General features: G+C 44.2%; 2 protein-coding genes across 5 annotated transcripts; both read right to left on the minus strand.

The window, feature by feature from the left end:
- Nucleotides 1-213: 213 nt before the first annotated feature.
- CHGB (chromogranin B) lies at nt 214-16,728 on the minus strand. Its single transcript, XM_084622539.1, has 5 exons — nt 16,645-16,728; nt 10,664-10,707; nt 7,222-7,315; nt 2,914-4,718; nt 214-586 (listed from the first exon to the last, which is right to left on the minus strand). Exons 1-5 carry the CDS (start codon nt 16,691-16,693, stop codon nt 503-505), a joined length of 2,076 nt encoding a protein of 691 aa, XP_084478665.1. The 5' UTR covers nt 16,694-16,728; the 3' UTR covers nt 214-502.
- A 6,229-nt stretch (nt 16,729-22,957) lies between these two features.
- SHLD1 (shieldin complex subunit 1) lies at nt 22,958-114,101 on the minus strand. 4 transcript variants are annotated; one of them, XM_084624015.1, is made up of 6 exons: nt 114,022-114,101; nt 109,930-110,070; nt 109,260-109,384; nt 108,126-108,298; nt 47,355-47,893; nt 22,958-23,248 (listed from the first exon to the last, which is right to left on the minus strand). In XM_084624015.1, exons 4-5 carry the CDS (start codon nt 108,289-108,291, stop codon nt 47,382-47,384), a joined length of 678 nt encoding a protein of 225 aa, XP_084480141.1. In that variant the 5' UTR covers nt 108,292-108,298; nt 109,260-109,384; nt 109,930-110,070; nt 114,022-114,101; the 3' UTR covers nt 22,958-23,248; nt 47,355-47,381. The 4 variants fall into 4 exon arrangements, with proteins under 4 accessions (XP_084480141.1, XP_084480142.1, XP_084480144.1 ...); XM_084624016.1 differs by lacking the exon at nt 22,958-23,248 and adding an exon at nt 41,072-42,079; XM_084624018.1 differs by lacking the exon at nt 22,958-23,248 and having other exon boundaries at nt 42,091-47,893; nt 109,930-110,067; nt 114,022-114,062.
- Between the last annotated feature and the right edge of the window lie 30,078 nt (nt 114,102-144,179).

The raw sequence follows: 144,179 nt of genomic DNA on the forward strand, positions 1-144,179 counted from the left end.
TCTTGCTATCTAGAAGATAAAGAAAATGTGCATGTGGTTCTATTTCAACCTGCAATAATAACATCCAGAAACTACATTTCAGTGTTTTGTTTTATTCTGTTTGTCTGATCTGGGTTACTTGAAAATAATCCACAAAATTTAGACCAAAACAAGTCAAGCCAGGAGGAGGATTCTGGTCCAAGATCAATGTTTTTATTATTTCAAACTCAAACAAATATATTTCTGAAGAACACAAATACAATTATTTCCACAAGCATATTAAAATATCTGCCTTACATGTAAGTTTATGTCCTAGAATTCATGCTAGTTGGATCTCAATAGCATAACTGCAAATTAAAGACATTTCCAGCTGTGTAAATCACTACACTTCAGTGGACAGTAAACTGCATTTCCTGTCTTAGGGTAAATAACACTTCAGTGGCAGTGAATTACCAAGAGATATAGGTATTTTATGTAAATAAAGCTACACCTAGCTTTGAAATATACCCACTCTACACAGTCTTCATCCCCTCCTGTTATCGTTGAACTTCTCAGCTATTTTCTGCAGTTCCAAATCCATAGCCGCCAGATTTTCCAGCTCTTTTTCCTATGAAGCATTGAAACCAAGATCATTTTAGGGCATGGCACAGGTAGGCAAATGTTCTTTTGTACTACAAAAAATAGAGACTAAGACATGTTTACTCAAAAACACCTCCATTCGATTCAGAGCTGATAAAGCCAGAAGGGACCACTGTGAATCATCTAGTCTGAACACCTACATAACATGAACCATAGAACTCTCCTGAATTAATTCCTATTTGAACTAAATAGAGCCAAAGTCAGCACTGTTTACTCAGGCAAAACTCTCATTAACCTGAATGGTATTTTTGCCTGGGCAAGCAGTAGTGGTGGGCGAAATTATTTTCAACCAATTTTTAGTGGGAAAAATGCTGAGTTGGCAACCCAAAATGTTTTTCAAATTTGTGTTTTCACCAAACAATTAATTTCAAAAACATTTCTGACACTCCCTCCCCCCCGCAAAAAAAAATTTTTTTTAAGAAAATCTGATTTATTCTGTCATTTTCAAAATTAAATGGGTTGATTTTTTCCAGTTTGAAATGACTTCGCTTCAAAGCTAACATTAATCTAATTTTTTTAAATGTAAAAATTATCAAAGTGAAACAGTTTTTTGTCAAAACAGAACATTTTGTTCAACCCAAAATGACATTTTCTGTCTCTTTGCTTTGCTGAAAATTAAAAAAAAAAATTGTTTTGACCAACAACTTTATTTTTTGTCGAACAAAAAAAAGGGGGTTTGCCCAGCTCTAGTAAGGAGCCCTGAATAGGGTCGGACTCTGGAGTTAGGGTGCACTTGATGACCTAATGATGACTGTACATTTCTGATTATTATGTAGCTGATGTTTCTTCTTCCTTTTTAAAATGCTGTGAGGCACTCAAATTCTGTGGTGGAAGATCGTATTTGTACCAAGGTAAAGAAATAGGTAGATGGATAAACAGTTAATGTACAATAGTCTCATAACTTGCCAGTTTTCCCTTCCATACATAAAGGTACCTCAATAGCTGCAGGATTCCCTTGTAGTTCCCACTATTTACTGTCAGAAATTCCTTTTATACTATAAATATTGATGTAAAGTTATTTAGTTGTCTAGAGTGAGTGGTTAGTTTGAGTGATCACTGCACATTTATAGGATAGTGGAAATCACTCTACGTCTGGCTTCACAGCACTGTTTTCCGTTCAATAATTGCCCGGACAAACAGTGTATGTCATGTGTCCAAATACAGAAGGGGTATATTCTGCAAAAATATGGCTGTACAGGAGATCAGACTATTACCATAATTTAAAAACAGGATTTACTCTATGCCAACTGCCTCTCTATCATACAGCACCTTCCCCAATTTATGTGCAATCTCCTGTTGCTACTACTATCCAGAGTACTTCACTAACCACACTAAGGGAATGTCCCCAGTATCCTTGTTCTGTGCTCTGAGGCCAAACCATAAGTCCATCAGCTTTTAAGTCTTATGCTAGCTACTTTCTTTATGAACTTCTGTGCTAGTATTCCACATGTTGCTAATCCTAACCACTTGAAATCACACACATTTAGGTTAAGATCCAGGCAAGCTCGTTGGAAGTTTGTGATCACAACAAAGATTACGCTGTGGTTCTATTTTATGAGACACATAAATGGCACAATATGGAAATTCACATACAAAATCAAATTCCTCCCAGGGAAACTCTTAAGCATCTACTGCTGTATATTAAGAGGATTGTTCTCTATTCCATGTGCACACAACTCCTATTACCTCCTTCCCTCTTGTCAAAGATACCAGGTAGATGCAACACATCACCAATTCAGCTGCATACATCTGATGTGTGCTGACATTCTGCTCTTACCTGCAGAACATGCATTGAAATGGCTGGACTGGAGCATATTGTGAGATCTAGCAATCTGTGTGTGTCCTGATGTGGGGAATTAGACTATTTGGAGACTGTGAGGATGTGTGTAATGTGCCTTTAAAATTAGTTCTGGAAGTGCACATCAGCACAGCTCCACTGAATTCAGTCAAGCCACTCTGATTTATATCAGGACCTGGCCCTTAATGAAATTTCAGTACATTTCTTGTGATGTTTCGCTCTGAGATTCTACTGGGGGGAGGGAGAGCTCAATGGTTTGAGCATTGGCCTGCTAAACCCGGGGTTGTGAGTTCAATCCTTGAGGGGACCATTGAGGGATCTGGGGCAAAAATTGGGGATTGGCCCTGCTTTGAGCAGGGGTTGGACTAGATGACCTCCTGAGGTCCCTTCCAACCCTATGATTCTATGATATCATTTTTGTAGGTGGAGCTAAAGTCTGAGCTTGTTAAGTAATATCAGTGTCACTTTTCTTTTCATAGAAACTCATAAACACGTACCTCCTCTTCCGTCAGAGGCCTCTGGCTGAGATTTCCCTTGTTGCTCCTGATCATGTGACGCTTTTTTAGGTCTTCCCCAGAATTGTACAGTTCTGGAAATTCAGCTGATTTCTTCCTGTAATTCAGAAGCTGGGCGAGTTGATCCATCCTGTCATACTGTCTTTTTATATCAGGTTTGCGGAGCCTTCCGAGATTTCTCTTCTCGCCATGCCCGTGATTCAGACCATCCAGAAGTTGCTTTTTCTCCCACCAGTCATAGTCATATTCAGGGAAGAAATTCTTCTCATTCAGGCTGGGTCTACTTTCCTGTTCACTCCCCAGAATCTGGTCCCCCATATTATCCTTTTTGTCCAAGTGCCGGCTTTTCCACTGTAGGCGGTCGTAGAAGGGACTGTACCGAATTGCGGCTCTTTTCTCATTCTCTGCAGGGAAGTGACTCTTATACTCCTTCTCCCCGTACCTCACTTTCTCCGCACTGTCCTCATTGTCTTGTTTCTGATCCTCACTGTCATGTCTCTTTTCTATTTCAGCATCCACCTCGTCGTAGCCAGGATAGTGCCTTTTCTCCTTGCTGTCCCTCTCCTCAGTGCTGTAGTGCCCTGTCGACTGTCCTTTGCTCTCTCCGCTGTGCAGCTTGTGTGTCTCCTCATCTTCCCCGTCGTGGAGGTGGTGTCTGCCCTCATCATGATGTCTCTTCTCATCCCTGCTGCTGTGACCATGGTACTTATCCAGCTCTTCCTCACTCTCTTCACTGTGGTGTTTCCTCCCCTCATAGTGATGTCTCACTGCCTCATGTGGTTCATCGTGGTGTCTCTTTTTCTCATGTCGTTCTTCCTCGCTTTCCCCACTAAGGTGGTGCCTCTTGTCTTCCTCTTCACTGTTCTCCTTGTTCTGTACTCTCTGCTCTCTGTACTCCTCGCTCTCGCGGCCGGCGTGCCTCTTCTCCTCCACATCTTCAGAGCTGCGTTTCCCATAATAATTCCTCTTCTCCTCACGATGATGCTCTGGCTCTTCATAATGGTGTTTCTGGTAGTGGCTCTTTTTATCCCAGAATCGGTTCTCTTCCTCATTTGATTCCTCAAGCGAGTTCCTTTTCTCACCCTCGTGATCTCGCCTCTCTTTGGAGGAGTCGCCCACTCTGTGCTTTCTGTGATTATGTCTTGCTTGGTAGTGCCGTTTTTCTTCCTCAGCTTCTTCACTCTCCTCAGATTCTTCACGTCCTCTGTACTGGTAGGAACCGTGTTCCTTAGACTCATGCTGATTCCTTTCGCTGCTTTCCTCCTCCTCTTCCTCCTCCTCCTCCTCCTCCTCCCCCCTTTCATGGCTTCTCTTTTCATTGCTGTGCATCTTTTCCCCAGAGTGCCTGTGACTCACAGAGTGTCTATCATCCCCAGGAGAGAATTCCTCCATGCTTTTAGCTACAGAGTGAGACCTTTTGTCTGGAAGCTCTCCTGACTCTTCAGCATGATGCCTCTTTTCTTTGCTTCCTTCTTCACTGTGGTTATTTCTCTTATAGCTATTCTCATCATCCTCTTCTTCCTCACCTCTTATGTCCAGATGGTGCTTTTTTTCTCCGTTATGGATTCTACTCTCATGAGAATGACTATCCCCATTGTGTTTTTCCTCCTCTCCCCTGCTCTCATCTTCCTCATGATGGTGTTTCTCTTCATTTGCTTCCTTCTGACCTCTCTCTTCCTCTACACTTGCATGCTGATGCTTTTCATCCTCCGACCATTCTTTCAAATGCCTCACTTCAAGCTGCTCCTCCTCGTTTTCATTTTTCTTCTCTGCTTTATGCCTGCCGCCTACAAAAACAAAAATTATGTTCAAAAATGTTAACCCAACTCTTCATTAACACTCTTCATTAACATTCTTCATTCAGAATAAGAGGACTAGTTTTTGATGCTGCTAAATTGGTCGGATTGAATTTTTTATGCAAAAAAAATAAATAAAATGTATTTTTAAAGCTGGTCAAACCTTTCTAAAAACTATTAAAAATTGCCATTCATTTTTCTTTTAATTTGCTGGTGTTTTTCAACCAGTTCTAATACTAAGCACTTTTAGCTCACTTTACAGTCAATGGGAGATATAGACCATCTTTCAAAGTCAGTCCTTAATTGTTCCAATTCATGCACCCTAAGACCATTCCAAATTGCCCAGATAAAGTGACTGGTATATAGAATGAACATCATACTCAAATCAAATAGAAAAATCTTTCAAGGTTTTTGAATGCATAGTACCAAAGTGATACCAAGTTATGATACTGTAGTTATTAGACTTAAATCTCGCACTCTGTGGTGTTTCCAAAATATTAAATAAGAGCCTGATTCTGATATCAGTTGTAATAGTATTATATGTACACATGGTATGGTGCAACTCCATTGAATTCAGTGGAGATATTCCCGATTTACACCTGTGTGAGTGAGATCAGAATCAAAAACTTGAAGATATGCAGATTGTAACATCACAGTTTAATATGTCTTACTTTGTATAGACCGCATCTGTGTTTCTTGGTGCTCTAGAAAGAGGTCTGTCTACATTTATAGCATCCTCTAACATCACAAAAATTGTTCTTCTTTAGCTGAAGACAGCTAATACATATGCCAACAAGAAATTATATAACAGGATGTCAAGAATGGAATGCAAGGTGTCCAAGCTGCTATCAGTTTGGGTCTTAGATACAGTAGTAAGGATAAGCACATTCAGCTTAAAGAGCTATAATCAAGGCCAAGATTTTCAAAAAGGACTAATGATTTTGAATGCCTCAATTTTTGGATTTCCAACTTGAGACCCCTTAAACAGGCTTGAAATTCAGCCCTTTATGAAAATCAGGCAGCGTTAGGGGGCTTCAAATTGGCCACCCAAAAATTGAGACATTCAAAATCACTCCTGATTTTTTAAAATCTCAGCCAAATTTGCGCCAGCTGTGTTTGAAAAGCAATGATAATCACCATGTTCTAATCATTGTGCTAGGCTGCGGATTATCATTCTACTGAGAGAAGTATCAAATGTGGACTTTTATTGCTTTTCTTGATAGGTAAGCTCCAGTCTTTTTATTTTTCTGTAAATTAAACATCAGTTGGAAAGACGAAAAAAGCAAGTCCTGTAGTTTGCCACACTGTTAAGTTTTTAGCCACCGTTCACTATAGCTATTAATAAACTATGCAAGCAGGTTTATGCCTGTCTCTTTGTGCTAAATTCCATGACTGACCCTGAGGAGATTTGCTACTAGCACGAGACCTGAGAGGATAATTTTCAGTTCCTTGGAGCATTCCTCCAGGGCTCTGAATTCTGGACACAGCATTGGCTGCCTAGTAGTTTCGGGATGGATATGAACCCCTGAATAGGCTGGTACCTGCCTACTTGAAACACTGCTTCTTTCCAATGTAACACTGACACAGTTGTCATCAGCAAAAGCACTCAAGCTGGAGCCTTGCTGGTTTAAAGAGCAGCTGCTGGCAAACTCCTTCCATTTTGCAATGCATTCTCTGTTTTGTCAGAAATAGCCCAAATTTGTTCCTCTTCAGGGCTTACTGAAAAACTCGTCTATTTTCTCATGCTTCACAAGAGATGTTAAGCATAGGAAATCAGTTATTTGTTTCATTGTCTTTTGTCTGGCCAGATGATTGGTTTAGCCTGGGATTCTTAATCCATTGTTAGCCACCAGCTCACGGCCAGCCTAAATTAACCCAGGCCTCTGTCTATTGAAGGCAATGGTAGTTTTGACATTGAAATCAATAGGAAGAGGAGCGTGCCCTATAATATTCAGGTGTTTGTAATGCTGGGTAGAATGCACTCTGAACATTATTTTGCTAGAGTTATCGACAACAGACTTAATCCTCCACCCTTTACTCTTCTGAGTATTCCTTACTTGCATGTGTAGTCCCACTTCAACGGGATTGCTCACACAAAAAAAGATTACTCAACTTTAAGGATGACTTATCAGTAAGAACAGGGTCTTAACTTATTTTTTCATGGTCAGTAATTCTACTGTTCATGTTGCAAAATTACTTCCTTTCATATCTGCATTTTGGAAAAACAAACAATGGCTTTTCATAACACTTGAAAAATATGGTTTGGATTCAGAGCTCAGAAAAAACAAAAATGATGATATTTTAAGAGGTACTATTAACCTTGAAGACATTTTTCTTAGACATGAAATTAAAATGGCAAATGCATCTGCCCTATAAAATGAGAACACATCGGAAAGTCATTGTGTTTATAAAATTGTCACATCTACCAAATTCTCTTCCTCAGCAATGACACTGATTCAATGAGCATCTCAAATTCATTTAGTATTGCACTTACTCTTCTTAAGGATATCTTTGCACAGAGGATTTATTGGTGGAGCGTTTGGTTTAGACAGAGCGGTAGAGAGAATTTCCACTATACATCGTGTTACCTAGAAGAAGCAGTAGTTGGAGAAAAGCACAGTTCAAGTGTAAAACTTTTTAAAATTCTGCATATGTCCAATCATGCATTATCAGAGAGATGTTTAGCTGTGACTCAAGAAGATCTGGGTTCCCATCTCTACCAGAGACTTCCTGTGTAACCTTGTGCAGGTCACTTCATCTCTCTGCACCTCAGTTCCATGCCGATAGAATGGGGATGATAATGGTTCATTTCTCCCACCTTTTGTCTACTTAGATAACAGACTCTTCAGGGGTGGGCCTTTTGTTATGGATCTGTGCAGTGCCTAGCAAAATGGGGCTCTGATCTCCTCTTCTATGCACTATTAGCATACAAATAATAAGTAATATCTGCAACGTTTAGGATTTGTACTGGTAAAATGATTTTAAAAAGAGAAGGAATGTGTCCAGTGGCTTGAATAGAGGGCTGGTTTTAATACTTGGCTCTACTTCACAAATCACCTGTGTCTCAGGTGACTCATAATTAATTAATTTGTAAATCACATTGAGGTCATAACAGGGTAGCTGGCCCATTCAATGAAACTGAGCTCAGCTCTCCTATTCTGGTCCACAGGCTCCCAGCTGGACCAATTAAGAGGGCAAGGCAGCAAGTGGAGGCTATGAAAGGTGAGTCAGGAAGGGTAGGAGAGGAGAGCTGCCAGAGAGAGAAGGTGGTTCCTGGGATAAGGCTGAAGAGTAGCAAGAGGGGTTTGCTGCCTGGCATCGCCCAGCCACAGAGTCGCAGCCGGAGAGCTGAAGGCAGGAGGATTAGCAGAGGGAGATGCCTGCTGGCTCTGACATGGAGTTAAAGGCCAGAGAAGGCAGAAGGAAGGGGAAGCAGCTTCCTTGCTGATGTCTCCTTGCTGGAGAGCTGGATCCTGAGGAACAATGAGAGGGCTGAGGGGAGTGCAGAATGCTTCCCTGCCAACGATACTCCCAGCAGAGAGTCTGGGGGTTCCTCTTAGGAAGAGTGGGGTTGCACCCTAGCGGGAAGAGCTGGGACCACTGTCCTGGCAGAGGGACAAAGGAGGACTGACAGAGTCCAGGTGTGACGTAAAGTGCCAGAATGTGGTATGTGTTATGTCAATGATGCAGAGGACATGTGAATTTGAGAGACTACTTGCACTGATTTCAGAGTAGCAGCCGTGTTAATCTGTATCCGCAAAAAGAAAAGGAGGACTTGTGGCACCTTAGAAACTAACAAATTTATTTGAGCATAAGCTTTTGTGAGCTACAGCTCACTTCATCGGATGCATTCAGTGGAAAATACAGTGGGGAGATTTATATACACAGAGAACATGAAACAATGAGTGTTATCATACACACGTAATGAGAGTGATCAGGTAAGGTGAGCTATTACCAGCAGGAGAGCGGGGGAGACCTTTTGTAGTGATGATCAAGGTGGGTCATTTCCAGCAGTTGACAAGAACGTCTGAGGAACAGTGCGGGGGTGGGGGGGAATAAACATGGGGAAATAGTTTTACTTTGTGTAATGACCCATCCACTCCCAGTCTTTATTCAAGCCTAAGTTAATTGTATCCAGTTTGCAAATTAATTCCAATTCAGCAGTCTCTCAGTGGAGTCTGTTTTTGAAGGTTTTTTTTGTTGAAGAATTGCCACTTTTAGGTCTGTAATCGAGTGACCAAAGAGATTGAAGTGTTCTCCGACTGGTTTTTGAATGTTATAATTCTTGACGTCTGATTTGTGTCCATTTATTCTTTTACATAGAGACTGTCCAGTTTGACCAATGTACATGGCAGAGGGGCATTGCTGGCACATGATGGCATATCACATTGGTAGATGTGCAGGTGAACGAGCCTCTGATAGTGTGGCTGATGTGATTAGGCCCTATGATGGTGTCCCCTGAATAGATATGTGGACACAGTTAGCAACGGGCTTTGTTGCAAGGATAGGTTCCTGGGTTAGTGGTTCTGTTGTGTGGTGTGTGGTTGCTGGTGAGTATTTGCTTCAGGTTGCGGAGCTGTCACTACAAAAGGTGTCCCCCTCCCTCTTACCCCCCCCGCTCTCCTGCTGGTAATAGCTCACCTTACCTGATCACTCTCGTTACAGTGTGTATGGTAACACCCATTGGTTCATGTTCTCTGTGTATATAAAGCTCCCCACTGTATCTTCCACTGAATGCATCTGACGAAGTGAGCTGTAGCTCATGAAAGCTTATGCTCAAATAAATTTGTTAGTCTCTAAGGTGCCACAAGTCCTCCTTTTCTTTTTACTTGCACTGAGGTGATCTGAATTATGCTTTGGGGGGGTTTCAACTGTTTTATTAATAAACTCTGTATGGACTGGAAGCTAAGCGTCCATAGAGTAACTGGGGACTTAAAAGGGAAACTGAGATGAGGGGCCACTTGCAGGGCTGCACTGGGGCCACGAGGGAATGCCTGGGAGGCGTCCACTCATTTATAGAGTTCCTTACAGTAAATATTCCATAGAAGTGCAAAGTACTGTCATAAACAACACATGGTGTTAAACAGGAGCCTTTAGAAAAATAAATTTAAAAAACCAGAACATAGAATCATCTTTTTCCTGGCTATCACGTTGTAGAGTATGTACAAGGATGTGATGTGCTGTAAAGGGTTTATTGGCTGAGTTTGGGGTGACCACATGGCTCGGGAGTGCCAGTCAAACCAGATCACACCATTATATATTCTGTATATGCCGCATGTTTTATAGCCAGTTATTTCAGAAATGCGATATTGAGTCTCAGTAAGTACTTTTTTTCCCAAGTCTGTGCAATATAATGCCTGATTCTTAGTAGCAAGAGTTCAACTGTATAGTCCTCTGAAGGAAAAGAAAATTAACTAATAAAATGTAAAAATAAAAAAAATCTAAATGTTCTAAAATAGCTTTTTCCCTACATAACAATGTAATGTAATTTTAAGGGCTTTCTGGAGCTAATAACAAAACACACAGGGCTTCTGTTTTTTAATAGTTAAAGCTTCTAATTATCTGAAGGGATTTCAACACTGTTGTAGGATCCTCAGTCAGTTAGGCATTGAAAACAAAATTTTCTGAAGGGATTTCAGCTCTTAGGAGCCAAAATCCTATTGACAATGGGATTTAGGCTTCTAAGCACCTAAATCCATTTTGCAAAGGCGATTTAGGCTCCTCAGTCAGTTAGGCATTGCAACACTGAGTGCAGCCGTGCCTAAATATCTTTTTAACACTCTGGGTTTAAGGAGCCTGTTGAAAGCTGATGGGATTTAGGTGCCTATGTAACTTAAGTGCTTTTGAAAATGTTACCCCAAGTGTTAAAAATTGGTGGAGAGTATTTTTGATTGAAACTTTCTACATACAACACTTTATGGGATATGACTACTCACCATTTCTTCAACATGGTCTTTTTCCATTGACATGGAACTGACACCTAGAAGGGGGAAAATTTACAATATCATGGATTCATACAACACAAAAGCTAACATTAATCTTACTGACCAGAGTCATTGGGCAAATTGACCTCGAATCGGCTGTTTGCAGGTGCAGCCAAGAGTTATTTTATATTATACCTATCTAAAGTACCTGCTGGCCTGGGTTGTGGGCTGGCATTAGAGAACAGGAAACTGGAATCTAGACTCTTGGGTTCTATTCCCTTGTCTGTTCCTGAGTGATTATGTGACTCTGAATAAGTGATTTAGTTTCTGAGAGATGCCCATTTGTAACAGCATAGAATAGCTTTCTCCCCGGGGCATTGTGTGGCTTTAATTAATGTTTGAAGCTCAGATTTATATTCTCATAGTTCGGCAACACATTTCAACCCACATGTTATTTCTGTGGCTGCTGTTGACATTTCTAGCATAAGAAGGAAACACAGAAAAGCCATTGCCCTTCTGATCATGTGAGGGCCAATTAAAGAGCTGTATAGTGAGTTATCTCATGTAGATGTGACCACTTTAAGGGCCCATATTCATTCTCAGCTTCTACTCCAACTTCTCGGTAGGGTGCAGAAGGTCTGCTGTGGAGACACTCAGAGCTCTGAGTAGGATTGGAAGCCCAAACTTGGGAATGGAAAGCAGCCATCATGCCCCCTCCAACTGGGACCTCCAGAGGTTGAGTGAAGCTTGAACACTGAGGCATTTGTTGGGGAAAAAGTATAGCCAAGATGTCATGGAGATGGGTTGATCCAGCAAAGTTTCTTCTTTGCTCCCCTCTAGGCCATTGCATAGGAGGCTGCTAACTCCCAAGGGAGGGAAGTTGCAGAATTCCCTCCCCTCTCCCGCCAAGGGTATCAAGACTAGGCTAGCACCAGAAAGATATAATTAACGCTGCCATGCACAAGTGTTAGTGACTCTGTCCCAAGCTGTTGACATTTGTGAAGGAGCTGCTGAGTGTGAATAGATCATTTTTACTCTGTTTATTTCATTCATTAGTGCTACAATAGGCTCTTTTACTGCTTAACAAGCATTGTTACTGTCCAATAATAAACCTTGTAGAATCACATGAATGGGACTCTCTATGGGTTTTTTCAGAGATGGAATTAGATAAGGTGGCCAGCCAGACATAACTATGCAGAAGCAAGGGGCTTTGGAGTGAAGCCTGTCTCTGTTCCTTTGCTTCACCATATTGTGTATAGTAATGCAAATAAAGATCACATTCAACTCAACTGTTGCCTTCTTTTTGACCCTATGACTGGTGGGATTTAGAAGATGGGCACAATAAAGCAGCCTAAGAGAAAATTGAGCCAGTCTGCCCCCTCTCAAAAAGAACCAGCAAATTCTGTGAGGCTGACTTCATCCACTCAACAGAGAGGAGTCTGTGGTTTTGCATTGTCAGTTGGGAGCAAGACCTTCCAACCCCATTGTATATGGGTTTGTAGAGTCAGGAGTCTGTTTCACGCATGACTGAATCTCTGTAGCTCCAATGGCCTACCTTCTACATCCAGCAGTATGGATATAGCAGATATGCTACCATTGGCTGGTTTTCCCCTATGATTCCAGAGTTGAAGCCCTAGAGGGGACCCAGAAGTAGTTAATGCAGCTCCAAACTGTAATAAGTCCCTACCTAATCATTTCTAACAGAACTCCAGTTGGTGTGCAGGCGAGGGTGCTGTTTAAAGCTAATCACACTTCTCCACCATTAGTATTTGGGGCTGACTGAAGCAGGTTATTTATTTAAGTAACAGGAAGAAATAACATACCAAATAACCACAGTACTGATGGTACTAACCTACCTTCATCCTCAGGCATACACTCAGTGACCTGTTGCAGAAACTATCTCTGAGAGAGAGAACAGGAAATTTGGCACCGTACAATGTCCTGCAGGGTATGTGGCAGCTTTCCAGTTCCTATTAAAACTTATCCCTGGAGAGCACATCACTTGCCCCCTTCCACACACACTAAGTACAGTAGAGGCTCCTGTGCTTGGGGTCCCCCTGTAGGGTCACCCCCTGGATCCCAGTGTGGGGAGAACAGCGTAATGGAGGTGGCGCTTCCCCTCTCATCATGTGTAAGCTGAGGGGATGATCCAGCTCATAGCCTCTTCTTACCTTTGTGAGTTGGTGTGACTCATTCCATCAGAAAACAGGAGCACTTGCAAAGTTTGCTGCACAAATGTGAATAAACTGTTGCCTGCGGCTGTCTTGTGTCCTTTCTAATGATCCAGCCACAGAGCACCCCATCTAATTGACACTTGTTTAATTTGGTAAGACACAGAATATAAAATGTCTTCATCCCTTGATCACTTTAAAATATTAACAATCCTAACTCTATGCAGTCTCTTGAGTAGTAAGTGCATGTTAATATAGGAATCAAGACAGCGCTGTGCCATTCAGTCATTCCAAAACTCCAGTTTCTCCAAGAGTCACGGGCAGATAAATGTTCTGCAAGCAGCATTTGTCTGATGATGAAAGATGACATTCCAAGGCCAATAAAAGGTGTGAGGCCATCGTAACGATGTCGGGAGAAATAGAGAATATTGGACAACTGTCATATTAGCCCTCCATGGGGGAATAAAATGAATATCAAATTCACATGAGAGCTGAAAAAAAAAATATATGAGGCAGATTCTCTGCTGTGGCGAAGATCCACTCAAAGCAGCAGAGGGGAAGCCATCAGGCAGCCAATCTGCTCTGTTCTTCCCTGCTGTAGGTTGCTCTAACCTGTGCCAGCTGGCAAGAGTCCCAATGGACTGGCTGCCAGCTGGGGACAGCTGGAGTACAGCACTCTCTGGCTATATAGTCATCCTGCACTGGGTTGCAGTGGGTGCATGTAGGAGCTTTCTACACAGGTTCTGTAGCTGTTTGGGAGATGGAGATGTTTTCATTGCCTCAGCAGCACAAAGGATTGGAGCAGGGCAGTGAATCTGCCCTATATGTCTTTTCTCTCACATATACAGCTCTAGCTTGATAAAGTGGGAACAAAATCAGGAAGAGTACAGAAAAGCAAACCCTATATTTTAAACACTGTCTTAACTTTATTTTTAATACCTACCTGGTAGACATCATATGCACATTTCCCCCTCCTGTATCAAATATGTTTAGGCCACGAAAACCAGATGGCCTGATTTTCAAAGGTGTTGAGTGATCACAAATACCACTAAAAGCATGAGAACTGCAGGTGCTCACCACTTTCAAAAAAGTAAGCCATAAATCAGCATTAGTTTTACTCGCATCAATTTATGCTTGTTTTGGTGTAGCCATGTAGATTCTCCGATGGGTCACTGTTTCAAATTTTCATCAGTGCTGATGACTCACGACAGCACAATCCCTGACTGAAATGGAAATTTCAAGCAAAAATTCTTTTTTTAACAAAGATCATATAAGTCCAAGTTTGGTAGGAATGAAAATAAAAGTCAGGAGGCTGCAGGAATTGGTGAGTTTAAAAAAAAAAAAGACTTGCCAATCCTATAGTTTACTTACCCCTGTGACTTTTGAAAGCTATACAGTCAAAATAAGAAATTGCATTTACATAGTGTTGGCTGTGATGTCACATCCAAATAAAAATATACAAGAAAGGCCTGATCCAAAGCCCAGAGAAGCAATGGACCAACTCTGATGGTCTTCAGTGAGCTTTTTGGATTAGGCCCTATATGTAAGCATTTATCTCTTCCTTTTTCATTTCTGCTTTATTATAGCAACAAGACACTTGAGATAGTTCATTTTGTGAAAGTATTGCACTTCTATAGCTGGGTTTACTCTGCTTTCCATTTGATGCCTCTTCGTGTATCTAAACCTGAAATAATAATATCCCAGAAATGCACTGTTAGCCTTTAAATTTCCCTAATGAAATTAGGTAGTATGTATAAGAAAATATTCATTTTGGTTTTAGTTATAGAGCTCATGTAAATTGCTTGAGTTAAGTTTAATATAAAAACCTGTGAAATCAAAACATGAACAAAAATCTCTATTCCCTGAAAATACTAGCTTTGCTACTTTAAAATCAGCTCCCTATTATATTTTGCCAGTTGCTTCTAATTAACTTATTTTGCATAAAATTAGACTAAAAACCTTCAGACGTCAATGTAATTGTCATACTGGAGATAAAGTAAACAGATGGTTGTGAGTAGTGTAAGGTGAGTAGAGCTTTTGAGTAGTGTAAGGAAAAGGTGTATTAAAAAAATTGATCCTTAGCACTAATTATACAGTTAACAGGGTGGGAAGATTACTAAGCACTACAGTGAACAGATGCTTACTCTGAATAATACCTTACTCTGTGATGAGTCCCACTGAAATCAATGGGAATAGTGGAGGAATTGGGTACTACACAATGAGAGTAAGGGTAGCAGAATCAGATCCCAAATGAATAGAAGTAGAATACAGAATAAGAATATGGTTTATGAAAGGCTAAATTGGCAAAGCCATTCAAGAAGACACTATGTTTCTGCATCCTTACTTTTAACATATTAAAGATTTCTAAAATCGGGCATATGAATACAATTAATTGGTAAATTTAACAGGAATTCCATGTATGTAATATTACTGCTTAACCATCCATGAAGAGTATATTGATTTTTGTGAATGCTTTCCCTTTAAATTTCTAGAAACACCTTGTATTTAGCCAACACCCATGACATAGAAACCGTTGCCTGCCGAAGCACCTCTCCATAGTCGTACTGTTCATTCTGAGCATCTTGTTAAATCTCCAGGGGTCTTCATGTCCAGCCTTTGCAGAGGACTATGCAAACTCGCAGACCATTTGACAGAAATAAACCACTCAATTAGCGGGTTTTCTCCTCTTCCAGAATTCAGGTCTGTTTGACAGTTGCAGCAAATAAATCTATCCTTTGATTTCAAGTGATCCATTAGTTTCAGTAAGGAGGCAACGTGCCGCCATCCATGCTCAATCTAAATAATTAAAGTGGGGTGGATAGAAATGACGACAAAATCTCAACAGATGGCGTAATCCTCCAGGACAAAACATTTCCCTTCTCAATGCAGGTAAAATTTCCCTCCAACAGCAAGAGGTTTTTTTGGTCAGTTGGTTGGACATTTTTTTGTTCTTTTTTTATTTTTTAAGAGGACGCTGACTAACATAAACTAAAAACCAAATACCACTTTGTCAAAAAATCTACCCGAAGTTTTAATTCACTTACCGTGTTAAACGGAATCCGCATAGTAGATTTTTTCCCAGACAATGACATTTTTTTTAACATCTCAACCAGTTAATACGATGGGAGTTGGAGAAGAGACAAAGACACCTATTACCTGTTTGTATTCTCCTAAATCCAATATGGGGACCATTTCCTCTCTTTATTTTTGATTACTTTCAACTGTCCTAATTTCTGTCCAGTCTGTCTAGTAAAGTTAAAGCAGTCAGGGTTATTTCTAATCTGAGCCACAAATGACCAAATTTGGGTGTTTGTATTTGCAAGTGCTCACACTATCTATCACACACACACACACACAGACACCGATCTATACATGATACCAGTGTCTGTGTAGATATAAAAGAAGCATGCAGTCTACAGTCTCTATATACGTACACACAATATACTCTCCCGCCTCAGAGGGGTAGCCGTGTTAGTCTGGATCTGTAAAAGCGGCAAAGAGTCCCGTGGCACCTTGTAGGCTAACAGACCTATTGGAGCATGAGCTTTCCTGGGTGAATGCCCACCTCGTGGGATACATACTCTGTGCACACAGGAGATGTAGCTCCAGCCACTGACGGTGGGCACAGTTCAGGGGTGGCTACATGACTAATACCCGCAGAACAGAGGGGCGGGTGGGTGACATTCTCTCCCCCCCACACACACACACACGGGTCTGTAGCCGCGGGAGCGGGGGTCCCTGTGCGGCGGAGCTGTCCGGTGCCCGGTGCTGCAGGCTGCGGGCCGGGGGCAGCCCGCTCTCCAGGGTGCTGAAGGCACTCACCTGCCAGCGCGGCGGCTCCCAGCAGGCTGAGCAGCGCCAAGGGCGGCATGGCGCGGGCTGCTGCACGGGCTGCTCTGGCCGCGCCGCAGCCCTGCCGCGCTATTTAAAGGGGGAGCGGGGGCGGCGCGACCAGGCTGGCAGCTGGGGGGGGGGGGGCGGGATCCGGCGCGATCCCGCCCGCGGCCTGCGTCACGGAGCCCCCCGGCGGGGCCCGAGCCGGAGCCTCCTTCCCGCCCCCCGCCACACACAGACCCCCCTTCACCCCCCGCCACACACAGACCCCCCCTTCACCCCCCCGCCTCACACAGACCCGCTTCCCCACCTCCACCCCCCGCCACACAGACCCCCCCTCCACCCCCCCGCCTCACACAGACCCGCTTCCCCCCCTCCACCCCCCGCCACACAGACCCCCCCTTCACTCCCCTGCTCCACCGCCCACCACACACAGACCCCCCCTTCACTCCCCCGCCACACACAGACCCCCCCTTCACCCCCCCGCCTCACACAGACCCGCTTCCCCCCCTCCACCCCCCGCCACACAGACCCCCCCTTCACTCCCCCGCCACACACAGACCCCCCCTTCACCCCCCCGCCTCACACAGACCCGCTTCCCCACCTCCACTCCCGCCACACACAGACCCCCCCTTCACCCCCCCGCCTCACACAGACCCGCTTCCCCCCCTCCACCCCCCGCCACACAGACCCCCCCTTCACTCCCCCGCCACACACAGACCCCCCCTTCACCCCCCCGCCTCACACAGACCCGCTTCCCCACCTCCACTCCCGCCACACACAGACCCCCCCCTTCACCCCCCCGCCTCACACAGACCCGCTTCCCCCCCTCCACCCCCCGCCACACAGACCCCCCCTTCACTCCCCTGCTCCACCGCCCACCACACACAGACCCCCCCTTCACTCCCCCGCCACACACAGACCCCCCCTTCACCCCCCCGCCTCACACAGACCCGCTTCCCCACCTCCACTCCCCGCCACACACAGACCCCCCTTCACCCCCCCACCACACACAGACCCGCTTCCCCACCTCCACCCCTGCGCCACACACAGACCACCCCCTTCACTCCCCTGCTCCACCGCCCACCACACACAGACCCTCCCTTCACTCCCCCGCCACACACAGACCCCCATTTTTTCCCCCGCCATACACAGACCCGCTACCCCACCTCCACTCACCCGCCACACACAGACCCCCCCTTCACTCCCCCGCCACACACAGACCCCCCATCACCTCCCTGCCATACATAGACCCCCCACCTACACCCCCCGCCACACACAGACCCCCCTTGACTCCCCCGCCACACACAGACCTGCTTTCCCATCACCCCCCCGCCACACACAGACCCCACCTTCACTCCCCTGCCATACACAGACCTGCTTCCCCACCTCCACCCCCTGCCACAAACAGACCCCCCCTTCACTCCCCTGCTCCACCGCCCACCACACACAGACCCCCCATTCACTCCTCTGCCACACACAGACCCCCCATTCACTCCCCCGCCACACAAATCCCCCCATTCACTCCCCCACCACACACAGACCTGCTTCCCCACCTCCACCCCCCTGCCACACACAGATCCCCCTTCACTCCCCTGCTCCATCACCCAGCACACACAGACCCCCCCTTCACTCTCCCGCCACACACAGACCTGCTTCCCACTTTCACTCCCCCACCACACACAGACCCTCCCTTCACTCCCCCACCGCACACAGACCCCCCCTCCCCCACCGCCCACCACACACAGACCCCCTTCCCTCCCCTCCCCCACCGCCCACCACACACAGACCCCCCTCCCCTCATCCACCCCCTGCCACACACAGACCCCCTCCCCTCACTACCCACCCCCACTCCAACACAGACCCCATCTCCCTGCCACACACAGATGCCCCCTTCCCTCCCTACCTCCTACTCCAACACATGGAGACTTTTTACCCTTCACTTCTCTGCCCTTCCCACAGCCTCTTTCTCTGTCCCCCATTCCCTCCCTATTACTCACCCCACTCCATGGCTCCAGGAGAAAGAACCCCTTACTTAGCTCATCCCACTTACCCCCTTCCCAGAACTGGGAAGCCAGAGCTCTCTCTCCTTCTCCCTCCTCCCCACAGGCCTACCTCTCCCCTGCCTCCTAGCCCCCCTCTCAAGGTAGCAAGAGGTAGAATCTCCTTCCCTTCACTAATCTCTCCCAGGGTGGAAACAGAGCTCCCCTTCCCTTTTTCTCCAGGCTAAAGGATGTGGAATCTTCTTCTTGACTCCCAGGTTCCCATTATCAGGGTAGGCTATATATTTACTTCCATGCATACATGTGGGGAGGGGTGGGTGAAATAGTTTTCAAAGGAACCCTCCCCCCCCCCCCCACGCACACACACATACATACATTTCTACTTCAGTTCTGATCAAAGGTTTCTGGGATCCTGGCAATAGCACAGCTATTACTGCAACTTCTTAGCCTTTGGAAAAGAACATGCCTTTGGCACAGATCATGCTCCCCTTTTGCGGTGCAGAATGAACTGCTAGTAAATGAGCCCTTTTTGCAGCAATCAGGTTTTGACATCTTTCCACATCATGCTACTTATTTCATCTGGTGAGTGAACAGCAAAAATGGTTCCTCAAGAGGTGATACTAAACAAATCTTTTATGATCTATCTCCACACCAGCCTCTTATTTACTCTTTTGTTGTTATGATCTAGGGAGACAAAACAAACCCACCGAGAAGAGATTTTAAATAATTTCTTAAACAGACCCACCTTGTCTGATTATTCCTCCATGAAATGTAAAGTATAAAATCTCGTAACAAACTCTCTGCAGAGAGAAATTTGGAATACAGCTAGAAACAGCTGAGCAGACATATTGTTGACCCAAGTTTGGGGTTTGGTTTTTGTTTGTTTCCCTCCTCCATTATATCTCATAGGGATGGCTCCCATTTTTTTGTATTAGGCATTTATTCTTTTCAAATCATGTTTGCAGGAACCTATGTTTGAGTGCCAATATTCCTGAAAATGAGTCAATGTATTGTCCCCAAACACCAGCTACTCTATACTATCTTATTTATTATTTCTACTACAGTAGTGCTTAGATTGAGAATGAGGTCCCATTGTGCTAGGCACTGTAGAGACCTAGAACAATAGACAGTCCCCTCTTCAAATTGTTACTGATGATGCTAGATTTATTTATATATATATATAGAGAGAGAGAGAGAGAGAGAGAGAGAGAGATATTGAATATATATATTCAAAGGGTATAAAGCAGGATACAGGGACACATAACACTGTATGAAATTTCACAGTGAATAGCCATCAAAAAAACCAGGAATTTATACCCTATTTTAATCTTATGTCAGAAGGTAGCCCTAACTATAGAGTCAAGGTGGAGGGCCTCCATAATGCCTTTTGCAGTTTGTGCGAAGTGACTTCCTTTGGAATCTGAATCTAACCTAATGCAGTTACTTAGCTGTTATTTAGAAGCAAATCTATGGTCATTTTAACACTACAATCCAGTCTGAGCTTTGGGCAGCATTCTCTCTGTCTTGCAGTTCCTGTATCAGTTAAGCAACAATGCTCCCCTTAGGCAACCCCAATGTCCCTGTTCCCTAATATCGCTCATTGACCGTGGGAAATCTAGGGAAAGAATCTCATTGACTCCAGTGGCCTTTGGCTCAGGCCCTGGCAATGCTGTGAGATGAAAACTTGTGAATTACCATTTTCAACAGTTAATTAGAAAAGGATTTAAATACAATATTTGCTATTGCCATTTGAAAGTGCTCTTTGACCTCCACATTTATTTAGATGGCACTTCTTGGTTGTCCCTGTGTAGTTACTAAATCAATGTGTTTGCACTGCACTATCGAGGGGCATGTCACTTGCCAGTACAAGATATTTTTTTTTAAACTGTTGGGCCACTTTAATATGTGTTTGATATTCATACTGGATGAAATTCACCCCAGAGCACAAGACCCACACAAGGCACCTGCACCACTTTTGACCCATTGATGGGGGATTGCTGGTGGAACAGCCACAGAGGTGGCTTCATGCTGCAGAAAGTGGCACTGGGGTTAGGACAGGCTCACAATATCTAGGTTTATGTCGGTCCAGTGAGCTAATCCCTCTGTTTTAGTGGCTGCTATTCCAGTCCATACGCTGCAGTAGCAGTCAGAGGAAGCAGTGCTGCAGCCTGTATTCAGCCTTAGTAGTGGATTTATTTATATTTTATTTCTACTTGCAGGATTTTGTAACATGCTCCTCCCCGCAGAATCTGAGCACCCCACAGACATTAAAGGATCCATCTTCACAGCACCCTTAGGAGGTAGGGAAGTTTTGTATCTTAAATTTACAGATGGGGAACTGGAGCCCAAGAAGGATAAATGTTCTCAGTTACATCAATACATGTCAAGAGTAACTCTGAGTTGCTACTGAGATGAGAATCTGGTCCAATGAAATTCACATAGCTTTCCAAAGGACACACAGGAAGTCTATAGCAGAACTAGGAACAGAGTCAAATGGGGTGTATTTCACCCCAGCTTGAATGAACACAGAATATCATCCTGTCTTGGACAAACATAATGTGAAGTACATTTAGGTTGGTGCTGGAAAACCCGGGCAACAACATATAATCCAAATATTTCTCCATAATGGATTATTCAAGATCATATTTTCCAAAAAATGTCACGTCACCAAAACCTTCACAGGCATGTGTCTGTTGGGTGGCTTTCCATTGAGTTGAGGTTACTATTCCCAAGAGGTTTGATCGCATTAAAGAGTAAGGGTTACAGCAGGCTGTGGTAATTTTTCACACTGCCAGTGAAATGAATGGTGCATCCTACCCATGCTTTCCAGATGCGTCAGAATTTTCATTTTGCTGCGATGCACACCACATAATGCTGTGACAATCTGTCACTTTATGGATAAACAATATTCATTCTATTGGATTATCTCAAATATAAATGCATTTTTTAAATAACCGTTTGGCTCATCCTAAAAAGCTGACATTTCAGAAGATGCTAAATGAAGTTTCATGTCTGCTTCTGAGTTGATTTTGCATTGAGAGATTTCAGCAGGCTGCTCTGTGGCCCATGGGCATTGTTTTCCTTCAATTAGATGTGGAGGCAGGATTATATCTATGCCAGGCTGTCAGTTATTTTTATGGGATGAAAATCCTGAGCCCAATTCATGAATAAAATAATCCCTTGCATTATGGAGGTGCTAAGGAGATGAACCGAAGGTATACCCGTGTTATCTTTAATCTCACAGGTAACCACAGTAGTGCAGACATGGTGGCACAGGCTTCAGCATGGGTTAGCAACTCAAGTACAAGGCTTCCAGGGACCCTGGGTACATACTCTGGTTGTTAGCCTGTGCCACCCCATCTACCCTGCTATTGTTACATGTGCTAGCATGATTAAAACTAACATGGGTACATCTGCCCATGTTACAATCACACGTTACTGAGCCCTGCCCTGAGCAGGTATACAATGGGGAAGAAGGCTCTACTGCACACACAGTCACACGCATGCACTATAGATCCTTGAACTTCTCTGAATTCAGATACTGCAGGTCAAGGTTTCCGTTGCCAGCGGTACACCCTTAGAGGGCATGGGAAAGCGTGATTAGGGCCCTCCCCCTGCACTGACCAACAGGGTCGACCAAATGTTATTCAGCACATACACTGCACCCTCTCAGAGGGTGATACAGTGGCCATGCTTGCCTGGTTATAATTATTACTTATTATTTGTATTACCATGGTGCCTGGGCACCATTTGGGCTAGGGCTGGCCCTGTGCTATGGGAATACAAATATTGTAGTAAATGAAGAAGAAGAAGCAGGTAAACAAAGAAGGAGGGGATACGGCCCCAAACTCAGCTGATTCCGTGAGGTCAGCATGGATCCCAGTGGATCCACTGGATTGTGCTAATGTCCCACCTCCTGCAGCCTCAGTTCCCTATCAGCTCAATGCCAATGGGTCTCATTTTCAGACCATCCGGTGACACAGGAAGCCTTAACCACATTGCAGTACTTTAAAAAAAGAAATCCCTTTGGGGCCTACTGAAGTGAGAATAATTTTTTTCCATTTTGTAGTCTCAGCATGTTTGACACTAAAAAATGCTACCTCCCTGACAGCAACTCAGCAGGGTTTGTTTGCTTCAGGCACTAAATGTAACTTATCTCTTGTAATTATACCCGTGCGTTATTCATGGAAAAGAGGACTTGGGCCTGAAACAAAATATAGATTCTCCGTGCCCCCTTCTCCCACACACACATAAGTAAAATTTAATTTGCCTAATAAGGTTATCACACAATTTATTATTTTTAGCATACTACAATGGTGAATTAGATGAGCTGGTTTTTGAAGTCTCTTCCTTGCACCTGGGCTGTCACTTCCTGCATCTGTGTAGATTTTCCTTTCCCAGATGCAGTCTGAAAGTGATGTATTGGATTTTCAATTTAGAAAGATGATGAAAAGTGGTCAGACTCTGCCATGTCGATTTAATTGATCATTAAGCTAAACAGCTGTAAATATCCCTTGAATAGGTGGAATCACGTGTAAAGCCATAAGCCTCTTCCCAAGTGCCAAGCTGGAATAACTTGCTGGGGAATTCTGTATGGGGGAAGAGTGAGAAATCCCATCAGATCACAGCTCCTGGAATGGGGGTGGAATTCTCTGGCTAATGGCCGGAACCTCTCCTCCAAGGGATAAGGACAGCAGGTCTTCCTTGCCCACTCCAAACCACAAATTTTTCCCATGGAGTCTGGAATTGCCCAACACTGAGAAAGTGTGTGCATAGTGCCCCAGGGAGACACAATGGCTTCCAGCATTCTCAGAAAGTGAGAGGGGAGTGAGTGTTAAAGGGGTGAAGTAACTTACACATTTAATTCACCTGTGTATAGTGAGTGTAGAATACTAGTGGTTTGCACTCCCTGTGCACTAATGATTGCACAAGGGACAGGGCAATGGAGAATCAGGCCCAACTATTTCAGGAGCTTCCACTGGAGCAGTGTGTCTCCTATAGCAGGTTGTGCCTTAAGGGCCAGAATTTCAGGTGTTCACCACCTACAATCAGGGCCACGTTTTGAAAAGAGCTCAGTTTGCAGAAGCACTGATTATAAAACTCATGGCCAGATTTTCAAAAGAGACAGGTTGAGCACTTGTGAAACTCTGGCCCCATGGGGCCATTTTAGTCATATACCCAGAAAACTAAGGCCCAGATATGCCTCAAAGGTATTTAAGCTCCTGAATTCCATTGCTTTCACACACACATACTTTAGTGGAAGTTAGGAGTAGAGTTGCCAACCCTCCAGGATTGTCCAGGAACCTCCAGGAATGAAAGATTAATCTTTAATGAAAGATTATGTCACGTGATAAAACCTCTAGGAATTCATCCATCCAAAATTGGCAATGCTGGTTAGGAGTCTAAATACTTTGAGGAACATCTGGGCCTAAATGTGCAGGGTCACAATCCCACTCGTATGATAATTGGTGGAGAAAACTGATTTTTATTTAGAGAAGTCTGTACGAAGAAAGGAAATTCCTTCTGAAAAACAACCTAAGTGCTATTTACCATTAAACAGAACAACTTTACCAACTACATTTATCCTGCTAACCAATCCTCCTTTAGACAATAAAACAGCTCATTTACTGCATCTCACTGTGAACTCAAAGCCTTTTACCCACTAATGTAGATTCTGCTTAATATTTACAATGACTGGGGCTAGCCTGGCTTACCTAAAAATTGTTTATTTAAATATTTATAGAGTTTCAACTTTCAACAAGGCTTCATTCAATAAGAATAATATTGCTCTGTGGTTGCTTGTGTCCTGGAAGCTTCACAGAGGCTAATTCCAGTTCCCTAGGCTAAATATATATATACATTTATGCAACAGACTATAATGATTGGAATTATATATATATGCAACAGATTATAATGATTCCATTTAGCACCATTTTATTGGGTAAATATACTTTCTAAAATACTGAGATGAATATGTAGTCACATATAATTCTGCACTTTAAGCTCAGCTCTGAAAGATCTGTTGCCTTATGTCAGTGCTCACACACTTCAGTGGAACGAATGATTTTCTTCCTATTGCTTTTTTACTGCCATAAAAGTAATGGAGACCCAGCTACAAAAACACTCTGTGAAGGGTCTGGGCTACACCCACAAATTCAAGGAAAGTCTTTGGGGTGCCCTATTTGTGCTAGAAAATCCCCTATGCACATCATGCTTTTTGAGTCTTTGAGGCTTTCTGCGATGGAATGAAGAAATATAAGAGGGGTAGGTTTAAAAGTAGAATTGGGGACTGGAAATACCCAGCCAGATCCGCAACTGGTGTCTACTGGCCTATCTCCATTGACTTCAATGTTACTACCTTGGTTTATACCAGCTGAGGAGTCGGCCCACAACATTTATTCAGGCCCTGTGATAGTTTCTATCTGGCATTACCAATAATGTCTGAGTCCTCAGGCCTTTCCTCCTCTACGGCTAGGAAGATAACTTTCTCTAGACTTATTTGTGATGTAAGGACTCCTTGCTCTGGACTAAAGTGAATTACACCTATAATCACCCTGGAAAATATCACACTGACACCCACTCTAGGTCTGAAAGGGGAATTCACCTTTCCCAGCTTTGTGCACAGGATTCCCGATGCTCAGTCCTATGTTGAATTCACTAGACAACAGGCCTCTCCCATTACAGTAATCCTCTCTCAGCCAGCATTGTAGGTCAAATTCATCCCTGTGGTACCTCCAGCGGCTTCAGGGGGCTTACTCTGTATGAGAGTAGCTGGCTCTGACAACGCTGTCTGCAGAATGAAAGCATTTGAGATGAGAGCCACATTTCCACCACAGACCTAGGTAACAGCATGGAGTGTGAGATTTCAGCTGTTGTGTGAAAATATACCCGCAGGCATTCTAGGTAGGAGAGCGACTCAGAAACTCACCCAGAAAAACAGTCGCTGCTGTACACATGGCCCCTAAGGAAAGACAGCTGGAAGTGAGAGTCTGATTGAAAAGAGCCCACTCAGTTCACCAGGCCAAACCAGCTAGGGCTTTGGAAGCTAAGCAGTTTTAATGGTCTCCCCTTGTAAAAGGTCAGCTCTAAGTTCATTGTGTGTCTCCTGCTCCTGAAAGGCTAAAGTTTTCAAATCCAAACTATCTCAACCAAAGGAGAGATAATGATTTCCAGCCAGACTAATCAGAAGCTATGCAGGGGAGAAAAAATAAAAGCAAAACCAAAAACAACTGCAGCTGGAGCGTCAGTGCTGCAAAAATCTGGATTGAATAGAGCTTGCTTCAATTGTCAGCAATGGAGAAGAAAGATGATAGCTAGGGTGACCAGGCAGCAAATGTGAAAAATCGGGACAGGGAGTAGGGGGTAATAGGAGCCTATATAAGAAAAAGACCCAAAAATCGCGACTGTCCCTGTAAAATGGGGACATCTGGTCACCCTAATGATAGCACCAGGAAACACTGCAATGTGCTGAGCTGGGGATAAAATGTCTCCTCATGTGCGTGTTTGGCATGTCATAAAAACGAAAGCCCCTGATCCTGCAGTGAGCTCCAGCCCACATGGAGGAGAGCTCAATTTTCCCTTTAAAGCCCTGGGCCTATGCTGGGATAGGGGGGCATCGTGCTTCTGGAGTCCCTGCTTAAGGGAAGCAGGAGGGGCATGACCACTGCTACAGGGGTGCAGCATGTGCTCCTCTGCAGCTCGCCATCCCCCTTGGCTGGTGTGGAAAGGGGGCAGAGGCACCAGGCACCTTTCTGGATTATGAGCTACCCTAGCTTGAATCAGCCTTTGTGCTCAGGAGGGAGCAGGAACTGAAACTGTGGCAGAGGAGGAATCCTTGTACCATCCCCAGACTTATACATCCGCACTAGCCCCAAGCCAGCATCACCCATGCTAGACGAGTGTGGCTCTTTGTCTCCCACTAGTGGCTAGTGCACATAAGAGGTTTATGAGATGGCTACAACTTCAGGCCTGAGCAAAGACTAATGAAGTCAATAGAACGTCTCATTGATTTGAATGGACTTTAGTTCAGGAGCGTGGCCTTTTAGCTCCAGCAGTAAAGGCTCAGGCTGTTAACTCTGTAGGCCCCAGGCTTTCTTTGGACAACTAACAGATGTTTCCAGATCACAGGCCCTGGTTCTCATGGGGGACTTCAATCCCCCTGACATCTGCTGGGAGAGCAATACAGCAGTGCACACACAATCCAGGAGGTTTTTGGAGAGTGTTGGGGACAACTTCCTGGTGCAAGTGCTGGAGGAACCAACTAGGGGCCGTGCTCCTCTTCACCTGCTGCTCATGAACAGGGAGGAATTGGTAGGGGAAGTAGAAGTGGGTGGCAACCTGGACCATGAGATGGCTGAGTTCAGGATCCTGACAAAAGGAAGAAAGGAAAGCAGCAGAATATGGACCCTGGACTTCAGAAAAGCAGACTTTGACACCCTCGGGAACTGATGGGCAGGATCTCATGGGAGGCTAATATGAGGGGGAAAGGAGTCTAGGAGAGCTGGCTGTATTTTAAAGAAGCCTTATTGAGGGTGCAGGAACAAACCATCCCGATGTGCAGAAAGAATAGAAAATATGGCAGGCAACCAGGTTGGCTTACCAGAGAAATCTTCAGTGAGCTTAAACACAAAAAGGAGCTTACAAGAAGTGGAAACTTGGACATATGACTAGGGAGGAGTATAAAAATATTGCTCAAGCATGCAGGGGTGTAATCAGGAAGGCAATTAGAGTTGCAGCTAGCAAGGGATGTGAAGGGTGAAGGGTAACAAGAAAGGTTTCTACAGGTGTGTTAGCAACAAGAAGGAGGTTAGGGTAAGTGTGGGACCCTTACTGAATGGGGGAGACAACGTAGTGACAGATGGTATGGAAAAAGCTGAAGTACTCAATGCTTTTTTTGCCTCAGTCTTCAAAGACAAGGTCAACTCCCAGACTGCTGCACTGGGCAGCACAGTATGGGGAGGAGGTGAGCAGCCCTCAGTGGTAAAAGAACAGGTTAAGGACTATTTAGAAAAGCTGGACGAGCACAAGTCTATGGGGCTGGATGTGCTGCGTCCGAGGGTGCTGAGGGAGATAGCTGATGTGATTGCACAGCCATTGGCCATTATCTCTGAAAACTCGTGGTGACCGGGGGAGGTCCCGGACTATTGGAAAAAGGCAAATATAGTGCCCATCTTTAAAAAAGGGAAGAAGGAGAATCCGGGGAACTACAGACTGGTCAGCCTCACCCCTGGAAAAATCATGGAGCAGGTCCTCAAGGAATCAATTTTGAAGCACTTGGAGAAGAGGAAGGTGATCAGGAACAGTCAACATGGATTCACCAATGGCAAATCATTCCTGACCAACTTGATTGCCTTCTATGATGTGATAACTGACTGTGGATACGGGGAAAGCGGTGGACGTGATATATCTTGATGTTAGCAAAGCTTTTGATACGGTCTTCCACAGTATTCTTGCCAGCAATTTAAAGAAGTATGAATTGGATGAATGGACTATAAGGTGGATAGAAAGCTGGCTAGATGGTTGGGCTCAACAGGTAGTGATCAACAGCTTAATGTCTAGTTGGCAGCTGGTATCAAGCAGAGTGCTCCAGAGGTCAGTCCTGGGGCCGGTTTTGTTCAACATCTTCATTAATAATCTGGATGATGGGATGGATTGAATCCTCAGCACGTTCGCAGATGACACTAAATTGTGGGGAGAGGTAGATATGCTGGAGAGAAGGGATATGGTCCAGAATGACCGAGACAAATTGGAGGATTGGGCCAAAAGAAATCTGATGAGGTTCAACAAGGACAAGTGCAGAGTCCTGCACTTAGGATGGAAGAATCCTATGCACGGAAAAAGGCTGGGGACCGGCTGGCTAAGCAACAGTTCTGCAGAAAAGGACCTGGGGATTACAGTGGACAAGAAACTGGATATGAGTCAACAGTGTGCCTTTGTTGCCAAGAAGGATAACAGCATATTGAGCTGCATTAATAGGAGCATTGCCAGCAGATCGAGGGAAGTGATTATTCCCCTCTATTTGGCACTGGTGAGGCCATATCTGGAGTACTGTGTTCCGTTTTGGGCCCCCCACTACAGAAGGGATGTGGACAAATTGGAGAGAGTCCAGCGGAGGGCAACGAAAATGATTAGGGGGCTGGGGCACATGACTTATGAAAAGAGGCTGGGGGACTGTGCTTATTTAGTCTGCAGAAGAGAAGAGTGAGGGGGGATTTGATAGCAGCCTTCAACTACCTGAGGGGGGGTTCCAAGGAGGGCCCAGTTTGACAAAGCCTTGGCTGGGATGATTTAGTTGGGGTTGGCTCTGCTTTGAGCAGGGGGTTGGACTAGATGACCTCCTGAGGTCCCTTCCAACCCTGATAGTCTATGATTCTATGAAATGCTGCTACCAGCCCAAGGATGATGCTTGGAGAGTACAGGTTAGTTAGCACATGGCACAAATGCTGATGCTCAGTGTCAGGGTTCCTTCCTCACTCTGAACTCTAGGGTACAGATGTGGGGACCCGCATGAAAGACTCCCTAAGCTTATTCTTACCAGCTTAGGTTAAAAACTTCCCAAGGTACAAACTTTGCCTTGTCCTTGAACCGTATGCTGCCACCACCAAGCGTTTTAACCAAAGAACAGGAAAAGAGACCACTTGGAGACGTCTTTCCACAAAATATCCCCCCAAGTCCTACACCCCCTTTCCTGGGGAAGGCTTGATAATAATCCTCACCAATTTGTACAGGTGAACACAGACCCAAACCCTTGGATCTTAAGAACAATGAAAAATCAATCAGGTTCTTAAAAGAAGAATTTTAATTAAAGAAAAAGTAAAAGAATCACCTCTGTAAAATCAGGATGGAAAATACTTTACAGGATATTTAGATTCAAAACACAGAGGATCTCCCTCTGGGCAAAACCTTAAAGTTACAGAAAACAGGAATAAACCTCCCTCTTTACACAGGGAAAATTCACATAAAACAAAAGATAAACTAATCCGCCATGCCTAGCTTACCTATACTGGTTGCAATATTGGAGACTTGGATTAGGATGGGTTGAAGAAAATGGATTTCTGTCTGGCCTCTCTCAGTCCCAAGAGAGAACAAACACGTAAACAAAGAGCACAAACAAAAGCCTTTCCCCCGCCCCAAGATTTGAAAGTATCTTGTTCCCTTATTGGTCCTTTGGGTCAGGTGCCAGCCAGGTTAGCTGAGCTTCTTAACCCTTTACAGGTAACAGGATGTTGCCTCTGGCCAGGAGGGATTTTATAGCACTGTATACAGAAAGGTGGTTACCCTTCCCTTTATATTTATGAGACTCAGTATGGCTAGTTAAGGCTGCAAAAATCTGTGGGAATTTCACTCCACTCCTCTACTTTCTGCCATGTGTTTTAACTGCAGTTTTGATTTTTCCTTTTGCCCTTTTCCTTTCTTCCTTTGGCTCTTTGTTTAAGTCTCTCCTGAGGATCAGGATGCTGATTTGTATTCTGGGTCAGCCTGTGCTTCTAGAGAGCCTACTCTGCTTTTCTCCTGATACACTAGGAAGTGTACATCATTGTGTATGTTTGCTTGTCAAAAAAAAAATATGGGTGGCCCTGGAATGCATTTGTGCGGGGCAAAGAGTAGGAGGAGAGGGAACAAGAGGACAAAGGTTTTTTAATGCAGAATATTCCCACAAGATGCTAAGTGGCTATGTCCTGCTCTCTGCTGTGCTGCAGCAGCCAAGGGGGAGGAGGATGTAGAGCTGCAGACAGGAGTACTCAGGGGACCGAATCCAACCCTGGCCCATGCACCACAGCCCTGATGGAAAGGCAACAATATCAGCCTGTCCCCAAGCTGCTGAGTGCATACTCCACCATCTGCCTCATGCCCTAGCTGGGGGCACTTGCTTCTTTTTTCAAAACAACATAACATATGCTCCACTGCACATTCCCTGGGGGCCCTGCCCTGAACAGCCTTGTTTGGGGAGCAGATTATATGATAACAAGCATCCCTGCTCCCCACTCAATGCTGTATATGCTTTGACTGTATATTTTTTACTGATGTTTTGGTGTTTGTTTGGCCCTTCTGCAAATGTCCGCACTACTTCTGGGCTGTGAAACAGCCACATGAGCTCTTGGTGCTTGGTTTAGCCCACATCTGCCTAAATGCAAAGTTTCTTGCACCTTCCTCTGAAGCACCTGATGGTGGTCACTGTCAGAGACCGGGTACTGGACGAGACAGACCTCAGCTCTGATCCAGTCTGGCAATCCCTACGAGATGTTTTAAAGACATTGTCAGAAATGTTTTAACCTATTTGGGTAAAATTCATCCCAGAAAGGAGGGCCTATGGGAGGACCTCCAACCAGTTCAAGCCCTGTGGAGGTACTGTGCAAGGGGGATACATGGAGACTTTGGCAACCCAGCACACCACGTTGGGTTTTTCAGGCAATGCCCATGCCATCTTCAGCTTGGGCACATTGCTTGTGTGTTGTACCCCTTTCTGGGTCTGTCTTTCTAGAATGTAAGTGGTTCAGGGCAGGGCCAGCTGTCCCACACTAAAAAAATACAATAAAAGAACATTACTGAGGTTGCAAAGTCAAGCACTTGGAAGTTCGGAAATGCCATGTCTCAGGCTGGCTGGCCCTGTCAAGGGAGATGGGTCTCAGCCCACCTATGACACAAACAACTCTCATCCCAGGGCGGGGAAATGAAGAAGATCATGTGACTCAGTCAGGCCCCTGAGTTAGAGAAGGAGAAGGCCTCACGCGATAGCTGCCTGGAGAGAAAAGGGGAGGAGGTTCTGAGAAGAGCACTATGCAGATAGAGGCCTGTGGAAGACTCCAGGTAGGCAAGCTGGGGCATGGCTGCTCAGGAAAGATCAGGGATTAACCCAGAGGATCCAAGGAGAGGCTGAGAGGAGAGATGTAAATACCCTGGGCAGGGTGAAAGCTGAGCCTAGACGGTGGGCAGAAGAATTAGAGAAGATAGACTCCTTAGGAAGGAGGTGCTGGGCCCAGCTTGAGACAGGAACAAAGACACTGTGTGTTTTGTGTTTGGTTTTTGTGCTACGGAACCCTGCTACCTTGCAAGGGGTGAACTTTTGTTTTTTACAACTGATTTAGCTAGAGGCCCAAGTGGCTGCAGCAGCTATACGAGGTGGTGGAGTTTTTGAGGACCTATGAGAAGGGGGAAACTGCAGCAGGGCTGCTGCAGGGCCAGCCCTGCCTGTGAGAAGGTGCTCTGGAAGTGTTGTGCCACCAATGTGTGCCAAGATGAAGGTTGCTTGTCCCCCCCGCAAAAAATCCCTTTCACGTGTTTCAAAAATATTTTGCTCGAGGCAAACTCCGGGTATGGAAAACTTCAGCTCAAATAGGTAATGTTTGGCACAGTTATAAGCAACTGACAACACAGTTATAATAGGAAATGTTGGGCAGGGTTAATAATAGGAGTGCTAGAGCCATGCCTGTAATAATGGCCATTCCAAACCAGCCTCCAGGCTTGGTCTACATTAGGAAATTAGGTCAGTATAAGTTAGGTCACTGAAGGCTGTGAAAAATCCCCTCCCCCAGCAATGCAATTAAACCGACCTAACCCCTGGGGTAGACAGTGCTACGCTGATGGGAGAATTCTCCCATTGACCTAGCTACCACCTGTCCGGGAGGCGGATTATCTACGCTGACAGGAGAATCCCGCCCACCGGTGTAGCTAGTGTCTTCACTGAAGTGCTACAGTGATGCAGCTATGCCACTGCAGCATTTTCAGTGTAGATAAACCCCCGACAGATAGCCTAGAGCAGCGGTTCTCAAACTGTGGGTCGGGACCCCAAAGTGGGTTGCGACCAAAGCCCGAGCCCCACTGCCTGGGGCCACAAAGCCTGAGGGTGTCAGCTCTGGGTGGCGAGGCTCAGGGTACAGGCCCCTGCCTGTGGCTGAAGCCCTTGGACTTTGGCCCCCCATCCAAAGGGGGCTCAGGCTTCATTTCTCCCCCCATCCCCTCCGGAGTCATGTAATTACTTTTGTTGTCAGAAGGGGGTCACGGTGCAATGAAGTTTGAGAACCCCTGGTCTAGAGAATCTGCTAGCTGTAGCTGCTCCCAGGAGCCTCCTAAAACAAGGTGACCATAGTTTTATAATTAAGATCTGGGTCACTTCTGTGGTGCCATTTTTAGGGTCGTGAATACCCAGACAAAAGACGCAGGTACACATTTATATTTTTGAATGAGTGTGGGTGTTGCTGCTGCTGTCTTCTGACTCAGTAGTTACATGGCCATATTCCTCAGCCTGGAGGATTTCCCGTAGTAACTCACTCTCTCAGCGAGGTTGTTCTGGAGCACTGAGTGAGGCCCATTAACGCTGGCTCGGGTCAAAATTACAGCTGGAGGAGTGTCCACCCTCCTTTGACTTTTCTCTTCACCCCCAAACACCGTTGCTAGCAGTGACTGCTTGTTCCACTTTGTTCTACTCACTGTAGAAGTACTTCTTGGACAAATCTAAAGAAATCAAATGCTTTGACTGATGAAATGGAAAAGCTGGGACCTTTTGGGTGTCCCGAAAAGTTCTTGGGACATTGAGACATTGCATGAAAACACTGGACTGTCTCTGTAACACTAGGATATATGACACCTCCTCTTTGGAGGACAGGGAAATGTTCTGTAGCCTCTAGCTGAATCCTCTTCTACGGGAATATGCAAATCCTCCATCAATCTGTTGCTCTCCTAGCACCCTTAACTACCCAGAACCATGGAGAGTCCTCACTGGCATCAGCGAAACCTGCCTCTAGTGCAAAGAGAGACTCCGTGACTTGCCCAGGGTCACATAGGAAATCTGTGGCATAGCTGTAGGAAGTGTTGCCTAGTGGTCAGAACACTGGACTCGGCCCCTGGAGACCTGAGTTCTATTCCTGGCTGGGAGACCTTGGGCAGTTGCTTTCCTGTGCCACAGTTTCCCCATTTGTAAAATGGGGATAATGATACTGATGTCCTTTGAGACCCACTGATGAAAAGAGCTAGATTTGTTTATTTTATTAACCCAGTGCTCTAGTCTCAAGGCCATCCTCCTTCTCTTCTTCCTTCACAGACCCTGGTAAATAAGCAGCCCATGACAAAGTCAATTGTAACATGATTTAACATTTCAGCCATGAGTTTTCTGGCTTTAGTCAGCCCCAGTTACTGTCTTAATCACATTTTGTCCTCTAATCTTCTCCTAATATTGTCTGTTAACTGATCTGGTTCTTGCTTTTAAGGAAAAATGCTGGCATCTGTTGTTAGTTAATAAAAACGTATGGGGGACCAAGTGGGGTGGGAGAAAGCAGTTAGCGAATAGGTACGCAAGGTGGTATTTTTAAAATGAACTTCTGTTGTTGGGAAAACATGTGCCCCTCCCAAAATTGCCTACACTCCATAATGAAATGGAATAATTTACATATGTCATATATTGCGTGTTGTACACTGATTTTAGAAACCATATGTCATGATGTACCCACGCACTACAAAACACTAAAATATATGGGGGTAGATCCTCGCTGGCAGAAACCCACCTGGCCCCTTTCAAGGGAATGGAGCTACATCATTTATGCCAGTGGAGGGTCTGGCCCAGAGACAGTACATTGAAATGTTTCAGCTCTCTCCTGGCAGAGTGCTTCTTTACTGATCAGTGGCAGGCAGGTCTTTGGCATGAATCAGTTCGTCCCACTAGAGAAGGTGTGGGAGGGATAAGTTCTGTCAACCAGAATTTATCTGCCAGCTCGGCCATCGTGACAATATTGAGCTAATCATCTGAAAGTAGCCTAGGAGGAGGAAAGTGGGAATGGCAGGCAAGGAGATGGTGTGATGGGGTATATGAACCCCACCTTGGTCAGGAAAGGGATAACAGGCTGTTATAGGCTGAGTCAGCCTCTGCTTGCTACACCAACTATAGGTGTCAGGCTTAGAGGGAGGGGTTAAAAGAGGATGTGTAATTTATACCTCTTGCTGAGGACTGTGCTTAAGGGAACACATGGTGACTGTAGCCCATCATTTCTCAGTGATCTCATTTCCAAGACCATTTATTTGGGGTTCAGGTAAAACTTTGGTGTTTACAACTAAGGCCTCTTTAAAAAAAACCCAAAACTCCACTTTCACTAGCTAAAACTGATGAAGCAGGTTCAAGTTTTCAAGCACTACATAAGGGCTTGGTGTTATTAACTGTCTTCTCCTTGAGGTGAATTGGTATTTCCTGCCCAGATATGGCAGTGGACAAAAATACGGAATCAGCTGTGGCAACAAAGGTCTTGCCACAGAAGAGGAGAGATGGGCTGGCTGATATGAAGGCCTCAGCCATCCCTAGAGTCCTAATGCAGAGACTGAGAGGAGTCAAAGTTCAGTGAATTCCAAAAATGAGGCTATAAATCTGAAAAGGTAGGGGAGAGTACAAAATATCCTTCCAGCCAAGTGATGCTCATAAATAGCTCAGGACAACAAGGAGGCCCCAATGCAAAAAATCTACCATAGAGACCGAGGACCTGATTCAAAGGCCACTGAAGTTCATGGAAAAACTCCTATTGATTTCAGTGGGCTTTGGGTCAGGCTTTGAAAGATGATGAGCTATGAACGCTTGGGACATCTAGTAAAACTGTTCCATGTGTGTCAGAGAGAGGAGCAGATCCCCGTCTCTGGCTCACCACCCTTTTAGTCCATTATTTCAATCTTAACAATGGCCACTAGACAGAATGAAATGAGCTTGTGATTGGATGTCTGTAGTTCAAAATGAAATAAGCTTGTGATTGGATGTCTATGGCCTCGAGCAATTGGGGTGGGGGTGGGGGGGAGAATGGGGACAGCCGGGCACTGGGCCTAATTGAAATTTATGAATTAGTTGAATAATAGGAGAAATCAGTCTGTGTAAGTAACAGATGTAAGTAACACAGAAAACTCGGTAGTGCATCAGGGATATGTCAGGAGCTTCACTGTTTGGATCCAGATTTCAAGCATGGAATAGGTCTGGAATGTTTGGGAGCTGTAGTCTTGTTTTGGCCAATAAGAGGTAGGGATCAAGCAAAATTCAGATCTGGATTCTGAACTCTCCACCACACCAAAACTTAGGGGTGTTTGGCACTGGGGTTTTGGTTTGTTCATGTCTTTAAATTGCAGTGGAGGGCAATAGACTGTGTAAGGCCTTTTTCTCCAATTGCTACACTACATTAACTAACCTGAACCCATTCATACAACGCATGCAACAGATGGAAACATTCAGGCCTCCTAAATTTTCCCTGCAGTTTGAGTCCCTTCCTAGCAAAGCACAGCATCTTTTGATTTTACTTGTGAAGGCTGCATTTTTTCCCTCTCATCCATTTTGGTTTGAAAGTGGTGGCTCTATTTTTTGAGGGGGAGTTGGGGACAGAAAGGCTCAGAATATTTTTAGCATTTCATATGAACCATGCAAATGTCTCCTATCACATAGACAGCCCAGCTATGGAAGCTATTACGAGTAACCTGGCAGATGCTGCATTGTCATCCAGCTAAACAAATGCTGTGTCTGTTGGTTTCCCCTAGGAATCCAAGAAGTGTTTATTTCCACTGTAGATAATTTACTCTTCCACAAAACTTCTCTTCTTAATTACTCTCCATGCAAATCAGTATTTTCTTAAATGTCAGTGCCAGAGCCAATGAGAACACAGCTGACTGGGATTATGACACTTCTGAGCCTGCTAGGTCTTTCAATAGGGGTGGGATCCAGTTTGGGTGTGTTTTTTGATAACACCCCTGAACCCCAATGCCTAGTACACAACTTGGGAGAAAGGATGCCCTTGTTGAAGAGTCAAACAGTCCTCCCTCCATTCAGTTATAGTCAGAGAGTCCAAAATACACACCAGTGTACTTCAAAAGGTCTTCCTGCAAAACCACACTTGGCATTAAGCGAAAGAAACAAGCAACGCCTACTCACCCTCCCTCTCCCTCATGCTTTGAAAGCTTGGTGGGTTTTCATTATACGTCATTAAACCTGATAACCAGGTCTGCCCCCAACTGAAGAGAGACTCTGAGGGTATCATCAGACCTTCCCTTTCTATGTCTGGATTCAGGGTTGCAAATGACTATTATCCAAGTCATTGACAAAAGTATTGAATAGTAGTGGGCCCAGGTCAGAACCCTTTGGGACCCCACTTAATATGCCCTTTCCAGTTTGACAGTGAACCATTGATATCTTCTCCTTGAATACAGTTTTGCAACCAGTTGGGCATGCGCCTTGTAGTAATTTCATCTAGGCCACATTTCCCCAGTTTGCTTATGAGCATGTCATGTTGGGCAGCGCTTCAGGGCATAAGCAAAATGGGTTAGTTTTGCTCAGAGGGCAGGTTATCCCAGTATGGATCAGATGTATGTCCGATATCTTTCTCCTGCAGGATATAGCTAGATCTATTCCAGGAGGCAATGCTGGCCACCTGTTACAATGGTTCGGTACCTAAGGATAAGATGGGTGTGTGTGTGTGGGGGGGGTCCTCCCTAGGAGATGGCATGATACATTTACCCACTATTGTTGCTAATGTCACCTGCTGTTTACTTGTGTGGACTGCTATGGATTGGGAAGCAAATGCTGCTCAGGCAGAATGTGAACCCTGGTGGCATATTTGACTATTATGCTGACAAACCTTTTTGCAACAGACTGCGATAGCTGCACTTCCCCAAAGGACACGTGTATATATTCCTTTGTGCAGCTCCAGCCAGGATGGCAGATCTGAGTCATGTGCTTGGGATCTCAGCTGTCCCCAGTGTGTTTTGGTTAGATGTAAAGTTTAATAACTTCAGACTATCATCTTCTGAGGCTCTACGTGCATGCTCTTTTGGTTCTGCCCTGTCTCTGTTTCCTTGTTCTTAGTTGCGCCTCATTCCCAAAAGGCTTGAATGCAGATGGAATCTCTTTACTCTTTCATCCGTTTAGAAATTTGCAGATCAGTGATAGCTGGGTATGTTTAAGAGCACCTGAGATGTATATAGACTGGGAAGGCCAGCCTCTGTCTGCTAAGGTCTCATCTGACAGAGGCAGAGCTAAACATATTTCCAGACATCAGTTTTCAAGTGGAATTAATATATGTGCTTTGTGGGGGTAGTTGTCTGTAAAGGTACAAGTATTAGAAATACTGAGCATTCCGTGAAGACAACTTCTACCAGGAAACATCACAAAGGAAGGTGAATCAAGTCATCTACAAGATTCTCATGGACACTGGAACTTCTTCAGCTTTAAGGTGGGGCACACTCTACTGCAGGAGGTGATAATTCTCGTTCACCTTTGGAAGACATTAGCGGGATTCAGAAAGGGATCTAACAGCTCAGTGGATAACGAGAACATCCTGAGTTGTAACAGCAAGGGTTAAAAATAACCTAGGGTTTGGATGGTATGTAAATCCTCATGCTTCAGCGCGTATGCTAACCGCAAACTGTCCAATTGGGGGGGCAACTTCTGCAGCGGATTACAGGTTATTGCACAACGGCCTATTGCACGATACCTTGCACCTTCCTCTGAAGCAGCTGGTACTGGTCACTACCAGAGACGGGATACTGGAGTAAGGGACCACGGTTCTAAGCCAGTGTGGGAATTCCTTTGTCACTAATATAATCGTGTGTGGGCAGTAAGATCTAGTGGTTTGTACGTATGGCTGGGGCTGAAGAACTTCTCAGTTCCAGTTGTGCCTCTGCCAGTAGTTCTCTACCTCAGTTTCCACTATCCACATACTGAGGTAATAATTCTTACCTACCATGTGGAGGAGTGGGGTGATATAAGCTTGATTATGTTAATGTTTTTAAAGTGATAAGTACTATGTCACAAAATATAATCTTTTATTATCTCTCTGTCATTTTATGAACTGTGCATGTGTGGAAATTGGCTTAGTATTTACCAGCAATTTCCTGTACAGGACACAAAATTTACTGAGTTAAATGGCTGTACAAGAGTTATGGCAAGCTAGCGCAATGCAACTTTAACCTTAAAGGAGCACATCAACGGCAGAAGTAAGTTATACGTTCAGCCCCTTGAATAACTTATGGATAATATGCAAGAAATGAGAAAACAGAACATCAGTGTCTGTCAGGATTCAGGTGATAATTCTATGTTACCAAACAGTGACGTTGAATAGATGTGGCCAGTGAATTCTGGGCAGAGGAGGTGGTGGTGGGGTCTGGGTCTGGATTACGGTTAATCTATGGTTTGGATTGGCAGTCAGTTAGGGCTTGGCTTCCATGTTGTGGAAATCTTGTAGACTTGTCTCAGAAGTTGTAGGCCAATAATGACAGAACTTTCTCAAGAGTGACTGATCTTGACTGATTCCTGCCATTTTTGGACTGCGACTTCACAGCTGTTCTTGGAAGAGTTGGCCATGTACAAATCAGAATGGGGAAACAAGTTCTTGGGCCTTTTGGTTCTAGGACCAATCTGAACCCAGGGCCATATTTGAAAAGATTCAGACCCAAGGTCTCTGATTCTCCTAGATGGGACTTTATTTCTTTCAAAATGAAAATTAAATGGTTTGTTGGGCAACTAACATTTAACTGCCTGAATCAGAGCAAGTGCCAGAGGAAAGCCTTTGTATCGGATTCTTGCTACGTACTGAATGCCCTGTTGACACAACTGCATCAACACTAGCATTAGTATATCTATCTGTGTGCGGAGAGAGACTACCATTGTGTCATAAGGGATTGAAAGCTATTTAGTCCCATAGAAGTGCTCCTGGATCACATTACCCTGAGGCAGGGGTGTGCACAATGGGGGGGCAAGCAGGGGCACGGCTTCCCCAATAATCGGCAAGGGCACAGAACGCCCCCGGCTCTGGGGCCATAGCAGGGAGAGCGAGCTCCTCTGGTCACGGGGCCGCGGTAGGGGCACAGAACGTGCCCCTTCAAAAGCAGTGAAATGTTTATTCTTGTGATGCCCCTGCCCTGACGTTAATAACCTTAAGCCAGATTCTTAGCTGGTGTAAATCGGCATAGCCCAAATGACTTCAATAGAGCTATGCCAACTTACACCAGCTGAGAATCTGGCCCATTATCCTGACTCATGTTTTAGTAACTCCTCGGTTAGATTATGACAGGCAACAGTGATACACTGTGACTAGAATGGATAAGCAGCCATGCGATGATGGTAGCGATCTGCATTAAGATGGCAACTTTCCTCCTGAAGGATCTCCAGCGTACTTTACAAACCTGTTTGCCAGCTAGAGAACCACTGCACCTGCCATGGAAACCAGGCATCTCTGGGGTGACAGGCAGCAGCAGCTGCTCCCATTGAAGTCAATAGCAAAACTCCTACTGACTTCCCCGGGCGCTGCTGCAGAGCAGAGCAATGCCACTGATTAGTTTAATGTAGGAAGGGAGGAATACTGTATCCATGTGAAACTGCAGAGGCCATTTAAAGTGGGCAGAAAGCAATTACCTAGCCTGGAGTCTGCCACGCATAGATCTGAAATAGAGACCAGATCATTCCAGCAAGGCAGCAGCAGGGCACCGACAATTTCAGAAATGGGTTTATACAAAGTGCACCAAAGACCAGATGCTCAGTCGGTGTAGGCAGGGAGCTATGCCCATTTATACCAGCTGGGAATCTGGCCCTACAGCTCTATGGGACTTTGGCCCCCTGAATCATTTTTCTTTTATTAGTGGACTGTGCCCCATCTCTTGCTGCCCACGGTTAGTCAAGGAACAGTAGTGAGGCACTCACAGCCCGAAACTGATTCTCCCAATTTGACTAGAGTCACTGGAGAAATCCACATTTAAGGGATAGCAAACCAATAGGCAATAATGTGGGTCTGTGTGAAGGGTGCTAAGCCATGCCTTCTGGGCAAGGGGAGCAGAGCACAGCACAGGAACCGTTCCACCTACACTATGGGGAGAGAGGTGGTCTGGGAAGGGAAGATCTTACGTGGTGGTGTTTGGGTTTACAGACTGACACGCACCTCCAAGGGCTGCTGCAGAAGATCTGATGCATTTTTCAAGAGCAGGCTTCCCTAGGGATCCAGTTGGTACTGTCACAAAAGCAGTTGCTTGAGAGCCATTTGCAATAAACTGGGGAGGGGGATAAGAAGCTGTTTCCTTTGCATTCTTTAGCCCCATCTCAAGCCAGTGTTAGAGACTGACAAAAAGAAGCCTCTGAACCATCCAAATGGGCATGCTTTGTGTCCCTGACCCTGCACAGCTGTAGGGCTGAGGGAACATTGACTATGAGAGCCAGTGAGCTAAGCATAGGGCTCGAAGCCATGAAACCTGGGTGGCCAAATTGGGACTGACGTGTAGTGTGAGCTGTGGCAAGTGGGATGAAGGCCAGATCCAGCACACTGATGCTCAACTCCGAGGGGGCAGGCAAGAGCAGGGCAGGATGATCTGCTGTTGCTCAAAGCTTCCTATGACGCACAGGCTCCTTAGCAAAGGGTCCCCTGTTCTTTGCAAACAACTCTTGGCTCAGATCTAACAAACTCACCACACCACACACATGTCTTGCAGTATATATGTCCATAAAGAGTAGCACATGAAGTATATATAGAAAGATCATAACTTGTCAAAATTCATAATCCATTCAAGATGTATGCATGGGTAATAGTTAAGGAATAATGGAAGTATATTGAAAGTATGCATTATGGTCCTGGAGCAAATCTATTCAGGGAGTTCTAGGATCCAGACAGGCCAGCAGAGACCATGGTTGAGCCAGCTCTCAAGAGGAGGGATGTGGTCTGCTCTATGCCAGGGGTGCAGGTCTCTAGGATGACGTATCCCAGCGTGGGCTGAGTTTGCGGGGAAGAGCCTGCACCTTTGCAGAGCCTAACCAACATAGCCATTGATTCTGGTAAAAGGGCAGAAGTCTTCTTCCAGGCTCAACCATGCCCCTCTACTACTCACCACCTCTCCACAAGGGTGGCCTTGCAGTTGAGCTCCCCAAACTCCCCCAGAGGCTGCATTCCCCTCAGTATCTTCCTGCCTCCCCAGCTCCTCCCCACACACTTCTGGCACCACAGGCTGCTTGTTCTGGGGAAGGGGAAAGGTTGGTGTGCACCCGACGACCGGCTGAGCTGGGCCGTGGGGCCAGACTCAGGCAGACATGCCAGGAATTGGTGCTGCCGGAGGGGCCATTCCACTGAGGCTACTTCTGCCCAGTGGCCTTTCTGCAGCTCTGCTGAGGAGTAGGAGGTGACACAGTTCTCAGGGTACCCAGGACTATGTCACCTTATTACCTCTAGCATGAGGGAGCTTTGCCCATGCCTCACTGGGTGTCAGCTGCCTAACACCACCAGCCTTTTAGCCACCCACACACTCTCTCCTCTGGGCTATGCCAGCCCTGTCTTTGACTTGCAGTTAAGAACAGGTGCACCCAAGTTCCTGGGTCCCTTTGAAGCTGTTCCTGTGATATCCAGCCCTGACACGGGCTAATCAGGGAAATCCCAGATCTTCTGCCCTCAAAGGTGTAGTGTACTCCAGTAAACCACCTTCTCCTGTATACCATAGCACTTGTAATAAAACAAAAGAAAGCTTAGGAAAGGATAAAAGATACTACTAGAAAAAAGAGAGTGATGGAAACAAATGGTTACAATACAAAACAAACTGATAAAATGTGAACCTGGATCTCCACTGTATGAAGTTACCTTTCCTAGCTAATAAAGTTGGTTCCCCTGCCCCAAAGTCCAGTCTGTTGCAGAGCTAGCTGGTTTCACAGGAACCAGGATCAATTTTTCATTAGAAGACGCCCACTCCTCAAGATTCAGAGTGGTAGCAGTGTTAGTCTGTATCAGGAAAAACAATGAGGATCCCTGGTGGCACCTTAGAGACTAACACATTTATTTGGGCATAAGCTTTCGTGGGCTAGAACACACTTCATCAGATGCATGGAGTGGAAAATACGGTAGCAGGTATAAATACACAGCACATGAAAAGATGGGAGTCCCATATCAATGGGACTATTGGAGTCAAGGTGTCAGAATTCAGCCCTACGTAAAACTCCCCACTATTTTTTTTCATCAAGTGTTTTTATTTCAAAAACAACAACAAACCCAGAACATTTTAATTTGGTAAATATGAAAACTGCTTAGTTCATTCCATGTAACTCATCCTATATTTGCAAATTAGTTTGTAAAAATTCAGATGCTGACCTCAATTAGACCAGATGTGCTGTTGCTTGCAAGTGATATTTATTATTGCAATATCTCTCTAGCACCATAAAATGCCAGATAGTGCTTAATTTGTAATTAAAGAGGTTCTGGGGGTCAAGCGATTTTTTACATTCATAACTGATGGAGCAAGCCCAGAGATGCCGGGGCTATGAACTGCTTAGCCTAGAGGTGCTGGGGCTCAGCCCTGGCATAAATTAAGCACTGATTCCATTTCCTTAAAGTGTTGAAAGCAGTCATTTTTTTGCTTAAACCCCTTGACAAAGGGGAGGGATATACTTGTTTCCCAATTTCTTGAATAAGAAACAGCAGATAGATGTTTATCAGGAAATGAGTAATGCAAACGATCTGGCTTTTTAGCAGAGGTGGAAGCATATACAGTAGGTTCCAGAATAGGTTTGTAAAAAATTAATTGGCAGTGCGTGGAGAAAGAATGATGTAGCGTTTGTTCACTGTGGAGATCTTTTTTCATTTAATAAAAATGACTGAATTAGAGAGAACTGATGTAAACACCTCTTAACAGCAAGTGTCTCTGCAGATACTGAACACTGCACCTTAAAGTGGGGACAGGCAGATATTTAAGGCTGAAAGGGCCAGATTTTCAACAGTGGAATTTTCAAAAGCACCTAAACAACTGAGGCGTCTACTTCCTATTGATTTCAACGGGACCTAAGTGCCTAACCTGCTTAAGCACCTTTGAACATCCCAGTAGGTGTCTAAAGACTTCTGAAAATCTGATCCAAAGTTGTTAGGGGGCGTGTGTGTGGTGGTGGTGATGCTCTTTTTAGAATTTACAAATGCTAACACTAGAGATCTTTTCATGAAGTAAAAAGAGAAGAAAAAACAGCAAAAACTGTTTTCACCCCACTTCCCCAAAAATTTCTCCTGCCGGGTTTGCAATCCAAATATTCCAGCATTTTGCCAGAGCTTCAGAACCAGACATTGAAAACTGCTGAGAAACAGAAGTGAAATGGACTCGTTGAATTGCTGAATGAATGTGTATAGAGCAAGCAAACAGCATAAATTGTGAAAACCGAGGCCTTTTCTACACTTAAAACACTGCAGCGGTGCAGCTACGCCACCGTAGCACTTCCATGAAGAAGCTACCTACGCTGACAGCAGGCAGGTTTCAGAGTGGTAGCCGTGTTAGTCTGTCTGATGAAGTGGGTTCTAGCCCACGAAAGCTTATGCCCAAATTTGTTAGTCTCTAAGGTGCCACAAGGACTCCTTGTTGTTTTTACTGACAGGAGGGGTTCTCCCATGGGCATAGGTACTTAACCTTCCGGAGATGCAGGAGCTAGGTCGACAGGAGAATTCTCCCATCAACTAGCGCTGTCTACAAGTGGGGTTAGGTCGGTTTAACTGTATTGTTCAGGGGTGTAGATTTTTCACACTCCTCAGAAACATGGTTACACTGACCTAATTTCCTGGCGTAGAGGAGGCCTAAGGCTATATCTACCCTGCATCAGGGGTGTGACTGCAGCATGTGTAGACATACCAGAGCTAGCTTTGATCTCTGTATCTCAAGTAACAATAGCAGCGAAGCTCAGGCTAGTTGATCCTGGGTGGGCGTGTACCGTCTGTGCTGTGTTGCTGTGGTTTCACTGCTGTTGTTAGTCAAGATACTTAAGCGAGCTTTGATCTAGCTATGTCTACACATGCTGCAGTCTCACCTCTGATTGCAGTGCAGACCTACCCTAGGTCAAACCTGTGGTGTTAATGAGCTAGGTAAGGTGATAGTTTTTCACCTGCGTGTCCCCTTTAAATAATTAAAAACATAATGTTTAAAAAATTAAGACTACAGTGACTGAATAAAAGAAACCTAAATGACTGAGCTAGGAAAGGAAGCGCTGTTTGATCCTGGCTAAACATCATTTCACAGGGCACAGCTCGTACCAGAGCTGCTTCAGTCTGACTGACAGCTGCATCGGAGACAGAGATCAAACTAAAGCTATTTGCTGTCTCAGCATGTTTCCAACAAAGGTTTAGGTGGAGGGCCTGATCCTGCATTCCTTGTGCACCTTGGGCCTTATCCTTCTCAATCACTTCAACGTAACTGCATAGATTGCCTATGGAGTTACTCCTGCTTTTCACCAGTGCCAGGGAGAAGACAACTGGTCTCTTAGAACTCCCACTGACATCAGGATCAGGCCCAGTGTGTTATAAAAACTGCATGTGGAAGGCTGCAACCAGTGATATGAAATAGGGTTGTCCCTCTTCCCCCTCCCCCCCCGTGATTGCTTTCAATCACCTTCCAGTGTAACTAGACAAACAATCAACAATGAAAAAGTAATAATGGGCCAAATCCTGAAGTCCGTAACTTAGTCACAGCTCTCAGTGAAGCCAACAGGCATTTTGCCTGAGTAAAACCGTAGTAGTAAAGGGATCAGGACAGACAGAATAACAGCCCACAGAGAAATAGATGAACTGCTGTAACCAGCTGTCAACTGCTTATCAGCTGTTAATACAGTAACAAAAACCACACCAAAACAGAAGTATATAGAAAAAATATTCTAAAGTACAATTCCCTCCTATCAGTCAACATACCAGGAAAGTAATCTCGAGGCATTCTTTATAGGAGTGACAAAGAATAACATCAACGAATGGGCTGTATGTGAGATATAAATATTAACTCACTCAAATCCTAAGATGGCGTAAAGGGACACAGCCTCTTTGATGTTAATGGACAGATCAAGCTGTGGAGAAATCAGTGCAGGTCGATGGAGCTACGGTGAATTGTACCAGCTCTTTTGTTTAAAATGGCTGAAATCCTTGAGCTTGGTCGTCTGCTTCCCACAGCAATTTAACAGCAAAGCAGCAGACATATGCTTTGCACAGGAGCCTTCACTATGAAGAACACATCCCTGGAGTCCCATTTCCTGAGCATCTCAGACATACTAATACCTCTCAACCCTTAAATATTTTTCAGGTTGTCTCTCTACAGTCCATACGGAGGGCGGGGTGGGAGGTTGGGGATTTCCTGTCTGGTGATAGCTCCCTTGAGCTATAAGCATCAGCATGAGGTTGCTAATGCTACAAGCCATCCAGAGGTAGCATTTCTAGCTCTCACTTTTTCCAAGTGGTGTATCAAGGTCTCCATCACATTTTTAACACATAGTTTAAGCCAGTGCATTTACAGACACCTTCTTGAAAGGTGAATGGGGAAATAACTGGTATGAAGCCAATTAATTTTCAATTAGCATCTCTAAGACACAGACATATTCTCAAGAGTAAATCCATACTCTCAGGAGTAAATCCATCTATGCCAATGGCGTTAAACTGGTGTGAGATCACAACCAGGTTTTTTCTCTCGTGGACACACAGTGGACACAGTTGTCAGTCTGTTCAGGGAAGGAGGTTGCATAATGGTTTTATATAAATATTCTTTTGTTTCTGCAGAATATCAGACTAGGTACAGTATGATGTTTCTATGACAGGCTATTTTTAATTACTTTGATGGACAATATCTGTCTTTAAGCATTTTTTCAATGTTTATCCATTTAAATTTGTACTGAATGCATCCGATGAAGTGAGCTGTAGCTCACGAAAGCTTATGCTCAAATAAATTTGTTCGTCTCTAAGGTGCCACAAGTCCTCCTTTTCTTTTTGTTAAATTTGTACAGTTGCAGGAAATTATGGTCTGGGGATCAGACAATAATTGACAGACATTGAGATTAAAAAAAAGTAAAAATGTAAAAAACGTAATCACCAAAACTCAAATGGTCAGCATCACATGTCAAAATATACACAGTAAATATCCTCAGAGCAAACTAAGTTCTCAGGCAAAGAAAAATGCTGCTTATCTGTAAATGTCAATGATTGATGAAAATATTTTTTGCATGGTGAAACTGACATCTGCCAATACAAATCTAATTATTCCAAGCCTACACACCCTGTAAAGATATCTGCTTAGGCTTGTGCACTCCATATCCTGTTTGTTGCAGTAAATGGGACTTACAAACATTGGAACAAGTATAAAAGGGATAGGTCTCAGTGCGGGGGGTTCAGGCAGGTTAAGCAGCCCTGGTTGCTGGAAATCTTAGATGATACAGAGATAAGGGCTTGATATCCAAATGGTGGTGGTAGAGAGCCTTGTCATTATGGGCCACACTGACACACTAACTCTCACTGAATAGCATCGCATTCTGTGAATAGCCCTATGGAAATAAATGGGAGCTACTTGAGGAGTAAGATTCACTGAGTATGAAGGTAGCAGGATCTAGCTCTGTATAAGCACCCCCTAGCATCGGAGTATGGAGAGACCTTTGGGCAGTTTCAGAGAAGGGCATGTCTTCTAGCCCATGATCACAGGGTGAGCTTTAGGATAATCACAACAGTTGGAACTGGAGAACAAGTCCATTAAGCACCAGAGTCACCGCTCAGATGCTGGGAAACAAGTTCAATACATATGTGAAATTCACGCTGGAGTCTGGGGGCAGGAGAGAAGATGTAACGGGTGATTTTGCAGTTTAAGTGGCATGTTTCTCCAACTCTGGGAGGCTCAAGGAAGGATTGACCTTTCCTGAGGCAGAGCTGTACCTATTCAGAGCAGGAGCTAAATACCACAAGGTGCCCTCTCCTAAAAGAGGCATCAAAACCAAATAAACAGCTTGCTCACCTGTCCCTGAGCCCCATACATCAGGCCCTATGATTTCATCACATTCTTTTTTAAGAGAAATTGGAGGACATCATCTGACAGTCCCGGTGTTCGCTGTCCTCCTTCCAATGCAACTTCTCCATTAGCTGGTGCTGAGAAACAAGCATTGCTGGCATGGTTTGGAAAGACCTTACACCCATCTCTGTTCAAGACCATCTGGGCCATGTGGAGACTGCACAAGGAATATTTTCTTCCTTCCTTGTTTGCCAGGTCCTGAATTTTGAGAGAGAGCCATTCTGAAGCTGAATTGTATGTGGGATCCCCTCTGCCGGGCTGCAGCTGACAATATGTTTCATAGAAGCTATCTAGAGACTTTCTAATGCTGATATCTTCTGTGCCCTCTTGTTCATATGTCCAAGAGGATGGAATCCCACTAGGTTCAGCAGGTTGAAAGGGCTCTGCAGGCAGGTGATGTCTAGGATTTGCTTCCTCACCGTGTCTATGCCAAATGCTCATGCTAGTTGCCTGCTGAGCTTCTTCAGGATCTGGGCGACTAGCACCTGCAAGCAGAGAAACATTGAAATACGTTAGACGTTCAGGAAACAGAGAAACTAGCCACAGGTTGCAACTGATTAATAGAATTGTCCTTGTGGCCTCAGGGGTCACAGCCTCTCTGATTCACTGCTGTCGAGCTAGCAATCTCAGAGCACGGGCTCCCTGAGGCATGGCCTTACAGATCCTAAAATGGAATAGGTGCATTCATCCCTGGGGGGAGGAAAGCTTTAAACACAGACCAGGCCTCCACAACAGGCTGACTAAACAGGTTCCTCAGGAGAGGTCCTGGCCTCACCCCCTCTCCAGCTGGCCCAGTCCACTTTATGGTCTTCCCTGGCTGGATCTTGTCCCCTAATGCTCCTAGAAAGGTGAGGGGGTGGTAGGTAACTTGAGAACTTCCTGCTGCCAATGGCCATAGCCAGGACTGCCTCACTGGAAAGTGAGGGGATCTCAGGATTGCTGCCCTAGGCACAGAGGTGCCGACTTTCTGATTTCCCGGGGAGTGCTTGACCCCCACTCCACCTCTTCCCCCAAGTCCCCACCCTGCCTCTTCCCACCCCCAGTCTACCCCCTTCCCCAAGTGCCCTGCCCTTGCTCCGCCTCTTCCTGCCCTATTCTACCCCTCCCCCCCAGCGCCTCCTGCCTGCCGCTGAACAGCTGATCCTCAGCGGGTAGCCAGCACTGGTGGGGGGAGAGGGAGGAGCTCATCGGCGGGGCCCACCATTTTATTCCCCATGGTTGCTCCAGCCCCAGAGCGCCCACTGAGTCAGCACCTATGCCTAGGCATCTTCATGGCCTAATCTTCTCCACAGCTCACTTTGTTTTTACTTTCTGTTGTTAGCTTTAGAACCGTGTTCCTCACCTTACCCCTCCTGCTTTGTGTAAAGAGTCTGCCTCCCCTGCCTTCTACCAGCACCTTAGCAGAGTGTCTTACTATGGGATTAGGCTTTGTATAGGATTGCCAAGCTCCTCCATCCCGAGCCCCATTCTTCCTGCTCACTCAAACTAAATTCTCCCACCCTGCCTTCATGTGGGACTTTTAATTTGCTTAAGCTCTTGGTTCAGTCTAGTCTACCTCTTGTCCCACTTCCTTACTGATCAACTTTCCTGATGTCATTCAGTTACACGGATCCACTCCTCCTCCCACTGAAATCAACAGGAGTGATCTACAACCAGGCACCTATTATTAATACAGTGTTGACAGTGTTACAGGCACTCTGCAGTTTGTGTGTGAAAACAGGAGAGTTTACAACTGGGCAAATACATCTCACAACCTAAAGAGCCTTCACAGATAGATGGAGACAAAAGGCTCCTCTACTGACACCTCTAACTGCATTCTCCCCTCCATCCCTCCCTTTAAGCTAACTGGCAGAACACCTAAGGCACTGAAAGAAATGAATTTCTAAGGGCTGGCCCAGCTCAGCTGACTTGGGCTCACAGGGCTTGGCCACCGGGGCTGAAGAATTGCTGTGTCAATGTTTCGGCTGAGGCTGGAGCCTGAGCTCTAGGAACCTGCGAGCCTGAATGTCTACACAGCAATTTTTCATCCCTGCGAGCCCAAGCCCCACTATTGTGGGCCGGTCGCGGGTCTTTTATCCCTGTGTAGACATTAGCCAAAGGGCTCCTTTCTGTTCTTCACTCAGAGGCGGTGCCAGGGGCTTCAGATCACGTGGGCAGTCTGCAGAAAGTCAGCAAATAGCTGGGTCTTTTATAACTCATTGGCATGTGAAGTGGTGCACAACCCTTCATTTAAATTAGCGAGCTCGTTCAAAGGGAACTCAGCTCTAATCATAAAGGGCTTTCTTAATATGGGGACATAAAGCATTGTATCCCCAGTCTGTGCTCAGAGAGGCATTAAAATTAAGGTGGCAGAGTAGCTATACTGTATATTGCTTCAAGAGCGCTTCCTCCCCTTACTTTCCATCTTTTGATCTTTCCTTTCAAATTGACTTCACCCTCAATTCTGAGATGAAATAACTTAGCCTTGTCCTGCACAAAGGCATTTCTAATACAGTACAAAGAGAAGCTTATGTGGTTTCCTTTTTACATCAATATATGCCATCACGGTAGCAAATCAAAGCTAATCAAAGACAGCAGGTCCATTTTCCCCTAATAATCCATCAGCCCGGGTATGTGGGTTAGGTCTGCATTGAAGAATCCAGCATCTCCAGTAACTCAGTCAGATGTCACTTGAACTCAGACTCCTGTGGCAGCCTGCAACTCCCCATGCTGCCGTCCCCTGGCTACCTATGACCTGTAGCTTGCCATTAAACTTTGTGAAAAAGCAGCAGTTGCCACTATCTGCAAATACAGAAACCCTGCATGATCCTGTCGGTAAGAGCAAAGTCCCCTTAGCATTGCGTGATCAGAAAGACTTCTGCTGTTATTCCTGTCTCCTGTTTCTAAACAAGCATGATCATATTTGCTGCCTCTTCTTCTTACTTACAACCCAGTGGAGAGGTGACCAGCAAATATTTAAGAGATTTTGTTGTTGTTGTTCTTGACTGAGACAGAAAATACTCATGTAGAGTTACAGGGAGTAACTATACTTTCAGTAGGTGGCCTCTGTCCTCACAATAGTAGTCACAATTGGCCTGATCCAAAGCTCCCTACAGTCAGTGGGAATCACTTAATTGGCTTAAGTGGGAATCTTTCCATTGATTTCAGTAGGCTTTGGATCTGACCTTATGAGACCCCAGCTCAGCACTGGAGTTGCTGCTGACCATGAATGTACAGAATTGCCAACCATGATGCTAGCACAGAGCTGATGGTCACTAGCATGACTGTACCTACCATGCATATGTGACATTACCAATTAAGTATGGAAGTGACCTCTAAATAATTGTGATGACCTCATTCAAGTCTCTGCTCCAGCCTTTAGCTTCTTTTTGCACAAACAACTGAAACCTCTACTCATACATAAGTCCCATCAAAATAACCTTTAGCATCTTCCCCCTTCTCTGGGCTGTTTCACTGCAGGGAGGTGATCACGCTTGGAGACAGAACTCCAAGGGCCAGACCCAAACCTCAGTGAAGCTAACAAGAGATTTTTCCAAATGAAGAGGCATAGTTGCTCATTGTATCAGTACCTTCCACATTATCCTCTTAACTCTCTCTAGCAAGTCCCACCTCAAATTACAGTACAAATAATTCCCATCCCTTAATGCACCAAACCATCCTGAGTGCTATTACTTTTTAGAATTCACACTGGGCAAGCATCTGTCTGAGCTCCTGCGATGACTCCCAAATACTCTCCCCGCAGAGCCACAGCTTAGATGGTCTTTAACAATATGCCTGGGCCTCGCACATCTCCAAAACAAAATTCAATCTGCCATAATGCCACACAACCCCCTCTGTGGATTTAAATCCAGCTGGGCAAATGTTGCCCCCTTCCCTCCTGGAAAGCTCTAGTAAACTGGCTTCCTACAGGTGACTTGCTTAGGAGATGAGGGAAGGAGCCTCTCGGGTGAAAGGCACATGTGGTCATTCTGCAATGGCTCATGAGCTGAATCAATGGCTGGGGCTCCTGTGCCACCTCCCTCCTCGGGGGAGGGAGGGTATGAGGCCAGTGGAACTGAGCCAGCATAAATCCACCCTCTGTCTGCCCCAATAAATCACCCTCTCAGTGAGGCTCCAGAGAGAAGAGAGTGCAGGGGTACTGAGTCCCTGACAGCACGGCTGTACCACAGTGGCTCTGTGGTGCCTAGGCCTCCCCGGGCTGCTCTTGGGGGCAGGGTTTCAACCGTCTGGAATTTCTCAGGTCTTCCACGGAGAGGGTCAATGACCATATGGATGTTACAAGGCTTCAAGGCAGTGGTGGGCAACCTGCGGCCTGTCAGGGTAATCCGCTGGCAGGCTGCCAGACAGTTTGTTTACATCTGGATGGCCACCCGCAGCTGCCAGTGGCTGCGGTTCGCAGGAAGCGGCGCAAGGACGTGCTGGCTACCGCTTCCCGCAGCTCCCATTGGCCAGGAATGGTGAACCGTGGCCACTGGGAGCTGCGGGCAACCATGCAGATATAAACAAACTGGCGGCCCGCCAACGGATTACTCTGACGAGCCGCAGGTTGCCCACCATTGCTTCATGGGGTCTGACCCAAAGCCCACCGAAATCAATGGACAGGTCAGTTAGGTTTCAGCAGATATAGGAGGCTTGGTTCTCAGATGGTGTAAATCCCTGTACCTCCATTTCTCTTCAGCTGAGCTGCACAGACTTGCACCACCTGAGGATCTTGCCCAAATTGTCTTTAAATATCTTCACACGTCTATTTATAACGCAGACTGCATGTGAAAACCCATTGCATGACTCATTGTGCTTTCACCTTCATGACAGATAATCATCAGTAAGAAAGTATATTACTTGATCCGCCTCCACAGTAACTGGAGATGGGCCTTTGTAACTTATTTGCACAAGATGTGGGGGCTGACAACAGGATATTCTGTACGTTTATAAATCCTACGAATAATTTTAAGCCTCCATAATAATAATTTTAAGCCATATTTTACAACTGAGTGTCTGCATGTGAAAAACTGCTTTGGACTTGCGACTCCTTTCAGTGATATAGCAGTGCTGCAGCTTTATTATTTTCACCTCCCCAAATCAGCTTGTGCCACCGTTTGGGAGTTTATAGCCAGGCTAATGGCTCTGCTGAGTAAATACAGTTGGGGCGTAAAATTAGATATTCATCACCAGGGAACAGCAGAGGGAGAGAGCTTGCTGCTCTGCTGACTTGCTGGAGAGAGAGCCTTCTCTGTTCGGGTTGCCTGTGCCTCTCGCAGTTGCTGCTAAAATATCAGGGACGCTGTGGAGTCCATTGCTGGGTGTCCACGTCCTGTCGGTGCAGGGGTTTGGCTGGTGGATCTGTGTAGCTGCTGATGCGACCATGCCTCTTCTGCAGCTGAACCTCTCCCATTACTCTCCTTAATGCTGGTGTAGGTGGAATCCCCAGAGAACGCACCATGGTGTGTAGTTCCCCTGCAAGGGTCTCCCATGTTCTGTCGCCTTCCCTGTGTGACAGAAACGTGCCAGTCCTACTGATGCAGGGCTTTCCATAGCCTGGAAGATGTGTCCCTTTTGTTCTGAATGTATCCAAAGTTAAATACTACAGCAAGGTTTTTGTAAAGAACTGAGTAATATTGTTACGCATTCTATGATAAGAATAACTAAATCTCATGCTTCAGAATATAAACTCTGAGCCCAGTGGCAATTAGAGAAATTGCAAGTGCAGTGGGGGAGGTTTAGGTTGGATATTAGGAAAAACTTTTTCACTAGGAGGGTGGTGAAACACTGGAATGCGTTGCCTAGGGAGGTGGTAGAATCTCCTTCCTTAGAAGTTTTTAAGGTCAGGCTTGACAAAGCCCTGGCTGGGATGATTTAATTGGGGATGGGTCCTGCTTTTGAGCAGGGGGTTGGACTAGATGGACCTGAGGTCCCTTCCAACCCTGATATTCTGAGATTCTATGAAATCTGCGTAGGAACAGCAGTGCAAAAATGGCCAGGTGCATTATGGGCCTGTTCCAAAGTCCTTTGAAGTCAGTGGGGATCTTTTCACCGACACCTATGATTGAGCCCAACTGGAGGTTTTAGAGGCTTGTGTAGTGTCAGCTATTAGCGACGAGTGGAGGAAGGATTCAGGACGTGATGGAGCAGTGGTCCTGGATAAGAGAACAAATCTTGTGTTTCCAAACTAGATAACCCAGGGAACTGCAACACTACATGTGAATTCCAGGGCTAAATTTGGGTATAGCATCACTCAGCTCCATCTATGTATGTTCCCTTTTTGAGGGAAAGGGAGAAAGGGGCAGGCTAGATCCATCAGCACAAGCTCAGGGCTAGAAAAGTGAACCCCCATTACACACGCTATGGCAGGACTGCCCAGGAGGGATAGCTTTAAAATCCAGCTCGGAACTCCACTGGCTGAATCAAGGTGCTGAATCAAGGTGGCCTCATCCCCACCTCTGTTTGGGGTAGGATTGACCGGATCCAAGTGCCCTGACTCTGGGTTGAAGTGGGACTGTGGGCAGCTCGGTGACTTTTCCCCTAGGACTCCTGGTAGATATTACTATTGCCAAGTGCCACCTATAGTTAAAACCTGGTGCAGAGGTCATCATTTGCAGTGCACAACTAGTTTTACTGGTCCTGCAAAACCCAGGAATTATGCTATAGTTTCTGAAGTGCCATCTACCAGCACTTTGTCTATGAACTGTTTACATTATCTATATAGAGAGAGACAGACAAACAGGAATACTTTGGTCCTGTTTCTTCATAAATGTGTAAAAGCAGAGTGGAATGTACCCGCAAAGGATGATTTTCAAAGGCAGTGGGAGTTAGGTGCCCATGAAAATCTCCTCCTTGGTTATTCCCCTTACCCCAGCCTCTGTCTGTCTGTCTGCCTGCCCTTCGGTAGTCGGCTCTTCAGAGCAGGGACTGTCGCTGATGGAGTGTTTGCAAAATGCACTGCACATAATGTGTAAATAAGCATTATGGGATTAAGATGCGCTCAGAAAGACTGAAGTGCAAGACTATTGAGGCTAGGCCATCCATTGAGGCAAGGTTTAACAGAAGGACTATGCTCAGTAATGCACATGGTTGTATTTCACAAGCGATCCTTGCACTTTTTCTCAGTATAAACAGAGGACTGCGACGGTCACGGTAGGCTCTTTTTCTGACCATCTTCCAGCAATTTTCCAAATAATTAGCCCTCCGCCCAGTAAGTCTAGTCAAAACATTTTCAAAAAAGACTCTGCACTTCTGCATCAAAGGGGAAATGGAAATTTATCTCTGAATGTAGCAAATCTTTCTTCTTGTTATCTGCCCTTGGTGTTTTGCTGCATTCCATTAGCCGTTAATTTCAAAGCTGGAGCTACAGAAAACTGCAAATAGTCAATCTTTAGCACAGGGAGAAGTAAAGTCTTCCTGCTGCTGACCCATTGTCCACGAGTGTTGATCAGCATGGCAGGCGAGTGCAACAATGTTCCAGCTGTCAAAGCATCTGAATCGGGAAGGTGTGCTGAAGATGTTCTCCAGACTTATAGTTAAGATAGGGGCTAGGCTAGTTTCTTTGTACCACTCTAGAGGTCGCTGCCCCATTGTTCCTATACAGCATATAGAAAATGGTATCTGCTATCTCTGATTAGTGTCTTTAACTATACTGGAGACAGATCCAGCATCCAAAGCACAGGTATGAATTTTGGAGGCTTTAAGGCACTTATTTGCAAACCTTGTGCCCCCAAAACCCTATTGTTTTAAAAGGGGGGCCTTAAATTAAAAACAAGGAAAGAAAACTGCTGGAGAAACTGAGTCCTCTAGTTAAAGATTTTTTTTTATGTAATGAATCTGGAACCACAAAAGCTGCCTCACCCTCAGTACGGTGATGCAAGGTAACTAGATGGCACAAGGGCACACTCGCATGTTGCTTTGCTGATTGTGGCTTTTGGATCATAAACTTCTTGATAGTTACTGTGCTGGAGTAAAAGACCATTAAGCCATACAGCGAAGCTGTGGCTTGGTCCCAATGACGGTACTTAACATGGGGCTGTTTCAATTAGAAGCCTGCCTGTTTCGCACTACAAGCAGCTTGCCTAGTCTTCAGAGAGATTTAGACCAGAACAGACCTTTACGATCATCTAGTCTGACTGCTGGCCTAACACATGACATAGCGGCTCAACTATTAAGTCAGGTTCTATGTAACCATACGTTCCCCACCTGAAGTGAATGCTTACACTGATGGATGAGGCTGCCAAGACTTTATTGCCCTTTAACCCTTACGGCCTGCTCAGCTGTTTCATGGCACTGGGGTGCGGACACTGCTCTGCCTTTTGTCAAGGGTGAGAGGAGTAACGGAGACATGCAATATGGTGGAATGAAGAAGCACAGGGAAAGGAAGGGAAGCTACTGCTGGAGAATAGTGGTGCTAGGAGGTGGGAATTTAGATGGGGGAGAGGGCGGGCCCTAACTAGCCACTGTTGCCTCCTGGGTCTGAGCTCAGTATGCGGCCATATTCCCTATGATCTGAGACGCTGCTATGATGCTACGCTAAATTTAAAAGCCCAAGAGACAGCAAACAGCGGGAGGGCGACGGATGTGTAGGGGCCATCAGACCACTGCAGTACAATGCAGCAGCCCTTCCAAACTCCATCTGAGGAGAGAAAAGACCATCTATCACTGCCCAGCTCCTAACAGCTGTGGTGGTGGACAGTGACAGCAGGAGCCCCAAGGCACTCTGGAAGGTGGTTCTCTCTGGTTCTTGCCTCCCCAGTCTTAAACTGCTCCCCCTTTCCAGGCTTCCCTCTCTCCACTGAGCCCCCCTCAAACTGTGGGTATTTTTGTTAGTTATAGCTTCACTAAACTAAAAATCCTGCCTGCACGAATTTCTGAGAACCCGTTCACCACTAGTGATCAAAAGGAACAAACAGGGTAGAAGTTACTGGTCCCGAATAGGATTCTTGTTTTCCCCATAAAGAATGATCAGACCTCCATTAGCTCCTCTGCCCACATACAGAAATATATACCTCCCCCTCCCATCTCACTTTCACACACACACAAACCCACCCCAGGGCCAGGCAATCTGGCATAGCTTCAAGTTGACAATGGAGTTGTGCCAAATTTCAGCAGCCGAGGATCTTGCTCTACTTCCACTAACACAAGAGGTAAGAACAGATCCCATAACCTACTGCAATTCCCAAGACAACTGAACAATTTAGTGTTACACATGTCAAACACTTAAGACAAAGCTGCTTTTAATTCAGTTCAATAAGTTGTTTTGACTTGCAGATTTCCAGTGGGAAAAAATGTGGCAATGTGGTGAGGTGGTTGTTGATATTATTATGTTATTAGTTTGGCACTGCTCTGAGAAAATACAGCAAACTCAGTGCCAGAATTTAGCGCGACAGGGCTAGAGGAAGATACCCCTACTTATATTAAGCAGCACCTTGCTGTGCGAGTTGTCTCACGGGCAAAGTGCTCACCAACGTGTGTAAGGGCTGCACAACTGGGCTCTTAGGGCCAGATTTTTACTCACTGTGGCTGATACTTTACTCCAAAGGGACCTCTATTGATTTTTAAACAGCTGAAAGTGTGTGTGATGTGAATGTCCCTTTAAATAAAGCAAAGGCAGTGGTTCTAAACTTTTTTTTTGGAGGGGGGGCAACCCCTTTTACACAGCAAGCCTCTGAGTGTGACCCCCCCTTAATAAATTAAAAATGGTTTTTAATGTGATTTTAATTCAATTTAACGAGTGCTCAGGCCTGTCAACTAAAAAGGAATGGTAGCTTAGGTACAAGTAATTATGACTTGATTACATTTGGTATGTGCAAAATAATAGAGCCTAGACCAGTAATGTATATTCTTGGGGTGGGATCCACAAAGAGACTTAGGTGTTGCAATGCTGTGTGTCACAATACCTAATTCTTAGGTATTTAGAAAATAATGGGAACAACACTACAATCCACAAAGCCTGAGTTAGGTGCCTAGGCTCCCTGTACAATGAATGGGGAGAGAGAGGAACCTGAGACTCTGATACACAGAGTCAGCATGCTAGCCCCTGGGAGATGCCAACCAGAGTGGTGTGTGCTAACCCTCGCCCCCTCTCAGAGTTAGGCACTGAAATCTGGGATGACTGGGGAAACACATCTCTGCGATCCATGAACCAGGGGAAGATAGGAACTCAGCCACCTAAGTCATATGTGGGGTCAAAATAAAACACCTTGGAGCCAGTAGGAGTGGGGAGGACCTTTATACACCTTTAGCCTAGTGGTTAGGGTTCTTACCCAGTATGCAGGAGACCTTTGGTTTAAGTTTCTCCTCTGCTTGACCTAGGCACAGGGCACCTCGATTGAGGCAGCAATGTGCATGCCTCGAGGCAAAAACTTAAGCACCAAGTGATTTTAGGCTCCCATAGAGTTAGGCGGCAGTTGAGTGGCAGCTTTACGGATCACGAGGATGCACCATGGATCGCACCCTTAGTGCTTTCAAAGGGCCAGTTTCACAAAGCTGAAAACAATGATGAGCCCATTCAGTTGGGAGACAAAAGTGGGACCCGCCTAAGAACATTTTACTAGATGTCCAAAAAGCCATAACTGAGAGAAGGCCACGCTGGCCAAAAACCGAACCTAGCTTACAGGGGAAGTGAAAAGAGCTATTTTTAAAAAATCTTATTGAACAGATGGAAGGAAGGGGCAGCTGATAGCAAGGAATACAAATCAGAAGTTAGATGTTGCAGAAAAATGATCATCATAGAACTGGAAGGGACCTCGAGAGGTCATCTAGTCCAGTCTCCTACACTTGTGGCAGGACTAATTATCTAGACCATTCCTGACAGGTGTTTATCGAACCTGCTCTTAAAAATCCCCAATGATGGAGATTCCACAACCTCTCTAGGCAATTTATTCCAGTGCTTAACAACCCTGACAGTTACAAAGTTTTTCCTAATGTCCAACCTAAACCTTCCTTGCTGCAATTTAAGCCCATTGCTTCTTGTCCTATCCTCAGAGATTAAGAAAAACATTTTTTCCTCCTCCTCCTCGTAACAACTTTTACATACTTGAAAACTGTTATGTCTCCTCTCTCTTCTCTTTTCCAGACTAAACAAACCCTATTTTTTTCAATCTTCTCTCACAGGTCATGTTTTCTAGACCTTTAATCATTTTTGTTGCTCTTCTCTGGACTCCCTCCAATTTGTCCACATCCTTCCTGAAATGTAGCGCCCAGAACTGGACACAATACTCCAGCTGAGGCCTAATCAGAGTGGAGAAGAGCAGAAGAATTACTTCTTGTGTCTTGCTTACAACACTCCGGCTAATACATCCCAGAATGATGTTTGCTTTTTTTGCAACAGCGTTACGCTGTTCACTCATATTTAGCTTGTGGTCCACTATGACCCCCAGATCCCTTTCCGCAATACTCCTTCCTGGGCAGTCATTTCCCATTTTATATGTGTGCAACTGATTGTTCCTTCCTAAAGGGAGTACTTTGCATTTGTCCTTATTGAATGTCATCATTTCTCCAGTTTGTCAGATCATTCTGAATTTTAATTCTATCCTCCAAAGCACTTGCAACCCCTCCCAGCTTGGTATCATCCACAAACTTTGTAAGTATACTCTCTATGCCATTACCTAAATCATTGATGAAGATATTGAATAGAACCAGACCCAGAACTGATCCCTGCGGGACCCCACTCATTATACCCTTCCAGCATGCCTCTGAACCTCTGATAACTACTCTCTAGGAATGGTTTTCCAACCAGTTTTGCACCCACCTTATAGTAGCTCCATCTAGGTTGCATTTTCCTAGTTTATTTATGAGAAGGTCATGCGGGACAGTATGAAAATGGAAACAAAGTGATACAAGGAGAAATCTGTGGCCAGCAGAGTTAGAGAATAAGAAGTTTTTTAAGTAGAGAAGGAACAGAAAGAAGGATTGCTCCATTACTAGATGCAAATGGTAGAATTGTCAGTGCAGAAGTGTTCAGTAAATATTTCTGTTGTGCATTTTGGGAAAAAGTCAGATGAGTTAGTCATAGGATGTGGCGGATAGACTCTCTCTTCAAATGGTAACTGAGGATGTTACATATCAGCTAACAAAGGTGAACACTTCAAAATCAGCAGGCCCGGATAACTTGAATCCACAAGTTTAAAAAAGCTGCCGAAGAGCTCTCTGGACCATTAAAGCTGCTTTTCAGAAATTCCTGAAGAGTGAAAGAGCTTATTTTGGGCCAATATTTAAAAAAGGGAAGCAGGATGACCTGGGTAATTATAAGCCTGTTAGCTTGATCCTGATGCTGGGCAAAATGGAATGGCTGACACAGGACTCTATTAATAAAGAATTAAAGGAGGATAATATAATTTAATGCCAGTCAGCACGGGTTTATGGAAAACCGATTTTGCCAAACTATCTTTTTTTAATGATATTGCAAGCTTGAGAAAGGTAACTACATATATGTAATATACTAGGACTTCTAGAAGGCAATTAACTTGGTAACCTGAATATGACATTTTGATTGAGAAACTAGAAAGATACAAAATCAGCATGGTACCCATTAAATTTACTAAGATGGGCCAGCTGATCTCCAAATGTAATTGCAAAGGGGGAATTACCAAGTGGTTGTGTTTCTAGTGGGGTCCCAGAGGGACTGATTCTTGGCCCTATGCTATTTAACACTTATCAAAAACCTGGAAGAAAACGCGATCATTACTTAAAATTTACCAAGGACATGCAGATTGGGGGAGTGGTAAATAATTAAGAGGACAGGTCACTGATAGAGTGATCAGGATCATACGATAAGCTGGGCACAAGCAAACATGAATGAATTTTAATATGGCCAAATGTAAAGTCCTATATTTAGGAACAGAGAATGTAGGGGAGCTGTATCTTGGGAAGTAGTGACTCTGAAAAAGATCTTGGGGATGGAGGAGATCATAGTGGATAATCAATTGAACATGATAGATAGATGAACAGGTTGGATATTAGGAAACACTATTTCACTAGGAGGGTGGGGAAGCACTGGAATGGGTTACCTAGGGAGGTGGTGGAATCTCCATCCTTAGAGGTTTTTAAGGTCTGGCTTGACAAAGCCCTGGCTGGGATGATTTAGTAGGTGTTGGTCCTGCTTTGAGCAGGGGGTTGGACTAGATGACCTCCCGAGGTCTCTTCTAACCCTAATCTTCTACAATTCTGTGAGCTCCCAGTGAGATGCTGTGGGCAAGAGGGCTAATACAATCCTTGGATGTATAAATGGGAAGATACTGAGTAGAAAGATGAGTACTTCCATATTTGGCACTGGTGTGACCACCTCTGGAATATTTCAAGAAGGATGTTGCTAAATTGGAGAGGGTTCAGAGGACAGCCATAAGAATGATTAAAGGATTAGACAACCTGCCTTACAGTGATAAGCAGATTGAGCTCCTGGAGTCTAACTTAAAGAGAAGGCTGAAGGATGTCTTGTAAGTTCCCACATGGGGAACAGAAATCTGATGATAAAAGACTCTTTAAAAAGAGACAAGGTATAATATGATCCAATGGCTGGAAGTTAACAATGGCAAAGAAAGTTAAAGCTAGACAAATTTAGCCTACCAATAAGACACACATTTTTAACTTGGGTAATTAACATTTGGGAAGGTCTTCTCATAAATCAGAAACTGGTTAAAATTTAGGAAACAAAGAATAGGGGGGAAAATGGGCAGTGCCCACAGTAGAGAGAGGCGAATAGCAGGGTCTCCCAAAGGATCTGTACTGGGATCTGTGCAGTTCAAAGTATTCATAAATGATCTGGAAAAGGGGGTAAACAGTGAGATGGCAAAATTGGCAGACGATACAAAATTACTCAAGATAGCTAAGTTCAAAGCTGACTATGAAGAGTTACAAAAGGATCTCTCAAAAGTGGGTGACTGGGCAACAGAATGGCAGATGAAATTCAATGTTGCTAAATGTGAAGTAGCGCCCAGGGGGTCTAAATTAGCTGTTTTCACTCAGGAAAGATCTTGGAGTCATGGCGGATACTTCTTTGAAACATCTGCTGGAATGTTTAGTGGCAGTCAAAAAAGCTAACAGAATGTTAGGAACCATTAGGAAAGGGATAGATACGACAGAAAATATCATAATGGCATTATGTCAGTGGTGGGCAACCTGCAGGCTGCACGCGGCCCATCAGGGTAGTCTGCCAGCGGGCCACCAGACAGTTCATTTACATTTGCATGGCTGCCCGCAGATTCCAGTGGCCACGGTTCACTGTTCCCAGCCAATGGGAACTGCAGGAAGCGGTGCAGGCCACAGGGACATGCTGGCCGCCACTTCCCACTGCTCCCATGGGCTGGGAATGGTGAACCATGGCCACGGGGAGCTGCAGGAGGCCATACAAATGTAAACAAACTGTCTGGTGGTCTGCCAGCAGATTACCCTGATGGGCTGCAGGTTGCCCACCACTGCACTGTGTAAATCTGTGGCACATCCACATCTTGAATACATGTGCAGTTCTGATCACCCCCATCTCATCAAAGATGCATTAGAATTGGAAAAAGAGAAGGGCAATGAAAATTAATAGGGGTATGGAACAGCTTCCATAGGAGGAAAAATTACAAAGACTGGGACTGTTCAGGTTAAAAAAGAGACGACTAAGGGAGGATATGATAGAGGTCTATAAAATCATGAATGGTGTGGAGAAAGTGTTATTTACCCCATTAACATAACACAAGAACAAGGAGTCACCCACTGAAATTAATACACAGCAGGTTTAAAACAAACAGAAAGAAGTACTTCTTCATACAGTCAACTTGTGGAACCCAGTGCCAGGGGATGTTGTGAAGGCCAAAAGTATTACTGGGTTCAAAAAACAATTAAATAAATTGATAGAGGATAGATCCACCAGTGGCTATTGACCAAGATGGTCTGGGATGCAATCCAATCCTCCGGGTGTCCCTAAAACTCCAACTGTCAGAAGCTAGGACTGGTTGACAGAGATAGATCACTCGAAATTGGCATGTTCTGTTAATTCCCTCTGAAGCATCTGTCACTGGCCAGTGTCAGAAAGGATAGTAGGCTAGAGGAACCGTTGGTCTGACCCAGTATGGCCATTCTTATGTGTTAGATGTTACTGACAGCAAAAGAAGGCAGCTAGAATGCAAACTGTTGCAAATTAAGATCCCTCATGGTTTTCTGAACTCCAGCACATTTATACCCATTTGGTCTCAAGAATCTGTCTCTAAAGCATGTAACCATCATGGTATGTGATGATGGAGACACGTTGGAGTGGTGGCAATTAAGATTTAAATGACAGTCTTTTTCCAATTATTTCCAAAATTAAAAACCTGGAATTGGCATGTACCCAACCACATACTACAGTGACAGGCATGGTATAAGAACTAATTAAAATAGCTGCTTTAAATACAGAGGAAACTTAAAAGTGAGTTTTCCCAGTGATATTTCAAGAGATATGGAGTAATTTCCTGGTTTATTTTTAGTTGTATTGATCCTGTACATTGTAGTCACAGCTTGAAGGAAGTTGTTTGTATTTTAATTTTGATATTTTAAAACATTTTAAAAGATTCAAAATGGTGCACTATACAGTATTTTTATTGGCGTCAATGCATAAAAAATTATGAAAGCTTCTTTTAATCACATTCTTAAACCAGTAATTATTAAAAGCTACCATGTATCAGACAGGGATTCTATTATCAAACATAGGCTTTGTCTGAAACAAAAATAATAAAATGCAAATTGCCTGCTTCAAGCATTCACTGTAGATTAAAGTTATTGTGGCCTGGTATCTTATTAGCCAGCAGATGAGGTAATTTAAAAAGCTCCTATTAAAACTGTCTATATCTATTTCTTTCATATTTAGATATATAGTGTCAATAACTGTGAGCTCCAATCACTTCCATCTACAAAATGCTGATGAAAGTAATAACTGTCCCAATAATTTAATCCTGATAAGACTGCTTCAGCTAATTATCTGGAGTCTGAGTGAAAACTGATGCTGTTATTAAGAGGTCAGAGAAATGTTCTCAGTGAGAACCAGGGGTAGTGTCACAAAAAATATGTGCTCGGCAAAGTTTTCTATAAGACCAAACTCTTATTAGCCACAACTATATATCCTGATGCACTTTCATTCATGAACAGCCATAATCCAGGAAGAATTTCACAACGCTAACCTTACATTTACTATTAGATCATTTTATTGATTTAGGTGACAGTTTATTCAATTTTTTTTAAATTGCCATTTCCTAAAATTCCATTTAATACACCCATCCCATACAGATGGAAACATTCACGCTTACGTTTATGAAGGGCCTTTCATCTGCAAGGATTACAGAGCACTTCATGAACTATTGGCTGAATCTTATTTTGCATCGAAGTCGATGGCAAAACTCCCACTAACTTCCATGGAACCAGAATTTGCCCAGATATATGCAGGAATAATTTCAAACACTGAAGAACCACCATCAAAACCAATTGAAATTGCAGGTGGGAATGTAGCTAGAAAGGTAAGCTGCCAACCCTGGAAACCAGGGACCAAATTCCATCAGGTCTTAGAGCCAGTGGGATTGCCTGGGGTGTACGAGAAGGCAGAATCTTACCCCAGAACTAACCCCTGTTACAAAAAGTTCCATGGCTCTTTAATGAACAGAACTGGACAATATGTCAGTTCTACATCTCATCTGAAAATACAACTCCACCTCAACAGTAACACAGAGTCCCTTAGCATCATGCTATGTCACTGATTCAGAGGGAAGACTACCTGTGAATCACCAACAACATTCTCACCAGCATGATTCAATGGCTAGACAGGGATTTAGGAGAACTGGATTCTAGTCTCAGCTCTGCCACTGATCTGGTGAGAGATACTGGACCAGTCATTTACCTCTGAGTCTCTCCTTCTCCTCCCACCCATTGCCTGTCTTGTCTACTTAGACTGCAAGCTCTTCAGGGTAGCTGTCTTTCACAGTGCCTGGCACAATGCCCTCTGTTCCATTTAGGTCTTTATGTGACCCTTGTCACCGTAATATGAATGCCTTCTAGTAGTACATTAAGCAATGCAGTAACACCTGTCACAGGTGGTTCATTCGCTCATATCCTCTCCTTAGGCAGAAAATTGTGTGGAACTGTGGGCATTTTGTTTTTGTTTTAAAATGTATGTGGTGTTCTATGTCTATACTGGAGAAGGCAGGTTGAAGAAGTGCACCTGGTATTTGGAGCAGAAGGTGCTGAGGTGTGTGATTGGCCACAGCCTAGGATCGGCCCCAAAGAAAGCTGTGTTTCCTGAACAGATGAGCTTTAGACTTATGTTCTGAGGAGCAGAGTTGCCGACCGTGGTTTTCATCCTAGAGATTTAAAAGGCTCTCCTCTGCCAACTAACATACCCCCAGTCTTGCTCTGATTCTCATCCACCCAGCTGATCTCGTCCAAGCACTGGGTCATATTGGTGGTGGTGGTGGTTTGTGGTGAAGGACCAATAGAGTGGTGTCATCTGCATATTGCTGGCAGTTGAGTCCATATTGTCTGACCCGTTCACCTACTGGGCTGTGTGTAGATATTGAATAGGGCCAGAGAGATAATTGACCCTGGTGGGACTTCACAAGTGAGGGGCCTAGTGGTGGAGGTGCACTGATTTCTTCCTGGGAGGATGCACCCAAACCATGTTAGTGCATTACCCTTAATCCCAGCCACTTCTCTCTGGTGAGAGAGCAGTATCTCATCGTCAGTAGCGTCAAACGCTGAGGAAGGGTCCAACAGGGTGAGAATGGATGTCTGTCCTCTACTGCGTTGAGCGGAAGAGATCATCCATCAGTACCACTAAGGCAGTTTCAGTTCTGTGGCTTGGTGTGAGTTCAGACTGCGCCTAGTCTAGGATATTGGCCTCAATTAGCTGGGCTTGTAGCTGGCTTCACTCAGAGCTTGCTCTGGAATAGGAGGCTTGACACGGGCAGTAATTGGCTAAAACCAGCATAATCAGGCTGGAACCAATGTATCCAAGGTGTGTTCCTTCACTGTCAGTCACACTGCTTGATGGAGAAAGTGAAGATTCCTTCCCTGATAAGTCATTAGTTATCTTGATCATAGTGGCAACAGTTACTCGCGACTGTCTTTCACCATCCAGGAAAGCCATGGGGTGGAGTCGGAGGTTGTTGGACAGTGTCTACTAAGGAATGTGCGGAATTCTGGGAACGCAGGTGGGCTGTTTGTTGGATGTCATGGGGGAGTGGACTGATGCAGTTTGGAATGCCTTCCCAAATGTACATGAACTTTTCAGCAAAGTAGGGTGTAGCTCTTCACAACCCTTCAGTCTAGGTTGAGGCATTTTGCTGCTACTGTGATACAAACAACAAGAACCTCTGGATATTTCACTGAGGAACACACACATCTCAGTACTGACCAAGTTTGATCCTTTTCCTCTTGTACACTTTCTTTTAAAAAAATTTTAAGTTTTAACCTTTGGAATTTTTTTTATCATTTTTGGTAAATAGCTTAATCTCATTTTCCCAGCATCTCTACAGGCAGTTGGTGAACTAGCAGGTTTTGACATAAAAGAAACCTTGCCCATGAACCGCAATTAATTGAAAGGAAAAGGAATTTTTATTCTGATTCTTTAAAAACTCTGAATTTGGTTAATACCTATTTAACTTAAGCAGTTGGGATCAAAAATAAAGATTCCGCCTGCCCACCCCTTCAGCTAAGAGGTGAGACAGTTCGCAGGGACATCTCCAAGTCATCTATGGTGTCCTCTGGCCTATGGACAGCAAGAATATCCAGTGTGATAGTAGTTAATAACAGTTGTGAAAGGGATATGAAACCTCACGCTTCAGAGTTTAAGCCAATCTCTAACTAGTAGATCAGGATGAATCCCAACGTGGGGGTCAGATTATCCCACATCTACCTGATGAGGGTTCTTGCACCTTCCTCGGCAGCATCTGAGGCTGGCCACTGTCAGAGACAGAACGCTGGACAAGATGGTCCTTGCATCTGATCCTATCTGGTACTTCCTCTGTACTCAAAGATACTGAAAAAATAAAGCAGCCACCAATACATTTTACTAGGCATCTCAGATTCCCAGACATGCACCAAAATTTTCCCACTTTCCAATATTCCAATAGAAGCTGACAGTTCTTCCTGGAGGCATCTACTGAATGTGATAAGTAGCCACACCACGTGCCAGCGATCAGTTACTCAGGTTTGTATTCTTGTTCCGTGTACTTCCGTATCACTCTCAGACTACAAAAGCTGCAGATTGCTGCACAAATGAGATTTCTGTGACATTTGGTCCAGAAGAACGAGGCGTGTCCTGTTGTTCAGAAGTCAGAATTGTCACAAGACAGGAACCGAGTGCCTAGAGATTTTTTCCAATGAAACATGAGAAGTCAAAGAGGGAAAAATTCACACTGAAGTATCAAAATAATGCATAAAATTCAGCAAGGGATTCTTAATACCAGCCAGCTGTGTGACCTTGGGGAGGTCGCTCAGCCGTGACCTGTAAAGGAGACACATGGATTTGTGACCTCTTTTGCTTGCTTGATGATGTGTGAAGAGCTCATTCATCTCAATGCTGACCCCCACATTTCTGTGCCAGTGAGCGATGAGGTGCGTACCCCACACAGGCAACGAAAGGAGCTAATTATGCACCTGGCTGTACCTGGAGGGCACATCAGGCTTAATTAAAGGTGAAGCCCAGCTGGGGAAGGAACTGGGTGATGACTACAAGGAAAGGAAGCCCAGATTAGAAGGAGGCCACAGTAGAGGAACACTGCAGTGCCTCTCCTCAGTAAAGAGCAGGGGAGCTCCATCAGGAAGATTATGATTTGGGACTGGCCTCGATGGGAGAGAGCAGCAGGGATGAAGGAATGGGCCTGAGAAGGCCAACCCACAGGCAGATACCCTTGGGGGTAGATCAAAGCTGAGGATCCAGTCTCTCTCCAGAAGGGGGGAGACTTCAAAGTGAGCTGGCCGGAGGGCTGAGTAACAAGCAGAGGAAGCTATTGGTAGGCTATTGGCAGGGGGCACTAGAGAAGGAGAGCTTGCTACACCATTACCAGCCCCAAGGGGGTGTGCCAGAGGTGAGTCTACCCTTCCAAACTGTAGATGCATAGAAGTTACATGTCTAATGCTGCCCAACTGAGCGTCCACATCTGCATGCACATCAGTCAGTGGCCACAAATTGCACCTGCAGGCAGAGAAGCCTGAAAACACTTCCCTAAGAATGTAGGCTGATCGAGAGGGGAATATCTGGACAGTTTTTTGGGTTGCCGCTACAGTTTAGGGTTCCCTAGCATAGGACATCTCAACTTTAACCAGAGCTGGTACAAAACATTTTCTCTGCTCTTAATAACTGGCTAGTGCACTGGGGATGGACATATGGATCTGCTCCCTTCCTACCCCCCCTTGTTTTGGAGACAGGACACAGTAGTAGGCACACAGTGTCTGCTTATTCTTTTGTGCTCAGACCCAAGGTTCAGTAAGACTCTACTGGGGTGCGCCTGAGAGTCTGGGGATTCCCTCTCCCTTATATACCTGTGTGGGCATGTAGGCAAGTTGGTGATCCAGCTTTATATCATCTTTTATATCTGCACACAGTGGTGCTAGATGATGTCCCAGGAGCAGAACAAAATCAGCGAGAGGCACTCTCTTGTGTGCAAACAAAACTCTACCAGCTATTAAGAAGAGGAAGGATGGCCCAGTGGTTGGGGCTGAGACTCAGGATTCCTAGATTAAATTCCCTCTTCCACCACAGACTTCCTGCATGATCTTGAGCAAGTCACTTAGTCTGTGTGCCTGCCTCAGTTCCCTACCTGTAAAATGGGGATAGCTGCACTTCAGTGCCTTACAGGGGTGTTGAGAGGATAAAAACATGAGATTCTGAGGGATTCAGACACAGTGATAACAGGTTTCAGAGTAACAGCCGTGTTAGTCTGTATTCGCAAAAAGAAAAGGAGTACTTGTGGCACCTTAGAGACTAACCAATTTATTAGAGCATAAGATTAAACTTTCAAATGCTTTAAACATTTAATGGGCGACTTGTCATCTTTTAATCTTTTTTAAACTCTCCAAAGTCATGGGAGGGTAGGAATCACTTTTTTGGCTTACTTTTTTAATCTGTGTGCCAAGAAAAAAATCGTGTCCTTCTTTCCTCTCACATCACGGCGGTTGATCAAGGATGAGATACCAACCATACACAAGAACTGGAGGCCTTCTGTATATAATGGAGATCGCTATCTGCCTTTGTTCCAGCCAATGAAGGGAACACCTTCTTACTGAGGAAAGTGAAGGCTCAAATATTATTAAACAGTTGTCAAGGAAACTTCAGAAAAACCGAGAGAGAAAATGCATCTTCCATATAGGACAATGAAAAGCCAGCTAGATATAAAAGTTTACTATCTTGGGGATGTTTGTCGTTTTGTAAACTCCTTGTCATTTTTGGTTGGCTTACTTCAATGCATTTTTAACAAGCATTTGGTTCCCATAAGCTCTGGTGCAGTATTACATTAAGGTAATTAATGAGTAGAAAAATTATTGGAGCAGAGTGATGGACAAATTTACAGATCACGCTCAGACCCTGGAGGCTTAGGAAGAGCTACAGTTTGTTTTTCTTATTTTTACTCGCATTTAGGACTGACTGAACATTTTCCACAGATACTTTTTAAATGTAAATGTAAAAATCATCCACTTAAATGAAATGAAATATTTCATGAAAACTGTCTGCTTTCTGCAGAAAATTCTGACTTTTCATTGAAAAAACAAATACCCCCAAACCAACTATGTTTTACTTGGAAATACATCCACAGTGCCTCACGGGAGTTGTAGTCTGGGGTCTTCAGCCTCCTGTTCTCCTATATGGGCCCATTTCCTGAGCTACACTACATCTCCCATGATGCACTTTGGCCATGGGACTCCATAATACACTACGGTGTCTCAGCAAGAGGGGAAAACATGGGGCATCCTAAAAGTGGTTCTGACATGGGCAGCAGCAATGCCTCACCCTTGACCTGAAGGGACCACTTCTTGTGTAAGAGATGAGTTTAGTCTCCTTACCCATTCAATCCTTGATCTCTCAGCTACGTGCCAATACATGACAGCTGTCGGTGTGGTTTGTCTGATGTAGACACTTGTGCAGTATGAACTGAACGAAGATCCAACTTATTTCACCAAGCGCAAACAGTAACAGCTTTTGGTCCCTACCAATCTGGCATGCTAGGTGTTACAGATTGCGTCTTGTTACTGATGTCCTTAGCCCTGCATTTTTAAACAGAATCAGCCATGAGGAGAGTCAGATGCACTAATCATAGCAAACAACTTACAGGAAGAATTCTCTGTTTGACTATCCACGATGATGACTTTGGGTGAAATTCTGATCCCACTGAAGTAAACGGGACTTTTGTCAGTGACTTCAGTGGAGCCAGGATTTCGCCCTTTGAATTAATATTTTTTTAACAAATCTGATTTATTCAGAAATTGTTTAGTGAACATTTTGGACCAGAGGTGTTAGAGCAGTGGTTTTAAACTTTTTTTAATTTGCAGACCCCTAAAAAGTTTCGTATGGAAGTGTGGACCCCTTTGGAAATTCAACTGGTGGTCCGTGGACGTCTTAGACTGAAAATGGACTGAACAGAATTAAAATATAAATGTTACACATGCTTGGCGTGCTTTTGGCGCACCGTGAGAGAGCGCTAAACTGTGGGCTTCTATGGCAACGACAATACTTCCCCATTTTGACCAGTAGATGGGGGTAATTCACATACTTTTGATTGATTAGAAAAACAGAATGCCTTTTCTGGGGTCTGAAACTTTATTTTCATAGTTACCTTTGGTGGATCCCTTAGAAATGGTCTATGGACCCTCAGGGGTCCATGGACCTCAGGTTGAAAACCACTGTGCTATACCAACTTACTCCAGCTGAGGATTTGACCCTTTATATGACTCTATTAACCTATGAGCTAATTGGACAATTCAATTCAATTACCTCTGACATTCACTATTTGAGGTTTGTGATTGGTTACCTAAGCCAGATGGTAGTATATCTACTTCCTGATTGGATGACTTAAGCTTTTGTAATCATGAAAAAGGAAATTGGACATTTCAAGATGGTTGCATTAACACACTTGGTGTGTACCCACAAGTATTCTTAAGACTTCTCTAAATATTCTTGTGAACAAAAACTTATTCATACAAGAGTTCACAAAAAGCAACTGAGGGTTGCAAATAATATCTGGGCAAATGTGTGGTTTTTATGTTCATGTAAGAATTTATTACATCATTCAACCAGCTCTGGCGATGAGAATTTGGACTTGCATAATTGAAAATAGCAACTGTAATTCTAAAATATCACATCTGTAATAATAAGAGGGGAAAATAAATTGTGTTTTCAATGTCCATGAGACAGTTAATTTGATAATTTACCAAGTGCCCTGAAGACTTCAGTGTATGGATTCAGGGATACAAATACAGTATCTGATATTATTCCCAACATCTATTTGATATTTGCAGGACAGCTAAGCACTAGCAGCATTTATGAATAGTAAACACTAAGGCCTAATCATTTTTCAAGTGGATGTAGGGGTATTTGCAGGACTTAACACAGCAGTGAGATGAATTATAATTTGTTTAGGACTGCTTGCTGATTAAGGACTATTGGGGACTGTAATCAGTAGATAGCCATGGAGTAAAGTGTGAGGAAAGCCTATAAGTTTGTCTGTCACAGGTCAGATTTTCAGAAGTGTGCTCAGCTCTTATTTAAGCGTCTAAATAAAAGGGGTAGCTCTTGCTCAGCATCCAGCAACTCCCATTGTTCTCACTTGGTAACTAAATGGGAACGTGGCTCTTCTGAAATTTTGGCCCCCCTTACCTGAGAAATATAAGAAGAGAACTAAGGATTTGTCTACACTACCACTTTTGTCGGTAAAACTTTTTTCACACCACTGAGCAACAAAATACCCCCTTCCCGACTGACATAAATTTCACTGGCAAAAGCGCTGGCGTGGACAACGTTATGTCAGCTGGAGAGTCTCTCCTGCTGACATAGTTAACACTACTTTTTGGGGGTGGTTTAATTATGCTGTAGTGGTACAGCTGTGCTGCTGTAAGGTCCATAGTGTAGACATACCTTAAGGAATGAAAGTCACAGTGCAGACAAAAAATAGAGAAAATATAACAAAGCTAAATGAACATCTAGCATCCATTTACAGAGGGAAACTTCTAGTCAAATAGGTGCTGTGCCTAGGAGAGTAGCCCCCTATTTAGGACAGATTAGTGGCCACAACATAAATCCAAATGCATCAAAAAGAAGTTTCTACAATCTTTCATTGAGTTGGAGGAATTCTGTTCTCTGCCAGCAACAGGCTGAGCTGATGTCTCTGGCCTGGCCAACCAAAGAACCGAGCCTTTCTGCAGGAGGCATCCTGGATTGGCTGGGCCAGTTAAAGAGCCTTTGAAAAACTGAAGGAAGCCACCACTAGGTTTTTTTAAGGGGCAGCAAGTTCATTTTAATAGAGTGATACAGCTTACAGTTCCTTTCCTCTGCATTTGTAACCCATCAGATCAACTCCAGTATCTTGCTATTTGAATGCATTCTTTTATGGACTAATTTGTTGAAGGGGAAGATGGGGAAGCATTGCTCTGCTTACTTCAGATGATGTGCTGGTGGAAGTAATTAATGACCTGTGAAGAGATTTTTTTTCAGAATTGCTGTAAAATTGAAATGGGAATGAAAAGCTCATTTAAATTAAACTATCAAGATGAAATTCAGTTACTTTTAGCACTCTGGGAGCCAATTAAGTAGACAAGACGAAAGGCAAAAGCTATTATAATGTGGAATGTCTGTCTCCCAGATATGGAGTTTCTGAACACTGCTTCATTATTCACTGAAACATGGGGCCTTATGGTTACATAAGGCTAGGAACTTGATTTAATTAACAAAATTGCTTCAAAACATGACACTCACCATTCCTAGGTAAGCAAAGCCAAGGCTGGTCTTAAGATGGGTGCACATGACTTTGAGTGCGGGGTGGGGGGTGCCTGCATAGCCAACTGCCCAGCTTCACCGTGTGTATTTATAGGCAGAGGTGATGGGCCAGATCCTCAGCAGGTCTAAATCTAGAGAGCTAGGAGGGTTTTCACCAGTTCAGGATCTGGCCTGATATGTTTGTGGTTTTCTATGGTGATTGCTACCTGCAGTACACAGGAAATTATGTGTGGCTGTAACTAGTGGGCCTGTGCACTGTGCAGAATGCTGGTCCTGGTCCTGCTCCAATATAAATGGCAGAAAGGCTTGTTAAACTGCAGGTTGGGTGGCGGCTGCCACTGTTTCCTGCTGCTCCAGATCCCATTTCACGCCCTCCCCGGCTTTGTGAAAAGGGTTGTCGATCCTATTGGGACACCATGTTAGCAGGCGGTGCACTGACCCGCTCCTAACACAGCGTGCACACATGGGTTTTCCCATTCCTGGTGTTTCCTTCACCGTGGCTCCGTGGGAGACTTCTCTGCAGAGGCTGCACGAACATCAATGCAACCCCCTGTCCTGTTCCAGGCCAGCACCACTCACTCACTCGGCCCACAACCTCTCCTCGCCGCCAGCGGCCCGCGCCTGGGTTTCCAATGGCCGACTCTCAGGCTGAGTCTGGTCCTCTGACTGAACTGCCCAGTTTCTGTATATTAGGCTCATATTTTCAAAGGGGCCTCAGGGAGTTAGGTACCCTGACCACACTGGGAGCAGCCTAGCCAGTCTGTAACGTCAGATGTTAGTGTGTGTGAAATATAATTACATACATCTATGTGACACACTGAAGGAAACCCACAATAGGATTTTCAAAAGTGCCCAGGTGATTTAGGAGCACAGACCAGGCTTTTCAAAGGGGCTACTGGGAGATAGGTGTTTACCTCTCCATGCATTTCACTGATATTTGAATACCTAGCTCCCTTAGGTGCCTTTGAAAATCCCACCTCTACCTTGTCGGTCACTATAAAGTGCCCAATCCCTGCATGCACGAAGATGCTTGTCTTTTACCCTATTTGACACAGAAAAATCCCAATTTACATCTGCCCCAGTTGACCACAACATATACATGTGGACATATTTCATACCCGTTTTGAAGCTTCATGACCGAATTTGCTCCAATCTATTGCATTTACTTCCCCAATTATTTTTATAATAGACAGCAAAGCACTCGAGAATGTGTTTAAGTCCTTCCCTATTCAACAAAACACTGAAGTCGACAGGATTTGAACCCATGCTTAGTTTTCAGCATGTGTTTTAGTGGATTGCTGAATCAGGGCCAATGGCAATTCTTTGTTTGTTTTAAAATCACTTACCCAAAGTTGTTTGTTTTTTAAAAAGAGAGGAAAAAGCTATTGTACTCTTCAACAAAAACAGCCCAAGGAACTGAAAGAAGGTGATTGAAAAGAAAATTACATTCTAGATACAGATAAATTATATTAGAGAGAGCGTGTTGTCTAACAAGAACACTTTGGACTATGATACACATCAAACTAAATTAAATTACCCTCAAAAGCAGAACACCTGTAAATTTATCAAAAAAATAAAAACAGGAGTGTTGAGCTTTTAATTGTTTTTACTGCAGACACAAACCAAAAACACTGATTAACTTAATGGGCAGAAGAGAGGTAATTAGTCTGCAGCAGATGTACCCGTAAAAGCAATGCTGTGACAGTGCTCCTTAATCTGTCTTCGTTTTATGAAGACCACTGGCGCATTAATTTTTTTCCCCTCTAGGGTTTAGGACTTGAGAACTGCTCAGGACGCTCAACCTAATTACCCCCTGATATCAGTATTGTTTGCTGCCTGCTGTATAGTATATGCCACTAAGCCTAATCAAAGCTCCCTATCTGAAAACAGAGTTTAATTTCCTTTTTAAAAAGTTTTGTGAAAATATTAAAGATCAGGAAAATTGAGATGAACAGATTACTGAGCAATATGAAGGGAATCATACCAAAGAGGAGTTTACATGGAGGGGAGCTAGCATGTATTTGCATAAAATAATCTTTCACAGTTTTTGTGGTGTTTTAGTCATTTTCTCTAGGAAATTACCTCCTGAGTTTCAGATATGGGTAGAATATTGCTAGAAGATTGTGACTCCACAGGCTTTATAGAATGCTTAACAGGATAAAGCAACAGCCACACACCAACTTTCCAAAGATAAGAGAGAGACAGCGGTTTCTTATTGTCATTTACTGTAGTGCCTAGATGTCCCCATTGAGACTGGGGCCCCATTGTGCTAGGGTGGGGCACACATAGTCAGAGACAGTCCCAGCTCCAAAGAGCTCAGTCTAAATCATGGGTGGGCAAACCATGGCTTGCAAACTGCATGCAGCTCTTTTATGCTTGCTGAGCCTCCCATGACCCCACCCCCACATTCTCTACTTACCAGATGGTGGTGGGGGGGAAGCTCAGGATCTCTGCCTTGGAGCAGGGTTGTGGGGTAGGGGCTTCTGCCTAGCGGGGAGAGGGGTCTTGGGCTTCAGCCCCACAGGGTGCACCTGCTGGGGCTCGGACTTCAGAAGCTCTGAGCCCTGGCAGGCACGCCCCAGCTCTCAAACTTCTGAATATTGTCGTATGCAGCTTGGAGAGTCAGTAAGTTTGGCCACCCTGATCTAAATGGAAGAGGAAGAAGGGTAATAGAGAGGAAGTGAGTTGTCAAAGATCACCCAGCAGGTCGGTGTCAGAACAGGAGCAGAACCCAGCTCTCCTGAGCCCCAATCCACGTCCTTGCCTCTGCACCATGCTTAAAATTAGCTTTATTTTTTTTACTTATTTATTTTGTTCTGATGTACACTGCTGCACCTCTGCTGGCAGTCGCGACGATGGCTCGGGCAGCGTCGACTGCCCACATGAGTCTGTACTGCAACCACTGCGCTGGCTAGAGCGGCTTGGGTGCTGGTCAGACGAGAGTGGCTAAAACAGCTGAGTCGCCAGTGGCACTCCTGTACGAAGAGGGGCTGGGCTGGTATCAGTGCAACACAGGACATTTGAAGAAAACCACCAGGCTTACTTGGGAGACTAGCAGCAACCTCAAAGGAAGTGGGAGAACTCATTATTGGGGTAGTGATTTGAAAAAGTAAAGCACTGAACGTTTTCTGCCCCCATCTGAACATGCTGATGTTCATTCTCAACCCAACGATGAATGATACAGTAACAGTTATTCATAGAATCACAGCCTTAAAGCCACAAGGGACCATCAGATCATCTAGTCTGAACTCCTCTTGATCACAAGCCACAGAGTTCCATCTGCTTATTCTTGTATTGAACCCGATAACCCATTGATACGGTCAATATAGCTGCCATCCAGCCATTAGTATAAAACTCTCTGAATAGGACGTGCATTAATCCCTGGAGATGTTCTAAGGGCCAGATACCTGCAGATTATGTGCTGAGAGTTGGGCCTGCAAGATCTACATTATGTCCAAAGTAGACGTAGGAAAAGGATTAATTACCTTCCAACAACACTGCATAAAATATGGAGTCCCAAGTCAAACCTTTTTGCAGCGACACTCTGAGTAATACCTTACATTGTGAATAAATCCACTGATTTTAATGGGACTATTCACAACCAAGGCACTGCTTACCCTGAGTAAGGATGGCAAAATCTGACCCTAAGTGATCAAAGGTTGCTTCCACCCTCTACTTTGACTGCACGTGCTCTGCAGATTAAAAGCCACCTACTGTATTTCTTATATTTCCCCAAAATGCTTTTGTTACAAGGATAATGCCATTGTACTAAGGATGGTTTATTGTACTGCTCGCTTCTCTTGTTTAATTTTTTGCCTGTAACCAAGAGCGCTGAGGCACATTTGTGTCACTGACATTTTTCAAAGGCTGCATTGAGCTTTTGGGAATATTCACACTGAACATTAAACAGAGCACTGATGTTCCTGCAGCCACTGCCCAAAGCCAGCAAAGCCCTTCTACAGAAATGTCCCATGCGACTCATCTACAAACAACTGCATTGCCAGGTTCTGTTTACAGGAACAAAAAGGAGAGGAGAACACATTACAAATATACATTTCTGAAGGAATATTTGTTTGTTGCTCAGGGGAAAAGTAAGTAGCTTTCCCTATGTAGGACCAAATCTTTTACTGAGAACTCAGGGCCAGATCCTTAGCTGGTATCGCTCCATCGACAGCAATGGAGTGATGCAGTTTGACACCAGCCCGTGATCTTCCCTCTGCTCAAATATCCCAGCTTTATAGTTGAAACTGCTGGAGTTGAAGAGCAGATTGTGGCCAATTTAAATTTTCCCTGATATTCCCTTTCACTCTGTTGTAACATAGGAATGAAATCCATTAGCACGAGCTCACAGGCAGCAAAGTTCCCCCATTGAATTGAACTTTGTTTCTGGAACGCTGCCACTGATTCTATGCATGACTCACGCACATTATTAAACAAGCAGCAATACCAAATATTCTCCAACAAAGCACTGGAGCAGTACGAAATGGATTCACTTGCATTGTTTATGCTTCACGTTTCAAGCTATCTTTATTATCTTTAATTAACACTGCATCAGGAGAAAAATTTAACGACAGATAACTCCAATTGGCAGGCCACAGAGGAAGCAAAGCAGTCATTTATTTTTGTGGGTTTAGTTTTGTATTAATATTCATAGAGAGAAATAACCTACAAAAAGGTAAACAACATAGAGTTTGTATATGTCACCAAATACTCCACATTTCACATGATAGCCAATGCAATTATGCACCATATTTTTTTATATATATATATATATATATATATATATATATATATATATATATATAAATTGGAACATTACACAGACATCACATGTTAGGGTGAGGGTAACAACAAAAAAAGAGGGTGGAGAGAGACAGAGGATGACATTAGGCAAAAAAGGGAAGGAAAGGACTGGAAAGGTGGAGAGTTCGGGTTAATGGAAGACGAGCGTTATTTGAGCTATCTCAGGCCAGGGCTACACTAAAAAGTTAGGTTAACCCAGCTATGTCGCCCAAAGGTGTCAAAAATCCACCTGACGTTAAGCCAGCATAGCCCCCAGCGTAGACAGAGTTATGACAACGGAAGAATTCTTCCGCTTCTCAGGGAGGTGGTAATGCATACATAGCTGACGGGGGTCTGGGGAGTTTATGAAGCATTTTCAAGGTTTCCAGTAGCTCTCAGGCCTCTGGCAGTCTTACGGCATCTGCACCAAATGGATAGATTGTTTTAGTTGTAAGTATTGTCACTCCGCTGAGGGACAAAACTCTCATCCTTGACTAAGTGGAAAATCCATATGATGCCCTTGCTCAGCTAGTTCTTTCAAATTATAGTTCCCCCCACCCCCAGATAGGAACTTTTTCCATGACAGCAAGGATGAAACTGGTATCTCTTTGCTAGGCTACCCCAAACCCTTTGCAGAGAAGCATTGTAATATTGATTTCAACAGGGATTGCAGATTTGATAATCAGGTTTTGTTCCAATTTAGCACTTTAAAAGAAGGGAGTTTGAGGCTTCAAATTTTGCTAAATTGCAAGGTAGCAGTGAACAAATCCCATTTGTTTCAAACCTTAAAAAACTAGAAAAAATATTTTAAATAAACCAGTTATATGCTCTAAAGGCTAAATGAAAATTTTCATCAGCAGTTTTCTAGAAATTGCTATAAAATTGTTTCAAATACAGGTAGGTCTTGTGGTTAAGCACTGGATTAGGACTCAGAAGATCTGGGTTCAATACTTAGGTCTGTCACAAGTCACATAATTTCTCTGTTCCTTAGTTTCTCATCTGTAAAATGGGAATAATACTGCTTCCTTTTGGCACAGAAAACATAGGAATTGTCAGACTTCATCAGATCTGAGGTCCATGATCTAGTCCAGTGTTTTTTCTCTGACAGTGGCCAGAACCAGATACTTCAGAGAAAGCATAAGAATCCCACAGTAGGTGGATGTCATAATACATCTTGATCTCTAATAGTCAGAGACTGGCTTAAACCATGAAGCTTAATATTCCTTCCAAACTTTTTGTTACTATTAGCACTCTGGATATTTTTAGCCATTTGTCCAAGCCTTTTTTAAATTTTGCTAAATTGTAAGCCTCAATGACTTCTCGTGGCATGGAGTTCCACAGTCTAATTATATATTCTTTGAAAAAGTGTTTCCCGTTATTAGTTTTCAATTTGCCACCTTTTAATTTGGATTGTTGTCCCCATGTTCTTATGTTATGAGACAGGGAGAACAGAAACTCCTGATATACCTTCTTTAGGCCATTCACCATTTTTTACACTTTTATCATGGCCCTTTTTCTTGATCTCCTTTCTAAAGGTAAACAATCCCACCCATTTCAACCTCTTTTCATATGAGAGTATTTCCCGACCCCCAATCATGTTTATCCCCCTTCTTGGGCCCCCCTCTAGTTCTGCAATAGTCTTTTTGAGATCGGGTACTAGTACTACACAGATTATTTCAAACGAAGCCAATGATTTATAGAAAGGCATTATAATATTTTCTGCCTTATTCTCCATCCCACACTTCCACTCTTTGCCTGTCTTGTCTATTTAGACTGTAAGCTCTTCTGGACAGGGACAACATGTATGGACAGTGTAGCCCACTGGGGCCCTGATTTCAGCTGGGGTCTCTAGGTGGTAAAATAATACATAAAATAATAGCACTGAACCCCCTCCCGCACCGAGATTTCTGGGAGTGATACTGTCAGGGGTTTGTCTTCAGGTGTACCCCAGAGATTATCGGCACAGTAAGAAGCACTGTCTCATGGATGACAGGTTTCAGTGGTAGCCGTGTTAGTCTGTATCAGTAAAAAAAACGAGGAGTCCTGTGGCACCTTAAAGACTAACAGATTTATTTGGGCATAAGCTTTCGTGGGCTAGAACCCACTTCATCAGATGCGTGAAGTGAAAGATACAGGAGCAGGTATGTATATATGAAAGGATGTGGGTTGCTTTACCAAGTGTTAGGTCAGTCTAACAAGATAAATCAATTAACAGCAGGATACCAAGGGAGGAGAAATAACTTTTGAAGTGGAAAGAGAGTGGCCCATTACAGAACGCAACACACATCCTTTCATGTATTTATACCTGCTCCTGTATCTTTTACTTCATACATCTGATGAAGTGGGTTCTAGCCCACGAAAGCTTATGCCCAGATAAATTTGTTTGTCTCATGGATGTTTTTTTTAAAAGAGACAATTGGTTCACGTATTGCCCGCATGGGTACAAAAAGTCAAAGTCCACTGTGCAAAGCCAAAATGACCAACCCCACTCAGCGAACATAAATAACGAAACCCAGCGAGAAATCCCTCAACGTGCTGAAAAGAACAGCGCAGAGCAGAAAACAGTCATTTGCTTGGCAGTGCTTATTACAGCAATAAATAACCAGCTGCCAGCTATCGTTAGTGGGTAACCGTAGAGCGAAGGCTCAGTGTCAACACAGAAGCACTGTTCAGCCTGGCAGCATTCCATCCATCTCCAGATATATATATATATATATATTTTTTTTTTAGGTAACCAAGGGGCTCAGCTAGCACAAAATCTAGAACCCGTTTTACAAAGAAAAAAGGTATTAACCCTTTCTGACCTGTGCGCCTCATGCCACATCCGCAGCCCTCAGACCTAGCTCAAGAACTTGGCTTCCCCCTGTGAGCAGCTTCCCCACTCAGCCCGGCAAGCACATGGACTGGCTACGTAACTGCTCCACAGAAACTACTTCAAGCATTAAAGAGAAGCATCCGTGCAGTGGCAGATTCCACGGCGCTAATGCACTGTCATGCTAAGAGCCCCATGGAATTCTTTCCTTAATGGATAATTTGGGGCTCAACTGTAATTGTGCTGTTACTCATTTTATGGTTGCATCTAGAGGCTTTTACTGAGATTGGGGCAAACAAAGGAAGTGTTACCCATTTCTATGGGGAGAACAGAGGCACAGAGAGATTAAGCGATTTGCACATAGGAAGTCTGTAGCAGAGCCAAGCACTGAGCCCAAATTTTCCACAGCCCATTCTACTGCTTTAACCACAAGGCCACCCTTCCTTTCAAATGAGACTAGTTCTGCAATGATTACCAACACAAGTAAGGCTTTCACAACTGGGCTACTGAGATATATGATCACGACACTCCTCATGAGAGGACCTCTCCATCATAAGAAAAAGCTTTTCTTGCTTGCTGTTTTATATGTTTCACGAAAATACCAGACATCTCAAGTGCTTCCGAAGTTCCCATCTAGCCAAGATGCAGTTAGAACGTTCGCACTTCGGGTGAACCAAGCCAGATTTAAGTGGCAAGTGTGAAAGAAACTGGATCAACTGTACCAAACAGAGTGACGCTCTAACAAAAGTATTGACAGACGGACATGACTAATACCACAGTTGCTTTAGGACTTATGTGCAAGTGCATATTTTTTACTCTGATTTTTCAGGGGTGTGTGCATGAAATACCTCAATCTTTTAGAACCAGATATTTTATTTATTGTAATATTTACACACACATTTTCTGCGACTCATCATCTTTTAGGACCAGATTATTTTTATATATACACACTACACAAAATCTGGTCCTAATAGATTGTTAGCTGCTGAAAATGTCTATTTGTCTCTTCACTTCCCCATCTTAATAAACTGTCAGTTGCGTTCACACATCACTAAACTCTACTAAAATAAAGAGAGGGAGGCTGGAACCTACGCCCTGGATCAAAGCAGCCCCTGAAATTTTGGTGGAATTAAATGCAGCTCCAGATCCCAATTCATGCCTGGCTTTTACCTTTAAAAATTGGATATTTATTTCAGCCTAACTCCCAGTCTTTGGGAATGTTCAATCTGGACCTGGACTTTGTGGTTCTGGCCAATCTCAAAAGTAAAATGAAGAGATATTTAGACCTATATTCAAACACAAAACATTATGTGGTTGAGACTGATCAAGGCTCTTCTATACAGAGGAAGCAGGCAGTATCGTCAGCTGTCTCAGAATGCAGTCCAGTTGCTGTGTTCCCTTAGTAGCGACGGTATTTGCACCACAGACTAAGAAGGAAGATTATCCTGTTGAGAAAAGTCCTAAACCTATTTAACAGGGGCCCATACTTTGGGGATTTTGTAATTCAATTGACTCAAAGGGCAAAGAACTCTCAAGCAAGGTCTGGCTGAGCAGTGAAGCCGATCGCCCATCTGCAGCTACAATTTCTTGTTAAGGATTGTTCATGCAGGGAAAGAGGGGAGTGCAGACTTGAGGATATGAGTAGTATCTTTAAATTGATAGCAGGAAGTCAGCCAAAGAGGCTGGGAAGGTTCAAGGCAGTGGCTCTAGAGAGAGAGAATAATATTGCTTTCCTTATTCTTACAGTTCTTTGTTCAATGTTAGGAGAAAGCAACCCTTTCTGTGATTTTTTCCCTCAGCCTGACACAGGGCCCATATGGCTACATGCTATGTCACTGACCAGACTTTTTCACCACCACATACCTTCCCTGCAGCTGTAAGTTTATGATTTGTATTTCATTTCTCTGCTGACTCCTTTGAATTCCTTTTCACTTCTCTGTGATTTTAATGCTACTTGTGGGGTTGGAGAGAAGAAGGGGTTGGCCACAGAGACCAGTCGTTAGAGACCAAATACAGTTCAAAGTCGGGGGGAATGGTAAAGGGAGAAGATTTGTGCAAGTCTGAGGCATTGCAGAAGCTATGATCTCCATTGCCAAACAATGGTGCAATAAAGCAGGACTGGCCAGGGTTCACTCACACCAGGACTCACTGCCCTTGTCAGAGTAGAGGGCAATCAAAAGGAGTGAGAAAAGATGGTGCCCAGGTAAATGTAGCATCTAGTGGACATGTTTAAGTAACAGAGACTGCCAGTCGAGCAACTAACCGAGGGAGAAAAGGCATGAAATAATTGCAGTGGCTCTTGTGGACAATACAACAAAATTCGATACCATTCCAGCCCAGAGAGAGCTCCCCAAGAAAGAACATTTTAGCAACTTTAACAACAAAATGAACCAAAAGTGAAAGTTGCTAGAGCACTAGTCTTATGCTTGGAATGCAAGAACTACAGGCCGGACTTCCCTCACGGCATGCTGGCAGGTCGGACAGATGTCCCGGGCAAAGGCTTGTTTAGGACAGTTACAAGAATTAAGAGAAAAGCTCTAGCTGAAAACTTTGAATCCAGAGTCACCCTCAATATCAGAGCTTTTGGTTTGAGTCAGTTCCCCTCTGTGCTGCTGGATAGTCCCCACATCTACCTGAAGCCACACAGAAAATGTATAGTGGCCTGCAAGTACAGGGAGGCAGTATGGTCTAGGGGGTAGGACACTATACTGGGACTTAGGAGACCTGGGTTCTAGTCCCTGCCTGCCAGGTGACTGCTCTGTGACTCAGTTTTCTCATCTGTAAAATGGGAATAACAATGCTGACCTCTTTGTAAAGCGCACTGAGATCTACTAATGAAAAGTGCTATGTAAAAGCTAGGTATTATTAATATCCATTAACTCAGTGAGAGGTATTCTGATTCCACATGCACTCAGGACTGCAGAGGCCTCCTGGGAGCTGGCCACAGCTACCCCTATTACTTTCCCACTCAAATTACATACACACACCCATACAATGTCTGATCAGGCATAAGCTTTTCTCCTGTACAGGAATGAGTGGCTTCCCCCTACAACCTCATTTCCACCACTGACTAACAGAGTGCAACTTGGCTGCAGCTAACGAGTTACTCTTGCAGTGGTGTCGGACCCAGTGCTGTTACTCAGTTGGGCCTGAAGGAGTCCTCCCCATCCATTAAACGGAATCTAAGAATATCTGCCTATTAGAAGTTCAGCTCGGAGGAGCTCTGTAAAGAAGCTTAATGAGAATCACTGCTTCTCACTCCACCAGCATCAGGTTCCCTCTACCAGCGTCAGGTTCACTCCACCCCCAATGGCGGATTCATTTTCCAGTGCCACCATGAAGCAACTCCAAGGAAACCCTGCAGTCAAGCAATGTGTCAGAAGAAGACCTGAGGCCAGGGGAGGATCTGAACAGAGGCTTCTCCTTTCTCTTGCTACTTTCCCCTTTGCTGAAAATATGTAATATGATGGCTGCTTCCTAATGCATTCCTTCTGCTGCAATATGTTACAGCTTTGTCTCATAGTACACAGACACCTTACCTGAAGTAACTCACAGAGAAAGGGCTGGAATTACAGAATGGTCTGGGCTGCAGTGAAACACTTCCTTTAAGGAGGCTAAATGGCATGTTTCAGCACCCGAGACCCAGAACGGAGTGAACCTTACACAGAGTTGTGCCTTTGAAAATCAACCCCTAAGTGACTTGGGTAAGAGCCAAGAATAGAACACACAAGACCCATCTCCCAGTCCATTGCCATAATTATTAAGCAACATTCCCTGGCTCTTAAACAGCAGACTTCTACCAAGCACCACATGCACATACTCAGAAAAGCGAATGCAATATTTAAAAGACATCATATCATAGCTTAGGATATGAGGTTATTTTGAAATACCAGGTTTATGCAGTTCTTGGTCCTAACAACACTCAGATATACACAAGACATCTCAGGACTGTATGCCCCGACTTATGCTAGTTACATAAGACATGCCCATAAATCTGTAATACAGAACGTCTGAGTTACATGAATAAGTAATCAGAATGACACTATCTGCCACATCAGCAGTAACTATACAGAATTACATAAGAGAACACGAAATAGAGTGGGAGGGAGAGACATGTATATACCCACGCTCCAATGGGATGGTGTTGATCAACATAAAATAATCTGTTCCTTGGATTACTCTAGAGGACAAAACTCTTTGGTGTGGGTCTGCTGGTTAGATTTCACACAGCACATGATGCAGGATGGAGGATAAGGGATGGGCACATAGCAGTGATGGGAAGAATAACTCAGACAATCAGAGAGGAAAGCTATTTATGTGTGAGGCAAATATGCACAGAAGGTAGATTGTGGAAACAACAGCAGAGCCATATTTGCAGTTTTTAAAAGACTCAAGGACCCAGGTTTTCAATCTAGGCATTTATGCTGTGCTCATCACTAGAGTATCAGATCCCTGCAGATGGAGGTCCATGTGTACATTTCTTCCTAAACTGCAAGCATATTTGCCATGACTGTATTTGCATCTAGGTGGTAAATCCATGTACATCTGTTTACTTGCATGGGCAGGTACTTCAATTGCATACACAATTACAGTAAAAGCATGCTTTACAAAATAAAATATGCTCATAGACTTTAAGGCCAGAAGGGACTATCATAATCATCTAGCTGATCTCCTGCACATCGCAGGCCACAGAACCTTATCCACCCACTCCTGTAATAGACCCCTAACCTCTGGCTGAGTTACTAAGTTGCAAAGAGAAAAGGAGTACTTGTGGCACCTTAGAGACTAACCAATTTATATGAGCATGAGCTTTCGTGAGCTACAGCTCACTTCATTGGATGCAAGGTTCCTTCCCCACTCTGAACTCTAGGGTACAGATGTGGGGACCTGCATGAAAACCTCCTAAGCTTACTTTCACCAGCTTAGGTTAAAACTTCCCCAAGGTACAAATTAACTTTATCCTTTGCCCCTGGATCCACTGCCACCACCAAACTTTAACTGGGTTTACTGGGAAACGTAGTTTGGACACTTCTTTCCCCCCAAAATCCTCCCAACCCTTGCACCCCACTTCCTGGGGAAGGTTTGGTAAAAATCCTCACCAATTTGCATAGGTGCATCCAATGAAGTGAGCTGTAGCTCAGAAAGCTTATGCTCAAATAAATTGGTTAGTCTCTAAGGTGCCACAAGTACTCCTTTTCTTTTTGCAAATACAGACTAACACGGCTGTTACTCTGAAACCTGTTAAGTTGCAAAGAATACGCCAGTGGCCTGTGCCCCACTGCAAAGGAAGGTGAAAACCCCCCAAGGTCTCTACCAATCTGACGTGCTGGAAATTCCTTTCCAACCCCAAATATGGCAATCAATTAGACCCTGAGCATGTGGGTGAGGCCTACCAGGCAGACACTTGGGAAAGAATTCTCTGTAGTAACTCAGAGCCCTCCCCGTGTAGTGTCTCATCCCTGGCCATTGGAGATTTTTGCTAATAGCCATATGCCATTGTAAGCAATCGCATCAACCTCATCATACTATCCCCACTGTAAACTTATCTAGCTCTGTCTTGAAACAAGGGAGGTTTTTTTTTTACCCTCTTCCCCCATTACTCCCCTTGGAAGGCTGTTCCAGAACTTCACTCTTCTGATGGTTAGAAATCTTTATCTAATTTCAAACCTAAGTTTACTGATGACCAGTTTATATCCATTTGTTCTTTTGTCCCCATTAGCCCTTAACTTACATAACTTCTCTCCCTTCCTGGAGTTTACCCCTCTGATGCATTTGTAGAAAGCAATCATATCTCCCCTCAGTCTTCATTCTGTTAGGCTAAACAAGCCTTAAGTCTCCTCTCATAAAATAGGTTTTCCATTCCTCTGATCAGCCTGGTAGCCCTTCTCTCCATCTGTTCCAGTTTGCATTCATCTTTCTTAAACATGGGAGACCAGAATTGCACACAGCATTCCAGATAAAGTCTCACCAGTGCCTTATATAATGGTACTAACACTTCTATTTCTCTACTGGAACATTTCAGCAGATCATGGAAGATTAGAGTTGGAAGAGACCTCAGGAGGTCATCTAGTCCAACCCCCTGCTCAAAGCAGGACCAACCCCAACATTCTAGGATTGCATTAGCCCTTTTCATGGCCGCATCACAATGGAGGCTCATAGTCGTCTGTGATCGACTCGTAAACCCAGGTCTTTCTCCTCGAGTCAGTTTCAACTGATACATCCCCAGTTTACAGCAAATCTACTTCTTGTTAATTCCTAAATGCATGACCTTGCACTATTAATTTCAGGGTCATCCAAATCTTCTTGTGTGGTATTCTGGGCCTCCTACATATGGGCAATACCTCCCCAACTTGGTATCATCCGCAAATTTTATTAGCACATTCCCATTTTTTGTGCCACAGTTGTTAATGAAAAAGTTAAATAAAAGTAGTCCCAAGATTGATCCTTGAGAAACTTCACTAGCAACATCCCTCTAGCCAGCCAGCTCACTTTTCAGCACGTAGCCTCCCCTTTAACCACTTCTTTACCCCTCTTTCAATTCGCATATTAATACCCATCTTCTCCAATGCAACTAATAATTTCCCATGTGAACTGAAATCCAGGTAGATTAGATCTACTGCCTTTGCTTTGTGTAGGAAATCGGTTTTCTTCTCAAAGGAAGAGAACAGGTTGGGCTGGCACACTCTACCTTTTATAAAACCATGTTGTATTTTATCCCAGTTAATTACCATTTACCTCTATGTCCTTAACTATGCTCTCTTGCACAGTCTGTTCTAAGACTTTGCATACAATGGAGATCAAGCTAATGGGCCTATAGGCCCCGGATCCCTTCCCCGCCCCCCTTTCTTAAGTATCAGTACTATATTTGCAATTCCCCAGTCGTAGGGTACAAACCCCGAGTTTACGGATTCATTAAAAATCCTTCCTATTGGAGTTGAAATTTCATGTGCCAGTTCCTTTAATATTCTTGGATGGAGATTAGCTGGGCCCCACAATTTAGTCCCATTAAACTGTTTGACTACTCAATGAAACCACCTGTGTACTGTAATATTCTGCAACTAATCTTGCACTTACGCACTTTTTCCACGGGGGAAAACCAATTAAATACACACAAACAGCACTTAGGTTCAGATTAAAAAGGTCCTTCCATTTGACAACTCCGCATAGCGGAGTTGTACAGCACAGTTCAACTTCCCTTGAGATGTCTGGTTGCAGTTACATATTTGGGACCAGGAATTTGACAGAGATCTGATCCGGTACCCCTTGCTACGTGAGTAGTCTTGCTGAATTCAATAGCATTCTTTGTGCAAATAAGAACTATTTGTAATAGTAATCACTACAGGATGGGACCCAAAACACGCAAACAGCGCTTCCTGGGTCTGAGCCAATCCCCATTGACTCCAATTGGCACTGAATATCACCCTATGTCAGGTTACATCCATATGTCCTTATTCAGGAGTTCTCCACCTGAAAGGGTCACAAACAGGTGTCGGGGCTTCCCCCTCCCATGCCAGTAAATGGGAGTGGGGTCCTGGCCGGCAGGAACAGTGGGGGTCCCAGTATGGAAAGGAAGGGTCTTCAAACATGGACATGGTTGAGACCCACTGCCCTTTTTCACTGAGCCCCCACTGCAGCCATTCCTCTCCTTCACAATATTGTGGCTTAAAAATTAGTTCTATTTCTAATAGGACTTTACAAGCCACTTTTCAATGACCCAGCCGACACTCTGAAATATTAATGCTAGTTTAAAAGCTGCAGGAAAAGGTAGCATTCATTTTATCCAGCAAGGTTATCTTGGCAATTTTATGTTTTATAACTTGCTGGCTGCTCAGCATGGATAACACCCAGTTTGGGTCATTTCTGTAGAATCTGCACTGTCACAAGGCCGAGAGAAAAACATAATGCAAAGCTACAGGGAGCAGCTTTATTGTACAAAAAGACACGTTGGCAACCCCAGACAATGCCATCTAACACACTAATGAGAGAATCCACCAACACCATGCCAGGAATGAATGTCAATGTAATGTGAACATACATACTCCGACGATGTTTCCCCTTCGGTTACTTGAATAACTCAGGGATTCAGGGCATGCATTTATTTTTTTCTTTTTAGAACAAAAAAGCAAAAGAAAACTAGGATACTGGACTAGATGGGCCTTGGGTCTGATCTGGCAATTCCTGCAATTATCGTCTAGGGCCATAAAATCCCTGTGGTCTACCAGGAAAAAGAAAATACAAGGGGATAGAGCAGAGTATAGTTCATCTGACAGCCTAAATTGCCCCATTTGTAAAGTGGCGATTATATTTACCTGCCTCACCAGAGTGATTTGAGGGTATGGTCAGATTTGTGGAACATGCTGAAGAAGTGGTGCATTTAACGAAGCATTCTATAACTAGCACAAAAGTCTAGCTTAGACCAACCCGAATGAATGGTCAAAAATTTCCCATCAAAACTTTTTCAATGGAAAATGGGGTTCTCAGGAAAATGGCTGAACACACACAGCTATTCCAGTTTGGATATATGCTCCTGCAGCACCACTGGAGAGGTCTAGTTTAGCTGCCTCATGTCCCCATTCTCCTCTATTGCCAGGTTCCCCAGCCAGCCTACATCTCCCATGATACACCAAGGCCAGGGAGTCCTAGGATACACTGACTCTGTGATGGGGTGTAAACCCTACACTGGCACTGAAAGGGGAGCTGGAGAGTTCAATTAGGGGACCTGGTTGGGGTGGGCCAGGTCCAAGTGAAGAGGATTCCCAGCTGGGGGAGGAGCTGAGGGGTTAGCATAAAGGGAAGAAGCCCAGATAAGAAGGAGGCTGCAGGAAGACAGGGGAAGAACTCTGCAGGTGTAACCCACACATCTCCTAGGTGGGTGTTCTGTCCCATCTGGTGGCATTGAGACCACATAGAGAGAGAGATAAAATGAGTCTTCTCTATAGTCTTAGCTAAGAGCCAGCAGGCTTTTAGCTCATGCACTAAACTCTAGAGGTCGGAGGTTTGATCCCACCCACTGATGACCAGGGTCTGTTGGCGTTACACAGGCACTCTCTGGTGTGAGAGAGTGGAGGAAGAGCCTAGAGGGATGCAGATGCACAGTAAGCCCAGGACAGGGCTGTGGGAGAGACCTGCGGACAGGCTGAGGAAGGAAAAACCCCAAGGAGGTAGCAGTGGGGTGGGAGACTGGACAAACAGAACTTATATGCTCACCACAGGTTCCCTCTGCTAGAACCCACAGGAGTGGGAGGGCCTGTGTTCCCCTATCTGTTCCACTAGAAGAGGTGGTGAGGAAACACCCTGATGGGGAGAAGGACTATTGACTTTGGAGCTAGGCCTCCAGGGAGGCGTTGCTCTGCATCAGACTGGGAAGACAACTCTGCGAAGCCTGGGAAGGGGCCGGGGGAAGAGTCTAGAGAAGAGTAAACCAGGGTGAGGAGTTACATTGATGTGACTTTAGTTTATTAGATCCTTTGTCTCCCCCAGGCAGGATGAGACTAAATATGGAGGGAGGAGTCATGAGAAGAAGCAGACCACAGCAGGGATGGAGCAGCTGTCAGTATGGGGTGCTGAAGAAGGAGAGCCTGCTACACTATACCAGCCAGAAGGGGTGCACCAGTGGTGAGTCCATTCTGACAGCCTCCCTCCATCAGTTTTTAGCAGAAGTCTTTCTGGTTTTAAATTTTTGCATAAAAATCATTAATGAAAAATTTAGACACAAATTTTCAATGTGGGGAGGGACATTTTCTGGCTCGCTGTACCTCCAATGGTCATACACATGTGTCTAAAGCAAGTTCTTAAGCATCTGAATCACTTAATGGGTCAAATGCTGCTCCATTTCCGCTAGTGTAAATCCAGAGTAACTCCACTGATTGGCATGGCTGAGAGCAGAATCTGGTCCATCGTATTTTCTTTAGAACAGTTATCTTCTTCCATAGCTTCTGTTGATATAGGATTTACTGTAATGTGTACTGAGTGAGGTCACTTGTGCAAAGAAGAATTTGGCAGATTTGGAGGGCTGACATTTTAAAGCGATCGAGGGATTTAGACACATCTGCCATTGGAATTAACGGAAAATGCTTCTAAATCCCCTACATGGCTTCGAAAATCTCAGAGAACTTTTAGGGTAAGAGAAAAGTTCCTGAAGGCTCTTTGAACAAAGAGCTACAAAGACAGAGCATAGACGAGCATAGACGACAACAGGAGAAAATAAGCCAGGCTCCCTTAGAAGGAGAGCTAAAACTATCTGCTTTGACTACATTTTCCAAAGGACCTTCTTCATTGGGTGAGAATACTTGAGATGCAAGATCAAAGCAGGCTCCTCTGTCTCAGCTGAACTTAACGAAGGACTGTCCCTTCCAAACTGCCAAAGGCAGCAGTCAGCCTTGGATCTCCCTGAGATGGAAATGCTGCAGTTCCAAGGGAAAAAAACCCTTGCCATCTTAGCTGTAACTCGTATGCTCACTCAGCCTTATTTCCTTCCTGGGTCTTATTAAATCTTCAGGCATTCATTCAAAAGCTCCTTGTAATGAAGTGTTTTTAGTTTCAATCAGTGCTGTTACTAACATATGCATTTAAACCGTCTGGGCTGTAGCCGTGTAACATGAAAATCCGGCCCAGTTTATACTGGGACATCAGAAGGGGCTGGTATGGCAAGAATGTAAGGGAGGTGACTCTTGCTGACTTTCCTGCCAGATCTCTGCTTAGTAGGGAAGGGAAATGGATGAGGGGGAAAGCCACTTCTGTGGCATCATTTACCCCCCGTTTTTCTAATCTCACGGGCTTGGTGGGATGCTCCTTACAGCATCATCCCCCTTCTGGTCCCACAGGAAATCTGGCGGGGGGGAACCACAATGCTGACCCCATCAGCGTGAACTTACTCTGGTTCCCTTCTGCGCTGCAGAATGCCCCCAGCCCCTTGAAGTAGACTTCTAGCTCCAGCAGCCAGAACTGTAGCTCCAAGCAGCACAGAACAGAAGCTCTGTCCATCCCTGTACCTCTGCAAGCCTTGGGGATCCCCAAACAACACAATGCCCTTGTGTGGGTCATCAGCCACAGGGATTGAATCCTGGACTCTCTGGACCTAAAACCAGGAGCCTCTACAGCCTGAGCTAAAAGACCCAGATCTATGAGCTCAAAGGCTATAGCAGAATCATAAACCCTCCTTGTGGTCCTGCCATGAGAGGGGGACAGGGCAAACCTGCACTACACCTGGGTGTCGGGACCAAATTTTCTGATACCTCTGAACACCTTGCTGGCAGAAGGGTACAATGGAAATTCCACAGGCCCTGTCCCCTAGCTGGGAGTTGTGTGCACAGAGGACACTATGGCCCTATGTTTGTAAAGAATGTTTTAGATGCCTGGATGGAAGATGCATGAAATATATTTACTAACAGTCAGACATCAGTGTTGGAAAGCAATTATGTACAAAGTTACGGAGGAAATCAGCACCTAAAATGTAACGTAGCTGTAGAGGAGAAGATATATTTCAGCTAAAGCAACCTATATCCTGCCTAAGGTGCTTAATCGAGATGGAACTTCTATCCATGTTCAGTGTACATGGAAAATATTTCCTATATCATTGTCTTTACTAATAACCAGGAAAAAAACCCCTGAAATCCTGAAAGTAGACAGCACCTAAATAACATTGGCAATTGTTCCTTAAGTTACTTGGTTTTGTAAATAATATCTAATTAGTTTTGATTCATTTTATTATTGAGGTTTTTTAGCTGCTACAGTAGGACATTGTACTAGAGATTTTAATTTCCTGTTTCCCTTCCCTGAATTTTATGTTTCCATCCCATCTAGCTCCTTTTTATTGATGCTTGAACTCCTTACCTCAAGCGACAATATTGCTGAAGGATAAGGAGCCATGTTACCAATCGGATTTTTTAGTGAAATCTCCCTGCAGGAACATCCTGTTCTTTAGATTATAATCACATGAAGTAAATGGCTTTCTTCGTTTCCACTCATCAGTACTTGGATGAGGAGCTGCTCGCTAAAGCTGTATCCAGGCGAGATTGAGGTGACGTTGCTAGGGAGGACAAAACACTTGAAAGGATTTGCCTCTTCTATAAAATCCACCACAATTTGGGAGCATCTGCCCCAGGATTCTTCACTTGGTCGTCAGTCTCAGGGTCCTTTAGGCCTCCTCGTTGTTATCAAGTGCCAAATTAGTTCTGGCAGCAAAAAATACACTTGTTTCCTCCTGCGACCAGCCACAATATGGCCCCTTATCTTACCAGATATACCAGGCTATGGGGATCCACGCACTCAGGGCTTCCAGGCCTAGTTGATTGTGACTCATATCTAGGAAGAAAGCCACACATCCTGAAAGTGTGTCCAAATGGTTCAAAACACCAGTACCAATCTGGACTGCCTTTGGATAAAACTTATTAGGGTGACGTTCTAGAAGAGTAGGAAGTTCATATAATCAACTATATTTACTAATCCAAATCATTGCCTTAAGTTATTATTTATTTACGTATCAACCAACTAGGGACATAGGCCTTGCCCTGAGGAGTTTATAATCCAATTAAAATGATTTAAAAACAAAAACAACTTGCAGACAAGGGTCCTGATGCTGCAAAGGGGATCAGTGTGGGTGGGCCCTTCCATGTGTAGAGAGTCCCGTGGAGTTCAGTTGATTCTCTGCTCCTTTTGTCAGAGGGAAGTTCCCTTCTGGGATCTACCATACTCCAAAGGCCAGCCAGGCCCAATCAGAAGAGGAAATTTGGAACCCTTTACTTCAGATTATTAGAATCACAGGATGTTCAGCATAGACAAAAAAGGACATGCGCAGCACGGAAATGCAGTGCAAAGGGAAAAGGAAAAATCATTTAAAATAGAGCCTAAAAAGCAGAACTACAGTAGAAACTTCCTACTCTAAATATGAAATAAGAATTCTATTTACAAAATGGTGTAACCCAGAAAACAGCTTCTCATGCTAATCCAAGGCAGGAACTGCCTGTTTGGCCATTTCTGGACTGAGTTTGGGGAGGAGGTGTTGCACCAGAAGAGCTACAGTGATGCAGTCCCCCTGCATTTTACGGTCATTAATTATTTGTGTTGCAAAAGCATCTAGGAGTCCTTGTCATGGACCAGTACTCTGTTGTGCGAGGAACTGAACAAACACAGAACAAAAGGGTGTTCATTTAGGCACTGCACTGGTATAAGACCAAACTCTTGGGAGACGCATACTAAATTCTTGAGGCCTTCTTATGTTCTCCTTTGCCTTCTGTAATATCTAACAACAGTGGACCAAGGAGACATGACCGAACTGATCTGAGGACTTTAGGTATGTATACTGCAAACTCACACATCACTCTTCTGTAAACAAACATCTTTAACTCCTTTAATGTTCCTGCCCTATTATTTTTCATCTCCAAGCCATCTGCACTAGTGCTTTGGAGGTGGGAGAGCAGCCCATAAAGAATTGAACAAAGTCATGTTCTCCATCATTTATTTACAGTATTGTGACAGGGTCAGGCCAGATGGCTATAGGAGAGTAATAGAAGGCAGATATATTAGCCCCAGGCTAAGTAGGTCCCTTTTCCCTGGGTAAGGTAACAGGGAAGGTTCCAGAACAATCAGGAACCTTCTGGAGATAATTAAGACAGACAGGCTGATTGGCTGCAGGTGTTCTAATCAAGAAGCTGCTAGAATCAATTAAGGCAGGCTAATCAGGGCACCTGGGTTTTAAAAAGGAGCTCACTTCAGTTTGTGGTGTGCGTGTGAGGAGCTGGGAGCAAGAGGCGCTATGAGTTGAGAGTGAGAACGTGGACTGTTGGAGGACTGAGGTGTACAAGCATTATCAGACACCAGGAGGAAGGTCCTATGGTGAGGATAAAGCAGGTGTTGGGAGGAGGCCATGGGGAAGTAGCCCAGGGAGTTGTAGCTGTCGCACAGCTGTTCCAGGAGGCACTCTAGACAGCTGCATTCCACAGGACCCTGGGCTGGAACCCGGAGTAAAGGGCGGGCCCGGGTTCCCCCCCAGATCCTCCCCAACTCCTGGTCAGACACAGGAGGAGTCGACCTGGACTGTGGGTTCAGAAAAATGGCCAAGCTGAGGGCTGCTGTGAAGCTCCAAGGCGAGCAAATCCGCCAATAAGCACAAGACCCACCAAGGCAGAGCAAGAACTTTGTCACAGTATTTATTCCTCCTTACACAGACAGCCAGTGCTCACTCACCGGTCTGGAGAGAGAAACTAATGTTGGCTGGCATATACTTGTACAAAATCGCCTCACAGCCACATTAAAAGCCATCACCATAATAGCATCATGGCAGTCTAAATTACATTAGGGTGCTGCAATTGTACAATGTGGGACAAACACAGATAGGTTATAATGGGAGGTGCTGAAGTGACAGGTCAAATAAATATAAAGAAGAAATGGCCTGAAGGGTCTGTTGCACCCGTACCATGATGCAAAATAAGATTAAATGATCCAAAACATGCCCAATGGCAGACACAGTGTTGTATACCTATTACAGGGTAGAAAAAATGGCAGTATATATACACATATCTACTGTACCGCAGCTCCTGGCATTACGTGCAGGTGTCCTCTGTGTTGTTAACCTCAAGCATTCAAAGAAATCATGAGTCAGATCCACTTAAAAAAAAAAACAGGAGATTTGGGTTTTTTAAATATAATAATTTGGAGGTCTTTGTATTTGCCTTCTGTTTTTTGAGCCTTTAAGGGTCACATTTTTCAGCTTTTCTTTGCAACCCTGAGGGCTAGAAGTATATATAAAATAAATTAAAGCTAAAATTCTCACAATCACATAACTCCTGGAGCTGGGCTTTAAGAAAAAAAACCCCCCACAAACATTGTGCATCTCACAACAAAATCACGAGATTTGGCCACATCGCATCCTAAAAGCTTCTTAGGAGCATTTGCACAGGGTTTACTTTCTTTTACAATGAACTCTAACTGCAGTTTTACATCTTGACACTTTATGGAGACAATTAATTCCCACTATGGGACATTTACTAATCCTTTTGCTCCCCACTAATCACGATCTCATAGATTTTCTTCTTTTTCCGCCTCGCTTTTATGGTCTTTTGATCTTTTTCCCCAGCATCAAAGGATTTTCTTCACATAATAACTCTACCATTTCAGAATTCATAGCCTCTAGCTAAATAGTCATAACCCAGAGCTACCTGCAATAGATCCACTTTTGAAAAATATGACAAACAGCATATACCAAAGGCTAGAATTGAACTGAATACCAGTCGCAAACTCAGATAAGACACAACCCATGCTTTGTTGAAAATGCCTTATTCAGTGCAGCAGGTCTTTAAAAGCAAAGACAAATACATCCGATGAAGTGAGCTGTAGCTCACGAAAGCTTATGCTCAAATAAATTGGTTAGTCTATAAGGTGCCACAAGTCCTCCTTTTCTTTTTGCGGCTACAGACTAACACGGCTGCTACTGTGAAACTGTGGTGTTTCCTTGAACAAAAATTAATAATAGTTGATAACTTAGGAATCAGGTCATAGATGCAGCACAAATACAAAATAGTATAGTGCCGGAGACAAATTGCATCTAGGATTTCCAGTGTATTTTTTTTGGCAAACTATGTAAATAGATACATGCTGTTTTGATAGCCCTCTAGTGGAAGTTCCCACATTACCCAGAAGCCATAACAGGAAGGTTGATGTGTTTGGAAAAATCAATGAAGTGTGAACAAAAGGATAGAGTTGGAGACAAGACAGTGAAAACTGCAAGGAAAGGAAAGGGATAACAGCAAAAATGACCCCCACAGGCAGAGTTATAGAACAGGAAAACGGCAAAGACTTGGAATCCTATCTGCAGTGGTTGGCATACTAAAGGACTGTTCCCCCTGTCAGCTACATCACTAGAAACCAACAGTGTTCCTATTAGTAAGAGATCTCCAAGCGTATGGGTTTCTAAAGACCTTAGAAATGCCTAATCCAAAGCCCAGCAAAGTCAATGGAAGCACTTCCTCTGTCTTCCATCATGGACCAAAAGAGAAAATCAAATGTTGAGCTCATTGGGATGTTCACGAGCTACTTTGACCCAAATCATAGATTCTGCTCAGTGTTTCCAATTTTGGCATCAAAATCAGAAAGAATATCAAGCTCCTTCATAGTCCATGGTGTATGAATTACAACTGGTGTAAACCTGCATTGCTCCATTGAAATCAATTAAGTGTACAAGAACCTATTAATCAATGGAGCTATGCTGACTCACGCTAACTGAGGATTTGGCTCACTAGTTGCAAATTACGAATGTGGAATGTTTATCAGTGAAGCTCCCAGAAACAGAAGCGTGTGTGGATTGATAAGCAAAATTAGTCCAAAAACCGTTATCTAGAATAAAAGACTAGACTTACCAGTCTACCCAATGAAAATTCTTTGGAGCCGGTAGAGAAAAGTCACCATGCAACCTGGTGTGGATATGATACAGTGAAACCAAAAACTTTTGCTAAAAATCCCTTAGCAATGGAGGCCCAAAATATGCTCTTATGATAAGTGAGACCTAAATGATGCAATAAGGCCCCTGGTTTCTAGGACCTACTGGAAATTGTGTCACCTTCATTTAAATTTTAAAGTCCTGTTTTACTGAATTCATTATTAACATGAATATTACATCCAATACAGAACCTTTGCCTCGTGTTATTTATTCTGGTGATAAATTCCATTTATTTCATGCTGTCCCCACCTTTTCAGCTGCCCATGTGTTGCAGAGTTCTGAACTGACAGTGCATGACCCGCTATTCATTTATTCTAGATACAACCAGAATCTGAACCAGGGCCTTGTCACGTCCTTAATAACTAGTGTGAACATTACATTGTACTAGCCTAGACCATGAGAGTTATGTTAGAGTATTTACTACTCCTATTCCCAACCCCACATCCCAGCAGCTTTCCCCTGGCCATGGAGGGCTTGATAAAGAGCCAACAAAGTGCTTTAAGAAGTTGGCCAAAGAGTTCATCAGAGAGAAGTGCAAGGTGCTGATATTTGTATTCCAGTAGCACTCAGAGATCCCATTCTGCTCGATGCTGTTCAGCCAAACAGAGACTGTAAGCTCTCTGTGGCAGGGACTAACTGCACAAAGCATGGGGAGGGGAAAGAGACACCCTATTAGCTAGCCCATGGCCCACGCTCCACCTCAAGAGTCTCCTTTCTATTGGGCTCTCCTCACCCAGCCCCTTTTCACCTTAGGAGAAGGGAAATCAAGCTAGTGGCCCACACAGGGAGATCAATTTACATTAGCATGATGTGCTGCTAGGGGTCATTCAACCTTCTTTTAAATCACCGACCATCCATTTAACAGCCCCCAAAAAGTATCCTCAGGAAGGGGATGCTTGTGACAGACACACCATCAAAGACGTACGTGGCCCAATTCTCCATTCTGGGTCACCCATTCTGTCGTAGCGCAATTGAAATCAGTGGAGCAGCACCCGCATAACATCAGTGTCACTGAGTGAAGAATCAGGCCCAGGAAACCACTGAAGCATCTGTCCCCGCTGGGACACCATCTTTCTGAACCCGACCATCCTGTAATGCTTTTTCGTAGGGCGGAGAAACAGGAGGAAGAGACAGAAGGTCTCTCTGTGAAAGCGGCCGGCAGACATCTTCCTCCTGTTGGATGTTCAGCACAATTCCTGTAGCACAGCACAACTGCAGGTCCATAAACGTCATTAATCCCTGCTGTAGCTCAGTGAAAAACATGGCACCTTCCAAAACCATTGCCAGGGGCATGCACAGAGGATGGAAAGACGCAAAGCTAAGTTACAGGGGTGGAAGTTTACTGCAAGTTCATCTTCACACTAGGCTGTGAGCCTTGCCCTTGGGCTCTGAGGCAGAGCACAGGAAGATTTCACCTTTTGATTGTTCAGCAGCTGGGCTAAAGTTGGAGCTGGTCAGGAGCCACAATTTCTGTTCCATGGAAATTCCAACGTTGCACAGTTTGCACTGGGGACTGCAATGACTCGGTTTTTATATCCTCAGTGCTACAATCTAACTATAAACACACACAAAACATGTTCTTCTAGAGTACGAATTCTCTGCCACACCTCTTTTCACAGCCAAAGGAAACGATGAATGCAAAATCAAGAGCTTTCGGTGTATTGGCTACGATATCATCTTTGGGAATAACATGACTATTGTGTCTCAGAGTAACAGTCTGGTTCCTGGCTCTCCCTTACTCCAGGATGGGAGGGGAATAGTCTGAGCCAGCTATGCGGCTGGCATGGATTACCTCCCTTAGCACAACTGCACTGGCTGCTGCGACAGGATGGCAGAGCAAAGGCTCCCCCCACTTCTCACCCGTGTGTGGAAAGAAGAGTTGATGCCCTGTGGAGGCTGCTCTACTTTCCCTTCCCTCATTGCTACCCACAATGCAGGCAATCCGTGCCAAGGAACAAAGGGGATTCTTATACTTATTTACTCCCATGCATGGGAGCAGAATGCAGATGACAGTCTGGCCTGACTGGAGCAGACCATTGGCCGAAAAATATGCATTTGAAAATCAGAGCCATGAAAGGCCAAATGACGCATTCTGCAGGAGGCCAAGGGGCTGATCCCACAGTCCTGTTGCATCCAAAACTCTTCCTGCCTTCAGTGGTAGTTCGGAGTGTGCAAGGAATTAATTATGCAGATATATCTAGCCACAGTCTTCTTGTGCCATTAGAATATAAAGTCTGTGTTTAGTACTTGGACACAGATTCATTTTCCTGGAGTGGGAACACAGGTGGTTTGAATGCAGTGTGTAGTAAGGGCCCAGTCCTGGGAGGAGCTGAGCACCCACAACCCCCAGTGAAATTAAATGGGAACGGTGGGTGCTCAGCAACCTTACTGGATTGGGTTCCATGGACTTGATCCAATGTCAAGAGTAAGTATAGTCAAGGAAAAATCTTTGGAACATGCTCTTTCTAAATCTCATTCTCATTTTTAAAAACAATCCATGGTTACTTTTCTTCCTTAGAATGCATATAGAATAAGATATCTGCTTCTCTTTCTCTGGGTTTATTTTTAGTTGAATGTTCTGTAGAACACATTCTTGAAAAAGTAATTACAGACGGCTACAGGGACATGCAGTCGCTCATCTAGCCAGCGATCTCAGGTTTTCTGTGTCACATGGCTTAATCTACTTGTATTAATTTTCTATAAACCATAATTTAGCTTTGCTACTTCATTTAATATTTCATGCAATTGTACCACTTTGTTAACAGACACTACAAAACACAACTGGCCAGAGCTTCCACTGCTGTGAACCCATGTGGCTTCATTAATCTCATAGCAATGCTAATTTACTCCGGCTGAGGATCTGGCCCACTGTACCAAGGTGTATATGTGCAGCATTAAAATTTGAAATATTTCAGAGCCACGCCAACTAGCTTTGAAGAGGGAGATTTTTTTTTTAATTGTACTTGAGGGGTGTTTTGGTCGAGGATCAAGTGAGTGCACTGGGAATAAAGATAATAATGATTAATCGGAAGCACAATTTCACATCAAGCCTGCAACCTGGAAAATCAACACTCTCGTCTTAAAACAAAACAAAAACAAACCCCAGCTGTGTGAATATTTTCTTTTTCCTGGAAAACGACTAAAACCACCACCTCAGCAAGAGATCAAACGAACACCGATGTAAGGAATAGCCAGAGATCTAATTAATTCTAAAAATTCTGGAAGGAATTTTGACTCTCATGCTACCAGAGATCAGGCTGAGACCTAATGTGGGTGACAGATTAGCCCACATGTGCCTACTGGAGAGGGAGAACAAAAACAAAAAACAGTGACACCCAAAATCATGGCTTTTTCAAAACCCAGAATTTTTCAGACGGGGGAAAAGAAAAAAAAAAAAAACAACCCAGCAAATCCCAGTCATGAAGGACCTTACAACAGCACTAATCACCAGACATTCTTCGTATTAAAAGTCTTGGCCCAGTTCAGGCGTAGGTACAGTCATGTCTATGCTCAAACAACATAACCCAGCTCTACAGCAGTGGTTTTCAACCTTTTTTCATTTGGGGACCCCTACAAATTTTTGAATGAAGGTGGGGACTCCTTTGGAAATCTTAGGGATAGTCTGCAGAACCCCAGGGGCCCATGGGCCACAGGTTGAACCCACGGTTCTAAAGCATTGTCGTTCTCACTGGATCCCCTGACACAGCTGTAATGTAAACACAGGCTAAGAAACTCTATTCCAAAAACCACAAAAATACTTCACCAGCATTTGACGGGAACAACAGTATGTAAAAAACTACACACTATAAGCTAAGCAGTGAACAATCAAGTCTCCTTTGGCAACATTTCCAGATCAGGATCTTCAGCTGGAGTAAACTGATGTAGCTCCACTGAAATCAGTTGAGCTCCACTGATTTGCAACAGCTTAGGATCTGGGCCTTCTGGCAGAAATGTATAGATGCTAATTTTCCTCCACTACCTGAAGTTTAATTGTACCTCCATTTGATACATTTCTAATGTATCAGAAGTCGGTACTATTGATCACTAGAGGGCAGCAGAAATCAAAGTACCATTCCTTAACTTAGTATTCTAAACGCGAACATCGGATACTGGGTTATTTCAGTGGCACTCTTAGGGGTTCTCTTATGAAAAAAAGAATACAAAGTGTATGTATATAAATCCCTCCCAATCAAGCCAAATATCAGAACGTATGTGGCAGGCAGATATTTTGATTATTATTTTTTGTTTATTAATTTTTGCATGCACAAGTGCGCATATACCTTTGCACACAGTAACAATGATTGTACCTATGCATGGGCATTTGGGCATCTAAGTTCCCACATCCAACCTCTGCATGGAACTGTGGTAATCGTGCGTGCAAGTGGGCCTCCTATTTTAGCTAAAATTTGGCTCTGCATGGATAACATGACTGAAGAAAACCTGTTTTGGACCTACAGGGTATGTACAGATGCTTCTAATGAGCTTTTCTATAAAGCCTGTGTGTGGTCTTTGGCATTACACTTCCTCCTCAATGAATGCAGCGAGTTCAAATCTGTCCGAGAAGTTCATTTCTCCTGGTCGTTAGGTAGCCAAGCTGGGTTTTTCTTTAATGTACAGGATAACGAATGAATACATTGAATTTTATACTGCCATGAACTTCTGAGTGGCCTCTCAAGTGTTAGTGCTAACCCAAATGGCTTGACAATATTAGCAGTACGCCCCGTTCCTTTAATTTTCCACATTCCACCACAGCACACATGCACAACCCAAGAACAGGGACAAACTACAGCATGTAAAACCGTTTCTTCTCGTCACATACATGACGTAGCTCTACCGGAAAAGATGGAAGAGGCTCTTGAAAAGCAAAGAGAGCAGTAAACATAGAACAGTTAAGGACTAGTCAGAATAAATGGGCATCGATACAGACAGGTCTCATTTCAGATACGAATTAAAAAAAAAAATCATAACCAGTGCATAAGAGAGTGGGGAGAGGCAGGTAACTGAGGAGTGCTGTCTACACAGCTCTTTTTAGCGTGGTAGCCGAGTCCCATGAACCCGAGTCTGTGGACCTGGTCTTGGAGACTCACTGCTGCAGGCTGTGTAGACATACCCTGGGTGGGCAGGGAAGGAAGCTTCTGGGGTAGCCTGTGAAGGGTCCTGTTCCCAGGAACAGCTTTCAGATTCTCAGCTTCCTTACATCACAGGGTGCATCTGTGCATGGGGCCAGAGCCTCAGCAGGTTTCCAACTACACTGCTTCTTTGAAGCCAAACGTAAACCAGATGATGATCCAGCCCTTAGACTCTTTTGGACTCTGACCTCTACTCCGGTCGCATCACCAACATCCCCCTTCTTCCTCACCTTCCTAATTCCCTCCTCTGTCCTCTCCTACTCCTTTGTTCCTCTCACATCATCTCTTCCCTACAAGATCTCCTTTCCTTTCCACCTTTTTCCCACCTACCCACCCCACCCCAGTCATCACTTTTAACAATTTTCATAACCCCTCCACAGAATGAATTAGAGATGAGTAAGGCTACAGTTTTGTCACCGAGGTAATGGAAGTCACGGAATCTGTGACTTCCAAAGACCTCCGTGACTTCAGCCCTGGTGGCTGGGAGTAGCAGGGTCCTGCCGCCTTCCGCAGCAGGGAACTGCAAGGTACCCCTGTCGCTTGAGACAGTGGGCCCCCAAGCTCTCAGCCGCCATGGGCAGCAGGGTACCCAGCAACTCCCAGCCACTGCAGGCAGGAGGGGTACCCCGCAGCACCTCAGCTGCCATCGTGGGATAGGGGGACACTGGCAGCTCCCGCCACCACCACAGGGCTGGTTGACCCTGTCAGCTTCCCGCCGCTGCTGCGGGGCTGGTTGACCCCTGCCACTCCCCACTGCAGCAGGGGGACCCCTGCTGCTGCTCCCCACTGCCGCGGGGGAGCAGAGGAACCCCTGCAGTTGCTGGCCGCTGCAGGGAGCGGAGGGAGCCCTGCAGCTCCCCACTGTGGTGGTGGCAGGGGGATTCACACATCTCCCTGCCGCTAAGAAGGGGGCAGAGGGACCCTGCAGCTCCTCTCTGCCGCTGGGGGCAGAGGGACTCTGGAGCTCTGCGCCCCCAAGGAGGGTAGTGGGGGCTCCAGAGCTCCCAGCCACCCTGCAGCTGCCTGGTCCTTTCCCATTTTATCATAGATATTTTTAGTAGAAGTTAGGGACAGGTCACAGGCTTCCGTGAATTTTTCTTTACTGCCCGTGACCTGTCCCTGACTTTTACTAAAAATAGCCATGACAGAATCTTAGCCTTAGAGATGAGCCAACTTTCCCCATGATCCTTGGCTTGGATGCTGTATCCCCTTCCTCACACCCTTTATTTAAGACTGCTCGGCTCTTAAGGGCAAGATCCATGTCTTCCTCTGTGTCTGGACAGCACCTAACACATAATGCAGACAACAGCTACCATAATGCAGACAACAGCAGCAAATAAAGGAAGAGAATATAGGTTTCGCTGAAAAAAACCTCAGCAAAATCGAAATACGAATTTAAATATTTTAAGACCTTTTTGGAAACTTGAAATAATAAAACAATTTGCCTGGATTTAAAACAGTCCCCAACAGAGCCAGTATCCTAAACCCTGCAATGTTGTGCTAGGATGTGAGTAATGCAGATTAGAAATGTTTTAAAGACAATCATTTAGTTTTATTTTCTGAGCCGAGTAGAAACATTAAAAAAAAAAAAAACACAAAAAAGATGCAAAGTACAATTTTCATCAGCTTTAATATTCTAAGGTCCATTGCTGTATAAACAAGGAAATTTTGACTCTGTGCATGTGTGTGTTTTTTAAATATGCTCTTTTTGACCTACCAATGTCCCTTTAACTTCATTACAAAATTCAGTTTACTGCTGGTTATGCTGTATCTTTGTTACAGCAGGAGAATGCTCACTCACTAATGAATCATAAATCACTCATTCGTGCGTACATTTGGTCTTTATCAGCATTTCCATGTGACTGCAAGCACTGTTTTGCTGATTCAACGGTCTAACGGAGTTACCCAACTACTATGATGCAACATTTCCCTTCCAACAAAATGATATAACCTCCCTGTTATACACACTTTTAATTGTTCCTAAGTTACACTAAGGACACATAAATATTTATGTGGGATGCCTGAAGGCTGAATGACATGCCTTCTGGTCAATATCAATCCAGTACAGGAGGAATGCCAGAAAAATATTACTTTGCCTCCATCTACATCTCCACTAAGAAGGTTGCTATGTTCTGAGAGACAGTGACAGTGAATCCTGCTGGCTGTACTTTTGTCTGCTGAAAAATTAACATTGGAGCAAGCGAGACCACTGTCCTTGTCAAACTACAAATGGCATTTAAAACAGAGTTCGAAGAATTACCTATCATTCCCACACCTAAACCATAGGAGCCGGACCCCAAGTCAAAATGCTTTATAGTACAGGGTTAGAGCAAATTGCTGCTCGTAACTTAAATCTTACAAGCTGCATGCTGCCACCACTGATCATGCTAACCCATATGCTCTCACGGTTTCCTTCTGCTCTCCCATTTCTCTGTCTGTGTCCATCTGTTGTCTCATCTCAGACTTAGACTGTAAGATCACTAGGGCAGGGACCATCCTTTTGTTCTGTGTTTGTACAGCACCTAACACACTGGGGTCATGGTCCATGACTGGAGCCCCTAGATGCCTTTGCAATACAAATGAATAATAATAAGAGACACTGGAACACTTTTCACTATTTCATAAGAGGAGGAAACAAGAGCTAGGACTGTAACTCCAAGATGCTTTGGTATGATTTAATTCTCTAAGAAAGTTCCCCTGTGATGTAGGGTTTGGTTTTCACTGCAGTTATGTTTTCTGCAGCCAAGATGATTGATGGTATGACTACATTGCAAAAAAACAACACACAAACCCCAATTCAGGGCTGAAAACAGCAGTTTAGACATTCCTGCTTGGACTGGACCCCAGACTACGAAACCCAGCAAGGGGGGTTGGTCTCAGATCCTGGGCTCCAGGCTGAGTGGGAATAGCTATACTGCTATGTTTAGCCCTGTTGTAGTAAAAACCTATAGAGCCCAAGTCAGTTGACTTGGGCTCTGAGACTTGCTGCTGTGGCTTGGTTTTTTTTTGCTGACTTACAAAGGACTTACGTAAGTTTAAACAACCTAGATTAGAAAGCAGACGTCTCCTGTTAAAATAAAAGACGTTCACGATTTTATACATGTACTTAGGCGAACGTGCATGTAAAACGATGTTGTTCCATACAAGCAGGCACTCAGATATTTGGAGCAGCATTGTTTTATATAGACACAGTTGTATAGAAAACTACACTCAAATAAGTATTTGTTTGGACTGCAAGTTCTTTGAGCCAGGGCTGTCTTATTATGTGCAGTCAGTGTCCATCACAGTTTGGCTCTAGTCAGGGCTTCTAGGTGCAATTGTAATGTGAATAAAAGAAGAAGAATTTGGGGCCTGATCTTTCATTCTCTGCGAAACCCAAAGCGCCCACTGAAGTCAGTGGGTGTTGTACATGAACAAACATGCAGGATCTGACCTCTACTGGTGTAAAACACAATATGAAATTTCATGTTTGAGCAGTTTGTCTTTGTTTTTCACATGTCATGGCTGGCTGATTAGCTGTAAACTCCATGCGCCGCAAACCAGTCTTGGGACTGCAGAGTAATCACACGTTCCTCCTACACCCCAACATTAATCACCAAAACAATTAACTCAAATAGCACCAACCCTTGCTGGAGAAGAACAGGATCTGAGCCAACAGCTCACAATAAACACACCCATCACAGGGATTGCCTACAAATCCCTGCACTTGTGAATACACCTTTACAGAAAACCTGTGACACACAGTCTGTCTAAAACAAACAAACCCCAGCCTATCACATTGTCAGACGAATTTCTCTACCACAGCAGAGAGAAACATTCATTTGGCATATTTTCACTAGCAACAAGGAACTACATCCCGACACTATGACTCACAAGTGGACACTTTACCATTACCAGAAATTAATCAAGGCTCAAATTAGAACAGGAATATCGATTGGCCAAATGTACTATAACGACTAGGTCACGTAGCCTCCTCCAGTGCTCCTACTCTTGACAGACAAAACACAGCAATGGCTGGAATCCCTATCACAGATGAATGCTATTTTACTTGAGACATAATCCTGGAACTGTTATACGAGAAACTGAAGGAAACTGCCCAGGCCTCATAAGCTAGTAACCACCACAGCTAAGCTAGGCTCATTGGGTGCTTAGCCTCTGTATGTGCAATATAGTGGGTGACCAGTAGGGGTACTGATGTTACCATCCCTGATGGTTGGCTCAGCCCTTAAGCAAATAAGTATCTTGTGACAGCTGACACGAGGAAGAAGAGTTAAACACCTCCTTTTAATTATTTAAATCTCCAAAGTGAACAGAAATTTTGCTAGCTTTGCCTACAAACAGAAGAAATAATTTTTTTCTTTTTAAAAAATATTTGCAAACCCCTTTGCAAATGACTTCCCAACCTCACCTCGTTTTATTTTAATCCAGACTATTTAATGTAACTGACACAAACCTTCTTAACCCTCAGTGCATCAGGACTGAATAGGTGATGAAAGTGGTGGGTTCAATGCAGTTTGGATTTAACATTCTGGAAAGGAGCGAAGGCTAAATACAACCATTTCCAGCTTTGCCCCACGTCCAATGCACTGTCTATGCAGTCACTCCTGCTGATGACGACAGCAGCAGCAAAAGCACGCACAAAGGAATACTATGCTAGTGGGTCTTAGATCAAAAGCAAGACACAACAGAATTATTTTACCTGGAAATATTTAAAAGTAGCAAACACCACAGTAGCCCCACTTAGTTCACATGTAAAGTGATTCCCCCATCACAAACTTCCCCTCACAAACTTTTAAGTCGGGGGGGGAGGGGGAAGGGGAGAGGAGAGGGGAGAACCTGGATCAAATGAATCAATAACGTCAGGCTGGATCAGATGATGTAACCTATTACTGCCCATTCTTCTGACACCAGCATCCTGTTCTAACATCAGTGCTCCCCCTCCGCCACACCATGGCAACTGACAAGGGCTGGCAATTGGCTTCATAGTGGTGGAGAAATCAGTGAGGCAAATCTGGGGATATTCTGTGCTCGTCAAAAAATGGGTTTGTTGGGTTTTTTCCTCCGTGGAAAATACCAACTTTTCAGCAAGAAAACTGACAACCAAAAATTCTCAGCCAAATAATAAAGAGAAAACCAAAAATTTTGATTCAGAAATGCTGCTACGGTGCCTCAGGGGAGTTGTAATTCAGGTACCTCATAACACCATTCTTCTCTATGGGCTGGGCTCCCTAGCTGGACTACATCTCCCATGATGCACCACGTTCTCCCTTCTTGTTGATATTCCACAGTGCATCATGAGACATTAGTCCCCTGGGGAGCCTGGCACATAGAGGGGAATGGGACATTACACACCCAAAAAGTACAACCAACTCCCATTAAGGCACAGCGGCTATTATTCAAAATAAACATTTTCAGCCAAAAATCAAAACTTTTTGGATATTTGGGGTTTTTTATGAAAAAGTCTAAATTTTCTGTGGAAAGCAAACAGAGCCCCAGGCAGAGAGCAAATTCTCCTGCTGCTCACATGGCTCCAGTCCCATGATCTTGTATAACCAAAACCAACACCACCACATAGCCTGTCTTCTCATGACTGAACATTTGCTCCCATGTTAAGAAAAAGAACTTGGAAGACTGTGTAACAGGGCCACCTAGTGACACCTACGATAAACTATATTAATATTGTATTTTAATACACCCTCTCAAAGGCACTCTGACCACTGTAGAATAATTAATCCGTAAAAACACACGAAGGTAGTGGAAACTGGCCAGAGTCGCTCTCAGAAAGTACAAGCAGAACAACACTTGTATACATATCACATCCATAATAGCTACATTAAATGAACTCTCAGATTGTAAAGTCACATGCTGAAAAATTAGAAAATACCAGAATTAAAGTTGTTCATGCAACCTCAGTTCAGCTCCCTTGTGGATAAATACAACAGTGCAGCTCAGAAAGTGGGAACTGGCCCAAAGCTTAGTTTCTTGACCATTTCTGCAGAAATCCCCCCCTCTAAGAAACAAAACAAGGCAAGACAGTTAACCATTGTCTCCCAGTTGTGGAACATAATCCGATCCTACAGCAAGCTTATTACTAATCCACAAGGAATGCAGCACAACCAGCCATTCAGTTGCCTGTTTCTATAACCTTTTATAAACAGAACACTTGTCCTGCACTGGTTTAATGAGGACACAGGCTGTAGATGGGAGAAAGGTAGGTAGAAGGATTTGCAGAGCAGATGTTTCCTTACTGGTTGTAATTGTACAAAGCAATGTTTTCCCTGATGCCTAGGAGAACGTTAGGATTCTTTCTGTCAGTTGGCCTCAGGCAACTCCCTCCTCCATGAGCACAGTGACACCAAAAAGCAGCAACCCTCTCGACGGCTCTCACAGATATCAGCAATCCACAGCGCACTTTGTATTTACTCGGAAGCACAGAACCATATTGCAGTTCCAATAAGCCACACTTTGCACGAAGGCAGATGAACTTGCATCAAACTTCAGCACGCTGTTTGCTGTTCATTCAAACAACACTCTGCCTGAAGCAACAAATATTGACCCGACATGTCTCTATGTCCAAAGGGAGGGAGTGAGGGAGTGTGAGAGAGAGAACGGGAATATTTACATTCATTGTTAGTTTAGTCTTTACCTAAGCATGCTGATGAGGCAAAAGTATCCACAGAACTACAAGGCTCCTCACTGGTCCCAGTGCCGTGCTCTGGCAGGAAGCTGTCTGTTATGTCGTATGCAGAGGGAAGGTCCAGTATGCTGCTGTCCTCTGAGGGGTGGCTCGATGCTGTTTCATCTCCCTCCATGGCCCCACTGCAGTGGAGACACTACTGTTACTGAGATCCAAATGCTGTTTTGTAGCATGAAAACCCAAAGGAAAGCAAACTCTGAAGAGCTCATCTGGTCATGCTCTTTATCATCACCCAACAGAATTTTGGTTTCAGCATTTAGTCATTGATTTAACTAAGGGAGAGTGGGTCTAAGAAGAGGAAGGCGGCACGAAAGAAATAGATTTTGCTGTTCTTGGGCAGAGGGGATAACTTGGAAGTCTAAGCATCAAGTCTGACAAACCTGGACTCCCTGGAAACACATGGAGTCCAGGAAAATACTGAGGCATGTGCTAAACGCTGAGCATATGACCCAAGTTAGACTGCTCATGTAGTTAAAAGTAAGGACATGCTTGGAGTCCTTTTTCCGATTGAGGCCTCTAGCAGCAGCTGGGTCAGCTCATCCCTTCATTCTCCTTATGTAAATAAACTGAAGACATTGCAGCTCACCAGGAGGGTAGACACGAGGGTGTCTGAAAAAAAACTAACATCCTCTCTGCTCGGCATGGACATTAATACTCCAACACTACATGTCAAAACACTGGAACTATGCCGAGGAATCCCTGGCCAAAATTCCATTTCTGCACCATGTGCCATACACCACACTTCAGCTATCCTCCACCCTAGTCATATTAGTTACAAGTAGAGCTTCCAACAGTCGAGTTGCTGTACATAAAAGAATGCATGCGCTTATGCTCTTCAAAACATAGCAAAAAGAGGGAGAGGAGGGGATGGCAAAGGGGAAAAACACACAAGCTAGGTGGCGATTGGCCACATACTTATAATGCCATAATGGATTTCTAGAAGCCATACAGCCAGTCTCCGGTTAACTTACTCCAAGGCCTTTAGTGGAGAGGCTGATGTCAGAGGAAAAGTGATGGTGTGACTGAACCTGTGAGTTCTCAGATGCGCAAGAGGGGGGACACATCATTTCATATGCACTATACCTATGAATGGATCACTGACGATTGAGCAATCCTTTGGGCAGTATCCAGAAGTAAACAGGTTGCCAGTGTTTGTGATCAGCTGTCATGCAGCTTTCCCTTCTAGGAAGTCTGTCAGCTGCAACCTTCTGGAATGAAAAACAGGTCAATTAGATTCCTTACATCAGCTGATCATACTGCCAAAATGGTATGACCTTCAAAAAGTGTGTGTCACTTGGAAGTCAACACATTCCCCACTGTTTGTCAAGACTGACACAGGAGTGGATCTTCCTTGGGAAATAAACATAGCAAAGTTATGAAATAATTTCCTTCAATCTTTTTACAGTGATGCTGGCCTCACTGAGAAGTTAACACCCTCCATACTTGTATTGGTAGGTCAATGCCACGTGAGCTCTCATTTATTCAAAAACTTTGAAGCAGGGAACTAAAATTCAAACAGCCTCCTTGCTCAGCCTATGCCCACATATGAATGAATGGCTGTTTCCCTGGCACAGCTACCCACTATGCTCTGTGGCTGCCATTCTGAAACCAGCAGAGTATTATAGCACCTGCCCGTGCAGTACCAAGGCTTTCCAGGGAGTATATTCTAGGAAGAGGATATGATCTAGCGTTCGGAGCTGGCACCAGGCTCAGGAGACCTGGGTTCTATTTTCCACTCAGCCAGTAAACTCACTGTGTGATTTTAGGCAAGTCGCTGACAACCATATTTTCAAGGATTGGCCACTTCCTGGCAGCTTCTCAATTTGAGACGACTTAGTCCTGAGCCTCTGCAGCTCCCATGGACTTCAGTTGGAGATCTGGGTGCTCAGAACTTCTGAAAAATCAAGGCCAAGATGTTTCAAGTCAGGACAAAAACTGAAACATGCGAACACAGTACTGAAAAGTGCGGCCTTCGTGCCGCTGAAGCTCGGTTTCCCCATCTGTAAAAGTGATGATAATGCACGCCTGCCTTAGTAACACACTCCCAGGTCCTATGAACCAAGGTGCTATATTAACCCCAAATATCATTATTCCTATTTTTACCTGGAAGACAGACCAAGTTGGAGATCAGACTTTTTGAACCCAAACACAAGCTGGCAATGATGAACTGGTTAGAACAAGTTCTCAGTGTATGATAGAAAAATAATGATTAGTAAACAAACCAAAAACTGGACTAGCCACCTCACAAAACATAGGCCAAGATTTTCAAAGGGGGCTGATGGTTTTAGGTGTCCAACTGGAGACCCCTTAAAGGGACCTGTTTGCTGAGGATCTCCTCTCTCACAACCAAGCTCCTTTAAGGTCTCTCAGGTTGGACACCTAAAATAACAATTCACTATGAAAATGTGGGCCATCACACCAGCCCCAATGACTGTATAAATCTAAAGCCAACGTAAGACAAGGATGACAATAATAAGATGAGTCAGTATGTCATGGACTCTTCTGGACTTTGAGGAGGGTCTGAACGAGAGGGAGGTGACTTGGGAAGGGCAATCCAGACATAAAGGGTACCATAGCAGAAGGCACAGATATGTTTGTGCTAGGCGATAAAGCAGGTATAGATGGGGGGAAATGCTAAAATAAACTGAGTGAAAGGAGCAGGGGCTGTGTGATGCAGAACCAGGGCTGGGGCATTCAAGTTGGACTGGAGGGGGCTGAAGTTGGTATCAAAAAGATCTGATGAGTGGGAGAGTGGAGCAATGAAGTAGGATGATTAGAGACGAGTGATTTCACCCCGGTGAAGAGGTGTTTGAAATGTTATGGAGTGAAAAGCTCCAGGATTTGGAGACAACCTGGGTGGGAGAGGAGGAGGAGGAGTGGAAGATGGCCCCCAGGTCATAGGTCTGGTGAAGTTAGAAGCCATGATGCAGAACAGAGATAGAGGAGAGAGTTAGGAAGAGATTAGGAGCTTGGTGATGAGGGTGAGCCATCCAAAATGAAACCATGAGAGACACAAGGTGAACTACTCTCAGCTGATTTTAAAAAACTGTATTGTGTTGGATATTAAGATAAGTACGCCAATAATGACAAGAGTTAAAAATCTGTATTCCTATCTTTTAAGTGTGGATTGTCATATATGTGTAGGAACAGGGATATGAGATGCGGTGTTGTTATATCTCAGTATATTATTATTTATATTATTGCAGGGCCTATGAGTCTTAGCCGGGGACCAGGACCCTGCTACACGAGGCAATGTAAGTACAGAACAAAAAGGCAGTCCCTGCCCTAAAAAGCAATATTCACAGGCATGTGGTACAGCATTGTAACATACACTTCTATTCAAATGTATTTGGTGCAATGTTTTTACACAGTGCAAAGTCCACAAGCAGCTGGTATAGATTGATTTAAAACTCATTGGCCTTCCAGAGTCTGTTTCCCCATTTAGTTATTCTACTTAACCTTGTATAATTCCCCTGATCTCAATGGAGATGCACTGCTGTTAACAGAACTGAGAATCTGTTCTCAGCCTCTAATCAGGGGGGTCAAATGTAACACGGATGGGCTGGATCTAGCCTGCTGAACAGTTTCATCCAGACTGTGGACTTCCCATGAATATTCAGGTTTGTCTTCACAACTCCTGAGTCCACACTACCAGGGTATGATTTGTAGAGCACACCAGTGTGTTGTGCTCTAACACCCCTGCATAGACCCTGCTAGCGTACATTGATGAAGTCCTGCTAAAAACAGGATGACATCAACGCACACTAAGGAACATTTAGCATGCGCCAGCAGGGTCCACATGGGGGAGTTAGTCCACAATCCAGACTCTGGTGCAGCAATCCAGCAAAACCTTGGGTACAGGTGCTGAACCACTTGGAAGCGTTTAAGAGGCTCTGGAGAAGCGTAAAATAAATGTATGTCATTACCAACATGGTTTATCTTTGGCTATTTCTATTTTAATAACTTTTGCTGAGTGTGGTCTACACAAGCAGCAGATCAGGCCCACTATCTCAGGTGAGTTTGACACTCCCATCCTCAGAGGTCTGACTGTCCCTGAAGTGCTTACACTCACCTCCACTACCCCCGCCCTTCCTACACTCACGCACGCTCTGATTCAGAGTGTTTCCCTGCTCCCCACGAGGGCGGTCTTCTTGTAACACTGAAACAATCAAGCCAAATTACAGACCCATTCACCCCTTTAAGCATTAACATAATTTACAGCTAGTCCAGTGGTAGGTGAGCTGGAAGGGAACCCCTTGTGAATATTGTGATGGGATCAGTCTCTGTGCTTAGGTTTCAGAGTAACAGCCGTGTTAGTCTGTATTTGCAAAAAGAAAAGGAGGACTTGTGGCACCTTAGAGACGAACCAATTTATTAGAGCATGAGCTTTCGTGAGCTACAGCTCACTTCATCAGAGCCAGTAAAACAACAACATTTTTCACTAAAATTTATGGGTCTGTTTTTTGGTGGGGGAAAAAAAAAAAGGTTGAAATGTTTGGCCCAGCTCTGTTATTTATCAGTCCTCCAGTGCTGCGTGTGAAAGCAGCGGCCATATTTTAACAGATGGTTTCCCCAGCTTTGTTTTTTAATGTAAATTTTCAGTTTAAGGGCTCGTCTGCTTTCAATAAAAGCAAACCAGAGAAGAGCTCCTGGGGAAAGGCAACAAGGGACACCAAAAGTGAGCAAAAAGGCCTTCAGATCAAACCGTTGGTTCTGAGCAGGGATGCGCCGCACCCACTGATGGTACAAAGCCCTGTAGTGCTCCACTGTGGGGCCAGTTGTGATTACATGGTTATTTACAAAGCCTGGCTGCCCAGCACAGCCAGGGTGGAAGAGGGATAAGAACAGCCTTACTGGGTCAGACCAAAGGTCCATCTAGCCCAGTATCCTGTCTTCTGACAGTGGCCAGTGCCAGGTGCCCCAGAGGGAATGAACAGAACTGGTAATCATCAAGTGATCCATCCTGTTGCCCATTCCCAGCTTCTGGCAAACAGAGGCTCTAGGGACACTTGAGAGCATGGTTATGCCTGGGATAAGTTGCCACGGCCCCAATCCTAAAAGCGGGTAGCAGGGACCCCGCACTCGCACTGGTCTATGCATGCAGACAGGCTCACAGGATCGGGGCCCCGGCACTACTTGGAGACATCTGTCCGCCTCCCGGCCGCAGGAAGAAGACAGTCTGGGGGCAGCAGGGCTGATGGGTTGTCAGAGGGCAGGTGAACAGCAGCCAGACCCCACTAACTACCAGTCGCTCCCACATGCTCCCCAAGGGCAGGGGAAACCCTCCCCCTTTAGCCACCCGTTCCTTCTGTGTGCCCCAGTGCCGCTCTGCCAGCCCCCTCCCCAACCATACACGGACGTCCCCCAGCCTCCAGCTAACACCGTGCTGCAGCCGCTGGTCACTCACTCGCACCCTCAGATACCCCAACTCCTTGCCCCCCCAGACAGGGCAAAGCCGAGTGGGGAGGTGTTCAGGGGCCACTCTCCTTTGCATGGCCCCTTACAATACCAACCTGCTCCACCTTGCACTGAGCTGGGAGGCCAGGATGGAGTCCCTTTCCCAGGCCTGAAAAGAGCTCCGTCTTTGTAAGCTCACAAGCTTGTCTCTCTCACCAACAGAAGTCGGTCCAATAAAATATATTACCTCCCCCACCTTGCTTCCCAAACCTTCACACAAGCCCCGCACCCCAAATCCACTGGCACTCCTATGCAGCACCCCCCTACAACCCTCCCACTCCAGCTGACACGGTTCAAGCAGCCGGTCATCCTCAGACACCATCCCATGGAGACAGCCTGCAAGGGGACAGGGAGCAGGCCCGCATTCGCTCGCCCTTGTGATACTCACACAGCTGAAGCAGGAAATACTTGGGACCTGCAGCTCCCGAACTGGAAGTGCATGAGCCACCTTCCTCGAGGGCATGACAGCCAAACAGGAAGTAGTTGGGGCTGGGGGGGGGGGGGGGAAGAGAGGCTCCTGCTGGCTACTGATAAATGTGTCCCCAGCCAATGGCTGGAAACCATTTTTGTTGTGGGTAAAAGGAAACGATTCTTAGAGTTTCAGAGTAACAGCCGTGTTAGTCTGTATTCGCAAAAAGAAAAGAAGTGAGCTGTAGCTCAGGAAAGCTCATGCTCAAATAAATTGGTTAGTCTCTAAGGTGCCACAAGTCCTCCTTTTCTTTTTGGTTCTGAGAGTGCAGAACCCTGAGAAACCGATCAAAAGACGCAGAGTTAAACAACACCTGTCCCTCGATGAGAACAGGAAGGGAGGGGGGAAGTTAAACGAAAAGAAACTTTTTAAAAAAATCCCAGTCTACATAAAATACAAATCCTAAAATCAAAAGCATGGGACCTGCAAATGCTGTTCTTGCCAGCATCTTACATCCAGGAGACTAACGCACACAAACCTTGTGTGAACATTTAGTTCTGACTAGCAGGGAGACATCGTTTATAAATAAAGCACTGACTGCATGGATCCTGTTCGCTCCCAGAATATTTTGGAAAACCTGGAGCAGTGTCCTGCATGTAGAAGATTAGTGCATTTCAAAACAAAATCTTCAGACATAAAGACAAAAAAAAAATTATTTCACGGGCATGCTGGAAGTCTAATTCTCTAGCATCATGTGCTGTAAAGTTTCTAGAAAACACATTTTTAACTCACTATGATGCCTGCTGTACTCTTCCTTCTCATGGCTCTTTCTTCCTCCCCATCTTTACTCCATTTATTTTCCTTGCATTTCTTTGTTTTCTAAGACCCCAAACCCGCATGGACAACTGCATGGGGGAACTCTGTGCCTTCATAGACCCTGCTATTGCTCCAGAAATAAATCCCCAGCCTTCCAGGGAAATGTATTTATGTTTTGTGTGTCTAAAACATGTCTGCAGGGGACGCAGGCACCGACTGTTTCAATTATTTTCTGATGTCAGTGAGGCTGAAAGTGGGCAAAGGGGCACACCTGTGCAGGTCAATAGGCAGGATTAGGCCCTAATCCCTCTCCCCCCAATTTCTTGCACCATATACTTCTTCCTAACCCCATATTTCTTATATCTCTCCTTTCTCTTCAAAAACACCCTTCTTTTCTGTCTCTGCCTCTTTACTCTCAGCTGATGCTTTTAAAAAGCGAGTATAGTTTTCCCCTCTGGATATTTACAGTTAAGTTCACAGATGATGACACATGTTAAATACAAAGACAGGTATGCAGTTTTGAAGTGTGGCTTATTATATATGTGTGGGAACACTGATATTAAGTGCAGTGTTGCTATACTCAAGAAAATTCACAGGTACTTGGTGCAGCATTGTGATACGCATGTATATACAAAGTATTTGGTGCAATGTTTTCATTCAGAGGTAGGTCTGCTAGCAGTTGGTGTAGACTTTTTATGCATGAGTAGGTACACAGGTGCTTTGTGCAGAATTGATGTAGGCAGGTGTTATATATTTAGAGTGAAATTCCCCCCTCCCTCCTACCTTAGCCAGGCACAAAGCTAAAATGATCGAGCTTTGCGTGGATAGCTTCATGGGCTCAGAGGGTTGGAAATCAGTCCTACAGCCCATGGATATGCCCCAGGTCTGTAATGTAACCTCTCCGTGGACTGGCTACTACCTCTCCACAGAAATTTTTGGCCACAGGATTCATGTTAATTAAGGATTCTATTACCCAGTCTTCAGGTCCCCATTACAGGATGGCTTATTCAGGGCTGGTAAGAGACCATGCCACACCCCTTAGCAACACACAGGTGGAGAGATCCCCCTTTGTTACACAAATGCTCCATTTGCTGCCCCTGTGCACATCCGCACACTTAAACAATGAATAGAGCCTACTTCAGGTGAATATATACATTATTTCATTGATAAACTACACCCCATGTGCAATATGAACACACAAACAAAACTTAGAGGCCAGATACTACAGTGGTGATGGCATTATAAGAATATAGATAGGATCAGATAGTACATAGAATTTACAGCATAATCCAATGTCCATATCAATTTTAAAAATCTCTTGCACACCCATCCAACCCCCTAGAACTAATCACTTCCACCTCCTGAGTTGCCTCTGCCCACCTTGATCCATTCCCATGTCAAAAGCCTAGGAGCACAAACACCCAGCGTTGTGTAATACCAAGAGGGCACATGAACTCCACAGTCATGGGATCCCTCACTGAAATTGCCTAACCAGCCTCCCTCACCCACTTACACTGGATAGGAGGCAACTCAGCAAGAGTCCCATGAGGAGGGAGGTAGTCTCTAAGGGAGACCAGATGATCTACACCATTTAAGGCATTATAAGTCTAATGCAAGCCTTGAGTTGCACTGGGAGACAAAAATGGAAGTCAGAGCAGATCATAGCGCAGGCACATAATGTGTTACACGAGAGAAGCTCCACAAGACAAGTAGAGAGCTGCATTCTCCAGTAGCTGAAGTACTCTGAAATGGCAGCCCCACACAGGAGTATTCACCCTAATGCACAAGTGCTCACATACGTAAAGCTGCTCACGTGCATAAGTGTTTGCAGGATCAGGCCCACATTGTGCACCAATCCACTCCTGTGGTGACAATCAGAGAAAAAAGTTTGCTACTTTCTCTCCAGTCACAAGTGCAGGGGAAAAAAACCCACTCTGCACTACTCTGTTACCTTAATATCCAGAAGCAGCAGGGCTCTGACTAACACCCCAAACTGTGAAAGGAAAGAAGATAGGAAGGTGGCCTTAAAGTACATTATCAAATATCAAACTAATTTCTGTTTTATTTTATTGTCAGATTGAAAGTACTGTTATCAATTATGCTAATTAAAAAGACATTCAGAGCAAGGCATGACATGGAAATACAAAGATCCTCTTTATATTTGCTTAGGGGTTTTCCCCTGTGCACATTAATATAAAAACTCTGCTTGCTCAGAAGTTAGAACTCAGTCCACAGCTACTCCTGGAACAGGAGGTAGAGCCAGATCCGTGACTTCCTTACGAGAAGTGGATTTGGGGCTTAGTTAGGGAATCAGGACTAGATCCTCAGCTAGTATAAATCAAGAGCAGTGGTAACTTGCACCAGTTGTGGATTATTATTAACCATTATTTAACACTTACATTGTAGTAGCACTTAGAAACCAACAAGGTCCAGGCCCCATTTGTGCTAAGTGCTATACAAATATAAAAAGCCATAGTCCTTACCCCAAAGACTGTAAACGCTCAAAGACATGTGGATAGGATTCATGTATGGAGGGTGGGCTGTAACAGGCTGTATGCAATTCTTAGCCAATTGATTGTTGTGATTACAACTGGATCTGCCCCTGAATCTGCCACAAGCCTCTTAGCACAGAAATCAGAGGGAATGGTGAATAGGGAATTGGGTTCACTGAGAAACATGGGGAGGAATGTCCCTGGAAGTGTAAGGAGTCTGTGCAATCATACAGGTCACACGGGCTTAAGGGTGGTATTGCTTGTTAAACAAGGTCTTCTCAGGCCCCAGTTACTACCAGTCATTGTAGCCACATGAGGTGAAAGACCAAATGAGGTTCTCATATTCATTTTCTGCTGAAAGTGAAACACACTCCTCTTGCGGTCTCAGTTAAGTAGCACTTTTCTTATACCCTGCCTTGTCAGCGTGAACTATGATCCTGTTACCTTTGCTTGTTGACAACTGCACTGAAAATTATCAGCACAAGAGGAAAAAAGTTACATAGGACAATTAGGTCAAGTGCTGCAATCTGTACGTTCTTATTGTGCCTCTTTGTCTTAATTATGTGCTAAAAATAACACACTGATAAAATGGCCCCACAAGTAATATTCAAACTGGGCTAGAGGGTGATACATTCTTAAGACAGGAAATGCAAAATTCAGACACATTTAATAAAGGCCACTATGGAGAAAGCATGATATTGTGAATCAAGAGTGGGGATTATGAAATAACTTTGTTTTTTGGTTATTGCTGGATTGTGTCATACTGTTCTTCAGAATGTTGAAATTATGGAGCCAGAACCTCTGCTAGTGTAAATCAGTTTAGCTTCACTGAGTTCAACTAGAGGAGCACCAACCCCTAAACTAGAAAAGGAGGACTTGTGGCACCTTAGAGACTAACCAATTTATTTGAGCATAAGCTTTCGTGAGCTACAGCTCACTTCATCGGATGCATTCTAAACTAGTAATCCAATAGGGCTGGTAAACTTCTATTCAAGGATCCTCTAAGACGCACTTGCAATTGTAAAAATCAGCAAAGGAATGGCAGATATCATGATCAGCAATTGCCTTCTCTCATCATGATTTCCTTATGATGACATAGTATCAAGGAAAAACAAACAGTTGTTTCAAACAGGCCCACTTCCAGTTTTGAAAACCTGAGCACGTCCTCTGTCCAAACCACTGGCCCTCAGAAAATGTGCTATGTTAGAGCTGGAGATTTCTTTTTGATTGCCTGGTAACTTCCGGTTCTTCAAAAAAGAACTAGATAAGTTCATGGAGGATAGGTCCATCAACGGCTATTAGCCAGGATAGGCAGGGATGGTGTCCCTAGCCTCTGTTTGCTAGAAGCTGGGAATGGGCGACAGGGGATGGATCACTTGATGATTACCTGTTCTGTTCATTCCCTCTGGGGCACCTGGCATTGGCCACTGTTGGAAGACAGGATACTGGGCTAGATGGACCTTTGGTCTGCCCCAGTGTGACCGTTCTTATGTAACTTCTGAATCTCTGCCCTGTAAGTTTACCCTCTTCTTGGAACCTTTCCCATCATGGTAGCTCTATTTAGCTCCTTTAAATTTTGGAGACAAGCAGCTGTGGCTATTCTGCATCTGGCTACCCTTTCCTAGTTCAAAGGGAAGGAGAATAACATTAGTCACTAGAATCCCAAGCAACACTAAGGGTTGGGAGAGAGTTGACTGGAAAACTGATATGGGCACTGCAGTTTCAGTGCTTCATGTTCCCCTTCTCTTATATGAACTAGGCTCCCCAGTTGGACTACGTCTTCCATGATGCACCATGGTCTGCCCTCCCGGTGAGGGGAGGTGGTTGCACCATTTCAGCCCCTGGCCATGTTCATAGGCAATGTAGTCCAGCTACAGCAGTGGTTCTCAAACTTTTGTACTGGTGACCCCTTTCACATAGCAAGCCTCTGGGTGCAACCCCTCCTTATAAATTAAAAACACATTTTTATATATTTAACACCATTATAAATGCTGGAGGCAAAGCAGGGTTTGGGGTACAGGCTGACAGCTGTAATAACCCCACGTAATAACCTTGCAACCCCCTGAGGGGTCCTGACGCCCAGTTTGAGAACCCCTGAGCTAGGGATTACCTTCCCATAGAGAAGAATGGGTATATGAGGATGTGGAACTACAACTCCCATGAGGCACCATGGCAGGCTATTCAAATCAAAAATTTTCAGTTCTTGGGCATTTGGGTTTTGGATTGAAAAATCAAAAATTTTGGCTATAAACTGACCCTTTTTGAGACATTTTGTTTTGCTGAAAACCCACTTCTCTGGATCACGTATAAAAATGTGATCATTTTACAAAGCGTCTACAAAGTGTAAATATTTGAAACAGTTTTCTTTCTAAAGCGCTTATTCTCTTTGTAGAACTAAAATATTCCTGGTTGTCATACTCTCTGTTTTCCACCAGAGCATTAAATAGGTGGCTAGTGCAGTTCAGTCTGGTTCTCTTTGAAATAAAACCTGACTGGAGTTTGCTTGGTGTGATTACTGATGACTCAGACTCTTGGCTAATATTCTGAGGTCAATGTTTAATAATACTCAGCTCTATCTGAGGAGGTCTTTATTAGGTTAGCTAACACTTCAGATGCTGCCACTAATTGTACCTTTGTTCAGTGTATAAGAGAGTACTTCCTGTTAGTAAGCATAATTATACATTGCAAAAAGTGGGACAGCCAGCTGCTGGGAAAACTCATAGCCACTGAAAGCCACTCTGAGCTGGATTTATTTTCCCCAGCTGTAAAATACTTCTGTTCTTTCTGCTTTAAATGACTAGATGTTTAAGCTTGGCAGGTATTTTCATATGAAAGTGTCTTTTTTCATTTGAACAAACCAAAACATTATTTAATTCCCATTGGGTCTTTTGGTGATGCTAGTTTATTAAAGGCTGGATTTTATTTCTGCAGTATCAGGTGTCACAGAGACATCAGGGTACCAGTAGCAGGAATGAAGGGGAGATCCAGTATGTTTATATTGCCATAGTGGCTAGAGACCCTAGCTGAGATCAGGATCCCCTTGTGGGAGGTGCTGTATGTACACATAGTGTGAGACAGTGTTGCCAGGTCTTATGATTTTATCGGAAGGCTTTTGATATCTGGTGTGTTTTCTCAGTGCCCCCCCCAGTTCTGGAATCGTGTTTCAAGTCCTCGTGGTTGTGAGGAAAAGCTTGAGGAGATGTGAGCACTAAAGGTTCTGGCACCAGAAGGCAAATAAAAATAACCCCGCACCTGTTTTTTAAATCTCATGACTTTGAGGGGCCTGACTTAGGTTTTTTGAACACTTGGGAGCAATATTAGAGAGTCCCTGCCCTGGAGAGCTCACTATCTAAATAGGAAAGACAGATAACTCTGCTTCTCCCACTTAACTGAATTCCATGTCCTCTAACCCAGCCACCTTTGATTCACTCCTCCAGCTATTGCCCCGTCTCCCTTTTGTGGGACATGCTATTTACAATCATTGGAGTTCCTCTCCTCCAATTTCATCCTAGAGCCTCTCCAGTCTGCCTTGCACTTCACTGAAACAGCTCTCAACAAAGTCTCTAAAGATTTCTTCCTAAACAAAGCTCAGATGCAGTACTCCACTCTCCTCCTCCTCCTTGACCTGTCAGCAGTCTTTGACACAGTCAGCTACGTTCTTCTTGTCCTCCCTTGGCTTCCATGACTCTGTCCTCTCCTGGTTCTCGCCCTATCTCTCTCATGGCTCCTTCAGCTTGCTCGTCAGAGGATCCTCCTCATCCCACTCCCCTCCAGCTTTCTGTGGGGGTTCCCCCGGGTTCTGTCTTTGGGCCCCTTCTCTTCTCTCTCTACACCTTATCTCTGGGTAACCTCATCTGCAAACAAAAATTCAACAACCATCTCTATGCTGACTCACAGTTCTACCTCGCTACTACAGACCTGCCTCCCTCTGTCCATACTAAAATCTCTGCCTGTCTCTGACATCTTCTTGTCTATGTCTAGCCATCCTATCAAGCTCAATGTGACTAAAACATAGTTCTTAATTTTCCTCCCCCACAACCCAACCCAAGCCTTCCCCCGACCTCCTTTCTCCATCACTGGAGACAACACCGCCATCTTGCCTGTCATCTGTGCCCAGGTTACACGACTCACCTTTGACTCAGACCTCAGCCTGGATGTGAAGACCTAGCCAACATCTAAGCCTTGAGGATTCTTTCTGCATAACATCTGTAAGATACAGCCTTTCCTATCCATCCACCTCAGCTAAAACTCTCATCCAGACTCTCAGGTTCTTGCATGTTAGTTACCGCAACATCCTTTTTTCTGGCCTTGACAAATGCACTCTTGCTCTACTCCCATCCATTGATCATTTTCCTAGCCTGTTGCTTTGACCATGTCACCTCTCTCTGTGCATCTCCCCCTTCTCTATCACATCAACCATAAGCTGCTTGTCTTCACTTTCAAGGCCCTTCATTGCCCATCCCCACCCAACCTTTCATCTCTCCTTCGCTAGTGATGTCGACTCCTACCTCCAATGGGCCCATGGTGCCAACCCTCATTGCCTGCCACTCATGAAAATTTCAAAAACGCACCTTTCATGCTTTCCCCCCGGCTGCCCCTCCTTCTTGGCAGGTGCTCTCCATAAACATCTACAGAAGGTACCTCCATCACCTCAAAATTCTCCTTTGATGTGTTGCCTATGTAACCCTTCTGCCCGTCAGAGTTGGCAGCAACAAGGGCCGGGTTCAATATCTAGGGGTTCCATTCCAATAACACAATGCAAACCGGCTCGAGCCCCCACCCAGTGACCTGGGACAAATATATACCACCCCCGCTGGGCGCCTCCAAGAGGCAATACTTCCCCTCTCGCAAGCACATAGTCTGAGTGTAGCAAAAGTCTTTTAATAACAGAGAGAAACAATGTGGCATTATGTTGGGGAAACACCACCAACAGGATTCATAACACAACCCATGAGCAAAAAAAACCCACCCCAGGCAAATTGGGGCATGCCCTTTTCCCTTTGGTTCTTGAGTCCAGCAACCCCAAATCACCCAAAGTCCCAAAAGTCCAATGCCCCAAAAGTCTCTGTCCCTGGTCAGGGCAGCCCCAGAGTTCGAAAGTTTATCTGTGGAGCTTTACCTCCCAACCTGGGTGGAAGTGGGACAGGGGTAAGAGGCACCTTACGTGATCTGAAGCTGACCGCCCCATAGCTCCATAGTGGCGCTCCACTCCGCCAGCCGCCCCACAAACTCCTTCGCTCAGCTGCGCTCCGCTCCGCCAGCCGCCCCAAGAACTCCTTCGCTCAGCTGCGCTCCGCTCCGCCAGCCGCCCCACGAACTCCTTCGCTCAGCTCCACGGCCCACAAGCAGCTCCTGCCATCCACACACTGCGCCGCATCGAACTGCTCCACAATATATCTTCAGGCTCCCCCACTACTTAGCACAACACTCAGTGATTTCAGCTCTTAGGTGAATTCAGCTTATAATAGGGGAGCCCCAGTGCTGGTGCACTGTCAGCCCAAAGTGAGCTCAGCAGCCTATAACTAGACTTCTAATGAAATCAAAATTAGCTCTGATATTCCACAGTGGAGAGAGGAGGAAGTGCAATTAGCATGTAAGGCCCTCACCAAGGGGCCCATGCCACCAAGTATTAATACTTGTCCCCAGCCTCTCTCCATTCACACAGTTTTGGAACCCATGACCCTTGCCTAGCGAGTGCTACTTAGTTGATGGTGAATCCCTCCATCATAACAAAAGGCCACGTGCAGTTCCAAGCACAGTTCCCATAATCAGGGTAATAACAATTTATTCTTCCCGCCCCAATAACAGAGACACTGGGGATCCCACAACAGCCAAAGTGACCATTTGGGCAGCTATGGTCTCGTTCTAGGCGTGGTGGGTGTGCCTATGCAAATGAGATCGGCCCCTGAAGTTCTTTTCCACAACTTGCCACACCTCACCACCAGATGTCAGGGTGGAGCTCATCCTGACTCTTCTTACACCTATACAATCTGACAATGAATTAGGCCGCTGGTGTGCTGAAGCCACTGCCTGTCATACAGACTGGGGTTGTTTCCTTCTGTTCCCCATTTGCTCAGTCTGTATCCATCTGTCTCTTGTCTTTGGATCAGGGACTGTCTTTGTTCTGTGTTTGTACAGCACCTACCACAATGGGGTCCAGGCCCATGACTGGGGCCCCTTGGCCAGGAAGTCAGTGGCAGGGTTAGGAGTTCAGTACCTCATCTTTTTTAAGTATCCAGGATATTTTCATCTGATGGCTCAAAAGCTCTTTGCTTAGCTTTGAGAAACATCTGTTTCTTATCTCATTTGGCATTTCTAATGATCTTATCTCACCAAATAATAAAAGGCAAGGTTCACAAGTGGTCATATCCTCACCCCGTGAGGACAAACAGAAGATTGCCCATAGAGGTTCAGCTGACATCATCATCAGGCTGAGATATGAGCCTTAGTAAGATGCAGTCCTGTTGCTATGTGTGGGTGTGAAGGAGGAAGCAGATGGGAAAAGAGCAGTGGCATTTGAAAGGTGGCATTGCTGCCAGATATTGGCTTTGTCAAGAACACCCAAAGACCAATTAGCAGGGACAAAATCATCAGGCTGGTGGGACTGTGGGGGAGAAGAGTTGGTGTTGAAATAAAAAAATTAAGTTCTGCCACTGGATATACACAACAATAATTAAAGCTAAGGGGAGCCATGTGTGTAGCAGATGGCAGGATTCAGCCTAGACTACACGGACCATGTACTGTATCAACAAATCCAGCTTGTCTGCATGCTGGCTTGTAAGGGTCCAGTACTGAGCCCCATCCAAGTAGCTTTGTTTCCTATCCCCATATACTTCCCACTTCTGTCCTTCTGAGTCAGAGGTCAGGATGCCTATTCTTCTCTTTGGCCATTGTCATTCTGTCAACCAGTTGGGGGTGCTGTCGTAACTTATTCTTATTTTCCCTTTGCGGCAGGTGCGCGCCACAACTTGCAAGTTCTGCACTTCTCTGGGAGTTAGACAGACCACTCTGGATGTGGATATCTTCTGAAGTCTTCCCCCAGCCTCTTTAGGAAATTTTTCATGAATGCTTCTGGTCTCTACTTCAACACAAGCTGTTAGTAACCTTAGCTTTGCCTTTCATTTTAAAGACTGATCTGCAATCTGTGGAGTTAAGCTGAAAACCATAGAGGTCTTGGTCCTCCAGCTCCTAGAAAAACTGAGGAAGAGTTGTACGTGAGGCTTAATAAAATGAGGGACTTCTGGGTAGTAGGTCATTCCCACTCTGCTCCCACAGTATGATGTCTGTGCCTCATTTTCCTCTGCTCCCACGACTAGACTCTGCAATGGCCAGTCTTGATGTCCTGGCATATTTCTTTGAATGAAACTAATAGTTTTAAAAAAACAATTCTCATGTCTGAGGCCTTGAAGGTCTCTTGCCCAAGTAACAGTGCAGTGGTCCCTGCAGGGACCTTTCTTTGTACTCTGGGATATAGATTATGATCAGAACATTGTTCAGTGCTCCCTGTCATGAGCAGAAAGGGCTCCTAGCTGCCAAGCTTCCAAGCTGTAGCACACCTGGCCGAATCCTGGTCCCTCTATTCTGGCTGTCTTGCAGCTCCAGAGCTAAACCTCCTCAAACCTTTATGTAAGGGGAATCCCTGGATACCAAACACTGGCACAGTGGTTCTGATCCAGTCTCCCTCATCACCAGCACAGGATGTCTTGCCAGTGGAGAGGCGGTGTGGCCAGAGTGCCTTTCCACTCTTGCACTTCTCAGCTGCCTCTGGGCTGCTCTGATTTGCCAGGGAGGACACCAGTTCCCAGCCAGTCCCAGCATCTGGTGTTGCAAAGATGACATGTAGTCTCTTTTGTCTCCCCACTTGCCAGAACTGGGGCCAGAGTCTCACTTACCTATTGAAGACACAGTACAGCTCGATTAGAAGGATGTGCAACAGATCTGCTTCAGTTTAGTCTTCTATTCAATAAGATCTTGTCCCTTTCCCTCTTTGATTGTATCCTGGTTCTCTTACTCAGGCCAGTGGCAGCTATACAACAGACAGCCACTCTTCACCCTGGAGCCACCAGAAGAAGTGAAACTGAAAGTGCCAGCATTGAGACACAAATGACCACCCTTTCAGGGCTTGTCTACACTTACAGGTAAGCTTACTGTAGCATCTAGTGGATTTTTCACACCCCTGAGTGGTGTGGTTGTACCAATATAGGTCTGTAGCGTAGGCCAGCCCTGAGAGGAAGCAGAGAGACAAATCTTCTTGGGCACAGAGCTTGTTGGAGCAGCAGATTTGTGGATTTCTGAGCAAGGAAACTGTCTTCTGTTTCTTCTGTGTTCAGGGAAGCAGGACTTTGTGTCCATATTTTTGTAAGATCACCCCAAGAATATCATTGGCTCATATCATTGTTTTCTGCTCCTAAGGGAAACATGCCTGCAAGGCCCCAATTATTGGCTAACAGTTCAGGCCAAAGGAACGGCTCTGTACATTACTGACTACCATACAGCTCATTTCTTCACTCATTTGTTTGCTGCTTTCAACACAGAAATTTGGAAAGATTTTGCTGTTTTTTTTTCTTTTTTTTTACCAATTTAGAGTGTAGTTGGAATTAAAACAAAACATGACATTTCAGTGAAAATTGTAGTGAAAAACTCACTACTCCTTTCCAACCAGCTCTCAAAGAATGACTTGAATGTTGAGTGGGCAAAATTACTTTTGAAACATCCCCTAAGCATCAGAAATTACAAGATCCAAATCAACTTCTGAAACAGGAGCTTTGCCACTGAAATTACAGGATTACCCAACTGAAACAGAGTACAATAGTGAGAAACAGAAAAGGACTGTTTATAACCCAAGTAAATAACATTTCTTAGAATTAGCGTAAGCAGTGCATGCTGTCACAGGACAGTAACTGACCACAATTGATCATCCCAGTGTTACATCATGTCTGGAAAAATTCCAAACCAAAATTTGTCTTCCACTGTAGCTAACCTCATCGTAATGTTGGGAATCAGAATTTCTCTGATGCTGAGGCACTTTCAAAATGCTTTAAAGAAGAAAGGCCGAAGCAAAGGACCAACCAGTATTCTATGAATTCGAATACATGTATTTCAGACGGCTGCTAAGGCTGAAGCTTATTCATTCATGCTTTAGTCCTCATGCTTCTAGGGGAAAGGGCTGGGGAGGATTTCCAAATGAGTGTGTCTTGGTTCATACTTTCAAAATCTTTTCGTTCTGTGTTTGTGCTGCATGTGATCGCAATGGGATCCTGGTCCACCACAAGAGCTCCTAGGCTTGATGGTAATATAAATAAGTGGAGTTTCTTTTTACATTGGCTGGTTCACTCTCCTTTCTCTGATAGTCTTAAAGTCGGGACACTTTCTTCAGATAAACTACTTGTGTAGCTACAAAGCAGATCCTCAACGAGTATAGATCAGCATAGCTCAGCTGAGGTAAATGGAGATGTGCCAGTTTACACCAAGTGACGATCTGGCCTTTGTTCCTAACTTGAGTGTGCCACAGATTAAACTATAGTCTCTTTCAGTGCCACAGGTTGTGCCCCATACAATGTAAGCTGGCATGTTGGCATACTAGTTTAACATGCTTCCAGTGACTATCCGTTCTTGTCGTGATAAGAATGTCATGTCCTAAGCCTCATATTTGTCTGCAGCTCCAGCCTGGTCTACACTTAAAACTTTGTCAACCTAGCTGCATCGCTCAGAACTGTGAAAAATTGTGCCCCTGTGCAACATAGTTAGATCAACTTAACTCCCACTGTAGATTGACGGAAGAATTTTTCCGTCAACCTAGCTATCATCTGTTGGAGAGGTGGATTAACTTCATGATGGAGAAAAAAAACCTTCTGTCATAGATTCATAGATACTAAGGTCAGAAGGGACCATTATGATCATCTAGTCCGACCTCCTGCACAATGCAGGCCACAGAATCTCACCCACCCACTCCTGCAAAAAATCTTTCACCTATGTCTGAGCTATTGAAGTCCTCAAATCGTGGTTTAAAGACTGAAGAGAATCCTCCAGCAAGTGACCCGTGCCCCATGCTACAGAGGAAGGCGAAAAACCTCCAGGGCCTCTTCCAATCTGCCCTCTAGGAAAATTCCTTCCGGACCCCAAATATGGCGATCAGCTAAACCCTGAGCATATGGGCAAGATTCACCAGCCAGATACCCAGGAAAGAATTTTCTGTAGTAACTCGGATCCCACCCCATCTAACACCCCATCACAGGCCATTGGGCCTATTTACCATGAATAGTTAAAGATCAATTAATTACCAAAATTATGTTATCTCATCATACCATCTCCTCCATAAACTTATTGAGTTTAATCTTAAAGCCAGATAGGTATTTTGCCCCCACTGCTTCCCTTGGAAGGCTATTCCAAAACTTCACTCCTCTGATGGTTAGAAACCTTCATCTAATTTCAAGTCTAAACTTCCCAGTGACCAGTTTGTATCCATTTGTTCTTGTGTCCACATTGGTACTGAGCCTAAATAATTCCTCTCCCTCTCCGGTATTTATCCCTCTGATATATTTATAGAGAGCAATCATATCCCCCCTCAACCTTCTTTTAGTTAGGCTAAACAAGCCAAGCTCCTTGAGTCTCCTTTCATAAGACAGGTTTTCCATTCCTCAGATCATCCTACTAGCCCTTCTTTGTACCTGTTCCAGTTTGAATCATCCTTCTTAAACATGGGAGACCAGAACTGCACACAGTATTCCAGGTGAGGTCTCACCAGTGCCTTGTATAATGGTACTAACACCTCCTTATCTCTACTGGAATTACCTCACCTGATGCATCCCAAGACCGCATTAGCTTTTTTCACGGCCATATCACATTGGTGGGTCATAGTCATCCAATGATCAACCAATACTCCGAGGTCCTTCTCCTCCTCCATTACTTCTAATTGATGCGTCCCCAGTTTATAACTAAAATTCTTGTTATTAATCCCTAAATGCATAACCTTACACTTCTCACTATTAAATTTCATCCTATTATTGTTACTCCAGTTTACAAGGTCATCCAAATCTTCCTGTATGATTTCCCAGTTCTTCTCTAAATTGGCAATACCTCCCAGCTTTGTGTCATCCGCAAACTTTATTAGCACACTCCCACTTTTTGTGCTGAGGTCAGTAATAAAAAGATTAAATAAGATTGGTCCCAAAACTGATCCCTGAGGAACTCCACTGGTAACCTCCCTCCAGCCTGACAGTTCACCTTTTAGTAGGACCCGCTATAGTCTCCCTGTTAACCAATTCCTTATCCACCTTTCAATTTTCTTATTGATCCCCATCTTTTCCAATTTATCTAATAATTCCCTATGTGGAACAGTATCAAACACCTTACTAAAATCTAGGTAAATTAGATCCACTGCATTTCCTTTGTCTAAAAAATCTGTTACTTTCTCAAAGAAGGAGATCAGGTTGGTTTGACACAGTCTACCTTTTGTAAAACCATGTTGTATTTTGTCCCATTTACCTCAATGTCCTTAACTGCTTTCTCCTTCAAAATTTTTTCCAAGACCTTGCATGCTACAGATGTCAAACTAACAGGCCTGTAGTTACCCGGGTCACTTTTTTTCCCTTTCTTAAAAATAGGAACTATGTTAGCAATTCTCCAATCATACGGTACAACCCCTGAGTTTACAGATTCATTAAAAATTCTTGCTAATGGGCTTGCAATTTCATGTGCCAATTCCTTTAATATTCTTGGATGAAGATTATATGGGCCCCCCGATTTAGTCTCATTAAGCTGTTCGAGTTTCGCTTCTACCTCAGATATGGTAATATCTACTTCCATATCCTCATTCTCATTTGTCATGCTACCATTATCCCTAAGATCCTCTTTAGCCTTATTACAGACTGAGGCACAGTATTTGTTTAGATATTGGGTCATGCCTAGATTATCCTTGACCTCCACTCCATCCTCAGTGTTTAGCAGTCCCACTTCTTTCTTTGTTTTCTTCTTATTTATATGGCTATAGAACCTTTTACTATTGGTTTTAATTCCCTTTGCAAGATCCAACTCTACTTGAATTTTAGCCTGTCTCACTCTATCCCTACATGTTCTGACCTCAATAAGGTAGATTTCCTTGCTGATCCCTCCCATCTTCCACTCCCTGTATGCTTTCTGCTTTTTCTTAATCACCTCTCTGAGATGCTTGCTCATCCAGCTTGGTCTATAACTCCTGCCTATAAATTTTTTCCCCTTTCTTGGGATGCAGGCTTCCGATAGCTTCTGCAGCTTTGATTTAAAGTAATCCCAGGCCTCCTCTGCCTTTAGATCCATAAGTTCTTCAGTCCAATCCACTTCCCTAACTAGTTTCCTTAATTTTTGAAAGTCAGCCCTTTTGAAATCAAAAACCCTAGTTGCAGGTTTATTTTTGTTAATCCTTCCGTTCAGTTTGAACTGAATTAGCTCATGATTGCTCGAACCAAGATTTTCCCCTACAACCATTTCTTCTATGAGGTCCTCACTACTCACCAAAACCAAATCTAAAATGGCATTCCCTCTAGTCGGTTCAGCAACTACTTGATGAAGGAATCCATCAGCTATCGCATCTAGGAAAATCTGAGCCCTATTGTTCTTACTAGCACTCGTCCTCCAGTCTGTATCTGGGAAGTTAAAGTCTCCCATGATCATGCAGTTTCCATTAGTATTTACTTCATTAAAAACATTAACGAGGGCTCTATCCATATCCAAATTAGATCCCGGCGGTCTATAGCACACCCCAAGCACTATCCCAGGGGAGGCTCTAATAGTTTTCTTCCCCAGTGTAATTTTTACCCAGACAGACTCTGTCTTATCCATTCCATCGCTTCTTATTTCTTTACATTCTACCTCATCATTGATATACAATGTTACTCCACCACCTTTACCTTATTTCTGTCTTTCCTAAACAGCACAGACCCTTCAATACTTGTAGTCCAGTCATGACGACTGTTCCACCATGTTTCTGTTACCCCTAGAATATCTGCTGTCACTTCCTGCACCAGTAGCTCTAGTTCCTCCATTTTGTTACCTAGGCTCCTCGCATTGGTGTACAAACGTCTTAATTTTTGCTGTTTGGCCTCGCTCACATTCTGTATCCTATTAGGCACGGTCATTCTACAGCCAGTATAACCTATTAGACTGGAATCCAACCTGCCCTTCCTCCTTATATACATTCTCCTAGGAAGCATCTACGCTACAGTGGCACTTCTGTGATGCTGCTGCTGTAGCCACAGAAACTTACAGCAGATGTTTCCTCATTTATCTCTCACATTAGAAATTAGAACATGGTGATACAATTAACATTTTGGCAGAATCTGTCATTGGATTTAGAAGATGTATAAAACAGTTGTGCCCACGGCCACATTCTACTGCCCCTTCTCACACTAGTAGAACCTTATTATTGAAGTAATTGTAATTAATGGGACTATTCCAGGAGTAAAACGTGACTAAAGTGGTTTTTGGGTAGTGTAATCTGACCTTTACGGAGCTAGAATCTGCATGACTCCTGTAGTTTACTAAGATCTAACCAAGAGTTAACTGAGCAGCAGCACGAACTTTCCCTATGAAAACTCTAGAATTTTAAGGGCACTGAAAATAAAACCTAGGATGCATTGTACAGCAGTGTTTTACAGTAGATTAAATCTGTTATAGAGTTATTTTGAAGCAGCCACCACCCACCACAACAAATTCTTAAAGTAACAGGCCAGAGTTTGCAAAACACATTTTGATTCCTTTACCAGATATTCATGATTACTTTAGAAAGTTGCCTTGGTTCTTATACATGTTGCCCACTGTGGCACATGATAGCAAATGCCATTCAACAATTTGGGAAGTAAAAATGCGAAATGAGTGGAAGTACAAATAAAATGTATTTGAAGAATATTTATGACCATGAAAATACTGTATGTTCAGTTTCAAAACTGTTTTACTATCATTTACTAGTAAAGAAATTCAATCTTTCTGTTTATAAATATGAAGCCTCATGCTCCTATTGCGCCAATACAAGGTTTCCATAGCAAAAGAGTGTCAAATGAGACTCAGACACTAAATTGGGTAACTGCTAAGCACTGAAATACCAGCAAAATCGACACAAAATTTTTTAAAAAATTAGTAGTTCTATATGTAACATCTTTGATAGATCTGTTTAATATTCAGAATTGCCTACACAGAGACTTAGGGTATGTCTACCCTGCAATAAAAGACCTTTGGCTGGCCCAGGTCAGCTGATTGAGGCTCTTGGGGCTCATGCTACAGAGCTATAAAATTGCAGAGTAGACTTTGGGTTCAGGCTGGAGTCTGGGCTCTGAGACCCTGTGAGGTGGGAGGGTCTCAGAGCCCAGGCTCTAGCCCAAATGTCTCCACTGCAATTGTTAGCTCTGCAGCCTAAGCCCCACAAGCCTGAGTCAATTGACCTGGGCTCTGAGACTCAGTGTTGTGGGGTTTTGTATTGCCGTCTAAATGTACCCTTGGCCTCAGCGGCCTTCAATCTACAGCAAGTGCGCCTGCCAAACACTAACTGTCCAACAGCAGTGTGTCAAAGCACGCTACAGAACTTTTAGTGCAGAGCGAGTTAGTACATGGCAGACTTTCCCCCGGCTCACCATGCATTACGTCTCCATGGGGACCCTTGGACTCTCTTGGGACCTATACATACAGTAAGATTGTACTGGGGAATAGTGGAAGAATAGATCCTTAAATTTTTAGTGATTATTTTATTACCATCAATAAGTCTTTCCATTAAGTTAAATGGGCCTTAGCTTAGGTCCTGAATGAATTCAGATGAATGCCTGATTTTCCCCCTTCCCCCCAAAAATTAAATTATCTAGAATAAGAACTTTCTCAGATCAATCAGCTAAGCAAAGACTGCTCCCTGTCCCTGCATTCGAATAGCTCTTCCTGCCAAAAGATACAAGTACCTCATTCAGGACAACCGTGAATACTAATATCTAGCATTCATGACTTTTTAACGCTAATTGTACCAATTGAAGTAAAGTGGATTTCTACATCAGCGCTACGAGCAGCTAGCTATACCAATCCATTGTGTGGCTATATGATTCTAGAACTATCTGATTTTTTTTTATTTTCTTGAAAACAATTTTTTGTGCTGTAGCATCTTTTAAAATCACTATGCTTCATTTCATCTTCACAGAATCAAGGGCTAGCAACCAATTGCCTCCCTATAACTTATGCCTGTTTTATTAAGATCTCTAGTTCCTTAATCAGATAGTTTCTAATGCCTAACACACTTCTAAGCAAACGGGCTAAAACAAGCTAATATAATAAATTGCTTACATACATGTACTCCTATGTCTGAGTTGAATTTAAGCCTTTCAAGTTGAAGATGCTCTCTCTCACTTCACAGAAGTTTCCTGCTGACCCATTGTATAACACTTTACATTAAGGGATCATTCACTGCAGCTGGGGTTCAGTATAAGGGATTCAGTATAAGTGTTTGGTGTACTTTATTGTGTTGTGGCTATCATTTTCAAAAATATTTAATTACATGTTTAGTAAAAATAAATACATGATAACAGGCCAGAATACATAGCAGATAATGCAACCTGTCTATGCCCAAATTTAGTATCATTCCCAATATTGCTTCACCTTCTTCCAGCTACTCCAGGCATCACAGAAGAAACGAAGACATTAACAGGCAGCCATAATTTGGCTTAACCAGACACAAATGCACAGATCCAAGACACCATACAAGACAGTGGGATAAATGCTGGGGCAGATTTATATAAGATTCAGACAGGGGTACGCAATAAAGAGAGGCTGATTTCTTTTAATAGGCAATCAGACTTCAGGCTTTGGCATTCCTTCCTTACTCCAGCATAGTGGAAAATTCCTTAGCCATTCTGGCAACGGGCATCTTTAAGTTTGGTTATGTAGCCACATGAGCAAGTAGAGAAATGAGCCATTTTTTTCTCTACCTTTTCCCCTACAGTGCCCCATACTACCCGGGAGTGCTCCAGAGGCAAAAATATCATGACAAGTTCTTTTGCCTTTGTCCTGTCTACATTAGAGAGTCGTCATGAATCAGAACTGTTGCCCCTTCAACAAACTGTCTAATTCTTGGGACATGCCTGTACATCTCAGCCTTTGCTGGAGTCGCTCTTTTGTGGATCTGTGGCCTCGTCTAAACATTTTTCGGAAAACATTTTTGGGAAAACATTTCACCACCAGCCTCAAGACAGATCAATGGTGGGAGCAGTGGCAGCTAGTGCAAATAGGGTCTTGGCTTTAGCTGGAGATTTTACCACGTTGTCATCTCGACGTGTGCTGAGTCTGTTAAGGAGACACAAGTTCTTCTGCTGGTGGAGCTGCACCGGTGATGGTGAATGGTGGGGGTTTCCTAGATACAGAAACATTGCAGGGGACAAACAGGTAGTATCTACGGTCATTATGGGCCATGGACCTGCTGTCACACATGATTCCAGCTGGCAAAAGTTTCTGAGTTTCTATGGAGTCCACAACAATTCCACCTGTCAAAGTCCACCAGCACGTGTACTCTCCAAGCACCTTCTCTTGGCATGTGTCAACAGTGGGATCACATTTAAAGAAACAATCGGTGCCAGAGCTTCAGTGCTGGCACAGAGGATGGAGCATTCTGCAAGAGAGAGGCCACTTGGGGTAGTGTCCTGGCTGCCTATCTGAATGCAGGGTTACTTGGCACCTTTGAACCACAGTAGATTGTAACTAATATTTAAACAGTCGGAATGCCAGCATAACAGATGGACATATGTGGATGAAGCCAAGAGATCATCTGCACTGGATCAGATGGCTAAGAGCCTGATTCCCTGCCAACACTGTTTCAACAGCTGTCCAATCAATTCCTCTCCCTCTCTGATGGAGCAGAGATGTCGTTGCTAATTCTACTCTGACAATATTAACTTTCTAAAAAAAAATTTAAAAAATCCTATTTCTTTGATGGAGCCAAGAGGGAGCCCAGTCAGTTTGAATCAGAGAGACAGAAAATTAAAGAGTGGAGAGAAGCGATGTAATGTTCATCTCTTTGTCTCCAGCCACACTGACTCTCTCTAAATAGGTCAGCAATATTCCTAGATTTGTTCCACAGCGTTCTGGGCATGCCAGGAGTGTATAATATTGAGTGTTTCTATCTCCTAGAGTAGCCGGAGGCTAGCTGATCTCCCCAGCCAGCTGTGAGCTCTCAGGGCTGAGTGCTTCAGGAGCATTCCAGCTCTGTGCTTGCAGGAGGGGAACACTTTTTGTTCCACCTATGCGGAGACCAGGCTGTTCCTCCTTATTTGTGGTGCTCCTGATTAATTTCCCAGGAGGCGGGGGAATAGGGAAGGTTGTTTTTCAGACAGGGATTTTTTCGTAAGTACAACCTGAAAACCCATAGTCTCTGGGGCAAAATCATAGCATTGGCAGGTCTGCCATGAGAGGAGGGATAAGGCCTCTTTAAGGGCCTGTCTAGGAAGTGATAATTGTTACAGCCCAAGGGGTTTAGTACTACAAGGCTTTGTCCGGAAAGTAAAGACACATCATTTGCCAGAAGTACAGGTCTGCTGGTGGCTGCAGTGGGCAAAGTTGCCATGCAGACTGGGCTCAGTCATCTTTACCCCCATGTCATCTAATCCTGCTCATTATTAATGTCTAAAACCAAGACCACCCAGAGGTTAATGGATCTGCCTGGATGCCAGGGGATCTGCCAGAGGCCAGGGCCAACTATGTCAAGGTTCTTTGCCACTACTCTGCCTCTGGCCCCCCCTAATCCCGACAGCACTGTCAGGGGATCCCTCTAGCTGGAGTGCGCTCTGTGGAAAAGATGTTTCAGCCCCAGGCTATATTATCTTTCTTGGGGATTCTCCTGGTGGAAGATGGGCTGGATTGCATAATTCTGGGGCTTGACTCCTCTTGAAAAGACAGTCTGCTACTTGGATGCAAAATCCCAGTGCTTTCACTTCATTTGGCAGCTTTTTCTAGACCACTGTAGAAGCAAAAACTATACTAGGAGCATTCTGATTTCAGCCATTGCCACAAGATCATCACTATTTTGGGTTTGTTGTCGCTAACATACCCACCCATCTTTAAAACTTATAAAAGAAAGTGACCTAAATCGTGCCCTCTATCTTATGTTTATTACTATCAATTTTATATTTGCAGCAGAATCACTTTCATAGGTTCTTCCTGGAGGGTGTATCTGCATGGTCTGTATTATTAATATTTATATTCCGGTATCACTTAGAAACCATAATCAGGGGTCAAGGTTACAGCTGGCGGGGAATTTCTTACTGAACCATTTTTTCATGGAAAAAATGTCAGTTCCTCAACAACAAAACTATTCACAAAACTGGATAGATTTCAGCGAATCTCCCAATTCAAAACTGTTGTGGGGAGGGGAAGGGGGTGGTTTCAAATCTGATTAAACATCCCATTTTGACATTTTCAAACTGGAAAGTTCCTGTGTTTTGCGTTAAAATTACTTTTTTTTTAATTTTAGTAAATTTAGAGTAAATTTTTGTTTTTAAAAAAGATCAAAATCTAGACAAAACATTTAGAAATTACTGAAATAAGACATTTCAATTTACCTGAATTAATTTTGGGGGGGAAAGCAGGGAGTAGGGGAACACAAAAATATTCAAGATTGACTTTTTGGCCTAATTTGGAATGGGAAAATTTCACCAAATTTCACGAGATGAGAGAACCATTTCCCATCTAGCCCACCAAATAGAGATCTCATTGTGCTAGGCACTGTACAGATAAATAACAATGATAACTATCTGGACAAATCCAAGATAACTTTCAGTGTAGGCTGTTAATTGATCGTGTGACTGCATTTTATTAATTCAATCTGTTCCTGACTATTCCAACTCGTTGGGAGTGTAGGTTATTGGAAAAAATGACATTTGGTTTTCACCTAAAAATGCAGATAAGTGGTTTTGTAAATCCCCACTTGATGCCTAAATGTTAGGTGCCTAACTCCCATGGAGTTTCAGTGAGGCTTAGGATCCTAAGTCACTTTTGAAAGGCTCCTAAATCATATGGGTGCTTTTCAAAATTTCATCCCAGCTCTTTTACTAGAGTGACTAAAACCCAGCAATATGTATGAGCAGTTCAAATTATTCCTTCCAATGTCACTTTGCATTTGCCAACAGTAAATTGAATCTGGCATTGTACTGCCTATTTACCTAGTCTTGTTATGTCCCTCTGAAGTGCCTGGCTGTCTTTCCTTGTCTCTAATACAATCACAATGGTAACAAACACCTTGTATAATAAGATATAAATTCTAAGGCCAGAAGGGACCAGTGTGATCATCTAGTCTGACTTCCTGTATAACACGGGCCATAGAACTCCCCCATAATAATTCCTAGAGCAGAGCTTTTAGAAAAAACATCCAATCTTGATTTAAAACCTGTCAGTGATGGAGAATCCACCATGACCTTAGTAAATTGTTCCAATGATTAACAACCGTCACCATTAAAAATGCATGTCTTATTTCCAGTCCGAATTCGTCCCATTGGATCGTGTTAGACCTTTCTCTGCTAGATTGAGCCTATTATTAAATAGTTAATCCCCAAGTAATATTTATAGACTAATCAAGTCACCCCAACCTTCTCTTTGTTAAGATAGATTGAGCTCCTTGAGTCTATTGCTATAAGGCATGTTTTCTAATCCTTTAATCATACTCGTGGCTCTTCTCTGAACCCTCTCCAAGTTATCAACACCTTTCTTGAATTGCAGGCACCAGAACTGGACACAGAATTCCAGCAGCAGTCGCATCAGTGCCAAATACAGAAGTTAAATAACCTCTCTACTCTGCCTTGTTTATGCATCCCAGCCATGCAGCTTTTGCCAGGGACTGCAGCTGGGACTGTGTGCCCCTCCCCTGTGGCATCCTTGACTGCAGCCAGGGCCATGCACCTCAGCCCCGTGGTTTTTGCCAGGGGCTGCTGTTGGGGCCGAGCACCCCTGCCTGGTGGCTGTGCACCCCCTTTCGGCTTCCCAGGGCCGTTTGCTCCCGACCTCCTCCCCCGCTGCGGCCGGGGTTTGGCAAGGCTGCAGTCAGAGCCAAGCACTCCTGTCCCGCAGCTGCGGTGAGCTCTGGAGCGGGGCCTGTGTGCCCTCTGTGGCTGCACCCCCTGCTGCAGCTGCTGGAGCCGAGGCTGTGCCCCCCACCATCAGTCCCCCCCATGGGACTTCATTCTTCCCCTCTACCTAGCCCTGCCCCCCACTTATTTTTAGTAAAGTCAGGGACAGGTCACGGGCTCTGTGAATTTTTGTTTATTGCCCATGACCTGTTTTGACTTTTACTAAGAATAATAGTGATAAAATGTTTGCCTTAGTCATGGCAAGTTATTTTATGTCACTTCTGGAGGTTTATAGAGCTCCCTCCAAGTTCTGCACATTTAGACTGAGGGTAATGAAGGCATCTGGCAGCATAAGCAAAAGGATGTGAAAATTAATCCCTGTACATATTTAAAACACTATTTAGAACATTCCTGAAATAGATTTTCTACAACACATGTGGTACGTACAAAATATACATTGGGGTGGCGCAGTGATCTTACTGACACCTCTTTGGGATTTCCTGCACAATCAGCCCTGGCTTTGCCACTTGTGACTAAGCAGCCAATCAAACTCATGCTCACGCCATGCACGTAGTGATGGCATGTAATAAATTTCAGAGATGTCTGAGAAATTGCCTTTACCTTGCATCTTTGATCTGCCCACTAATCTGTATTCCCCAGGACTCCTTCAAACATTCCAAACATCTGAGCAGCCCCCAACAGAGCGGACAGGCCAGTGGGTTGAGGTATTATTATTTTTCTCTGACACTTCATTCATCTACAGTATATGCCACAGATACTGAGATTCTAATGGTTTTTAGATTTCTAGACTGTCCAGATCATCACAGGCTGCTTCAGTTTGCAGGACATAAACTATTAGAAATGAACAGGTAATTTGACAGTTAAATTACAATCCTCTCTTTCTAATCAGGGATTTGCTGCTTTTCTCTTCTTTTCTCTTTTCCCTTTTTCTTTTCCGAATAGCAGACACAGTATGCTTAAATTCCAATCATACAAACCAATAGTCAGGACTGAAAAAAATACTGTATTTTCAATCTGTAGAGAGGAAGGTTGGTTCAGTGCCTAGCAGAGATGACCCGTGCCTGCCTATAGTGGGGAGGGGGGGCAGTGTAAGGGTAGCCGGCTTCAGCAGTGTTACTGAGCATGCACAGTACAAACCAAGCAGCAAATCATGGGAGGGCGGGGGAGTTACACTGCATCCCCCTCCACCCCTCCCTCCATATTGCCTCTGGTGGCTAGGGCTCTAGCCTGAGACACAGGAGACTTAAATCTCTGCTCTGCCATAGACCTACTGTGAGACTTTGGGCAAGTCACTTGGGCCCAGCTCCTCAAACATATTTAGGCTCCTAACCGCCAGTGATTTCAATGGAAGTTAGAAGCCTGAGTACCTTTGGGGATCTGGGCCTTAGTCTCTTTGTTTCTCAGTTCTCTCACTCTCTGTATGGAAAACGGGGATAATAGCACTGCCTTGCTTCATAGGAGTGTTGTCAGGATAAGTTCATCACAAGATTGAAGGGCTCAGATTCTCCGGTGATGCGGGACCTATCCGTACCTTAGATGGATGAAATGCAGTAGTGCATGTAAAATCACAGGCTGTGTTTTCACTGGTAAATGCAAGACCTATCTTTTAAATATATAGCTTTTTTCCACTCTAAAGGAAAAGTAGTAACTCTGATTTCATAGCTGGGCTGATTTTACAAGGAGAACCAGAGATATTGGCAACAGTCTGCAAAAGTGACTGGAGATTTGAAGTGTTTCAATTTTGAGATGACTCAGGATGGGCACCTAAAAGGCCTGTAACTTTTAGAGAAGTGGGCAGGACGCTCAGCACTTTACACAATTGAAAGTTAGATGCCACAATGTTTGGTGCATTAAATTACATTAAATAGACCTACAATAACAATAAAATTGTTTATCCATTGTCAACGAAGTGACTGACCCAAAACCGTTTGAAGTCAGTGAGAGACTCTCCATTGACTTCAATGAGCTTTGGTTTCCTAAATTTGGTTTTCGGGTTCTTAGCTTGAGCTCTTAAGGCTGATTTTCAGAAGTACCCACAACTGCCATTGACTTCATTTGGAACTCTGGGTGCTCAGTAACTCTGAAAATCAAGGTTTAGGCCTCAGGATGGTCACCCAAAAGCTGAAAATTTAGGCATAAATCATTGAGGGCCCAATTCTGCTCCCCTTACTCCTGCTTAGTAGCACTTACTGACATCGTCCCATTGACCTTAATGAGGGCTTCTCACATGAGTACAAGTTGGTTTGAACTAGGAGTCCAGAATCAGGTTCTACAAAATTGGCAAGGTCATATTTAAATGTGAAGGATTTCACTGATTCCTCAGCAATATTGTGACTCAGATTTACAGCCAGTCCATGACAGAAAATTGCAAACATTTGTCACCTGATCATAAAGATATAGTGGCCCAAATCCTGATGTACCTGGTCATATTTAGAAACAATAAAGTTTGAATAAACCAGAACAAAGGACTCATGACCTGAACCATGTATAATTAAAATAAATCTGAAAAAATAAAGCAAAGAGCATATAGCAGTGGTCTCACTAGTGCAAATGGGCAATTCAGTATTTTCAGACTGGTTCTGTAACACCTGCAGGCTTCCCATAGAGCACAAAATATTTTGAGCTCACAGCACTAAATAGATGAACAATAGGTTAGATTTCAAGTACTGATTCCATGAAGGTTTGTGCATGTGCTTGATTTAAGCTCCCGAATAGGCCCGCTGAACGCTGAGGCCTACCCATACCACTCTCACAGTGTATTGTAGCTGTAAAGAGGGTGTACGTACGATTTGTGCCCACGTGAGAGGCCTTTTACATTGCCTGAGCACTCAGAATGAGAAGTAGGCCCAATGTGATTCACTGTAAAGTTAAGGTTCAGCACATACATAAATCTTTGCAGGATTTGGGTCTGAATTCAACTGGGACGGTCTTTTGCCTCAAATTTAACTCTAAGCTACTATTCCTGTTGTGCTTGAGGGAAGTCTTTCATTCACCTTTGAAATTGCTTTAACCTCCTTTCTTATTTTGAGTGTTTATTTGTTTCAGCTGGGCAGCTAATTTAAGTACAGCAGGTCACATGGGAGGTCTTTGCGCTCAGGGCTATCCTCATTATATTACAGATGATACTTGGTACTGATGGATCTATGATTGGCTGATGTTAGCATTCCCCGTCTCAGCTTCAACAGCACTTTTAAGGTAGGACAGAGCTTTAATTATTTTTTTCATATGAATTCTTCTCGTTACCTCCTGTGTCCTGTTGGTTATTTAATTGAAATAGCTGCTAAGACAGCTGGTGAACACTGTGGCAATATTAGACTGCTTCCTCACAGTGAAAAACTGCTAGCAATTATCCGGGTTAGTGTGAATCAGCCATGCAGGTTGCTGCTTCTCAATTTTCAGCTGAGCTTTGGGCCTTGCTAAATTTGATTTGCCTTCAAGGAGACATGCTGGAAGCCAGAAGCTTACTAACCATCATCCTTGAGGTTCCTCCTGGGAAACAGGTTGCCTAAACGGGGGGGGGGGGGGGGGAAATCCCAAGTGTGGAAACTGATCACTCCAATTCTCCACTGCACATTCTCTTTTGCTGGCTCCTTTAAAAATCACCCTGCAGGTCTCCCCATCTGGCTTCCAGTCAAGTTGATGGATTTTGCCAGCTGAGTTCTTCCAACACATCTCAGTGAAGGCACCTTGTGGACTGGTCCAGTCTCACAAGGTTCAGGATGTGAGTTTAGCTCAAAAGTTTAGACTGTAGTAGGGCTCCTACTCAATCTGAGATTGCTGAAAATGACATCTACTCTCTGATACAACATACATCACACCGTCTGTGGAAATGATCATCTACTGCCTTTCCCCTTGTGTAGTCACTTACACCTGTGTAAAGTGTGAGTAAAATACTACCCTTCCGAGTTGGTAGTGTCAGTGGCTCAGCGTTATTCTTCTTTGTTTTTCTAAAGTGAATGTCTCTTGCACATGATATGGCCCTAGGAGACTGTGACTGATATTCTTGGCCAGAGGAATAAAGTTTTGATCTTCCCTGGTAAATACAAGGCAAAAAATAACAACAGTGCTCAGACAGAACCTTTCCCCATCATCACAGTGCCCTGTCCATCTTGATAAATCCCAGCTTGAACTCCGTTAAAGTGGGACTGACAGTCCCGATTCCTTTCTTAAGGTCAGCAAAGAGGGCGGTCATGCACTCTTCACTTTGACAGGCTACCATGTGATCTCTTCTGAGACTTTCTAGGAGACAAACAGTCAGGACAGTCAAGTCAGTGTATAAAAATAGCTTTTTATTACAACAAATTATGTAATGGGATAACAGGGACAATCCAGCATAATGAGTAGCTGTGTCACCCCTACCCTCTGACTTGGGGTGCCCATTACACTACTTTGCTGCTGTAGCTTCCAGCCTGGACTGTTCACAAACAGCCTCCAGCGTGCAAGTCTCTCCCAGCTATGTCTGTGTATGCACTGCAGCCAGCCAGTCACACCTAGGCTTTTACCTGCCTTGATTATACGTTAGGGTGAACCAACACATCCCCAGTCTTAGAAATGTATGTCCTGTACTGCCCAGCCCTCTCCTGCACAGTACAAGTTTACATAAAGTCTGTTATTTCTTTAATAGAAATAATAGGCATACAACTTGCCACCCAAGTGGAGTTTTCCAGACACTCCAATTTAAACACACTGGATTAGATAAAACAATAAAACAAGTGCATTAACTACAAAGAGAGAGATTTTAAGTGAGTACAAGTAATGAGGCATAAAAGTCAGAAATGGTTATAAGAAAATAAAGGTAAAGCACTTCTGGCACCTAACTTAACACACTACATCAGATTCAAGCCAAGTTTCTCAGCACATGCTTTCAGCAGTTTTACTGACCAAACCTTCTAGGTCAGGACCCCTTCTCCCAGAATCCAACTAATGCTTCCTTTGTCGCTTCATGTGCCATGAATGCAATGAGCAGAGAGAAGGGGAGGGGGGTGCCTTGGGGGTGTTTGTTCCTCTTTTTATAGTTTCAGGCCCCCTCTTGAAAAAGATTTCCAGCTGGGTACCAGGAGACAAAAAGTTGATGGGGAAGGATGATCCCTGCTGCTTTTTCCCTCACCTGTTTGAGCCTCCTTTGTTTCCCTTCCTGCTTGATGACTCTTTACTGCTTATATGCAAATCAATCAGAGCACATATTCCTTTGTCTGAGACAGACCTGTCTGCCAACCTCTATTTGAAACACGTGTTAATAACACCATACAGTGGACTCATAACTTCACATACAAGGTTGCCACACATATTTTACCAGCACAATAATGACTAGCAAATTATGAGTTTTCAAATGATAGCTCACAAGGCCTACTGTGTGCAAAGATCATTACAATAGCATGTAGGGTGTGGGCACAGGTACATTTTGTCACAATGGGAAAATGTAGAAACCAAGACTGAGCTTTTCAGTGCTGCTTCTAGGGTTTTAGACTGGGCATCCAAATCTCCAAGGCAGCATTGAAACTCTGAGCCCAAAGGTTTCAAAAAAATAAAAATGACATTTTAGATCTTAACAACACCATAGTAGAAACCTTAAAATATACACACACAGGCAACAAAGCTACCAAGTATTCTTGTTGGTTAACCGTCACCCTTTCTTTTCATTCCCCTCTTGTCTTCCTTGAACCCTCCTTTACAGCAGATGTCTGATTTTTTTAGGCACTGATCCCCTAAACACTTAAACAGTCAATGAGACTACTCATGTGAGTAAAGTAACACATGCTTATTGTTTGAAATTGTTTTGTTTCTGTAAAGTGGCCAGCACACTTTGGGCACTTATCAATAATTAAAAAGAACAAAGAGTACTTTTGGCACCTTAGAGACTAAAGTGCCACAAGTACTCCTCATTCTTTTTGATGATACAGACTAACACGGCTACCACTCTGAAACCTATCAATAATTAGTAATCAAAGCAATGTAAATATGCGGAAAGTTAGGCAACATATTTAGAGGATGATTCTTGTTCCTACTGGAGTCAATGGGAGACAGAATCCTTTAATTCATGGTCCTGTTCACCCCAGACAACCTGATACTGTCTTCCCAAAATAGGGTCTCTTTTTTGAGCTCAGGATTTTTACCTGCTATCTGTAGATGAGCAATGAGGTGATATGTTAAGTTGACAAAATCTTGTGTGTTGGGGTTTGGTTTTCCAAAACCCGAGAAGGGTTAGGATCTGGATTCTAAGGAAGTTCCAGTGGATTTGGATGAAGTTTCTTATTTTAAGCCCATCTCTACTACTAACCAACTCTTATTGGCCATCTAGAAAAGTATCTGATTTCCTGTCCGAGAGAGTTTCAACACCTTGGTTAGTTTCAGAAAATCCATGAAGGAGTGGTTCATCCTGACAATGTCTGGCTAACTACTTCCTACCCAACCTGCTTTGTTAATAACTGCTATCCACAATGCACGCTTGTAAAGTTCCAGTGAACACTCGCAGAATTACCAGATCCTCTGCTCCCAAAAGAACAGTACACCCCAGCTAGCCAATTACACCCTGAATGACAGCTCTGCTCATCTCCACAACATTTAAAAAGTAAATATAAATTTACTTAACAAAGAGCAGAGATTCAAACAATAGCAAGCAGGAAGTTGGAAATAAAGGGTTACATATAAAACAAAATCATAACATGGTCTAGAGCCAAACTTAACTAACAAGATGGCCACTTGTCTAATAAGGTACTGCTTACCCAGAATCTTCCTCACAGCGTTTTTCAACCTA

The sequence above is a fragment of the Lepidochelys olivacea genome, assembly GCF_965140295.1.
Source record: "Lepidochelys olivacea isolate rLepOli2 genome assembly, chromosome: 3".
Lineage (NCBI taxonomy): Eukaryota > Metazoa > Chordata > Testudines > Cheloniidae > Lepidochelys > Lepidochelys olivacea.

What these genes read in the sequence shown, in the direction of transcription:
- CHGB (XM_084622539.1), bottom strand. Translation starts at nt 16,693, where the DNA reads ATGCCGCCCTTGGCGCTGCTCAGCCTGCTGGGAGCCGCCGCGCTGGCA. An exon ending in AAGACCATGTTGAAGAAATG is followed by an intron (nt 7,316 to 10,663) that starts GTGAGTAGTCAT and finishes TGCTTCTTCTAG; the next exon opens with GTAACACGATGTATAGTGGA. An exon ending in GGCCTCTGACGGAAGAGGAG is followed by an intron (nt 587 to 2,913) that starts GTACGTGTTTAT and finishes AATGCTTCATAG; the next exon opens with GAAAAAGAGCTGGAAAATCT.
- SHLD1 (XM_084624015.1), bottom strand. Translation starts at nt 108,291, where the DNA reads ATGGAGGGAGATGAAACAGCATCGAGCCACCCCTCAGAGGACAGCAGC. An exon ending in TGCCTCATCAGCATGCTTAG is followed by an intron (nt 47,894 to 108,125) that starts GTAAAGACTAAA and finishes CTCTGCTTGCAG; the next exon opens with GTGCTAGTCGCCCAGATCCT.